The sequence below is a fragment of the Callorhinchus milii genome, unplaced genomic scaffold (genome assembly GCF_018977255.1).
Source record: "Callorhinchus milii isolate IMCB2004 unplaced genomic scaffold, IMCB_Cmil_1.0 Scaffold9, whole genome shotgun sequence".
NCBI lineage: Eukaryota > Metazoa > Chordata > Chondrichthyes > Chimaeriformes > Callorhinchidae > Callorhinchus > Callorhinchus milii.
Window position 1 is genome coordinate 11100227 of NW_024704750.1, and position 144179 is coordinate 11244405.

The 144179-nt window shown below is 39.8% G+C and overlaps 1 protein-coding gene across 5 annotated transcripts; it reads right to left on the reverse strand.

Annotated features, from left to right (window-relative positions):
* Positions 1 to 20514: 20514 nt before the first annotated feature.
* On the reverse strand, positions 20515 to 107005 carry stxbp6 (syntaxin binding protein 6 (amisyn)). Of its 5 annotated transcripts, NM_001292150.1 has the most exon segments (7): positions 20520 to 21472; positions 30911 to 31068; positions 42986 to 43151; positions 43689 to 43819; positions 96047 to 96233; positions 101890 to 101946; positions 106764 to 106977. In NM_001292150.1, coding segments are annotated over 6 exon segments (708 nt in total). In that variant the 5' UTR covers positions 101932 to 101946; positions 106764 to 106977; the 3' UTR covers positions 20520 to 21448.
* Between the last annotated feature and the right edge of the window lie 37174 nt (positions 107006 to 144179).

Consider the following 144179-nt stretch of genomic DNA (forward strand, 5'->3'; position numbering starts at 1 on the left):
ATATAATATGAAACACCTAATATACAAGTTATAGCATATTTAATAAATGTAATACTGTTAAACAGTGTATAATAGATTTTTTGGGGAAAGCATAATCGACTATCACATGATGCATTCACTTTCTTGCTAATTCATGCTTGTATCGTTTATTGATCTGAGGTTGAAACCAATAATTCAGAAATGTCCTTAGATGCATCTATAAAGTTTAAATTTTATCAAAGAAGGCATGAACCTAAGAAGCTTCAAATAAATGATCGAGGTCTAGACTACCTCTGTTTTGATCTGTTGTAAATTTCCAATTTCCACAATAAATATAATTCTGGAGAGCTTTGTTAACGACCCATATTTGTCGAATAATTGGCATACTAGAGCTGTACCTTTAATGAACTACCTCACCAACTTATAAGTATTCCATCCTAATATTTCTTGTTATATTCTCAAGAGCGCTGAAAAGTGTGTGAATAGATAATATATAATGTACACATTATAGATCCTAATAGATATATCACATATTCTGTGATATGAAAGTTGTTCAGACACATTTTATACAAGTGAAATCGAAACACTGAATATACAGTTAGTCCAAAACAATGCTTGTCTTTCATAATTTTCATATGTAACTCTTTCAGCTTCCTTTCGTTTAACACAGACTTGGTTTTCATGTCTGAATCGCGTTACTTTAATACAAATTGAGTAGTTACTGGAGTTGACTATCGGTAACATCATAGTCTGCATTACATTCCTTTTTAAAGAATTGATGCAACTTAACTGCAGTGGCCTCTGGCCAGCTCTCCTAATTTGAAGGTAAACCTCTTTACTACCTTATGAAAGGCTTCAACATAAATCACTAGCTTGATGAAATGTTTAACCCTGCAGCACACATATAATTTGACTACTTTTCTCAGAGATTCTGAATGCATTATGCTTCTACAGCTGTGCAGACTACATTTATTGTGAAACAATGAACAGCAAAAGCTTTGGACTGCAGCAGCTTAAATTTGACTTTCCCATGTACCGAGGAATCCATTACACATAATGCAGCAGGTCCACTTAAACACCTACCACTTCCACCGTGTTTATCTATCTATACATTGTCTAACATGAGAATTCACCTGTATTTAAATACGTGGTAGGGCATTTGTACTCAAATAATAAGATAATTTATTCCATTTCATAACTCTGTCTTTGATCCTTTTTTCTCTTTGATCCCATATTCCACTAAAACAATAAATATTTCTATTGATAAATACACCACAACATTTTTCAATTCACAAATCCAAGATTATAAGACAATCGTTAGATTCTCCTTGTTACTTCACTTTCTGTATCCTATGAATTATTTAAAACTTAAATCCAACTTATTCCTTCCCAAATTTACTTTTTACTGATTCCCTTAGCGAATGTGCTTCCAATATGTGATTTTAATTAGGCACCTATCAGTTTGTTTGTATTATTTTGCTGTTTTGCATGATATCATCCAGTATGATTATATGGCTTGTTCCTTTTGATCCTCCCTCTGCTTGTAAACATGATATAGCCAATTTAATATTTCATATTCAACATTCAATTTAACATTGAAATATAGGAATTAGAGTGATTTCAGGAGAGACAGAAGAACATCCATTGAGAACACTATCCACTGTTGCAAACTCATTAAACCCATTATAGAGAACAGAAACAAATCTGTTATAGCAACATTTGCCTCCTTAACATGCAGCTATTAAGCCTATTGTGGCAATATGTCTAATATCTGTCATGTTATTATTCATTTTACGAACCAGTTCTGGCAATGTGCTTAATGTCTATCTTGCTATTTTATATTCACTGAGACCATAATGGCAAAATGTATTATGCCTGTTACGATAAGATTTTGGTATCTGCTGTAACGTAACGTGATTAGGTCCATTAAGGCAAATAGTTTTTTAGAAGATGCTCTACACCAGTAAACAAAATGATTAATTTCTCAGACTAATCACAGACGAGATTTTTGCCAAGTAATCTGACTGTGAGCAGTTTCACTGCAAAAAGTTCTTCTTATACATTGTTCACTTGGCCATGACTTTTTGGTTTTCGGCAGCTGGCAAGCTGATATTGAGTGAGGCCAGATGCCCCAGTAAAATGATCCCAGAACATTGAATTGCAAGATCTCAGATCTTAGACTGATGAACGTCCAGGGAAAAGTCTATGATTTTTTTAAAGTTTTCACCTTATGCACTGTGACTGAAGTAAAATATTACAATAATAAAGCCTCTCAGACATCAGAAGTGAGTTTACTACTGAACTATTGATCCTACACAACTAATTTAAATTCTGTTACCTTTATTTACCTATTTTGATCCTTTTTTAAGGAAATACTTTATTTTCTACCTAATCTGTTTACTATATCTAATTCACCAAAAACAATTATTGTGTACAGTTCCTTTAAGACTCCAATCAGATATTTTTAAAATTGAATTAATTTATAGGGGAGATAAATTGATGATATATGGATTCACTTAAATATGGATTGACTGAAGTTATAGAATGTTATATTTCATATATCGTAGTGATATAAAGATTTTAACTAGTATTTTGTCCCCATTTGGCTCTACAGTCCAGCCAATCGTGCATTATGAACAAAGCGAATCAAGAAAACTCGGTAGATCAGTGCAGTTTGATGTTTCACACTCGTCAAGAATGCACAATATCCTCACCAATAGAAAATGAGCCAAGTGCAAGCTACTGGCAAGTTGATTCCAAGTCCCACACTGAGGATTACTCTCAGGTGGGTTCGCTGTTTCAATCAACACCAGCATCATTTCTTGGATGTAAAGATTGCACGGTTTTCCATGGTGAAAATAAAACTTTCCCTCAGCCTTCCCATCAAACTTGTGAAGCTGCCCAAGAGAGAGAGATCAAAGTAATGACAAAGATGGCTTTGCATGATATAGTAATTCAAGGAATCTTAAAAGCTAAAGGACTTCTCCTGTGAAAAGCATTTTAACAAACTAACCCTGCAGTCAACAACACAGACAAGATCTTCGTCAATTACGATCCATTTCTGATATTGATGCTTTGAGCAATGAAGCAAGCCAACCGTGCACGCCCATAGTATTTTATTCTGTTCAGAAAGGAAAGAAAAATTCTCTCAGCCAAATTAAATCAATCAATTCAGAGAGAGATACAGTCCCTAATAAACCAGATAGAAGCTGGCACAGAGATGACAATTGAAGATCGTAATCTAAGTGACCAATTGAGGTCAATTTCCTCATCTAAAATGGATGAAAACAGTTTTTATAACTTTTTCTTTTCCTCAATATACACATTTGATTTGTATCTGCCAACGTTATTCCCATTAAATGTATTCAAGCCGGCAATAATAATAATAATAATCCTTGCATTTGATATAGCGCTTTTCACGTCTTCTCGACGTCTCAAAGCGCTTCACAGAATAGACTGTAAAGTGAATTGACCGTAAATTTATGGGTGAAACGTGGCAGCCAATTGCACACAGCAGTGTCCCACAAACAATCGTGGATTGAAAATGACATATTTATTATTGTTTTGTTTTGGAGGGATTATTTGCTCAATATGCTCATCACACGCAAAATGTTCAGTAGACTAGACATCATTTGTAGCGTGTAAGTTATTGTAACATCAGAACATGTAAGCTACTGGATGTTAAAATGTCACAGCAGTACATTTGAGACATAATAGTAATTAATACCAAACTTTAAAAAGCATATCAAGTAAATACCTGTGTACAGTACAACACAATACAATTTACAGACAGAGCTGAGGGTGGGAGGCAATGCCAGAGATGTACACGCTCAAATTATACCCTCAAATTGTTTTTGATTCCCATTCATCCTCAAACAAACAAAAAAACACTTTGTCAAAAAGAGGGCCAGTTATAATGTTAAGGAAAAATACATTTTAAATGGCATTTGCCTTATGCACATCTGTTATCATTTCTAGAAATGATAACAGATGTGCATAAGTGAATTTAATAATTCAATTCAAACTCTAAACTCAGATGGTGTATGTAAGTCATTTCGGTCTCCACTCTGGTGTTTTTTGATGATGTCATTGGGAGCTGTTGCTAAGATTGCTGCTTTAGAATTTGATTAATCTCTGCATACTTCATTATTGAACAACAGAAATGATGCTACAGTATCACTAAAACACTGAGGTATAGATTGTTAGACAATCCAGGATCCAGGAATGGAGTGTGTATCATAATAATAATAATCCTTTCATTTGAAAGTGTCATAGTGTCATAGTGCCTTATGACATCTTCGAGATGTCTCAATGCGCTTCACAGAATATACTGTAAGGTGAATTGACTGTATATTTTGAGGGTGAAACGCGGCACACAGCAGGGTCCCACAAACAGTCATGGATTGAAGTGACCAATTTATTATTTTTTTTATTGTTTATGAAGTGATGGTTATTGGGTTGAATAGTGGTGTTAATGTTTGAGTTCAAGATCCTCATCCTCACGTTTAAGATCATCCATGGCCTTGCCCCCTTTCTACCTCTCTAACCTCTGACTTCCTACCAACCTGCCCGCTCCCTCCGTTCATCAGGCTCTGGTCTGCTCCATGTCTCCCGCCCGACCTGCCCTACCATCGGTGGCCGGGCTTTCAGCCTCTCTGCTCCCACACTTTGGAACTCCATCCCATGGCCCCTTTGCCTCACTTTCTCCCTTGCCTCCTTCAAGGCCGGTCTCAAGACCCTTCTCTTCGACCATGCCTTTGGTCTCCCTCCCACCTCTCTGCCTTCCCTCACCCCTACACCACCCCTCCCTAATGCTCGGGCCCTGACACCTAACTGTTCAGCGCTTTGGGACGTCCTCGAGCCAAGACTTGGGGTTCCCGGAATGTGTGTTGGGGGAACTGATGGAGTCCAACCAGCTAAACCCAGTTTATGTCCTCAGTATAAGTCAACTTGTGAAAATAGAGCTACAAATAGACAGTAATTTACTCATTATTTTGCAAAATAGCACTATAGCTCCAATGTGCAACATTACCTGCGATCACTGTTCATTTGACTTTGCTACGTTCTTCTACTTTGTTTTTTTTATTTTTCTTTAAATAAAGGATTGGAGTCCTGTAGCTCAGTGGTTAGAGCACTCGCTTTGCAAGTGAGAGACCTGAGTTCAATTCCAGGCAGAGGGCGAAACCTTGGGCAAGTTTCCTTACTCCACACAGAGCCTAATAATAATCCCTCCAAAAACAATAATAAATTGGTTATTTTCAATCTACGACTGTTTGTGGGACATTGCTGTGCGCAATTGGCTGCCGCGTTCGCCCACAAATATACAGTCAATTCACTTTACAGTGTGTTCTGTGAAGCGCTTTGGGACGTCCTCCCGACGTGAAAAGCGCTATATCAAATGCAAGGATTATTATAGGATTATTATAAAGGTGAACAAGAATTAGACTCTCCTGATCAGAGATCACTGAGGCAGACAGAATGCTGTGACTGGCATTCACTTAATGCTGCATCAGCATCACAATTGGAAGATATTAAGCAACACCTAGAGTATCTGGAAGCAGATTACCAGGAACTTTTCACTCTTCTTTAAAGAGACAGCAGGACTGTGCCAAGACATCGAAAGTTAATGTGCAAGCAAAAAGGGCAGAGCAGTGAGAGAAATGGCAAGCTATTAGTACAGTTTGCTTTATAGTGGCATAAGGACATCTGGTATTTATCCAATGATAGAGCTGGATCAATAGCTTTGACGGTTTACTTTAATTTCAACCTTGCAGAGTAACACATTTTTAAATACAGTGTATATATATTTTAAGACCACTCCAGTACTCATATCAGTGTCTTGAAGGATAGAAGTTGTTAGATATGGCTCATATTCCATGCAGAACAAATCTGTGCAGATTTCTATGGTTTTACTGTATATCACTAAGTTTTCCCCAGTTTTCCTCCTCACACCTTCTGAAGATGTTTGACTTATTTTCCGTTTACTAGCTTACAGTTCCACCTTGCCAAAGTAGACCTCTACTAGAATATTTTTGTCTCTGGGTTTTTTTAAAAAAAAGTTTTAAACTTTTCAAAGAAAAAAAATACAAAATCTGTAATGTTATTGTTCTTTTATACAAATCATCAAATAACAGTTGAATTATAAAAACATATTCTGAGTATGAAAGCCTATTATCCAAGCTTTACTAAGAAATGATGAGGCTTTAAAGTGGACAGTGATTTACATAGATTTATTAATACGTATCTGTTTTCTGGTTTGCAGCACAGCGCAGAAGAGGTTCTCACAACTTGAGTCTCATGTGCTCCGGCTGGCTCGAAACATCATCCACTCGACAAATGAGATTGGCTCACAGGATCCCTGCTACAGAAAATATATTCATTGCAACAGGAAATACAGAAACACCAGCGCGCTCACACTCAATTGGTACTGTCTTTTATTCCTCTCAAGACTGATATTTCAGATTTGAAAACATAGCGAGCATAATGATAATAATAAATAATCCTTGCTTTTGATATAACACCTTCCATGTCGGGAAAGTGTTTCAAAGTGTTTCACAGAATTTTCTGTAAAGTGTAGTGACTGCATTTTGTAGGCAAATGCACGCCTTACTGATAATTGTTAGATAGAGCACATCTACAGTTCTGTATTTGAAAAAGTGTAATAAACATTTATGCATTCAATTTTATGTCCCTTGAGTTGTGAATTAGTAAACTATGTCAAGTGCAGTGACTGTGTATTTGTAGGCAAATCCACGTGTACTTTTCACTGTTGTCATGCAAAATGTTGTGAGCTTTTATTATTTAAATATGACTATGACTGGTACTGTATTATTAATAAATATCGCATATGTAATCTTTTCTTTCTTTCAGGCCGGGTCCCCGGATGGAATATCTGCGAAATAGAATGCCCTCAATATTTCAGACCATTCACAGTAAGTATAAGCAAAGGTGAAGATGCCTAAAACAGGATTTATGTAGCTCTCCGTCAGGCAGTAATGAAGAGAACAATAACATTCTCTGCTCAGTAAAGTCTAAATGCTTGAAAGTTTACAGTCACTGAAAGGGCATCATTTACAAGGCAATTGATAGAAATCTCCTGCTTGCAGCACTTCTCTGTCAGAGGTTATACACGATAGAAGTTTTATTGTAAATGTGAATAAATAAAACATTTTATTATCATTAGAACACCTACTTATCATTGACATACAGAAATCCTGCCTTCCTCGTCTAACATTCTTACTTTTTCTGTGCTTAGACTTCTCTTTTTTTAATGCTGGATTGATAAGAATAACAATTAATCTACTCTTCTGTAATATTTGTATTGCTTTTTAGAATTAAAATTGTTTATTCTGAGGCCTTGCTGATCCCTAATATTCATTTACAAAACAAATGTGATTTATTCTGAAGTGTTGTACTTTCCTTCATCTTCAGGTTTTGGTGAAAAGCTTCCAATGATGACTTTTTAAAAAGAAATTAGGATATGAGGTAAGTAGCTTGCTGGGTGGTTGGTGGGATTGTGGTTTAGAACATTTTAAAGTTGTTTTTGACATGGTTGTGAACGATAATGCTAATATACGGCCTTACGCATCACAAAAGCGATTGAATGAAGAAGCCCTTTAGCCCAATGTTTCTTAATGAATCTAGTATCTCATCCATACTTTTTGAAACCCATTCTAGCTAATAAAATTAGTTTCTTATAAAATTAGTTTCTTATATTTTATACATGGGCCATTGGTATGTGCCAATTGGTCGCCGCATTTGCCTACACATACAGAGTCGCTACACTTCATGAAAGATCAATCATGGTATATTTATAGTGCTTTATTTCAATAAATGAGAAGCTCAGTGAATTATGTCAAGATAAGTTAAATTAATCATTAAAGAATTGGTTGTTTGTGAAACAAGATAGAAACGTTAAATCTGTTAATAAAGCAAAACCAATAAAGGATGTCATTTTCATCATCCTATTTTCAAATCATTAACCATGAAGTATTCTAACAGTCCAAAAGAAAATCCAGTGTGCAGGAAGTGACATATTAGTTTACAGCTGTGTTCTCCTGAGGGCCCATATGATATTTAATTTTGCAGAATATCCCATTAACACTGAAATACAGCCCTGAATCCTTAGATGTATAAGGAATGTAACATATTCCTACATTTAATTTTGCCTACAATACACACTACGTTTTAAGATGCTTTCAGAATGTGATAAAGTGCTATATCCAAATGCAATTATTATTATTATTATTATTAGCTGTCTCTCTCTTGCATGTTGGCTGCCAAACCTTATCTTGCCAAAGTTCTTCATAAAAACAGTCGAAATGTTCAATATTTGAATGAACTGTGGCTGTAAGGCAGCTGAATCTATTTGGCACTATGTAATGTGTTCTGTGGAAATTAATATCAGTGCTGTAGTATTTAAAGCAGTTAATTCCAAGAAGACATCTTCCTAGAACGAGCATAGTAATCTCTGAAATTTGAATTGTGTCACAAGTACACATTTGCTTACAAATTTAAACCCTTGGTTTGAAGCTGAGCTATAACTCCAGCGCCACCTGCTGTAGCAATATTTGATACTTCAAATTGTCAGGTTTTTATTATTATTTTTATTGATTATTCAGACTCGTGAAAGTCTAGAGCAAAGTGGGAAAATACTGAAGCCACTGGGTGACTATGATAATCGTCTGACAGTAGTATTGTGCCCTCTTTCCCAAGGTCCCAGTGTAGGGACTGATACATGTACACCCAGCCCAGAAAGAGGAAATGGGTTGTTGTAGTGAGTGGTGCAGTGAGGAACACAATACCCTTTTGAAACTCTGAGACCAGAGTTTGAACCTAGCCAGATAGATGAAAGATTTCTCCAAACAATTTCCCTAACAAATCCATCTGCTCCCTTGCTCCACACATGAAACTATCTCATAAAACTAGTCAATAGTTTAAAAGGTCATTTTGTGGGGGTATTTAAATCCCTTCCCTCTAATCAACAAAACTTTTTCCAACCCTTTGTTAGAATTTACACTTTTTGTATAATGTTAGAATCACAATAGATGTTGCGAACGGGTTAACTTTTAAGTTAAGTGTGGGGGACAACTGTCATGGGATAGGACACATCTGGTTTTCTCTGTTTTTGAAAGAATAACGGACAGGGGCAGGGGGTCACCTCTTATCAGTAAATGACAACAAGCCACAGAGGTAACGGTCCAAGGTACCGGTCGACACAGGATCTCGACTGAGCAATAAGTCGCTAGACTCTGACAGGGCCTGCCAACCGACAGAAGGCAACCCTCAAGAATAGCAATTAATGAGCAAGTTGCTTAAACTAGAGGACCTTGGTACCATCCCGAGATACTGATAAGAAATAACCAGTCACTTAAAAGGAATGTACTAATGATCCCACACCACAGAATAATGAGCACCAGATACAGTCCTAAACTGATCAATCCTCTATCTTGGACAATTAGATCAGATAACAGGGGTCTTAAGGACAATGTGTATGTGTGCTGAGGCACATACACCCAGCATGATTTCGACCGGGTGATCTAATGTCCGCACCATGATTGGATGAACATTGGTATAAGAGTTCCGTTAACTTTGTGCACGGTGCCGTCCCGGGTCGCGGAGATAAGGATACGGGAGATGGGGCCATCCCGGGTCACGGAGACAAGGATACGGGAGATGGGGCCATCCCGGGCTTCAGAGACAAGAGTACGGAGATGGAAGATTGGAAGCTGTAAGCAAGAAGACTGAAAGCATGAAGAATCAAGCTTGTGTGCTGTAAAGACACAGTGTTGAACTCTTGAACTCGAGATATCTATAGTGGTGTTATTCGGTTATAAGATCTGTTGATTGTACCGGACTGTGGTCTGACCCATCGGGATATTGGGGAATAACGAACGAATAATAATAAAACAGTCTGATATCTGGTTAAAGGAATTAGCGTTATTTCCTTACAGATTTGGCTGATTTTATTTTCTAACACCTTTTCATTGAATAGTCAATCCGTCCTTATAACTGCTCAGTGTGCCAGTAAAAACCCTTCCAGCTGATGGGAATTTAATTATGTTTCAACCTGTTTGTTGGCAGTAATATGGAGCTGCCTTATATAAACAAAGGAAGCCTGACATAAATCGTCATTCCCTTGGGGCCAAGGCTTCTCATTCTTCATGGTCAAAAGAACCACCTACTTGTTGAGCTGCAGCATCGCCTGCAGCGAGGTCAAGTAGTCCTCATTAGCTACTGTCTTCAAATGATTTACAAATTTCTCACATTTTTTATTCCTGAATAAATCAAATGAGAGATTGTACAAAAAATTTAAAAAAAACCCCGACCAGAGTAGGTCACAGTTGATGCTGCAGATTTTCTAAACATGTTGTTTGCAAACCCTTCTTCTTCTTCAAAATTGCAACCAATTCTTGATTGTCTTTACAAGATATGAAGTTAACATTCCAGCTTGGCTCAGTGGATTGCAACTCGCCATTTCTGGGTAAGAAAATTGTGGGTTTAACCCCCCACTTCGGGACCTTGAATTCACAGCACAGACTGGTGTTCCAGTCCAGAGCACTGGAGGGAGCCCTGCATCATCTGGAGGTGTTGTCCTTTGGATAAACCGATGTCCTGCAGAAATTAATAATAATCCTTGCATTTGCATTTGATATAGCGCCTTATCATGTCTTTAAGACATCTCAAAGCGCATCACAGAATATACTGTGAATAAAGTGAATTGACTGTATTTGTGGATGAAATGCAGCAGTCAATTGCACACACAGCAGTGTCTCACAAACAGTCGTAGATTGAAGTGACCAAATTATTATTGTTTTCTTTGGAGGGGAACGACATAATATTTTTCCCACATTATTTATTTTGATTTTATTATACAAACAGCAAAAGTAGAATGTTTACTGTTACAGTGAAAGGATATCCTTTGTTGGAAATAATTTTTAATCCTTTAGAAATTTCCATGCAACAAAGTAACTGCATTGTTTGAAAACAAATTCTATTATTTTTGAGTAGTTTGTAACAAATACATCCAGTATGTCATGGTGTCAGCCTGGCTCAGTTGGTAACATCCATCGCCCTTGGATGAGTTGTTAATCGTGATTCTTGTCTGCCTTTTTGGATGGAGGTTAAAAATCATGTGATGCTATTCGAAAGGAAAAAGTATTCTCCCGGTTTTCTAAACAAATATCTCCCAAATATTGTGTGCAATCTTGAGATTGGCCTTGAAGGATGCAAGGGAGGAAGCGAGGCGATGGGACTGTAGGATGGAGTTCCAAAGAGTGGGGGCAGAGGGGCTGAAAGCCCGGCCACCGATGGTAGGGCGGGAGATATGGAGCAGGCCGGAGCCCGCTGAACGGAGGGAGCGGGCAGGTTGGTAGGGAGTCAGCAGGTCAGAGAGGTAGGAGGGGGCAAGGCCATGGATGGTCTTCAAGGTGAGGACGAGGATCTTGAGCTCGATTCTCTGGGGATGGGGAGCCAGTGGAGTCAGGCGAGGGTGGGAGTGATGGGGTCACGGAGCCTGGTGGGTGAGCGTACAAGAGCTGCAAAGTTTTGGATGATCTGCAGCTTGTGAAGGGAAGAGTTGGGAAGGCCGATGAGGAGGGAGTTCCCATAATTGAGCCTTGATCTGATGAATACGTGGGTGAGGGTTTCGGCAGCCTGAGGGGTGAGGCAGTGGCGGAGTCTGGCAATGTTGCAGAGGTGGTGGTATGCAGTGCCGGTCATGGCGCGGATGTGGGGGAGAAAGGACAGTTGGAAGCATTTTGATGAAATCAGCACTGTACCAAATGCAGTAAATCAATGTATTATTACATTTGCAGAGTTTACAAGGGAAACTGTGAACAAACTTTTTAACAACAACAACATTACATTTGTATAGCTCCTTTCACGTCGGTCGATAGGAAACCCTAAAGTCGATAGGAAACCCTAAAGAGCCAAACAAAAATGGTTCAGGCTGGGCATAGGTTAGGATGAGTTTTGCGTTCCATCAGATGACCTTTCTGGTGAGAATGAGTGTCAGTTGGTGGAAGCACAATCATCATCTCAGTGATCAACTGAAATGGGGCTTCATCACGTACAGGTGTTCCCTTAAATCACCTCTTGCAGGTTGATGGGTCTGGTCATGAGGCTGGTGGTGAAGTCTGCATTAGTGTATGAACTCTTGTCATGGCTTGATTCTTAAGCATTTATTCCTGGTCACATATCTGATAGTACTGTGACAATCATCAGTTTTGATTTGCTACAAAGCTGGTCTTTAAAGCTCGTTTCCAAACCTATGCATTCTTGGTTTGTTTTGAAATGATTCCAATCTGCGAAATGCTAGGAGTTAGCAGGAGGAAGGTAAGTGGAAGATTCAAACTTACTTTTAAGGTTTTGAAAGGAATGAAAAGTTAAATTGGATATGAAAGGGTGCGGTCTAAAATCTTTACAAAATGTTCACAGCTAAAAAGAGAATGGGGCTCCTGTGAGTCAGATATGTAAAACTCTTTGAGAGGTACTCCTGAATTGAATGTAAATTGTTAATGTAAATTGTTGTAGATTCTGAGGGTTTGGATATTGCAATGAAAGTGTTTGCAGTTTTAGGGTCTGGATGAAGAGCAGAGAATGAAAGACTAGAGCTGTAAACCACATAGGTGTGGAATGTGGATGAAGCTTTTCAGGGTCGGGTCACCGGAAAATAACCTCTTGCAGTGATATTTTTGGAGTGGACTATTGTTGCAGTAATAGTGCATTATCCTAAAGTGTTTATTCATGAAGTGGAATCAAATCAAGAATCAAACATTTCAACCATCAGCATTATGCTAATTTATCTTAAATCCTTCCCTCCATTCACTTGCCAAGTCTGAAAAGTGTAGAATAAACGTATTGGCTTTTGCCACTGGAATTAGTTTCTCCACTCACATAAATTCTTGAGAGGTTTGCACATTCTGCTGAGTTATAACACAGCAAGACGGGTCTAAGTAGCAGCAGCAGCAGAGCTGAAGCAATGGATTGAGGACTATTTATGAATAAGGTTACTTGTTAAGTTTATCCGATTTGTGAAGAAATATTTACAAATACAGGTGTATTAGCACTGACCCCAGGAAATCACATCTCAGGCACACAGTGGATGGAGTGAGCAGAATGGCAATTGTTCTCTCACTTTGTCACTCTTTTGTGCATATATGTTTAAAAGTGAGTGCTGGTGATGTGGCTGGTTGGCTGGAGTTGGTTCCATGGCTCTCTTAAATGAGTGGCATTTCTAAATGCATGAAATTGTATTTTGTAACACAAAAGAGCATCAGCAGCAACACTACATGCTGTGCTATTAATCAAATACAATCTGGGCCGGGTTCGCTGTCCAGTTTGCATTAAATGATGTGAAAGAAGAAAATCCAATGTTTCTCAAGACGAGACAAGTGAGGTTCATGATCAGGCAAAGAAAATGAAAATCTATTGCTGTGAAACACTAATACTCGAGATTGCAATTGGGATACAACGTACCCGGTCATGAATTTCGAGCTTTTCTCTATGGTTTTGAGTCTGTTTATCTCATCATTTCATGAACGTATTTGTCTACTGTCATTCCAACATCTCGACCCTGTACTTACCAGTGATGTCCCAGGCACTGGTTGCTGGTAAGAGTCCTTGATTAGACTCAAAAGGATAAATCTATGCATGTATCATAGCTAAGTTAAAAACATATTGCAATTCTTTTAATGATCAAGGACCAATGTCTCCCCTAAGGACATTTATTTACAAAAAGTCTTGTAAACCACAATAATTCTATACACTGGGTAGCCCTTATTCACTCTTTCACCCCCATCCTCAAAGAACTAAAGTGAGTTTGCGATAACTCCTTATGCCCTGTGTTCTTTAGATGGACAATGTTCTCAAGTAATATTCCCACTACAGATTTTCAGCTATATCTGGCCCTTAATTCCTAGATTCATCACTTTGCTCCCATTATAATTGTGGGATAAACATTCTATCCTTCTGCATTGCTTTTCTGTTTCTATCGCCTAAAAATATTACGCAGAAGTCACCTGTTAAACGAATTGCAGTAGAATCCAGATCACCATAAACTATTCCATGTTAAGTACTAATATGGTTTCATCATGTGGAGTACTGTCGCTCAGTGGTTAGAGCACTCGCTTTGCAAGTGAGAGACCCGAATTCAATTCCAGGCACAGGGCGAAACCTTGGGCAAGTTTCCTTACTCCACACAGTGCCTGATAATAATCCCTCCAAAAAACAAAACAATAATAAATTGGTCATTTTCAATCCATGACTGTTTGTGGAACATTGCTGTGCACAATTGGCTGCCGTGTTCGCCCACAAATATACAGTCAATTCACTTTACAGTATATTCTATGAAGCGCTTTGGGACGTCTAGAAGATGTGAAAAGCGCTAAATCAAATGCAAGTATTATTATTATCAATTGATGAGACAACAGATGAGTTAGACAGAATGGAGGGTCAAGAGACGGGCAATTTTCAATTGCAAGACTAGAATCTTGTGTCAGAATGAACTAAGCTTTCACTTCACCATTAAGCTGGAAGAAGAAACTATTCAATGGTTGGGATTTGGCTCCAATCCATAGGAGGCTTTCACTTATCTCTATAGAGCAGTACTTTAATGTAAGCTCCCATTCATCACACACCACTGGCAAATGATAGACAGGTAGAAGTGTTAATCTAATAGTCTACTAATGAATGCTATGTGCACTAATACCAACTAGAACTGGAACTACAGAAATGATGTGATGCAGGCTGCCACATCTCATTTATATGAGTCACTGATATTAGCAACTGGACCTAACAAATACAATTTGTATAAAGAGAACACAGTACTGTATGTTCTCTGGATCACTTGAGTGTTCCAAGGAAAATACATAACCAATGTGAGCAACAGGTTAATTTATGGGTTTGACATGGCTTCTTTACAGATTTCTACATCAGTTTGAAGCCACAACAACAACAATAAAATTACATTTGTACAGTGCCTTTCACATCGGGAGGACGTCCCAAGTCCTAAGGTGCGGTTTGAACCCACAATCTTTTGAACCAGGCCGACCCATATCTGAAAAAAGGCCCCAAAATGTCTTCAACAATGTCACCTTTATGGTCCCTGAACGGGCAAATAATATCCACATACACTGTGAAATTCTATGCAACTATTAAAAACTGACTCCATTAAAAAAATGTCTGGGAAACCTGCCTTCCCTTCAAAATAATAGTACAAAGATTCTGGGTGATTTTACTCCTAAATCTGTACAAGTTGATTTAAGCGCCGCCTACATATATTTAATATTACTGCAGTGAATAACATTTTTTAATAATAAAATAAAGAGCATGGGCTCTGCCCAGGGAAGCAAAGAGATGGTCAAAAGGAATGAGAAAAAAATAACCAGAAAGAATTCTGAGGCTAAAAAGACGATTCCAGTTCACTTCTGTCACTTTTATCAAAAGTTCTTGGGTTTACACAAGGGGATTGTTCTGTTTCTCCTTCTCAAAGCAACAGCTTTGTCACACCTTCAGGTTGAAGAAATCTATCACAGAGTGAGGGCAGTGCTAAGTTTGACTGGTGTTCCACAATCATTCACTCGTTTGCTGTTGCTGGAGGGAAGCTTTCCAAATGCAAACACATTTATTCCTCTTGTTGCAGCTCCTCTGCTTTGAACTTGGTAAGTTTGCAACCTGCATGCAAAACGGTCAACACACAGGCATAACTACAGATGCATATGAATGAATGCGTTTTTGTTTGTTTTTTAACCTGGTGAACCACAGTACTGTCGTTTTAAAAAGATTCCTAAACCACATTCACCTGCAGTTTGTCTTTGGAGCACATGATGGAGACGATGTAGCCCCGAGGGTCTGATATTGTTGAACACTGCGCTGCTGTGTGAGGATCTGCTTCGCTGTTATATCAACTGAACAGTTTTTTAAAAAAATCTTATATTAGTAATAGATTAACACGAACGGTTGGCATTTCAGAACATCCGATGAATCCTCTTTGAAACATAACCTTGGGAGGACATTTGCAAGCTCGTGATTTAATTGTGGAGTCCTGTAGCTCAGTGGTTAGAGCACTCGTTTTGCAAGTGAGAGACCTGAGTTCAATTCCAGGCAGAGGGCGAAACCTTGGGCAAGTTTCCTTACTCCACACAGAGCCTAATAATAATCCCTCCAAAACACAAAACAATAATAAATTGGTCATTTTCAATCGTTCGCCCACAAATATACAGTCAATTCACTTTACAGTATATTCTGTGAAGCGCTTTGGGACGTCCTCCCGACGTGAAAAGCGCTATATCAAATGCAAAGATTATGATTATTATTTAATATAAAAATTGCACACAATACACACCTGGTTTTAATGTGTTTTTCACTGCATGAAAGTGCAAAAGCGCTATATCAAATGCAAGGATTATTATTATTATTAGTACCTTCTTAGTTGTACCTGTTTTTTGTGATCGATTAGGCAGGGCACAGGCATTTTAAGGCTCCATACTTTGGCAACTTTGGCTTTTTTTTGCACACAAGTCACTAAAAACCTCTCAATGTCTTTTTTTTGTGTGTGCAAAAGGCCAATTTCTAGGTCATGTCTGAATGTAAAGCTGCACACAATTTTTTTTCATATCTACTGCAGTGATCACTTAGGGAAAGAGCAGGAGCAGCAGCAGCCCTTTCAGTCAGAAACCCTTTCACTTTTATTGATTTAAAAAAAAAACTAGACAGGAGGAAATAACACATATTAAATGGTGGCAAAACAATTTTTAAAAAAAAAGTAATTTCGTCTTTAACACAAACTGGGTGGTCTATTGGGAGGGGGGGAGAGAAACACCAGTGAGGCTAACAGGAGCTCAACACCTTACAGACACAGAGAGAGAGACACACACACACAGACACTCTGAGAGAGAGAGACACAGACACTCTGAGAGAGAGACAGACACACACATTCTGAGAGAGAGAGAGAGACACACACACTCTCAAGAGAGAGACACGCACACACTCTCAGAGACACACACACACACACTCTCAGAGACACACACACACACACTCTCAGAGAGACACACACACACACTCTCAGAGACACACACACACTCTCAGAGAGACACACACACACACTCTCAGAGACACACACCACACACACACTCTCAGAGACACACACACACACACTCTCAGAGAGAGACACACACTCTCAGAGAGAGACACACACTCTCAGAGAGAGACACACACTCTCAGAGAGAGACACACACTCTCAGAGAGAGACACACACTCTCAGAGAGACACACACACACACTCTCAGAGAGAGACACACACTCTCAGAGAGACACACACACACTCTCAGAGAGAGACACACTCTCAGAGAGAGAGACACACTCTCAGAGAGAGAGACACACTCTCAGAGACACACACACACACTCTCAGAGACACACACACACTCTCAGAGAGAGACACAACGAACTCACAAAACACAGACAATCTCAAATGGAACGAAACTAATTTCCCCATTTGCGCACATCGCGCATGCGCGGCCGGATCCGCTCCGCCCCCCCAGTGACGTCAGGTAAACAGCCGGCAGGGAGCCAGCGGTTGCTTCTACCCGGTCCGCAATGGGGGGGGGAGGGTCGTTCCTCCCAGGTCCGCTTAACCACCCTGCCGGCGCTTACTGAGGGCTGTCTCTGGGCTGCCTGGTCTCACGCAGGTCCGTCGCGCTGCACTGCCACCACGCCTACAGTGACGTCATCGCCCCGCCCAATGACGTCGGGAAACCTACACAATGAGGCAGGCGGCGGCCCCGCCCCCCCGGCCTCAAAGCCAATGGAGAAAAGCAGATGTGAATAGGCTTCCTCTGTTTGCCTTGATTTACTGCGTCAATTTATTTGTAAATCCTGTACCATTTTTAACAATGCGAGGCAACTACATTGCAACTTAAAGAGTTTACATTTATAGAACATTTCATGGTTGTAAATGTATTGGCTCCTTGTTGTATTACTTCCTTGATTTAGATTTATAAATTTTCTCAATCCTGATTATCTAATATAAAATGATTTTAAAAAAATAATTCCCAATCTCATGATTTTACTTGCTCGCAATTGACTAGAAAATTGTTTATATCTATACACACAACTTGTAGAAACCAGATGTTACATTGAACTTTGCCATTTGTTGATTCTCGTCAGATGTTTTTACCTTTAACAAATGGACACCATTGAACAACAACTTGCACTTATATAATACCCTCCATGCAGGGTAGTGTCTCAGAGCGCTTAACAGTGGCGGAGTAAGCCTCATTTCTACGGAGACCCAGATTTGGGGTCCGCATTTGAATATGATTGAACACTCAGATTGAGTACCAGTTGTACTGCTGGTCTGCTTCATGATCACATGTTAAAGAGCTTGTATTTGCATAAATGGGATGCACACATTTTGAAAGATCAGAGTAACTAATAGCTTTTTTCAATAAGCTGAACCATCAAGAAAGTCTCTTCCACAAGGTTCAATAAAGCAGAAAACGATCAGTTTCAAAACCCATGAAAAATGCTTTGTTATTCATAAATTAACAAGTCAGCCCATAGCTCTTGCGATAAAGCGTATCTAATAGTTGTACAAAACCTGATTTTATATCAGAGGTTTGCAATAAATGTCTCTTGAAAGGTTCAAATTGTAAAGACAATGCAACCGTACAAACAGGAAACTGCAATTATCATCCTGGGGAACAAAATTAATGTTTCACAAAGTACGCTTTTTATTGTTTTTCGTACAGGATTGGTACAGAGTTGCTGAGTACTCTTGATACTGTGTAAAGGTCTTAATCGAAGGTGTTAAATATTAGCAAAGTGATGCTCAGTACAATAGCACACAAATCTGATGCCCTTTTCCACTTAGATCAGGCAGGAGATTGAGGGCATTATCTGGCTTGAGAAGGAAAATCTGTGATCTCATGCTTTGTGGCAAAAACAAAGTGTTTTTTTTGACAGAGGAATTAAAGTAGGGTGTACATCTTAAATAAAGGCTCTGCAAAGCGGATAAAAGGGGATCTTATGCTCTTTGCTTGAGTAAATAACAACTCCAAAAATAAATCAGATGTTGGTTGCGAACAACTGTGCTCTGAAATAGCAATTGTCATAATGTTTTGCAAAGTTCAGGAACAACAAATTGCGCTTATATAGCACGCCCTCCATGCAGGGTAGCGTCTCAGAACGCTTAACAGTGGGGAGCCTGACTCCGAGCCGGGGGGGTGGGGGGGGGGGGCAGGTGACCGTAAGCATGGTCAAAAAGGTTTTCAGGTGGGACTTGAAAAAGAGGAGAGGGGCAAGGCGGAGGAATTGAGGGAGTGTTAGTTTCAGGGCATAGAGACTGAAAGTGTGACCTCCAATGATGGAGTGGAGGGTGCGAGGGACAAGTAGGAGACCAGTACCAGTCAAGCGGAGGCATTGGGTGGTAGATTCAGGAGGTTGCAGAGGTAGGGAGGTCCCAGGGAGTGAATGGATTTGAACACAAATATGGCTTATGATGTCAGTAAACTTACCACCTGGCTTCAGAGCTGGTTTTTCAGTCCAATTTTATTCCATCTAATTGCAAAAAATGGAAATGTAAATCCAATCCATCAAAGGCAAAATGTATGAATTCCAGCTCAAGCTTATATTCGGGGTCCAATTTGTAAATTATGCAAGTCGTGAGTAAATAAATGCATGAGGGAATCACCTGTGCTCTTAAATATACGTCATTAACCAAAGAGGATAAAACTTACCTGTCATCTTCATTTATTGTGTATTTCACATATAAATCTGCACAACTTTCAAATTAGTCTGATTGCGATTATTAGAGGGCGGTGAGAGTGACTGGATTGTGCTGTATGTATCAAATGTTCCAAGTAGCAAAATATTTCAGACACCCACTCACGTGTACTTTTCAAGAAGAAACTTGTGCTCCTTTGACATCCTCCTAGCATGAATGATGCTATATAAATGTAAAATCGTTAAAATATCAGCTGGAATGCATATCTTGCATGTACGTTTTTTTTCTGATCTGGTTAGTTCTCAGCACCAAAAAAATTATGAAATGTTTAGAAAGTTCCATTCAGGACCATAGCTACACTCTGAATCTGCAGTGACTTCAACTTATGTACATCACAGTGCAAAGGAAAACTTAACTATTCAGGACATTGCTCCCATATGGGAGGGGGGAAGGATCCTTAGACTAGTTTGGAGGGCTTTGATATATAATTAAAAACATAAAGGAAATACTAAAATAAAGAGGAAGGGGGGGGTTCTTGTACTCTGTGTAGCATTTCAGACCCTACGTCATTTTGACAAATTCTTAATTACTACCTTAATTCTGAAGCAGGATTCCCAGTAAATTAACTACAGAAAGCTGAGCTCAAAGACTGAATTCAATAATTTGCTAAATTCAGAATTGCTGCATAAAGTACATAAAAACAGAGGTGGAGTTTTACCCACTGTTCAAAATGGAATACAATTATACAATATTTGTATCGATAAGCACTTGCACAGTCGTACTATGGCTCAAATAACATAACAAAAAAGCTAGTTACACAATCAAAATGTTTTAATGACATTAAGGCTTGAAACAGTAGATAAACAGAGCACTAACCCACAGACTGAAGAAAAGTGCACAGAATTCTACAGCACAAACTTTGTTGCGACAACAATTAGGATTAACAAGAGATTTGAACCGGCAGAACTGCCGTTTTACACAATTCTTCAGTAATGTTCAGCATTAGAGAACTACATCAGTAAGTGAGACAGTCTCCTCAGAAACTACCTGAACCTGACATTTTACAAATACATTCTTCAATATGAAACATGGACCTGAATTTTTTTTCTGTACACTACTTAAATATGCTGCTGCTAATCTCCAATGGGAGGCTTCAAAAGCTTAAATTTCCTTCATTGCATGTATAGTCAGTCAGGCATTTTCCCAGCTGATTTCCAGTCATACAGACAGACCTGGCGTGCATTTGCCAGAAGCCAGGACAATTACTGGTTGATTTTAAAATGAGAGGTTGTGCCATTATAATGAGCACAACATGTTTGGTCACAGTTCGTCACATTGCACTTCGAAACGTCGGCCAAAAGTACACTGTTCCCAAGGATTATTGAAGACTTTCTTCAAAAATAGCATCAATTGTTGAAACATTTCCTTTGTTACTGTGTAATACAACACTACATTGATTAAAAGCTGTTTGTGTAACACGAAAGCTTACTACAGCTGTAACCAGTCAAGAGCGCGAATAGCCTGGAAATCTAAAGACACTGAAAAAGATCAAGCCTGTATTCTTCCTGTTTAAACAATGCAAATTCAAATTAAAAAAAATACCCATTGAAACAGATTCTAATATTGGCAGCATCAAGTTTGAAGAATAAATTTCCGTCTTGGGAAATGTACATTGGGAAACTTCTGTCTCTTCTGTCATGTGAAGTCTGTCTGTCCTGATCATTACTCCCAAATGTTTGGCAACTGCTCAGCATTTGTGCTTCATTGCAAGCTGTGAAAAAACAAGGAGAGAAAATAAGAGATTGTAGTATTATCATAACTCATTAGCAGCAATACATGGTTAGTCAGCAATGATGGAACCTCAATTACTATTTCACAGCACTAAATTATACTCATTACTTTCTAATTAACTACATCTGCTGAACAGAATATTAACTACAGCTCCCTTCAAGCCCACTTTTCCTTTCATACCTCAAGTTTAAAAACACAAATCAATGCAAATCAAAGTGAGTTATGAAGTTGATTGACTCGGAATGAATGATACCATTTAACAAGTTGAACTTTGCATGTTCAGAGATTCTTATCAGCTTCCCAATGTAAATTCCAATGATGTGACAAGTTATATTGAAGCCTGGAGGGTTTCTTTTTCAGCTGCCATATACAGGATTAAATTATGCACTTGTAGGAGGGGGGAATAGATTGATTGGTAATTGTTAGGGTTGGATGAAACATCAACATGTTAAGATACTTTCAAGGGCAAACTCTGATTGTGATCTTGTTGCTGTGATGAGAGGATGGCAGGGTGGGTATTCTGGAGGGATGAGGTCAGATGGACCAAAGGACCTTCACTGAAGTGATCTCAGGTCAGCATTAGCTTCCTAAACAAGCACGTGACTGCAACGAGGCAAACCTTTTTGAAACAGGCCATTGCAGCTAGGACATTATATTAAAATGAAAATGGTGCAAGGACTTCAGCTCTACTTGGAGCACAAGAATACCTTTCTTCATATTAGCTGAACCAGACATTTCAATTTATCAATCTTTTTTGGTCAGCTGGGTGTCTGATAGATGCAGAAACCCATCAGCATGCTTAAAGAGTATCTAAACCAAGCCGAGATTTCCATGCATCCCACTTACACGTGGAGCTCCCAGGGACAGATTGTTGGAATGGAATGTGCACTCTCTCCCTGGAGGGTGCAGGTTGGCAAGAGGTACTGTTGGAGTATAACAAGCTTAAATCAATAACTGAAACAGAAAGCATTCTGTTATTTTGATCAGCAGGAATCTGTAACACATAGGGAAAAAAGGCCAATTTGCAACCTTAATATTCCAGTTCCTGCTACTGAACAATCCCAGCAGCAGAATTTCAGGTTAGCCAGTTCTGGACTGAACTGGTAATCCCTCTCCTCCCTATTCCTGAAGAATACTCAATACTGGGCAGCTGGAAGCCAACAAATTATTTCGGGGACCCTCTCTCCCCAGTGCACATTGCTGAAAGTAAACCAGCTAAAACCAATACAAGGCACCTATCTGCTAATTGGGAAGAAATAGCTCCACAAAAAGATGATATAGCTGCAGAAAGAGTTTGAAATGGACACTGATGCACCAGCAGCACTACTGACGGGAAAAAAAATCTGGCAGGGCTGAAATAACAATGTGGTAAACTGAAAGCCTAGATTAACACATGATTCACACGATCTGTGGAACACTGGTCAAAGAAACAAAATTACAATCGCAGCTAATTGTAACCGAGCTTCGCTGACAGCAAATGAGCAGCTCTCAGCAATGAAGGTCTAGCAGCTAGAATTGTCATCAGTTGTCACTTTTGAAAACAATGTATGCCAGCAGCAAATATTCGCTTTTGTCGTAAAGGGAGTGATAATATAATCCTTGCATTTGATATAGTGCCTTATCATGTCTTCGAGATGTCTCAAAGCGCTTCACAGAATATAATGTGAAATGAATTAACTATATTTTGTGGGTGAAAAGGTTTAATGGTGCAGACCTGCTCCTGCTTCTAATACCTGAATTGTTTGGAAGAGCACTCTCGCTCTCTCTTTCACATCAGGCAAAGTAGAACTCCACACGTGAATTGAAGTACAGTACATACGTGTACTGCACAGTTCTGCTCATTTGCCTCCAACTGCTGCTGACATTTGAAAAATTCTCATCATCAAAAAACAGCTCTCTAACTTCTAAATGTAATCTTTCCAAATTTGGCATTGCACTCTTTGCAGTTAAGTGTAAAGCCAGGATCTAGTCCTGCAGGTGGTCTCCCCAGCACGACAGAACACTAAATCACTACTGGGCTGTGCAAATTAAACTGCGGCTATGTGTAGGCAAGATGTAATGACCACTTTGCTCCAGTGAAAGATGCGAAAGTAACCTCCTTTGTAAGAGTCAGCCTTGTCTCATTACAGCTTCCATTGTAATGCTGTTTCCTAGATGCAATGAAGCATTTCCAAAAGGTCTATCTCGTTGCATTGTTTGGAAAACGCAGAACAAATATTTGTCAATACGAAAGACCGTCAGTTTAAAACAGAAAAATGATTCCCATTTCAACTCTCAGCTATAAATCTGGACTGGCCTTTACCATTCCTCTGGGTTCCATTCTCCAGAAATACTGCAAGGCGAATTCCAAGCAATAATGAGCTCCATTCAGATTGAGTTTAAAAATGCATGGTGAAACCACTGCTTGCTGCCATTTATTAATAGGTGTGTGACCATAAACCTTTCTATCTCTCTTTGAGCCTGTCAATCTTCAAGTCTCGCTTTAAAATCTACCTCTTTAATCATGTCCATAGTCAGCTTCCCTCCCCCCCTCCCCATTGTAAAGTGCTTCGAAACATTCTATGTGAGGGGTGATACATAAATGCAACTTGTCGTTGGACAAAACATTTTACCTGGCAAGCTCACTTGACAGGAACTTTCAACGTCTCAAAAAGTGACACAAGCACGTGCACAATTGTAACACGAGCAAGATTTGAAAATGACTTGCCTGTAATGAAATAAAAGCAGCTGTGTCCTTAGGTACAACTCTTTTCATTAAAGTCTACTCCTTTTAAATATCAATTAAGAACTTTTACTTTATTAATTCAAGCTTACGGTAGTAGTGTTCCACAATTTTCATCTAGATTTCTCCTGTGGAACTCTGCCCACCTCCATTTTCGCAACACTTTGATGCTAATTATTTCACAGCAGCAAAGCTAACTTGTGTGGGTCTCGGTTTGAGAATTTTCAAGGGCAATGTGCAATTAGCATAATTTAATTTCATGGGAATACAAATGCATTTCTGGTGCAAGAAAAAAGATTCATAGTAAGTACCTGTCAAACAGAATTAAATCACCTCGTAACTCAAGGCGATGCCACCATCTATTTCGGAGTTGCAGACTCAAAGCAAAGTGAGGATGGAAATTCAGATAGTATTGCACTTGCTTATGAAAGTTTTCTTGAAAAAGGACAGGAAAGAAAAACAATCCCAGCAAAATTTGCTTCCCCCGCTGCACACAAAATGTCATGCGTGGTGTCAGTGTTATGTCAGATTTGTGATATTTTGTCTGATTTTCTTCTTAAAGCCTCCTTTAGTCCCTGACATTGTGACTTATTTGTCAAGTCTCAGGACAGAGCAGTCACAGCATGAATATTTTTAAAATTCAAAGGCTCCTGTCTGCCGATGAAACAGTTTGCCAAAAATTCAATTATTCAATATCTGCAGCTTATGTCTGCGCTTCATCTGAAGAATAAATATGGCCCCACTTTCCTAATCACGTGGAGTAAAGCATCCAAGTCTCAAGACATTTCATCCCAAGACCCATTTCATAGAAACAGCCTGATGCACAAAGTACTTCATTCATTAAAATGCCACTCGTGCCAAAAATGAAAAATGTCCCCGTGTGCAGTGCACATGGCATCAGAATGCACTCTTTGTTAATTACATACAAGACTCCTTTTTCCCCTTTCAAATTAAATTAACTGCTATGTACTTAACATGAATACAAAACCTGATCTTCAATGCCCTGAGTAAAGCTGCTAAATTACTTCTATCTGCTGCTTCATTGCTTATGTACATTTTAGTACCAACTTCCCCTGATATTCAGGCTATAAGCAAAGAAAGGTAGATATGCCTGTTGTGATAGAGCAGTTCACATCCAAAAGCAGACAAGCAGAGCTAGTGATGTAGGAGAAGTTTGTGTCAGCATCTCAGGTGCACCTTAAATTTAGTCCATATTCCAAGAACTATCTGTCACTTGTACAATATGAGAGTGCCAAAGGCTTTCTCTACACCGCGCTCATGTTAAGCGTTAAAGGCTGAATCTGCTTCGGGAGTTTGTGGAAATATGACTTATTGTAATTTTCATGATTAGAATCTAACCCAAAGGTTCTAGTAAACAAAATCATCCACTGTGACCACTGCAAGTACAATTCATGCAAAGTATACAGTAGTCTTCCAAAACCATACTGTTAAATATGTGGCTTGCTGACATACTGGGACAATTTAGCAGTACCACTTAAACTTTCCTTGGTTTCAAATAAAAATCCAAGCTTGACCTATATTTTCCAAAGAGAAATTCTGCACTTTTTAGGCTTCTATAGCTAACCATGAGAGTTAACAAGTCTCTTGCAGTTGTGGAACTATGGTGAGGCATTTATAGTCCTTGTGTAAAAAGTAGTCTTCAAGTAAAAATGAAAGAACACAGCTTTTTCTGTATAATTAATACCAGCAATATGCCCCAGTTTATCAAGAATATTTAAAAACATCAATCTGTATGAATCCATAGAGGTGTCTGATGCAAGAACATTAGCCACAGTTCTGCAATTAACTCTTTATATTTGACACAGGGCTGTTTCACAACAATGTCTCAAAGCAGATCTACTTAAAGTGTAATTGCTGTATATTTATAGGTAAATGTGACAGCCAATTTGCATTGCACACAGCAATGTCCCACAATCAATGACTAATTTTATCTGGAGGATTGTTGCCACACAGAAAGCCTCCTTTCTCTGCTTCAAATAATGCCATGGTTTAGATCTTTAACATGGACTTAACATTTAATTTGAATGACGACAACTCTCCGCAGCACTGCAGGGATGCCAACTTGTGGAGTGCATTACGCATGAGTAAAATAGTCATGGCCCGTGGGTTACAAGTGGTACATCCCTGCCCCAGACTATCAATTCAGAGTTCTGAAGTGGCGCTTGAACCCACAACCTTGTAAACTTGGGGGTAAGATACTTCACTGGAGCATGTAAATGGCCCAAGCTGTATCTGATGTTGCAATAGGTTTGAGTGACTTATAAAGCATCAAATGTGTATTGTATTAATACAAGCCTTTTTTAAAAAAATAAACACTAAAAGTACAGATTTGTAACTACAGTGTAACTCCATCTTTGGGTGCCACACAAAGGGCAGGTTATAAGGGTCAAGTTACAGGTAATGCGTTTTATTCTGTTATAGAGGGACAGCATAGAAAGACATAGTCTGCAGTGCCACCTACACAACTCAGAAGTGACTGGCAGCAAAAGTGACAACTTGCCTTTGGACTTTAACCTCACACGTCATGCATCAACAGCCCTTTCGTAACAGCAATTGAACACTTCTGCAGTCAGAATGTTCATGATCACGGTGCCATTCGTGGATAGCCCGAAAATAATTTACTGAGAATATTATAACAGCATTGAGTCTGCTTATTATTCTCCATTGCAGCCTCCAGGCGCTGCACACATGGTAGTGAATTAAACACCAGTTTAACATGCATGCTAAACATATTTTAAATAAGCTTAATAAAAGCAAGGGGGCACGAATGTACATGTGAATGTTCAATGCCTCCTACGACATCGCTAGGCATCCAAGATTGACAGCTAATGAGGCAAAATAGATTGCTCCCCAATTTGCAACTATAGCTTCTTTTACATGCCTAGAACGAAGAAAGCAGCAGATAAATCTAGCAGTAAAATCCCCTTCCAGGATTCTGTCAACTTGTACACCATTGCCTTCGTGTCATTCTGGGTTGTGTGAAGTCAGTGTTGGTCTTCTGCCAGCCATGGCAATGCAGCCAGCAACTTCTGAGCTCATGACGATTGGTGTCCCAACATAAACTGGGCTCTGTACACAAGTGAACACTGCAGAGGCATCTTGCCACAAGTGTAATTAGTAGAGTGCAGCTCTGAGCTCAGTGTGGAACCAAATGAGAGGACAACATTAAAACACAAATGCAGCCATTTGGCCCAACAAGACTGCATCTCCTGCAGACCATAAAAAAAATCGAGCCTCTCCTGGACCTCACCCCATCCAGTCTATCTCTTTGAGAAAAGATCTACATAGATCACTCTCTGTACCACATGGGCTCCCAAAACAATCAACCAAAACAAACCCAGAATATGCTTTTTAAAAAAAGCCAGAGACTAAGGAAAAAAGTAGGATCCGAGGTAGTAATGCTGGGATCCTGGCCCGGCTCATTACATTAATAACATTCACTAAAGAGATGGCATGCATAGAGCAAGGCAATACTGGAAGTAACATTTCATGGTACAACCAAAGGGGGCAAAGGCCCATTCATAATTTAGAAGCAACTCGTAGCAAACTGCTAACTTAGGTAATATGGCTCCCTTCTGTTTCAATCCTATTTGCTCTATTACTTTATTATGGGATATTCAGTCTGCTAAAGTTTCCAATTCGCGGCTTGTTGGGCTCAAGAGGATCAATGCCTCAGGATGGATGTCTCCCTGGGCCAGAATGGTTCTATAATGGTGGTGTTTTATCTTCAGTGAGAGTGCTACATACTGGTTCTTCATCAATCAGATAAACTTATACAGCTTTTGGGTTTCATTCTGTTGTTATCCCTATGGAGGGAATAGAATTTATATTAACTTAGTTTTTTTTCATTCTTTCTTTTTGTTATCTGCTAACCTGAATTACTTGTCAAAGTGCTTTTGATGGAGTGCACTTTCATACACTCTGGGTAAAATATACTGAAATAAAAATGATGCATCTTTCTGTGCATTCCACCGTGTTTAGTATTGCAAGCTTCACCCTCTGTAACCCAATCACAATCAAAGACTAGGATAACATTGGAAATGTTAACTGTATTACTTCACCTGCTAATAACCATGCACCAGAGAATTTCTGACTGAGCTATGAAGACTCGATCAAAATCCAGTAATATATTTAGTCTAGGTAAGGTGATTTGAGTTTGTTCAAGATACAACCTGCAAGAAAATGAATTTATGATTTTCTATTTCAAATTCTCACTGGTTACTTAAAAAAAACCATCTGCGAATGGATTCCAATCCACAATATTGTTTTTTGAAGAAGGGATAACCAGTTTGCATCTTCTACAAGCTGAAGAACAGTGATTGTGTGGCTATGTTAAATTCAAGGATTATTATTATTAGTGACGGAGAAGGGCTGAACACTGGGCGAAGCTTAAGTTGCAAAAGTAGAAAAGACATTCACATTATTAGACTGCAGCATCAACAGGAATACTTTGAGAATTGATTTTTTTTGTCACATGCATAAAATTTCAAGTATGGTTGTGACGTCAAGAGACAAGAAATCAATGCTGAAACCTTTTTTTTCTATTGATGCCTGTAGTGTTCCAATGAGTTACGTTTGGACTGTATTAATGCATAGACTGCACAGGACACAGTTATTTCCCAAAGGAAATGCCCTCAAGAGGCACTGCAGATGTGCAGCTGGAGTGTAGTAAAGGCAACGTGTAAAAATGGAGCAGAAGAATGCACTCTTGATCACAGGTCTTAATCTGTGATTCCTTTCCTATACAATGTAGCCGGGAAACAAACTCCGAGCAGTGAGTATGCATCACAAAACTAGATTAGCTCAGGCAGTTGTCCTGACTGTGGTCTGCAATGCAAGTAGCATTTCTTACTCTGATATTCACTAACAATTCATGATTTCATGCAAGAAATAAATATTTCACATCCCTTCCTACGAGTGAACTGGTTTCAGCTGGAGTGTAGTAAAGGCAACGTGTAAAAATGGTTGTTGTTGAGCAGAAACCTAGCATAGAAGCAAAGCAAATAGAGGAGCAGCAAAAACCTTTACTTTTGCCGCAAGCATGGTTTATCTCTGACGCAATGCTCTAGACGGTGCGTGAAATAGTTTTTCTGTATTTGTGCAATTAGGGGATATGCTGAAAAGAGATTAGAAAGTCACACGAATGGGCCTCTCCATTGATAACAAATGAGAACTTATCAACAATAAATTGGCTGCACTAGTTCGAGCGATGAGACGAAAACTCGACTCTGCGATTTACTTCAGTCCTGCAATTCCAAAGGAATGGAACCCCTGGAGGCCTGTGTTTCAGCACCAGTAGCAATTAGACAGCTGCAGTTCACGACTATTCATCCAGGGAGTCATTAAATTACTACTCATTACAAAATTGCAGGCAGCATCAATCTCCATTAATAATGTAATCCAAACAGATCCTTTCCACACCAAGACACCCACACAGTTGCACAAAACCTCGACACTGAGATGAACTAGGGCCAAATAGGGGAATTAGTTACCAAGGGTTTACAAAACTCAAGCAATGCGGACACAGAAGGTTATCCCCAGGATTTAGTTACCAAATTCCATTGAGTGGGGTTGACTCTCACAAATCTCCCGATTGAAACCAGAAAGATACTCGCTCAAATGAACTAACTCATTAAATCTCACTTGGCTTCAGGTCTTTGATCAGAAGTGACAATCAAGTAAAGATCAAGTCAAAGATTACATGAAGCAAGGCGAAGGCACTGGGGGCTGGAGTTCCAGAGCCTGGGGGCTGAGAGGCTGAAGGCCCGACCACCGATGGTAGGGCGGTTGGGGCGGGGGACATGGAGCAGACCAGAGCCAGAGGAACGGAGGGTACGGGCAGGTAGGTAGGGGGATAGTAGGTTGGAGAGGTAGGAGGGAGCAAGGCCGTGAATGGCCTTGTAGGTGATAGAAAAACAAGTCAAAGGACTAGACATTCATAGAATCTGAATGGGGAAAAAAAAGGATCAAGGCTGGACTCAGTTTTAAAGCCTATTTCAATACTGTGGTCAATCATGCACTAACCTTTTCATTATCTCTAATAACTGATGTATGATAGACCCCTGTCTCTATAGTACCAAATGTTATCATTAGTTTAGTCCAGATATGATGCTTGTTATCTACAGTGACTTTTTTTTCTACCTACAACACATATTCCACAAAATAGAAGTGTCAATGGAAGGGAAATGGGATAGTTTTCTCTTTACATTCAATTATAGCACCAAGCACTCAAAGAGCAGGTACAGCAATGGTCAGATGCAGCCCAGAACTCTCCTGCTCGACGTAGCATACTCCCAATTTCTGGACTCCATTCCTACTGCTAAAGGGATGGCTAGGAGATTGGAGGGCTCACTGATATCAACACAAAAGTGCACTGAACACTTGACACCTGCTCAAGTCTCCTTTTGTTGTATTTTCGTCAATCAATATTTTGTACAAGTTACAGAGCTAAACTTTAGGTGAATCCTGCCACTCAGGATACTCTGTAACAAATGAAAACAATAAATCCTTCTTTAAATGGAGTAAAGAAAGAATAGGCGGCAAAAGCAGAGTGACGACCCACTCACTGATTAAAAAACAGTTGCTAAATCTCGACAGGACATTTCTTTTATTCAAGGAAGGGGGACATAAGTCGAGTAATAAGACATTCCTGGAAAGAATCTTCGAGTCACTCACCTTGTGTGCAGTCTCCGCAAATTGCTGGGAACTGTTCATCATCTCTGCACTTCTTTCTTCTGCCCGTCCTAACCTTTCACCGCGCTCATTCAAGGCTTGGCTGGCTTTCTGGACTGCACTAGTAACACTGTCTGCAGCTGAATGCAAGATACTGTTACCTGGGAGAGAAGAGGATTGCAAAAAAGAAATGAGTGTCCTCTTTAATGAAATTAACACATTCTAAAAGATAAACCTGGGCATTTTCTATCCTGCAGAGAGATTTGTCATTTATTTGAATTGCGAGAGGAGTTGAGCTTTCCTCCCCTTTCATTTATTTTTCTGAACATGTTCAGCAGCTTGGTCCAGACACAAATGTGGCTGTCAAACAATATAATGGCAGATAATAAATTAATTATTCTCCGTACAATTCAAGGACCAAAGTCAGATAAGAGAACAGCAGCAAGCAAGCTTGCCAACCTGGAGAGATGTAGCAAAACTAGTGCCAGTGTGTTGTGAAGATCCCAATCTGTCTAGGAGCAGGAAACATTCTAATGTGGAGTTTAGACCATCATATTGGATGAAATCATATCAGTTTTCAGACAGGGCTGGATAATTCACCAATTAGATTAATTAATTTTAGATGGATAAAGAATTAAATCAAGTTTATATAAAAAAATACCCAGAGCAAATGCATTGGATTATTAAATTGGTGCTGAACTAAATTATGCAAAACAAAACTGCTCAAATTCAAAGGTTTCAAATTTTAAGCAAAGTTTGCCCTTGTCAGCTCCTGTGGGATAGACATCGACAACCTTGGCTGACTTGTCTGAACAGTACGAATTCTTCTTCTTGCAGCAGATAAAGAAGCATAACCTATTACATGAATGGAGAGATCAATTTTTTTTTAATCTCATTGCACTTTATGAGTTTAGCTGTACTGGAACACAGCATCTGAGTAGACCAATTAATTAGCTGTTGGCATAAATTTAATATCCACTGGTGCAGCATGCCATCAAGCATCATCTCTGCAAGGTATCACCTTCCTGCACAGTCACCTTGGACACTCCAGGCTATCTGCATCTGCCAATTGCTCAACGTAAAAGATGATAATGAACAGCATCCCCACCCTCCCACCACACACACCACAGTCACTGTTGGTCATCACAAGCTCAGTCGCAGCCAAGATCACCAGTCAGTCAATGAGGAAATCCAAATTTGGATTCCCCAATTTTTTGAAACCTCAAAATCACAATTTATACTTAGCCTCCTCAGCTACTGCAGTATCCAGCACTGTGCTTGCAATGGACAAATCATCAAATCATCCCAAAGTCAAACTAATCTTGGACAGAAGTCTCAGAACATTTGACGCTCATTGGAGAAAATAAATCAAGGGACAGTTGGAGCTTTCACATGATTTGATCTGAATTGTCCCACTGGATGACATTACTATTTTCAATCTCAATAAAATAAACCCATTCAGAAAAGTCTGCAAATCCTTATATTAATGGGCAACTGCTACTATTAACCCTTAATAGTTTACCAGAGTGTACACTTTAGAAATCAGTTACTTTGCATGCACACAGTTTATTTCTACTTAAGATATAATCTTAATTAAACTTTTCAATAATCTGTCCAATATTAATTGGTTATGCATAAAACATTATTGAGGATTTACTCACAGAAGACTTTTCAAGCACAATCTTTCGCTTCCACCACCACCTCAACAGAACACCCCAAAACATAGATTAAAAACTAGAGTTTTGCAAAGCCAGGGCCAGTTATCCCAGCCCAATGCTTTTTATTATGGCGAGGAGGGAAAGAGCAGAGACTTGTTTTTAAATGAAAAATCTACATAAATTAATTTCAAAGAAGTTCTGACATTTTAGTAGCATTCTAGATTTTGGGGTCAAGCAGTCAAAACTCTCCCTCAGGTTTCGTTACAGGCAGTTCTAAAATATATAAAAGTACATGAATAATCAAGTACATGAATTAGTCACAAACGCACCAGCTATTGCTTGCAAACTGGGTGTACAGGATAATAATAATCCTTGCATTTGATATAGCGCTTTTCACATCTTCTGTGTGAAAAGTGCTTCACAGAATATACTGTAAAGTGAATTGACTGTACATTTGTGAGCGAACCCAGCAGCCAATTGCACACAGCAGTGTCCCACAAACGGTCGTAGATTGAAAATGACCAATTTTTTTTTGTTTGTTTTTGGAGGCGTGTGCAGTGAGGAAACTTGCCCAAGGTTTCGCCCTGCCTGGAATTGAACTCAGGTCTCTCGATTGCAAAGCAAGTGCTCTAACCACTGAGCTACAGGACTCCACAAATCAGGTAAGCACAGACTTTCAACCTAAGAGTAGAACGTAAACAAGAATAGATTTGGGTAGCTTGAGTGACATACAGAATCTGAAAGTTTAACAAGCTAACAAATGCATATTGCCATCATGAAATGGCATTAATAATGTGGCTTGTCCCTTTTTCTGTAAAGAGCTGATTGATGATACTGCACATCAGCAAGGATTTGACTTCTGTGCCAACACTTTGAGTTCAGTAGTATTGCTGAGTAGGAACTGTTTTCTTACACACAGGGTCCATAAGCCAGTTAAGGAAGACAGATGAAAGAATCAATTTTTGTGAAAGTCTGGTCATTATTCCAACTGACAACTTCACAGATATATTTGTGACGTAAAGTGATTTAAAGTTAGCCAATGAAGCGTGCTTCACCATTAGGAAACGTCTATTTAAACAACCATTAGAGACTTTTAAAAAAAAAACATTTTTAATGAATATTGCACTCATCAAGGTAAAGGACATCAGTGCTGGACTAATTTCTCTGTCATGGTACCCACAAAATATAGTCAATTTACTTTACAGAATATTCTGTGAAGCGCTTTGAAACGTCTCGAAGACCCTTAATAAGGCACTATTATCAAATGCAAAGATTATTATTATTAAAATCATCATCCAGCACTTCCTGGCCAGATGATATTAAAGAAAATCACTGCCTGCTTTACAGCAGCAATACATTCTTAACCCATCTGATACAAGTGTCTCTGATTCCTATTTCCCTGTGGCAAGTGAACGAGATTGCCAATTAGTGCTGTTGTAGGGCATTTTGAATCGGTTTAAGACTGACGATACTCAGCAACCTTAAAGATGTCAGAGGAGGGGAGACTTCCACCTCAATAGTCTAGGCTAGATGTGAACCCAGGTTTTAGAATTGAAATGACAGCGCACTACCTTTTAAATGTATATTCAGTCAAATCACAGCACTTCTGGATTCTGGTAATGGTCACTTCTCGATTTCATTCCTGCTTCTAATAAACATAAATCAGGAGTCTTGATAATGTGTCTGGAGCTGCCCACATTCTGCCCTGCTTGTGCAACTCTTCAAGCTAATTCCTTTGCATGTGAAACAAGGAGGTGGAGTAGAAAATGACTGAAGTCCTACAGGAGAAAAAGATAATGCTAAGCCAAGGCTGAACTCCAGGCAGAAACAATTGCATATCAAACAGCATAGAAAATAAATTCAAATGCTGTTGTTTAAAGGAGCACCAACCACCAATGAATAATAATAATAAATCTTGCATTTGATATAGCACCATATCACGTCTTCGAGGCGTCTCAAAGCGCTTCACAAGATGCACTGTAAAGTGAATTGACTGTACACTTTGTGGGCAAAACATATAATACATTGGAAATCTCATGGGCAAGGGTAAGAGAGAGACAGTTTGAATTCAAGAATTTGTTAAATTCTACACGCTTTGAAATGCTAAGAAAATGGAGTAATCTTAGAGCCAGATGGAATATTTTCCCTGATATTCTGTACAAAAAAAAATGCTAAAAAGTAAAATCAGCCAGGCTCATAACAACATAAAACAAGAATTTGTGCTCCAGCAATGAAGAATTTCTGAAATGTTATGGTATTTTAAAAATAAATGTTATTGACATCTGCTCAGTCCCTTTTCCATTGATGAATCTTTGCCATGTTCGGTATTTTGCATTTGGTACGCCAACAGCAGCTAGTCTATCCTATCAGATTAAATTCTGCCTGGGTGTACATTTACTCTATTCACACATTTTACAATGTGCCGAATTTGGCAAATTGATTCACAGTCTTTTTAACTTTGAAGTCATTTTTCTGTAGTTCTTGAAAGAAACTTATCCCAAAACAGCTTTGAAATTAAAGCTAGATTTAAGAATTTGGAAAAACCTTTGGAAACGCTAAATACATAGACCCAGGCTCAATGTCTCCCCAATCATACTTAACCTGAAACCCGGATCAGAAAAAGCTGCTGCTGCAAAAAATCTAGATCCCAATGCTGGAAAATAAAATAAATCCAATTACATTTCCTGCAACTCTTTCAATTGAAATGGTCCTTGATGGTCCTCATTTCTTGTACCCTTGGGCCTAATTCCAGCAGTTAAACTCTAAGTCATTCATGAATGACACCACTATCTTTTGTATCTGTGAAATGAAAAAGCCAGGAGTACTTTTAAGAGATATTTCCTCCACATTCCATGGTTGCAAGTTACTGTTTGACTTTTGCTGTTATTTTAAATTTTTAAATCTACTTATGTTTATTTAGTTGCTTGTTCTCCCCATTCTCTGCTACCTGATGTCTGATTTACTCCTGTGTGGGCAGGAAATAGATGGCCTCTGTCGTACGATTACTTCGCACCGCATCTGAAATGCTAGGATGTTCATCATTTCAGACTAGTTAATCGCCCAGAACGTGACAGCTAATCACACAACAGCTGTTCCAGAGCCCTTTTTGCAATAAGAAAAAGAAAAATAATGCAAAAAAACAAAACAAAACTGTTTTTAGGAACATTTATTGAGCAGCAGGGAACTAATTAACTGTCATTCTCTTTGTGCTTAGACAGTGTTATCAAATCAAACAATGAATACCGCTCCTTAGGCTGGACACATGTCAAGGTGATGGAATAGAGAGCGTATAAAACAGTGTCTGCTTTTAGCAGTAATTTACACAATGTTTGATGCTGCCATTCGTTCCTCTGACAGCTTTGTTCCATTGCAGCGGTGATTCATTTCACTGGACTGATTTCCTTCACTTGAAACACCAGATGGGCAGGGACCTTACAAGGGGAATGCTTTCATTTAAATTTTAATTTAGAACCACTGCAAAGTAAATGCAGCCAAGCTATAAAAGGTGAACCTCAATCACTGTTGCTATTATCTTGTTGCCTGCACATCTTGAAAAGATGCAATGAGAGCCTTAAATCTAAACTGCCCCTGATTGTGTACATCCTGGGATAATGACCAGCTCCTGAGGAAATCATTAAAAACAGTTTGATAATTCGAGATTGGCATTCCCCCAGAGAGGGAGGCCATCACAAACTCAATATCCCACTGAATGTTTTAGGAAATGGTCTCTTGTGTGTGATAAAAATGAACACACAGGAGACCATTTGTCCCACCCAATCTATCCTGCTCTTCCACAGAATGTATACAATCTAAACCCAACTTTGTAGCACCTTATACAGTTTCTTTACATAATTATCCAATTTTCTTTTAAATGCTGTTGTTATCTTCATTTCAATGAATACTTGCAGCATAATACTTGCAATCTCCTTAATAATTGGCAAAGATTTTGCCCACAAATATACAGTCAATTCACTTTACAGTCTGTGAAGTGCTTTGAGACATCGAGAAGGCGTGAAAAGCGCTATATCAAATGCAAGGATTATTATAAGATATTTTGCTAATAGACTAACAATCACTTCAATCTCGATAATATCCACTGAGAACACCCATCTTAGAAAGTATACAGCAAGAGAGGAAAGGCAAAATGATAACTTTCATTCTCTCACCTATGGATTCTTTGGAATGAAGAACAAGAGTTTTATTTTGAAACCTTGTGGGAAAAGCGCATGTTTGTGGCAAGGGAAGTCATAACACATTATGTAATGACACATAAGTCATTACATTCTATTGCAACCATTGTCTCTTATGATAAATTTATAAATTAATAAATTGACTGTGCCAGTGAGATATGTGCAGAATGGAGCGTGACTTGACTTGTGCATCTCTGGGAACTTAATTGGAGTTGTGCAGGGCCCTGTCCCAGAAAGTCATCATTCTTCTCCAGAAAATGAATTGGTATTTTGCTTCTCCATCCCAATGAAACTAGAGATCTGACCTGCTGCTCCAAATACCTTATACCAAAAAACAAAGGGCTTATATAACCCCTTATCACACCAAAACATTTCAAAGTGGTTCAAAGTTTTCTGTAAAGTGTAGTGACTGCGTAATCAACCACAACTACTTGCATTTATACCATGCCCTTCACACAAGGTAGCATCTTGGAGTGCTTAAGGGCAAAAATAGCAGCCAATTGGCACACAGCACCATTCTACAAACAACCCTCAAGTCCTTGACTTTATTTTACCTGGAGGATTGCTGAAAATCCAGAAAAAATTCTCTTTTCAAATAGTTGCAAAGGATCTTTAACATCCACCCGAACATGCAATGAGACCTGTTTAAATGTCTCATCCGAAGAACGGTACCTCTGACCATGTAGCACTCGCCCAGGACTGCACTGGAGTATCAGCTAAGACAGAGTTCAGTTCACAGAAGCCAGGCTAATGTGGAAGTAATTCTTACCTCAATTAGATTTTATTGACAAACACTTCACAAAAGCATTTAGGTTTTCTTCCTGCGGTGGTTAATTATAGATAACCAGGACAATACCACTTCAGTTCTCTCCTTTTCACAATGTGAGCAGACAAAACCCAATTGCCAAGACACTTTCCTTTTGATTTTCAAAAGGATAAAGAAGCAAAACTAGAATTTATATTAAAAAATGAAGGCCCAATAAGAATCTAATTTATTTTTCACACCATGAAAAACATTTCAGTTATTAGCAGTGAGCATTAAATCTTTTCAGCAAGCTGCATCCAGCACTTGGCTGGGGATTCTGAATCGAGCTTTTGTTAACTGAAGCAAGAACTTGGGGGAAAATCAGGGAATATACATAAAAATGTTGCACAAAATGGTTACATTGTTAAAGATTAGATTTACATACCCAGCTGGTGAAGTATGCAGCAAGCTTTCAGGACAGACAGTTACACAGCATGGTGAAATACAAACTTTATAAAAAGACGATTTCAACTAAACTATGTCCTTGGCCCTCAGCTGATTCCATCTGTCCATCAAATGCAACTCAATTTAAAAGTCAACCCAACAATTACAGGTATAAAATGTATCCACAGATAGGAATTCAATAATATAGATATTAAATTTTTTTTAAAGGACACCTCTAAGAGGTGTGCAATGTTACCTTGTTCTTGTTACTTCTGTCTCTGGCTTCAATCTCCTCCTAAACAGACATCTCTTAAAAAACTACAACTTTCATCAAAATCGAATTTCCTAGTTCACCGCTATGTTTGTCAAGCACTTTGAGATGTTCTTCTATATCTGAAAGGCCCTATATAATTAAAGTTTCTGTAGTTGATTAGACTGTCAGTCAAAGCCAGTTTCAGTCCACAGGAAGAAAAATATGATATATGATGGGATCATCATCACTGCCAATGTTATCACTGTCAGAATTTCCGATTCTGTTTAAGTTCCTAATCAATAAATTGCACTGACTTCAGCAAAGGGTTGGGACTGAAGCCACTTTGAATTTCATTGCTGGTTTGTTGACTACTACTTAAACTCAACTTCAATGTTCGCATGGAAAAAATAACTTTCCATGCGGCAAACAGTTGACTCCCTCCAACCCAAAAAAGCCAATGTATTGCCTGTTCTTGACTATACACGTTGCCCGTTAAATTAACAGTAAATAAGCTGATCTTCAGAATTCAAATCACAATTCAGCAGATATTACTTCCTCCCTCCACCCCCACCCCAGTATCTCTGCAAAACTCTGTCCCAGATTTGTTGACGGATGACACGTGAATGTGGCTGAGTGAGCAGTAAAATTAAAAAAAAGTACATCCTGTGAAGCATTTTAGAACGCCCTAACTCAATTGAAATCCTATCCACCTCTCCGCCCTCCCACCCACACACATCCAAAAAAAGCATTCGTTCTTTAAATCCATTCCATATTGAAAGAAGAGAGATATAAACTAGATCAGACCAACTCACAACCTCAAGTGGATGGAAAAGAAAGCATCCAACCTCATTTACATCACAGCTTTCACATTGAAATGAATGTGGTTTTAAGTGAATCAGCCAGGGCAACAGAGATGTGCTGATAAAACGTCGATCCCACACCTCTTTAGAGGCTTTGTATGATATTCCTTGGCAACGAAGTGGTACCAGAAGGGACAACAACAAGATTACATTTGTGTTGCGCCTTTCTTGTCGGGAGGACGTCCCAAGGCACTGGATAGTGTATGGCATTTCAGAACCGAGCTGGGGTTGGGGGCGCAGGGGAGGGGAAAGGGGGTGGCCGATGGCATGGACGAAAAAGAGGGTCTTGAGGCGGAACTTGAAGGAGGCTAAGGAGGGGGCGAGGCGGAGTGACTGGGAGATGGAATTCCAGAGGTTGGGGGCAGAGTGGCTGAAGGCTCTCCCGCCAATGGTGGGGCAGATGGGTCGGGGAACATGGAGCAGGCCAGAGCCGGCTGAGCGCAGGGAACGGGTGGGTTGGTAGGGGGTTAGGAGGTCGCAGAGGAGGGTGGGGCGAGGCCATGGAGGGCTTTGTATGTGAGGACCAAGATCTTGAACTGGATCCTCTGAAGGATAGGGAGCCAATGAGTCGGGTGAGAATGGGGGAGATGGGGTCACGGAGTTTCGTGCGGGAGAGGACACGGGCTGCAGATTTCTGGATTATCTGCAGCCTGTGGAGGGAGGAGTTGGGAAGGCCGACAACCATGGCGTTTGCATAGTTGAGCCTGGAGGTGATGATGGCATGAACAAGAGGGGTGAGATAGTGGTGGTGTCGGGCGATGTTATGGAGGTGAGGGAAGCAGCTGCATCTGTGTCGCGCTGTTGACCCTGCCAACTGCAGCCATCTGTCTGCAGCGTTGACCCTTTACTTGCAAGAGAGAACTGCTCCATTGTGCATAGCTGTGCAAAGCGGAAGTCACTCCAATTAATGTTATTTTTGTTGCATAATTGGCATCTCCTGTAACATTTCATTTGTGGTACAAATGCAGGTGCGTTCCTCCAACGTGAACTGTACTGGAACAGACTTGGTAAATATTACCAGAACTTCGCGACTTAACTCTGTTGAATTAGTCAAAGAGATATGTATTAAGCATTTCTTTTCCCCGTCAGCCAGGTATCTGACACATGCGCAAATTCATCACCATGCTTAAGCGTATCCAAATCAAGGTGAGATTTTCACACATCCCACCTACACATGGAAGTAACATAGATAGATTGTTGGAATGGAATGTGCACTCTCTCCCTGGAGCGACACATCCTTCTTACCTGATTCCAGAAAGTATTATGCGCAGGTTGGCAAGAGCCAAGGCTTGGGGACCCGAGTGTGCTTTGGGGTACTGCTGGAGTCTAACCAGCTAAAACCTCATATCTTGCCATCGATATTGTTGTCCGGCAAGATATCCCGCTATCTGTCCAACCTGGACCACCCAACGGGTTAGGGTTTTGGCTTGCAAGGTTAATGGGAGCTGAGTGGGATGACTCCCTGCCTCCAGTGACTGGTCTTCCCTTCACTGTCCTGCGATGAGCCAGGCTGGCTGTGCTGTTATCAACAGTGTCCTGGAATACTGTGAACCTGCCTGGCCCAGGAACTACTGAGATCTAGCGAGCATCTGCCTTCAGTGTGGTGGGAGGACTTTACATGACAGATTTTGACAAGGTGTATGAAGGCAGAGAGAGCAAGGTAAAGTGGTTTTGGAAGATAATCCCAGATTGTCAATCGATGGCAGAGAAAGCAATGTGGGAGTGAGCATAGGACAGCGTTGGACCAGCCAATCTTTAACTTCTGATTCTGGCAGAGACTATACAACTAAATGATGTATGCATTTTGAAAGCTGAAAATGTTTCATTCTTCAAAAGGTTAACATGACCCAATCAAGAACTTCAGTGACTTTGCCAACTCTGAACAATCTCTGGATACTTTTTCTTTCCCTCTTCCTCCTCCCACATGCAAAATGCCACTGAGCACCCTTCCCTTGATACTGCTATAAGCCGTTAAGTTCTGATCCGTAATCCTGTATTTCACTCAGTTGACAGATGTAGCACTGTACTAAGAGGTAATAAAAATATGTCAACATTATCCTCCTTTTGCAGACTGTAGTGCGTGAAGTGTCAAGAAACCATCCCACTGTATATATTGGCATCATGCCAGCTGCAATTGCATACAAATGTCACCACAGGCTAGCCAACAGCATCCGGCAGATTTTAGTGCACATTAAATTCAGTACAAATGATAGAGAAATAGTTTACTTTTGATGGTTGTCTCGCACACACACAAAAGTATGTTTTTGTCCACTAAAATGGATGTGCCACAGGTGATCCTTCTGCATATATAATTATCAAAAAGAAAAATTCTCAGCTATTTATGCAGTACTGAAATGTGCTCTAATGTTGGCTTTTGATTTGTATCATTATTTGGTTCATCTACAAATGCACAGGCACATGTTACAGATAAAACTCCATAAAATGCTAAGAGATGTTTGATGCGATAAGGTGCTATATATCAAAAGCAAGGATTTTTTTAAAATCAACTGATTAAACATGAAGCAAGTAGAAACAATATTCCAAAAAAAATCTTTTTTTGGCTTCATAGTATTTCACAGTGGAATAATTCTTGGAATGAAATGCTACTCCTGCCTGTTATATTTCTTCACTTGAAGAAAAATACTGAGCTCAAAACCCAATATACCCAACTTACACACATACACACACAATTTCAGAGATCGTTAAAACCAAATAAAAAACCCCATAGATGAAGAAGCCATTTGTTTCAAACCCTTGCCTTTATTCCACATGAAAGTGGATAATAAATGAGCAGCATCAACTGAACTAATATGTATGTTTAGCCACTGTACTAAATTAAGTCTCTGCTATTTTATGAGTTTGATAATAAACTACTTCTTATTGTACATAACAAGATTCAATTGCATGTACGTGCAGTGGGTTGACAATTTCAAAATGCTTCATTTCTTCGCAGCTTGGTGGCTGCCCTCTTGGGCCTTCATTTATCTGCGGTTAAAAAATAATTTACTCCAAGTAATGATGGTCCAAGATAGCAGGCCATCACACTTCAACTGCGCTAAAAAAGCACTGCAATCCTGGAGAATTCACACCTTTGGTCTGATTTCTCTTTATGTTTGCAATCATTTTTGTCAGACCAAAAATAATACTTTCACAAGATTGGTGCTGTGATCCCTTGCTTTAGGAGTTTTGAACTTATTGTTTCCCAAATATAGGGAAATTAGCAGTTGTTTTTCATAATTTCTGAATCAGCACAAGAACGTAATAACTTCCGTAACTGCAATGAAAGTGCCTTGGGAAGTCCTCCTGACATGAAAGGAGCAATACAAGTGTAATTTGTTGTTGTTATTGAATTGTCTGTGTAAACTCTGAATATGGAAAATGAAGCGTACTTTGATTTGTGCGACTGTAGCAACTGAACTGAAGAAATGGATGCACAGAATCCATTCTGGAAGGTCGCTATTCTTATTTCTTGTAAAGTGACGTTTTTCTCCCCTAGCCCCAGCAATACTGAAAATCCTACCTACTCCTTCAAATACCAGGAAAGTTATGGTCTGAAAAAGAAAGCTTTTCTGGGTAGTTAATTAAAGCCAATCCTCGTTTCCACAGCATGAGCAGACAAAACCCAGAGATTTGACACTTCTGATTTTACAATGGGTTAGAGAAGCAAAACCTTTTTGCACTTTTGCTAAATTGGGCTTATGTCAGAAAGCTTCACCAGAAAAATAAAAAAGACATGGGGTAGAGAGGCTGCCTGAAACATGATTATCGTGAGCCTGTCAATGAAATAAGATACAATTTATAATTAGCAACAAAGACACTATAGATTGAATCTCAATCCCTAATTGCAATTGCTAAATCAGCAAGAATTACATTACATGAAGCAACAAAGGTCCACTGAGAAGTCACAAAACATCAAAGGCATTCTCACCTCCCAGGATTTTAGATTGGCAGTTGATGAACTCTGGCTTTTTGTCTCCAAGGTATCGTTGACAGATATTGTGAAGGATTTGAAAGAATGTGCATTTCTCAGAGGCTGTGCTTGCAACCCACTGGTCAAAGGCGTTTTCAAACACTAGGTCGAACTCTGGGCAATCCTAGAACAAAATAATATGAACTGTTAAAAGCACAGCAATGAACAATAAAACTAAGAGCAACATTACATCATACATAGATTCAGAGTTTGACATTATTTTAGAACCTTGAATAATTGCTCTGGGTACTCACAAGAACTTAGTTTACTGAGACAACCATCGCCAATGCTCTAAATGGTCAAATTCTAACATTGTATTCAAGGACGTACCTTCTTCCCTCACAAGATGTCATTGGCACACAAATGTGCATGCAAACAGAGATGGGGAGGGGGAGGAGAGGGAGAAGGAACAGAAGAGATGCACATGTACTCGCTCTTTTTCACATACACACACAAAATAAGGGTGTACACCGTTGCAGATACCAATTGTAACATTCCAGCTAAGATCACCTAATAGTAGCAGAGGGTCTAAACTGGGACTTTCTTATTATGTGTGGCTCAGTGTTACACAAGGCAGTGGGTACACAACTAAGTGAGGAGCCCCAAAATTACACGTTAATCAAGATTCGACTGTACACTTCAGCCCTATCGACTCACTCACCCGGTTGGAGTCGATGCCATTTACTTGTCGTAACTGATCAAGCATCCACTGTGATCTCTTCACAAAGGACGAGGATCCTTCAAACTGCTTGACTTTGGTAATATATACCAGTGATGGCTTCTTGTTGGTCACTACACAGAGACAAGAAACAGGTCATACACACACACAAAATACAAGTGCAAAAGCCAGCAATTAACATGTCCACATCTGCAAACCGTAACTGTTAAATAAGACACTGATTTGCTGCAAAAATGCAATGATGGTTATATTATTCGTCAGGGACATGCCAGCAAAGCCTACTGACTTACGGACGTTGATCCCTACCCCAGCTTGCCACAAGACAGACACATAAATCGTGATTGATTATAAATGACTGTAATATTTTACAGCACTTGTGTAAACGGTAGTGACTATGTAAGTGATCTGTACTACTTTTGTGGCTTACGTCGTCTATACAATCTATTATGTTACAGGCTTGTTGCATACTGCAGCCCAATCTCCACTCAGCATGCACTACAAATTACAGGAGCAAAGCATTAAGGTCCATCTCAAGAAATAGCTCTCCGTCTGATTTTCACTCATTTTTCCCCTCCCCAACCCCTTCGATTTCCACCTCGGTTCAGACGGCTAGCCAGCAGTGTTAAGCGCTTTGTGAGATTCTTCTGAGGTAAAAGGCGCTATATAAATGTATTGTATTTACTAAACACTTTCAAATTTAGAATTAATTTCAACAATATGGCATCCACTTCTTGATGTCAAGCTAATCTCAAGAGAAAAAAAATGTTACTCCTGCACAGCGCAATGGTGAATAACTAAAAATAAGAAAATAAATCTCTTATTTTTATGCAACAATATAGGGGCTACAGAAATTACAGTATATGGGCTAAATGCAAGAATCTGTTCGGAACTTGAGCGTTCGAGTGCCTGTCAAGATCCCAGTATTGTATTTCTGAGCAATCAGTCACACAACAATGGGCCTGTACTATCAGGCCAACCTAAAGAAGTCCTACTACAGGAATATTCATAATCATTTCAACAGAATATCCAGTATTGTATCTCCAGTACAAAGAACCCACTCCTCAAAAAAAAATCCTGTCTTGACACATTACTGTACACCCAAATTACAGCCCATTTATTTAGGGAATCAATTTAGCACTGCATGTTCAGTGGGAAATGGTATTATAGTCAGTAAATTTCAGGCTCGCCTCGTTCCACTATAAAAGGAGTAATACTCCTACAAGAATTAATGATGCCAAGCAGAAAAGGAAACAGAAAATTTGTCCTCAATGTTGTAAATCTTCCAACAAAAACAGAAGCAGTAGGAATTTAATGCAAAAATCCATTTGTTATTGACATCTGCTCTGACTTCTCAACGTGTTACAATGCAGTAGACAGTAACTGCAGTGCAGTACCAACAGAATATATTGAAGAGGGGCATTCAATGGGGAATTATGGAATTTATGAGTGAGGAAACTGGTGACTATTAATAGTCTTCCTTACATAAAAAGTAAATTCCATTCATGCAACATCTGCTTTTTGTGATGTTACAAGTGTTCATTTTGCAAACAACCGAATACATTAGACAGTATTTGCTATTAAATGTTTAAGTATGTGTAACATTGTTCATTTGTTGAAATAACTCTCCAAGTAACGCAGATGAGATTAGAATACCAATAACTAGGGATTCAGTTCCCTTCTCAAAACATATATTGTTTGGTAGTGAAGAGAATTCAACACCTTGAGCTGGATTTGGGTTCTAAGAAAATGTAATTCAGGATCAGGAACAACAGATGTAAAGAAATCTCACCACCTCACCCTTTTCTATGAATACATGATCAGTGAAACTGGACATCAATCTTATGGATTAAGTCTCAAACCAACCTCTTCAAATGCGCCAATTGCCACCTCTTTCTCCCCCACACAACTCCCTTGCTCAACTGCAACCAGGTCCCTGTAAAGCATTCTAAAATTTACTCCAGTTGAAGGGTGCTATACAAATGCAAGTTATTGCTGAATTACATCACTGTTTCCATGTTTCTAAAAGATGGAGCAAGTGCCAGAATGAAGGCATGAGCAGAGAGAACCTGTGTTTACACTGATCCAGCAATGCAATTCGCCAAGAAGCAAATTCTCTTAACCTCTCACTGTACACAACTATCCGTCTACAAAGTCTCTAATGAATCAGACCATTGTTCTTGAGAAACTCGAAAGAGAAAAATGTGAGGAGAGAACCAAGTGCTAAAAGAGAAAACTGCAATAGAGACGTAACCGAGGGAGGGGGTAAAAAGGAGTGAAGGAGGAGGAGGAGAAAATGGAAAGAAAGAGGAAGGAAAAGTAGAACAGAGGTGAAAAATGAAAGAACACTGAAAAAAAGGGAGAGCACAGGAAAAGAGGGAAAGAAAGAATATTTGATTTATGGCGGTCAAACTTCTCAATCTAGCACCATGCCAACAGCGGCACTGTGCTCTGAAGCAAATAAACACTCATCATATCAATGCTAATCCTTGTATCAATCCCAGTGTTGGTGGGTAACGATGTCACAAGTGCAGCACAATCCTATACAGGCCAGATGGTTGCAAGTCTACGTTGATCTCACTCAGTGTAATAAAATTGAGGTTGTAGTAATTTCTTTTGAAACAAATTAATATCACTTAAAAAGATATATATTGCCAACAGGAAGAGAAGGGCGCTAAAAGAAGGAAGGAGGGAGAGAAAATAGAGAGAAAGAGGACTTAATGGTACAAGGAATCTCTCTCACTCAGTCTTTGTAAAATACCCATTATCGTCTTCTCTCTCCCGCACTAACAAAATAAATGGTGTTGGTTGATCACTAGATATACATCTGATCCAAGTTGCCTTTACACTAAAGATCGCCTGCTTCATTTCAATTTATATGGCGTCATGTCTCCTTCAATGAAACCTTTTAAAATTGATTTAACTGACCTTTCAATAGTAGAAGGGAAATCACAGAAAGCTTGTGCAGCTTGATTTATGCTGCTTGGGGGTAGTTCAGGTAATTAAGCCTCTCTAAATGAAAGTGCATTGCATAAGCAGAAAGGGCAAACAATTCCTTACTCTACTGTGGTGTAGGAATTCCAAGTAGGTCTAGATTTAGTCTATTTGGGTAACATTTCAGAGTGTCCAGAATTTGGCATATTCTTAAATTATAATATTCACACTGTTATACTTAATGAAATGGAAAATCTCGCACTCAGTCTTCTTTGCAAAGTACCCAGCATCATCTTCTCTATCGCTCATTTACCAGAAGGATTATGGAGCAAGAGGTGCATTCGATAGTCTATTATTGCAGGCAGTGGGTAGGCAAAGGGAACATCTAAATGGCAAGGTAGACATTCATTGCAGTGGTTTTGCCCCTAACCCATGCCAGATTGAGTAAGCAAATGGGTGTATGCTCCAACCCCAATGCCAGATTATGCAGGAGTCAGTATCCATCTCTTCCCAAGCATCCCCCAGGTGAGGTTATATTTCTAATACTTTCAAGATTCAATATTCAAATTGAATCTTTTCCAGAATGCAATTGCTTTAAAAACCTAAACATTTGCAAACTCAAGATTCAATTCACTTTACTTCTTACCACCAGTCAATATAGTATACATATATATATATAAAAAAGGTTGCTGCTTTTAGACTCAGTCCACCTTTGCCTCCAGTACCCATTACTTTCTTCACTCCTCAAAGATATTTGCTTCTCCAGCTGAAGGGAATCTGTTGATGAGCAGCCTGGACATCCTCTAGAAGTCACGGACCTAACCATCACCATCAGGAAGCATCTTACTCCTCCTCCCACGAGATAGGAATAAACAGCTATTCTTTCCCCCACAAAACAGGCTGAGAATAAAAACAAGAAAGTGCTAAGAACGAGCAAATTGCAATCACTCCAAGCCTAGCAACTTCTGGGGCTCGGAAACTGAGACCACTACACCGAGACATTGTTCTCAATTTAGTTGGACAAACAGGACTTTCAAGGAAATTAGTTTTCTATATCTTAACCAGGTAATTCATCTCTTGAACTGTAGCACCTTCTATTTTCAGTCTATTGCATCAGCAACTGAAACATTCAGTTTCCTCTATCAGTTTGATCCTTGGTAATGCCAATTATTGTCACCCGGCCTTCTTTCGATGAAAGCACCACCAACAACTACAACATGAAGCTGCTGTATGGTCAGTGCTTCCATCCATGTTATATCCGCAGGAGCCTTCTAGTTACATATTAATTTCACTGGTCTTTGTTGGCGGTCAGATAGGATGATTTGTTTTTGGAAAGGAAAGGACAACACAGCCAGCAGAAACATACTTGGCAGGTCACCAAAGGTCACATACTGTTAATGTTTAGTCAGTTGAAAATCTTCCAAAACCTAGGCAAGTCTGCAAAATACAGCTCCTGAACCACTTAAGAGCAGTAGGTCCCATTCCCTTGGTCTGGCTGGTAACAAGATTCGCTGGTATTTAATGTTGTGATCATGTTTCTATTTATATGTTAACAATCAGATGAGATTATGTACAACATCCACCATTTCAGTTTTATCAATTTTTTACTGTTCCATTCCCTGTCACCAGATCGATCTAGATTGTTATTTTCAGGAACAAAACCAGGGAAATAATAAATAATCCTTACATTTGATATAGCACCTCATCATGTCATTGAGACATCTCAAAGTGCTTCACAGAATATACTGTAAAATAAATTGTCCTTACATATAGAAATAAATAGTACAGAAAGCAAGCAAGAGAAAGAGAGAAAAAAAGAAACTATTCAAGGAGAAATGAAAACGCACAGAAGCAAACGGTGGAACAGTAGGGCAGATTTTGAAGAATTAACACATTACTTTTTTGCTTTCACATACATCAAGGAAAACCCAAGACGTTTCAGTTTGCATAGCTCCCCAGTGCATTTGCTTTTCTATATATACAGGAAAATAAGGAGAAAGTAGAGCCTTTTATAACATTATAGGGTGGGGGCCATAAAATCTCAAATGTTATAAAAGACCTAGAGGAGAGCAGAGTCCAATATGGTTCTCAGAAATCCATATTTTTGCAGGAGTCACAGTATAGTGAGCAGCATTGGGAAGTCACACTTATTTGGAGCTATTTTGGAGTGATTTTGCCGCATAAGGAGTTATGGGTGAATAAAAATCTGGACTAGCCCAAAAATCAATGCATAAAATGATGAGTACATTCACACGCAGGGAATTCTTGTAATGTGATCTTTTCATATACCCTGCCATCTATGACTTGTTCAGGTGGATGTTAAAGAGCCCATGGCAACTTTAAAAAGAGGAGTTTCTCCTGGGAACTAACAATCCTCCAAATCAATTGTTTCTTCACTTCAATGAATGCTGTCTGTGGGACCTTGTATGTAAATTGGCTGCTGTGTTAGCCTACAAATACAGTCTCTTATACATAACTATATATATATATATATTTAAAATAAATTTCAGCATGGAGCCCATCTGCCTGTTGAACCTATACTGGTGACAGTTCCTGTACTGGAGCCAAATGCTCTATACCTAATTCCCTGTTTTTACCCTGTGCCCTTTTATATAATTACCCATTAAATGACTGCCCGTAAAATAAAATTCCAGTCTAGTAGAGTTCACATTTTAATGATTTTATTTGGGTTTTTCAGATTTGGAAAACCCCTGGAAATGCAGTCAGGAAAGTAAATCTGTCATGACCAGTACCAGCTGATGGTTAATAAGAGGCTGCCCCTCAGAGTGTGTCCTGTCAACCCCTGAAACAGAGTGACATTGTCAGGAGCTGTGCAGGAGTCTGTGACTTGACTATTCTATCTTCCCCCAGCTCTAAATGGGAGGGAGGGAGGAAGAGAGCAAACAGCCCATCCCTTCCAGGAAATGAATGTTCCCCCTCCCACCCCCCAGGAACGATCAGCACACAAGATTCATGTCAAACGCAGGAGAGTACAAAGACTGGCAGAACAATCTGTAACTGCATAAATATGCAGAATGGAAATAAATTAAAACAGTCAAGCCAAGTGGTCACGTGCGGCTACGCCAGAACAAACAAGAATCTGCAAACTAGCAAGAGGCGAAATCGAACCCTTATCATCAGCAAAGTGAACGTTCCAATCCTGCAAAACTTTTTCAGATTTTTTGGAAGATATTTTTATATGGGAACAATTATTCAAAAGTTCCTGCAGTTCATCACAACTCACATTAATATTATCTTGTAAAGGTTAAGCCCAATAGAATTAAATTGGCTCCAATTTTGTAATAAGCAAAATCCACATGTGCACATCATTCTCCATCTTTTCCCAGAACACTTGGATTGGAGTTGAGTGGCATTTATCTACAAGTAAATATAAATAGAAAATGCTCTCAGAGCTAGCTGCACATCAGTAGATCTAGTACTAGATTGCTACAACACTGCCACAATCGCACTGTTTTACAGGGAAACAAAGCTTTGTTTATAAATAACTGTGCCACGAGCAGAATTGAAATTAAATAAATCATCATCATACTACCATTGGTCATGTAGTTTTACTGGTCCACATCCAAAGGGCGTGTTCTACAAAATTAACCCAGAATAGTGAGCACTCCTTAATTTCTACCCACAAAAGGTAGATTGCAGTGAAACAGAAACCAGTCACCATGACACGGGACAAAAGTACACAAGCAAGAGGGCTGAATTTCAAAACCTCCAAAAATTCACTGCAGCATGTTTAAAACATTTTGCAATGTGCAATCTTTCAGAAGCATTGACTCACCTTTAGTCACCCACCCCTCCGAAATCTAACCCTCAGATCAGGTGTAAATCCTCGACTGTTCAGTGCCTTGTGATGACCTCCGACGTGAAAGGTGCAATACAAATGCTATTTGTTATTGTTGTTGTTAAGTTGGCACTTTGGCACAGTTGAAATTTTGCATGAATGTTTAGGGAGTTTGTTCTGAGGATTCATATTATGACGCAAGTTTGGCAAACAATGTTATAACCTCCTGTACTAATCTGTGGTTTGATCAATAATCATTTACAGGGGTTAGTCACAAAACGTGGAGAAGGTTAGGCCACTTGAAACAACTTTGGCTGTTCTTTTATACACTGAGGTTGTTACACATTGCTGAACAAAAGTTACCGCATTGGTTATCATTCTCAATCCCCCAAACAAAATAAAATTAGTCATTTACTTCATGACTGTTTGTTGGCCACCCAGTTTTTGTTAAAAGAAAGCATTAATAATTGTTTTGCAACAATCTAATAATGTGTTATTTGTTAATGTTTAGTTTTCATTAATAAAGTAAAAAAGTGTTGGTTGGCAGTAAAATGTACCTCAATAGCAAATTGGTCATTTAAATCCATGACTGTTTGTGGGACAACGCTGTGCGCAACTGGCTGCAGTATTTCGCCCACAAATATACAGTCAATTCACTTTATAGTCTATTCTGTAAAGCGTTTCGAGACATCTAGAAGATGTTAAAAGCGCTATATCAAATGCATGGATTATTATTATTATAATAATAGTGCCAATCACCCACGCAATTTTCCGCAGAATTTGTCAACCACCCCAACAAAACCAATAAAAACAAAATCCTTCCAAGAGCATAGTCCTTTGAATATAATTTATTACCTTTTTTTTACATAACAACTTTATTTGATCTGGAACCACTGGTAAATCAAGTTCAGTAGCAGCATCATGGAGGACAAAAACAAAGTCAAACATTTGCGGATGCTTCGCTTGTATTAACGGCAGCACCTCAGAATGAGGTTTGTCCGCTGTGAAGCCCACCCAACTTTTCCCCTCCAAACCAAGAATTTGTCAGCTTCTCGCCTCAATGCTCGTGCCACAAGCTGCACACATTTGCAGCAAAGGTTCAGTTTACATTCTCCCTACAATCTTTCTCACAAGGGTACTGTTCAGCGCCAGTCTTCAAAGATCAGCCGTTTGAATTATTCATCATTTGCCTGACAGCAAAGAGTTTGTTTTCATGATTCCAAGCTGTCAGCGTTTGTTTTAGCCATTTCACTTTCTGACCTTGAAACTCTCTTCTCCAGCTCACTGAATCTTTATCCACCGGTAATGATGCATAATTGTGCAGAGAAGTCACAGTGTGGGGTCTAAAATGTAAGTGGGTGGGAAACGTCTCCATTGGAGAAACTCAGCTTAACCCTCAACTGAAATGATATAATTATCAGCTGCACCAGACAGCCAAAGGACAGGACAATCTCTGGCACCAAATGCATTTATTGTGCTTCCATCTGTACAGCACGTCCAACCAGGCAACGACTACTGTACTGTAGTAATGAAGACAGAGCTCTCAGCAATGAGAAGCATACTGTAGCTGTCGGCGGGTGCTGTGGAAATGAAGGTTACAACCTGTGCTGTTAACAAGCCAGCTCTCGGCTCAGTCTGCAATTATCTCATGCTACTGTTGAGGAGGTCACAGCTGCCACTGCCCAGAGAGTAAGACATGGGTTCTGACCCCACAGAGGTCACAACTGCAAGTTTTAATGTTACCAAATTATAATTACTTGTAAATCTGAACTCACCTTTTTTTTAATTCCATAAATAATACAGCTCCCATTAGTTTCGGGAACAAGGTATCAATAAAGAACACCTACAGGGATCCCTGACCAACTGGAGCTATTCTGTGCAGTAGTATTAGCAGGAAATCCAATTCCTAAACTCTGGTGACCCCGAACTGGCCCATTGTGGGTTTAGCTGAGAAATAATACGCGGTTTAATCAAATGGGTTTCAGCACCCGAGGACTGAATTTGAAATTTGAATTTGAAAGGCTGAGTTTCAAACTCAACTGAAAACAGGTTTGTGATTCTTAATTACACCAGAAAGGGAGACCAAATAGGATACTGTACACGACAGCATCAGAGACTATTTACAACACGTAGAGATACTACACATAGTCGGAAGCAACACATCCCAAAATATCTTTCAAACACAATGCTAAAGCTAAAATACAATCAACAACAACAATTTGCAATTATTTAGTGCCCTTTACTCCGGACAGCGTCTCAGAGCATTTAACAGCCCAATACCGGCTTCCTATCCACCCAGCAAGGAGCAAACATTTGCTCTACACTCAGCATTAGCCAGCACACACTAAGCATGAATTTAAAGTAGACATTTCGCTGACATTTGATGGCCGATGGCTCAGTGCCACTTTTCAACACTCAGCCTGTAAACCATGTACTCACCACCACAATATGGCACAAGAGACAATATACGAGCAGGAAAAGCTGCATCTGTGGCGATGCTATCAATGGTCTTCAGTCTCATGGCTGTTCGTAAGATTTTGCTGAGCGCAACATTGCTGCCACGTTTGCCCTCAAAAAGAATCACGACGCGCAGCAGTAATTACTGCAAAGCACTTTGAGACTTTTTGCCATTACAGGAGCTTATCATAATTTCAGTTCCTTTCCTCTCTGAGAAGTGTGCAAGCTCCATTCAATCATGGTATTGGTCTCTCATTGAAACGGTGTTCAGATAGGTCCATAACATGTGCTGGGTGGTAAAAACACAAGACTTCATCACCTGGAAATTTCAAAATTCAGTCTTGATGTAGCACCTAAAAGGGTTTACCAAAACAAACCAGGGAATTATTCGTTAGTAACCAAATTGTTATTAGATTTTTCTGTTGAGACAAACAACAGCAACTTGCATTTATGTATCTCCCTTCATGTGGGGTAGCATCTTGGGAGAATTTAAATCAATGCCAGATTATGGAGCAGATACTGGAGGGAAGCACAGGGGGTGAGGTCCATTTGGTGAACTGATATGCTGGCCATTAGGGCAGGAGGCTTACGGCTGCAACTCAGCACAAGGTCACTCACTGATCTCAGTTATGCTGCCTCTGGAATGGTCTGGGGCGATTCTTTCTTTAGCCCTTCAAGGGAAGAAACACCCCCCGGCTATTCTAACGCCTCACAGCAGCCGTTCGTTCGTACATGAATAGCACAACCAGCTTCTCCATAGCAGCTGCCGGGGATATAGCAGAGCATCCAGACAATTATAACTAAAATTAAATTGAAAACGCAGGCTGGTTGTCCTCCTATACCATATGTATGCAGCCATTCTCCATGCGAACCAGGACAGATAGGATTTGGAGCCTGCAGTGGTCAGTGGTTTGGGGAGAGTAGGGAATAAGAGGTAAGTGGAGCTGAGCCACACCCACCATCCACACATGCATTTTCAGGTAAAAGTTCCCTATGACGATTGAGAACAATTTTACTGCAGCTCAAGGCAAGCAGATTTTCCTGTGCTTTACCCCCACCCACCACCAGTCTCTCTTCCTATGTCTCTCTTCCAAATGAAAAGTGTTTACTGAAGTTGGAAAAGGTGAGGTGGGACTTCATTTCAAGCTCCAGAAGCAATCGAGCGTAAATTCTGAAAGCTTAAACAAAAATTGCTACAATGGAAATGAAATGCCATCTGCACACATGGGGCCATGGAGTGGAAATTTGCTACAGAGCAACATTGTAATACAACTTGCTATTTGCATTTCAAGTGAACAGGTTCAAAAGCTGTCATGTTAATCTAATTATAGGAGAAGAAAACAACGAACAAACGGCAACAAAAATCAGATCTCAAGGAGTATTTCTGTGGTGAGAAGTCAGACCTCCAAGGCAACATTGAGTTATAATAATACCTAAACTTGGTATAGCCCCGTTTATGTCTGGAGGACATGCCTGGGTACTTCACGGGTAAAAAGTTCCTTACGTAGGCTTAACAGGATTTGGAGTGCTTGTATTTTTGTAGGCAAAATGTTGGCATTATGTTTCCAATTGATTCTATTCCAAATGACTAAATTCATCCAATATGTGATTCTATTTCTATTTAGAAACTCCTTCCCTTACATTTCCAGTTGAGATTTGAGGGTTAGCTGCAATTATATGGAGCCCCTAGCCTTTTTCATTTCATATTTTCCTTGTGCACTTTGCTGACAGATCACTTTGACCACTTGATGTTCATAGTTTGAATAACAAGCAGAAACACAATTTGGGCTCCATCACAAAACAAGCAGAAACACAAATAACAAAATGTCAGTAAATTTGCATTCCCACTGCCCACAAGAACGCATATTCAAAACTACTTTCTTCTGGTTAAAAGTTGTCAGCAGTCAAGAGGCTCCAATTATATTTTTTCACAAAACTCTGTATGTCCCACTGCACCAATGTTGTCTTTAGGATTTGTTTTCCTTTCAATCCCCATTTAATTTGCTGTTTACCCATTGAACAATTGGTTTCTTTGCTACGTTTCACTTTATGTGTCAACCTGGCTCAGTAATTGCCTCTGATTCAGAAGGTTGGAGGTTTAAGCCTCACCTCGGGACTTTGAGCTCATAATCCAGGCTGTCACTCCAATATAGTGTTGGGGAGTTTGTTTTTATTGGGAGTGTCGTTCTTTGCATGAAACTTTAAATCTGCTTCTTTTGGAGGAACTTTTGTTCAAAGATTCCATGTCACTATTTGGGGAAAAAAAAGGCAGTTTCTTCCAGTGTCAAGGTTTGAAACCCCCTGAAAAATTGATTCCTGAAAAATGGAGTCCTGTAGCTCAGTGGTTAGAGCACTCGCTTTGCAAGTGAGAGACCCGAGTTCAATTCCAGGCAGAGCGAAACCTTGGGCAAGTTTCCTTACTCCACACGCCTAATAATAATCCCTCCAAAAAACCAAAAACAATAATTAAATTGGTCATTTTCAATCTACGACTGTTTGTGGGACATTGCTGTGCGCAATTGGCTGCCGCGTTCGCCCACAAATATACAGTCAATTCATTTTACAGTGTGTTCTGTGAAGCGCTTTGGGACGTCCTCCTGACGTGAAAAGCGCTATATCAAATGCAAGGATTATTATTATTATTATTATTATTTCACTTCATAGCTGTTTGCGAGACTTTACTATGAGCAAACTTTGCTGCTGAATTTGCCAACAATTATAAGTCACTATACTTTACAGTAAATCCTGTGAAGCACTTTACAATCTCCTCCTGATGTAAAAGCCGCTGTATCAAATGCAAGGATTGCTATTATTATAACAACCATTTCTCATCCCTATTTGTTTGCTTCATATTTCCATCAGCACAAAGGGAAAGAAGGTGAGAAAAATCAAGATCAATTGAACAATTTAATTTCCAAATTCAGAAAAGTAAAGCGCAATACATTAACAGCATATCCGTTGATTTTGGTTTCCGATAAAGAGCTTTAGCACGTTTAAAAATAGTGAAGCACAAAAACAACTTTTGAATCAAAAGTCCCAAAGCCTGCATTGGTTTATCATGGTTAACAGTAACACACACGTGCCCCCAAAACATACAGTCTCATCACATTGCAGTGAAACGCATTGGGATGTCTGCTCCACATGAATGGCGCTATACCAATTTCAAGTATTATTATCTTTCTCATTAATTGCCTCATTTCAAGGAATGGAGAAGTTTGAAATAATGGAACTTGGAGAGAAAAACAAATGTTGCTACACAACTTCAAAATCTTTTAATGGGTGAGCTGAGATTCCAACCTGGTATCCCATTGGGAAATTTCCTTTCCACCCAACACATAAAATTAGTTTTTATGATTTTTGATAATTCTGAAATGTCCTCTCTGTGTTATTGTTCCCAGGGAATTAATATTTTCAGAAGACTAAAAAGAAAGTTTAATTTATTTTGTTCAAACCCAGGTTTGTTAATTTCTATGCAGAGTATAATGACTGAATTTCATTTGAGTCCAATTATTTGTATTCTATGCTGGACAATTTAATTTGAATATCAAATTCAACATTTCATTCTTCTGCATTTATAGGCAGGGTGTTTCCAGCGATCAGACTTAATGTCAAACTTTTTAAAAGAAACACAAGGCCTTCAACTCCAGGTGGATCAGAGATCCACACAGTATGACCCCTGCATTGTTCAGTTTATTCTTCCAGAGATCAGCAAACAGTGTGAAAGTGGGGGAGAGGCCACCAACAAAGAGGCACTCGCTCCCTGAACTTTACAACATGCACTTTACCTGGGTGCCAGTTCTATAATAATCTTCGCATTTGATAGAGCGCCTTTCTGTCGGGTGGATATTCCAAAGTACGCCACAGAATAAAGTGTAAGGTGCAGTAAGTGTACATTTTGTGGGCACAGCAATGTCCCACAAACAGCCATGATGTGAATAACTAATTTTATTTGGGGGGATTGTTGGCTAAAATATCAGGAGAAATTTCCTTTGCATTTGAAATATTGGGATTTTTATTGAAAACCTCAGTTTAACATTTCATCCAAAGAATAGCACCTCCTACAATAAAACACAATGTGCAAATCTCTGCAGACGCCCTCCTCTACTGCCCTGCGCATATACACATATGGTGCTGTCAGCACGCAAGATACACAAGAGCAGTTCACAAACGCTGTCGCTGTTATGTGTGTTCACATGGGTCTGCTGTACATGCGCTCGAAAACCCCACAAAAACTGCTATGCTTATTTGTCACAAACTTATACTTCAGTGAGAGAAATAAATCTAGGTAAACAGGATGCATTAAGCGCTCAGTTGTTTGCAAAGGGTTGGATGGCTTAATTATACCATTTGTCTGAACGACTACAGGCAAACCCCTCAATCCATTAACAACACCTAGAGCTCCATAGTCAAAAGAGTTCAGCATTTGGTGCCTGCGTCGCCCCTTATTTCCCCTTTACCCAATTTTTATGGCCCATTTTGAAATGCACCGCTGCACTTGCTGAAAATGGAAAAAGGAAATAAACTGCTACAGAAATTCCTATGATATTTCAAAGGCAATCAGAGCAGGCATTTAAACTGACACAAATGGTTTTTAAAAGTTTTTTCCCCTTTTTATTTGAAGAGAATTGCACTGAAGCCAGCAGACAAGCAATAAGAATGTCAGATTGTAAAGTACGTCACTGACACCGCAGCCTGCAATTACCATCTACTCATCATTGTCTTCTCCAATAATTAAGCAGCCATTTGAATCTTCCTTCGACTGCTCAGAACACAAGGCTACTTTTGCTCTTAACCTGTCACACCTCACACAAGCTATTTTGGGCAAGAACGATAGAGAATCTGATTTTCAGAAAAACGTTTCTGCATTGCTATTTGTTATGAACACGTAGGTTAAAATGCACCACTTTAGAGGATTGCTCCCACTTCTTTCTGCAATAAATGCCATTTAACGCCAAATTATGGCAAAGCAAACTGGAGTCTAAATTGTCCCACTTATGTGTGACAGTAAGAGCCCAAGCTTTCAAGTCAGGAATTTTCTTCAAGCCTTACTATTTTTATCAATTATCTCAACTATCTTCTACTGTTCTTTTTGGAACACTTCCTAACAAACCTAGTTTTCTCACAATTCACATGTTGGTAGACTCCTATAAACCAATCTATCATCCTGCATGCATTAACTAAATTCTATCTTTTTAGTTGATCTTTGTAATTAGTTGGTAAGTGGAGGAAGGGGCTCCTAAACAGGACTGACCAGAATAAGTACAAACATACTTAATGACCACTCTTTAACATTGGGGTGTCACGCAGGGACCTTGCCTGGCAATCTGAAACAAGACCCAAGTAATGGCAGAACAAGAAAATGCTGAACTTCATTCAATAAGTAGAATCACACAATCTAAGTTTGTGGATGTAGTTTTTTTGGGGTTTTGTTGATACGTAAAGTCTGCAAAATGTATACAAAGTGGAAAGCTGCCTACTGCTTACTGTTTTCATAACAGTTCCTGTATTTTGGTACCTGAGGGTTCATATTTACTGGAACTAATCAAGGATTTTCTCTGCAATGCACCATAAAAACACTGAGGCCGAATAATAATTGCAAGTGTGCTTGCATGCACTTCAAATTAATCCCAGGATGAAACTCAACAGAGCAGCTTTCAATACTGCAGGAAAGGGCAAATGATAAAGCGGACAATAACAAGGGAATGCAACATGTGCTGTCCAAGCAGAATGCACTGGCAGAGTCAGTGGAGCCTATCATGTAACTTGAGCATCACATGTGAAAACCATAATGCAGATTTTTCTTCAATCTTTGCACGCAAAAGCAAGAGATCCAAGAACAGTAAAATGACCTGAAAGTATTCATTCAACTTCAGAATGATGGAGTGAGCAAAGACCACTAGAACAGACTCAACACAATCTGCACCGTCATCATAGACTCTCCATTTTCTGAGGAGCATAGAACAATAATCCTTGTATTTGATATTGTGCCTATAACCTATACATTTCTCAAAACTTTCACAGGAAATTGTTGTAAAATGTAGAGGTGCCTGTGTATTGTAGGGGAATGATGAATTACCACAGGTAAAACATCTAAGATATAGCTCTGTGCAATAATTTCTGAGCACTGTAATCGAGCACGTATTTCAAAAACTTAATCTCACAACAAAATCTCAGGATCGAGCCAGGCCTGATTGCCTCTCACAGCTGACATTCCCAAAGTCCCCCCAGCATAGGAACCAAAGAGTTCCAGAGCGCACTTGATCAGCTATCTGCACTGATCCTTGCAACCTAGCTTCAATCCCGCTCTTAATCAGAGCTCCCTTCAGATCGTTTTACAGTGCAGACTACTGAAAGACTTCATCTGCTCCGAGATTTTTTTTCAAATTCTGCTCCATTTCAAATGGTTAGAAGTTCTGACGACCGTGTGGCTGCATAGTTGGCAAGTACATGTTATATCAGTAACAAAAGGCATTTGATATTAATAATAATAATTCTTGCATTCAATATCAATGCCTTATCACGTCTTCAAGACATCTCAAAGCACTTCACAGAATATACCTGAAATGTTCACCCTTTTTTCTTTACAAAATATACTTTTGAGTACGAATAAGCAAGGTGTCCATATGAAAAAGAAATGTGTTCATTTCTTGCTTCACTGTTTCTTTAGCTACCTACCCACTTTGAAGCACATTTCAGAGAATGAGTTCAAGGCAAGTGCCAATATTTACAGAAACTTTGTAGCACATTTAATCAGCTTACTTTATGGAAAGTGGAAAGGAATGTGAAATATAAAATTGAAGTCAGCCAAGTGTTCCTTCGAAGAGACGCCACATCTGCTACAATGCAAGATACACTATCAGGTACAAAAGCACTTTGCTGCACTTCTGTCAAAGTACATTGATCAAAATGGGCTTCACGTGCATCATAACAAGTGCAGTGAGATTTGATAATAGATTCTCATTTACTGATTTTTTTGTAGTGACACGATGTATAATGGAAATGTACAATGTGCAATTTTGGGGGAGGGTTTTGAAGGAAATTATCAGGAGTAAAGTGCCAGGATAGAGAAAATACCCTCACACAAAGGGATAAAGATGTAAATATTTTTAATACTGAGAGATAAACATCCAAACACTTACTGATTGGTAAACGTGTAAACGCTCTCTTACTAAGGATAAATGTGAAAATACCTTCAAAGCAGGGGATAAACATGTTTGGTTCTGGCTCGGTTGGATGGCACTCTCGCATCCAAGCCAGAAGGCTGGGGTTCAAGCCCTTTTGGGACATAGAACTCAGTCTAGGCTGATACTCACATAACATGCTGCATTGTTGGAAGGTTCTATGCTTGGATGAGACAGTAAACCAAGGTCCCGTCTGCCTCTTGGACTTAGAGATCCCATGGTATTATTTGAAAAGAAAAACAGGAATTTCTTTCAGTGTCCTGGCAACAATCCCACAGATAAAATTTGTCATTTACTTCAGAGTTGTTTGCAAGACATTGCTGTGTGCAAATCTCCTGCTGTGTTCACTTATAGAATACATGGTCACTGCAGTACCCTTGATAGTAAATCCCTTGAATCGCTTCAGACATCCTCCTGACATGAAAAGTGCTATATCAAATGTAAGGTTAATTTTTTATCATTAAACATGAAAACACTCTCAAAACTCCAGGGTAAACGTGCAAATGTGCTCACACTGTAAATTCTGGGTGAAATTATGTCACTGACTTCTCATGCGTCCAAGGTAAATTTAACCTAATCGCAATTATCCCAGAACAATTGTTCTACGTTGTCATTTCCTATTACAGACTCATTAAAAATAGGGACATTTGTATGTATTGGAACAATGCCATTCAGTTTGCTGCAGGATTAGAATGATTAGAAAAACAAATTTGTCATACTTTTTTATGTATGCATATATATTATATATACATACATATATATACATATATTATATATACATACATATATATACATATATTATATATACATACATATATAAATATATTATATACATACATATATATACATATATTATATATACATACATATATACATATATTATATATACATACATATATACATGTATTATATATACATACATATATATGCATATATACATACATACACCTATATATATATACATAAAAAAGTATGAGAAATTTATTTTTCTATTCATTCAAATAAAACACCTAATCTCTTGTGTTGCAAAACAACCTTCTGAACTCGGGGAGTGGTGTGAGACTGCGAAGCACAATACGTCTCTAGATCCCATCACATTTCATTATGTGATTTTTCTTTACATTTCATAAGTTATCAGATCACATAAGCCACTTAATATGGACCTATTTTAGTGCAAAGTCTGTACACAGTGAGATCAGTGCTGCAGAAAATGCTTACTATGGGTGTTAGTTGACTTGTCGCTCACTTAACAAAACAATGCAAAGCAGCAGCAAGCAAGCAGGATATATATCGGAAATCAGTTACATTCAGATCTCCATAAGTCATACTCAAGCTGTGTGATGCTCAGGTCAGGCTGCAGGAAGCAAATTAAGGGCAATACTTTCAGATGTACGGACAAAGCAGAAGAACAGGCACAGATTTGGTGTTACAAAGGGCATTTGAGGACAGACAACGGGAAGTATTTCTTTACCCAGAGGGCAATTATAATATTGTTATAATACGACAGGAATCAGTTCCCAGGAAAGGTGGTTGAGGCCAAGAGGCTAGACTCATTTAAGAAACAACTCAATGCAGTGATGGGAGAATGGTAAGGTAAGTATTCTTCATCTGTTCCTCTCTTGGGATCAGGCCACCAGCTCACAATCTGTCTGTGGTAGTGTGGCAGTGAGCTACAATTAAAATTTGCACCAGAAAGATGAATTATAACAAGACACCTATTCGTGGTTACGTTAATGCATCGGCAGAAAAGAAAGTGGGCGACCTGCTCTTGGGAGTTCTGCATTCATGTTGAGACAGACATCAGCCCATCAAATACGAGTGCATAATCCCACTCAATCTCTGACAAGCATACAAATGTGGTAATGTTGCTGGAGCTGCTTGAAGACATTGGGTTATTGGTGCAATTTTCCCGCTGATTTTACCGGCCTCGTCTGAAAATAATGGCAAGAGAGACTGAAACTGTTATTGCTCTCCTCAACCACAAAACGTCAAACTAATATCACTTGCAAACCCTGCACGTTATTGATCCACTTTTTCTCTCCAAGTACAAGATAGGAATACAGTAGGAAAACGTGTGAATTCAAACCAAAACAGCAAAGAAAAATGACCAGAGGGGTCAGAAAGAATACAGAACTATTTACTAGTCTGAACACGATGGAAATCACAGGACAATGCAGCGTTTCCCTCAGACATTTAGTGCAATCTGCATACAAATGTATAATTGATACAGGAGGGTTAAAGTTTGCGGACACCTCATACATGTCCGCACACCTGTACAAGCAAACCATGTTTCATCTCTTCTCCTCCATAGAGCCCTCTGCAGATCCTTGGTCACTTTCAGACAGCTGGGTGTCTGTTACATTCACTTTAGGGAATGAAAAAAAGTCTAAGGAAATAAGCTAACTCCTCAGGCATTAAATGAGGGAGATGATGTAAAAAAGTACAAGACAAGCACCAGAAGGCAAATAATGTTAGCTAAAATCTCTGTAAAACATGAACACCCGTCAATGCAATCATTCAAGATCTTCATTCTTTTTAAATATATATGTAATAAAAAAAATTGCATTTGATTTGCTTGCAGATTTCACTTGCGTAAATATAAGATCCAGCATCAACTGTGAAAAGCCTTAACCATGCTCGTTCAACATGCAGGAGAGTGTTGCATAGTAACTCTGCGCCCCATTTTCGACTACCTGAATTCTCCATTGATCTTCATCTTTGTGGTTCTGAAACACAAAGAGCAGGTATTTCTCATCCCTGACTGTACTACATTAACCATTCTCAATAGGGCTATAGAATTGGCCTGAGTACACCCAACAGTGAGGAAGGATGGGTGGGGGACGAGTGTATATCAATCAACATTTCTGCTCCTGATCACCACTGAGTAACTGCTAAGGGCAGGAGATAAGAGAAAAGGCTTTGAGAGAGAAATGGGGGACAGAAAAGAACATATAAAGGGTGTTCAGCTGCAAAGATGAGGTTTACGAGTCAGCGATGAAACAGATCAAACATAACCCTTGCGGCTCGAAAGTACTGCAGACTGGTCTGACACAGAGCTGCTGTTCCTATCCGGTTAATTAATCAACTGTGATAACAGCGAATAAAGTATCAAGTACAAGGTTCACAATTGACAGTGAGCAAAATAGAGCTGCAGCTTCAATGTGAGAGCACAAGATCCCCAAATAAAAGTGGTGCTGAGATTCCAACGTTCATACGCCAATTAAACACGCACACGTGCCCATAGGTGAGTTACATACGCATGCAATATATTTTGTGAAGTGCTTCAAGACATCTTGATGACAGGATAAAGCATTATACCAAGGATCAATTAATAGAATTCTCTGAGCAGAAAATATATTGCAACGGTTTTAGTGCATTGTTCATCTTCCTGGAATCGGCAGGCACATTGCCATCCACATTCAGAAACCAATGTTAGCTATGGTGAGTGTAGTTTCACCTGAAAGTAACTGCAAGAAGTTGGAGCATTACCACACTTGTGTTTTAACATGTGGTGACTCAACAGCCGCTGCTGTGAATTAAGGGAAGAAATAAGTGAATGCCAACCAATAACAAACTAAAATCACGAGGGCCATCTGCTGCTGCTCTCCCTACTATGTTTTTGAACAGTCCTTTATCAGAAAGCACATCTAAGCCGTCAGTTTGTCTAAGAGTTTGCAATCAGGGTATTATGAATGTTAAGAGTGCTTGGAGCACAAGAGATGCAGTTTCATAAAAAGGACGAAGATTTGAACTGTGGCAGCTACAAGCCAGTTTCTTATTAAAATGGTGACAATCCTACCCCCATTGCTGAAAAATTTAGTGCTTGTATTAATGCATCAATATCAGGTCAGCGTTATTATAGGCAGGAGGTGTTTGGATTTTGGATTTTGTGACGTGCGGGGAAGTGCGTGCTCCAGCAGCCACAGTCTCTCCGAGTGCGAAGAATGTTTCAGGAGAGTGGAATGGCTTAATCGCCAAGGTCAGACCCTTTCACAGTGCTTTCAAGGACCAATGAGAAAGATTTCAAATTTACTGAACTGAATAATTATTAAAAAAAATCATTTTTAAGCAGCGAGAGAAATACACTCCCTGCCCCCCACCACCAATTCCAAAGAAGGTGTTACGGTGATTTCAAAGATGCATAGACAGGCCAGTAACAGCAAAACGGCAACCACATGCCGCTATTTTGTAAAACAGATGGCCACTTGGAAGGAAAATAATGTGAGTGCCAACAGATCACTAAATAAACGTGCAGATTTTCTTTCCAACAAAAATCCAACAAGTCAAAGATTAGGAGCTATGGGTCCTGATACGGAGAATCAGGAGTCAATCCTGCCAATAGGTTTGCAGGACTTTCCAAGAATTCAGTTCCAGAAGAGAGAACGGGTGTGCTTTCTACAAATTCCTTTAGGATATGAATACCAAAGCTGCAGGCTCTTTGCAGCTGGAAGAATTGGATGCCAACTCTAACCTTTGCCTGATAACTGAGATTAAACGTGGTTGCACTTAGGTTTACCAAATCATAGGACTGCTCACACCCTCACAAAATTCCATCTAGCAGCTGATGAGGAGGAGTTGGAAGTACAAATGGGCCCAATGCATGCACAACATCACTGTTCAACAACAACAACAACAACAAGATTCCATTTATAAAGCGCCTTTCACGTCAGGAGGACGTCCCAAGGCGCTGCACAGTTGGGTCAGGACCCGAGCAGGGGGAAATGGTCAGGGTGAGGGGAGGGAAGGGAGGGAGCGAGGACAGGGAAGAGAGTCGAGAGGGGAGCTGAAGGCTCGGTCAAAGAGAAAGGTTTTGAGACCGGCCTTGAAGGAGGAGAGGGAGGAAGCAAGGCGAAGGCACTGGGGGATGGAGTTCCAGAGCCTGGGGGCTGAGAGACTGAAGGCCCGACCACCAATGGTAGGGCGATTGGGGCGGGGGACGTGGAGCAGACCGGAGCCGGAGGAACGGAGGGTACGGGCAGGTAGGTAGGGGGATAGTAGGTCAGAGAGGTAGGAGGGAGCAAGGCCGTGGATGGCATTATAGGTGAGGATGAGGATCTTGAAATCAATCCTCTGGGGGATGGGGAGCCAGTGGAGGCGAGCGAGGGTGGGAGTGATGTGGTCCCGAAGCCTGGTGCGGGACAGTACACGAGCTGCAGAGTTCTGAATGACAAATTGGGGATTGGGGAGTGAACACGACTTAGCCCAATGCCACATAAAATGCATAGCAGCTTATTGAACTCATGTTAATGTGCTGAAGAGTATTTATTCAACAATTTGCATTTATATAGCACCCATCATGCAGGGTGAGGTCTCAGAGTGCTTCATGTCGTACAGAGAATCCAGGTCTTACCTCAGTCACTCCGTTCACCAATGTGCTGTGCCTGAGGTTATCAAAAGTACTTGACTTTTATTTAGACTACAAAGCAACACGTGTTCATATACACACATATATATATATATTTAAAAAATGAACAAATACACATTTCATATCCATCAAATGATTAGTGCTGCTCAGAGACCACAAACAGCATGGAATGAATTAATCAGGATAACAAACAATTACAAGCAAATGTAGCAAGCTCCTCTTCATGCAAGAGAAAAGCCTCAAGGTTTCATCTGCTGACAAGAGGAGCCACCTTAATTATACTGCTATCTGTCACCCTTACAGATAGATTGTGGTACAAGAAGCTGAATCGTTCAAGATCTGTCAGTCAACCACCCAGACTCAATGTGAACCTTCATCTTCCGAAAGGTAAAGGGGCACCTCTTTATTGAATTCAATCAGGTGAAAAAAAAGGTAGCAAGCATGACGGTTTCCTGCCTTAGCAGGAGAGGAAAGCTTGTACTCATTTATCACATATTGCAGCCGTACTTGACACAAACAACAACAGTATCAAGTGATCTACAACTATTATCTTGATCGACAACTGCATGGTAAGATTTTACTCGATGATGTATCAGAAAGCGCACAGATGTACAGTGAGAAAGTAACTGCCCTCTGAATATCAGCAAACATACCAAAAGGCAAGTGTATTCCTCTTGCCAGTTACTGGCACATGCATGATGTTTAAGAAATTACATAGAAGTAACCAGTAACTGTTCAACACAACATATGAAGCATAAATTAAACTCGTGTCACTGTTGGGTTAACCATTTTCGGGCCCTTACCTCTGAAATTCCCTCCCTCGACCACTCCATTTCACTCTCCCTCTCTATTGGTTTTCACGTCCTACCTTAAAACTTACCCCTTTGACCGTGCCCCCTATCCCCCTCTCCCCTGCTTGGATCCAGCCCTGCCACTGTAAAGTACCCCAAGGCATTATTGTTTATGAAGTGTGCAATATAAATGCAAATTGCTGCAACTGTCCAACAGAATTAATCAGTAACATGTATGTGGATGAACATAGCTTCCAATGACCATGATATAGCTACCTACATCTGGGTTAAGGCTCAACATTTATTGTATTTTGATTTGAGCAACTCTTTTAAAAAGTTTCTTTTAAAAAATACATACAAGAGGATTGCGATTGGACTTTACTTCCATCAAGTTAAAATACATGTTGGTCAAGGTACTGTGGAGCAACAACAACATGCATTTATATAGTGCTCCTCGCCTAGGGTAGCGTACCAGAGGGCTTGATGCAGGGATGATCCTTGGGATGTTTCAATTCTGATTCACTGCTCTGCTGTCTGTCTGATGTTATTGTTGTAAGTCTATTCTCGAGTGAGCTTCAACGAAGGTTTACCTGTTCGGTCTGATCTTTGTGAACTAAGCCAGAGCAACAGAACATCACTCCACAGCAGCAGCATTCTTCTTACCATTTCTGTTGACCATCTCTGCTCAAGGAAGCTATCGTACAGCTGTCACAGACAGCTGCACAAGATTCTAATATTCTAGTGTATTCCTAATGTTAACCTTTGCAGAAGTCTTGACAATAACGTACAGCACATCATGCAGGAGAACTTCATGGCAAAGCTGACTAAAATGTAAACCGATTTTCAAATTTATTGGGTTCAATGATCCCTTTTGGAAGCAGGATGAATACTATTAGCAATTTAATTTGGAGTTTATAAAACTGGATCCTTGTAATACAAACTATGCAATTTTGTATCTGCAATTACTGTTCCAGTGGAAAATTCCCCATTATTATTATCACCTTCTATTTTCTCCAGACCAAGTGAGTATAGTACAACAATTTTGTTTGTCAGCATTATTTACCTGGTCCACTTGTACAGCTGGCATGTTAAGTGGGACAGACTGTGGGACAGACAAGTCATTTAGGGGAGGAAAAAAATGCTGCAAGTTTCAGATATATAATTCAGTTTGGTGACATTAATGGACTCCAAATTCAATACTGCGCAACTGAATCTTGCACAGGCTGGGAAAAGAGAATCAGAAACATTTGGCTGAAAATTCATAGAATTTATTTTAACTCTCAAAGTATTGAAAATTCATAGAATTTTTTGAATTCCAGAAGCTGGCCCCACAGTGTCTGTAGTTCTTAATTCCTATTTTCAGCAGAGTTAATGCAATTTCCAGTTCAGTATCAATTGGTTGTAGAATAAAATTAATCATCAAGTTCAATTAAGCAAAATGTTTTGTTGGTCAAAATACAGTTGCATCTATGAACACGTGAAACAGAATTACTTATTTGTGAGAAACAAGAAATTGAACATAAATCAAACTGGAATGTGAATGCAAAACATTTTTCTGATGGAAAGCTCCAACTAAGATGCAATATGATTTTCTTGCAAACACAGAAAGTTTCAGTCAATAAAATCAAGTGTGCACCAAACTCATCAATAGTTTCTGATCATAGATAATGCTCATTAAATATTATATGATCAGCATCAAATCCAAAATCCATGACCTGTCTGGATTGGGGGAGCGGGGGAATGTGTTGTATTCCATTGATGTGTTGTGCAGTTCCTATATAACACATCAATGGAAAAGCAATGAACTAATGTGGTAAATTGGGTAAAGCCAAAAAAGTTTCAAAGCGGAAAAGAAAAGATAAATCCCTTTCACTTTAAATCCCTTTACGCTCTTGTCTATGTTACCCACACAGTAACAGCAGTCACACAGTCTGCTACACCATCGGCAAGGATGAAAAAAACACCAGAGATTTTTTTTCCATTAACAATTCTGACTGATGAATACAATCAAATATCAATTTCACTCTGTAAGTCCCCTGCAACCATAGAAGTGCTTAATAGGATTCCAAACTCATGTCCACCAATGCCTATAAAAAATGGTTCCAACCAATACAAGGAACAATAATAAGGTACAACCTTGTGAATCAGAGAAGCCCTTATTTATTTTTGCTTTCAGACAGCAAATCACCAAGAATTAAGATGCCTACAGCCGAATTCTTGGCCTTTTATGAAAGCTACTGATCTCTGAAGTACCTCACACATTTTGCATATGTTTCCTGGGAGCAAATAATTTCCGATTTTAGAAGGTAAATGCACCTGCTCTCTAGCCCACTGCATATGGGCAGCAGTTTAAAGGGCAGACAGCAGAGAGCTACATCCAAATGCAACCATATATCAAAGCAGCCCGGAGATAAAAACAACCTCTTCTAAGCCCCTTTTTTTCTCTTTGAACACTTCAGTGTATATCGAGCATTAGCACTTCAAAGTCATCTTAAACCTCTCACTTCAGATGAAAATATCTCTGCTGGATTCCAGTCATTTAGTTTGTGAATATCATTGGAAGCCTTATTGACTTTACTTTAGCCATGTGCTTTCACAATGGGATAGTGACAGATTATCATCATAAGTCAATCAACATTTCATAAACTAGTCGCTTCCTCACTAACCCCCTCACCCCTCCGTTCCATGAAAATGCAGCATAGTAGTTGTAATAATCTGCAAGTCAAGCTGGTTTCCATTTTACAAACTTGATTTATGTTTTATTTCTATCCTCTAACTGAGTTAGACAATCAGAACAAGAAGACTGGTAAACTTGTTAGATGTCTCAGTACTATCAGATATCAACCTGGATAGTTACTGATTTCACATTTGGAAAGTTACCACTGAGATCAAGAGAGCATGGTTTTACCAAATCTGCTAATATTGTGCATCATTTTGTTATCAAAGTTGCAGCACTGGATTGAGCATCACAACAAATTGCACTTAAGACTGGGAAACAGGAGTTCCAACACCATTATAATAGTCATTTGGATATCCCATGCAGCAATTTTATTCCACCAACATTATACAAACAATGTCAAATTTCCTCTGCCTTGGAGCCTGCATAATCCATTTGACGTGCAGTGGAAAGTTCTGCACTTTCTCTCTCCCCCTGCTCTAGAATGAAGCTAAACTACAGTGCATCAATATTAATGTTACCCCTTGCATAGAATGATAAGGCACAGAAACCGACCATTCAACCCAACTAGTCTGTACCGGTGAATATTATTTTACAAACCTGATTTATATTAAACATTATTCTTTCATTGCTTTAAAACGTCAGTGGCCCCAGTATCTCCAGAAGAATCACCCATTACCTGTTTATCTGTAACTGCACATATTACAAACGCCTTAATCTATCAACCTTCTGACCTCAAATCATCTTGGAAGTCTGCCAAGTTTGAATCTGTATTCACAATTCAAATGTAATAACCATTCTCTCAGCACTTTATCTGGGCCACATCTCCTCTCATTCTTCCTTCACTTTTATGTCCTGTATATTCTATAATAAAATGGGCTGTGCTCCTGACTGAAGACTGCCACATGACCATAGACATGGACTTAATGAAGGCGAGAAGGGAATACAGCTAAACATGAGTGAAATACAAATTTCATGTCAGACTTGGATAAACTAACTCATGAAAATGTAGTCATGAATACCAAAGAGAAATTGACAAGACTAAATGAGCACAGTCCAGGTTTACAAATCCACTGAGGTCTATCTTCTTACAAGGATCAGCAGAAAAAGGCAATCTTTTCTCCATTCCTTAAGACAGCTAAGATTGTTACCTTCAGGAACAGGCAAAAGACCTGTTTTACTGCATAACAAAGTGCTGCTATTAAATCTATAGACTGAAGCAAAGATGCTCGTTCTATAGATTCTCAGGTGATGAGCCTGAGGTAATGAGGCCACCTTTACCTCAGTGGGCTATTGGAAGCTCTTGAGAATGAACTGGTAAACAGATTTTGCTGTCTGCAAATATTTTTCATCATTTGCTAGATCTATGTTTTCATGACGGAGATTCTGAAAATGCGCAGCTTCGTGAGGCCTGTAAGAACCCAGTGAGAATTTTTAAAAAATCCTCCTAATGGCAATAGGCAAGATATCATGTTAAATTTCCCAATCTGATGCCTGCACAATCCAGCTCAGTATTGATCACTCACAACTTCCTGTCAACAGTCAGCAACAACCACAATCACACAGCTTCTGTCAACATGAAGCATTAATTCTAGCATACTGAAATCTCTGATGGAATACACTAAATTTGCCATGAATCTGTTAAAAATTGCATGTTTCCCCTACACGGGTGCCAGGGTATTGCACATGAGTAAAATCCTGCCCATAGGTAAGAAATGGGTAAATAGAATAAGGCAAATGCAAAGGTTAGCATGTGGTTCTTTTATCTAAATAAAGCCCAAAGTGTTTCTCTCTCAATGCCAACTCTAAGCATCTATCAACTTTTGTCATCTCAAACCAATGTGCATTTGGAGTGAGAGGCCTAAATTAACTCAGCATTTTAATTAATTTAAGGTGGGGTGATATATTCTGACTGATAAAGCGATTAGAGAAAGTTAGGCAATATGTGCAATGTCACACAATTAGGCATGTCTGTAGTGCCCCGGCATGCAGCAGTGACAGATTTATTTGTGGCAGTGAATTCCTAGAGAATGCTCACAGGCCTTGTGTGGCTGTATTTATGTGGAGCACAAATCACTCATGCTTTTCCATCAGGTCCTACATCTAATACCACCTTGAGAAGAGCAAGAAAAAACGAATCAACCACAAATATTGGCAAGTGCTTCTCAGTAAATCCACAGCAGTAATCCAATTTTAAGGTTCTGGTGATGAATAAGAACTGGTGGTTTCATGCTCAGGATATAATACCTGAGCTCCACAGCTGGATTACTGTTATGAATTTAAAGAACAATTTATTATCCTCTTATATAAATGTATCTACCAGGATGTTAAAGTCCTTACAATTAGTCCTAGGTTGTAAGCCCCAAAGTTGGACAGATTCACTTATTCTAGTCTCCTATGAAACATGCAACCAAATTCTTCTGCAGTGTATTATTGTAGTGGTACTCTTCAGTCAACAACACTTCACTCACAAGATTTAATCTTACTTTTAAATGGTGCAAATATGGCTTGTGTTACAGTGATGGAGTTATCACTGCGTGTTATAAGATGGAAGAAGTAATTCTATACCTCCAACTGAATCACACGTCATCTCCGCCTCCACAATTAAATTATATTCTCCGTCCCACCCATTTAAAATTCTGTAACAGAGCATCTTTGTGATGGCAGAGCATTCACCGACCTGACCGGGAACGTGTTCAGTTGATACAAGAGAATCAAGGTTGGGGGGTGTGGAGTATTTTAAACCTCGACTGTATGGTTAGTCAGTGTTTGCAAACTTTAAGGCTAAATTTGATTTTAAAAAAACACAAAAGTTCAAAGAAAGAATAGCTTCTCAAAAGAAACGTTTGGACAGCATCCATTCATCAAGACAGCGACACTTCCAAGCATTGTGTTAAAAGTACTGCTTGCACAAAATGAATGTTTCCTGGCAATTGCACTGTGAAAGCAACATGTGGAACATGATTAGCTTCAATGCAAATCAAGATGCTCAAGTCTTTTCTCTGTTATGAGCAGCATACATTAATATTATTGCCAGATTTTACTAACACACACTGATTCTGAGCAGACTAACAGTAGGTAAAGATTTCAATCAGTGAAATCACTCAAGTTTCATCCTCAATTGATGCAAATATAAAAATGCTCAATCCCATCATCCCACAATATTTGGATATTTTTAGAAATTCTTTTGCTGCAAAAAGTGCATTCTGGACCCAAATTTTATTTTTTAAAAAATACATATTTTGTGGTTGGGTCACCCAAGAAGTTCCTGGCATCATTTCAATGCTTCAACTTGAGCTTGCATTATAGTAGTTTGGCAATTGCGCTTCTTTTTATGAATCAAGAATTCCAAAAGCTATCAAACCAGGCACTAGCCTGGGTCAAAGCATTGCTATGACTGACATTTTTCAACATCATTTATTTGCTGTCACTGACACCAGTCATGAATCAATCTCTAAATACAGAATTTATTCCCTTCAGTGCGGAAGGCTAGCAAAGTCACCCCAATTTTCAAACGCTGCTCTGCAGAAGACTGGAAGCTGCAGAAGAGTAATGTTATAGCCATCTCTTAAAATTACAGACAGTAACTCACCTCAGTTTAATAGTTTCCGTGGAAGTCACACCTCAGAAATAAGCAGCAAGCTTATTTACAATGCAAATCACCTTTGTTAAAACAAAAGCAAATTGAGTTTTACAAGAAAGCAAACATATGTTAACTGAATGAAGAATGTAAGCATCCCAGTATATCCTGGTTAAAAAACTGCTGGCCAGATATTCCCTTTGCATGTTTTTCTGTAAAGTGCAGTGACTATGTTTTTGTTGACAAGTTCAAAAGAAAAACACCCTTGGTTAAGCATTATATCGACAGGCAGTAACATAGCATACATAGCATCCTCATACCGTTGATTTAATTCTCTCCTCTTAAGCTAGTTCCATCAACTACGTCATTAGTTCACACTGTTTAAATAAAATGACTTGGAATTCTTTTTGAATGCTTGATTTTAAAAGCAGGGAGGCTTGATGGGAAGACTCATAAAGTCACTTAAAAATAAGTAAGACTTTTGGTTCAAATAGCTATACACCAGCATGGGGTCTTTGGTCTTGCCATCACTTTCTTATTCAATTGCAGCCTTTATCAAAAACACTACAATACAGCTTGAAACCAAGGGACACGAACAGGAAAGCAGAGTGTCATCAACAACTTGCATTTATATAGCGCCTCTCACGCAGGGTAGTCAGTGGCGGAGCACGACACCCAGTGGGGAGGGAGTGTTCCAGAGTTTCCTGGCGTACTGACTGAAAGCGCAGCCACCTATGGTGGAGTGGAGGGCACGAGAGACAAACAGGAGGCCAGAGCTAATCAGCAGAGGACATGGGTAGTGGATAGGGGAGCAGCAGGATGGAGAGGTAGGTAGGGCATGAAGGGATTTGAAGATGAGTGTGAGGATCCTGAAATCGAATCACCAGCAAATTAGTTTTTTTCTTTGTAACCAACACAACACTGATGGCTCGAGAACATTTAAGTAAAAGAACTACAATTCTATTATAGATTTTTAAATGATATTTTTAAATTCAGACCTCAGGTGCCCAGTTGGGCAGGACGTGATAAGTATTTCAGCCTATAAGTCACACTGCACTTGATGTTGCACCGCAATTATCCACCATTCTGAAATCTCAGTACCCTCTCTGCAGGTTATCCCTACCTTAAAAGCAGAATTCAAACAACCTTATTGCACTGTTAGATCAGTGAGGCTTGTACTTGTGAAACGATCCTTACTGGGCTAAAAACTGTGGAATGGGGTTTCTGAAGAACACTATTCTTAAAATGCATCACAAAAGTCACTACAATGTATCAGATATCCAGTACTAAGGGGAACATTTGTTAGCACAATACCTGCTGCTTGGCTTTCAAGGATGTGTGTGCATCTTCAGCTACACACACAGGAAAAGATAACAATTTAACCTTGAAACCACCTTGGAGAGCTTAAATTTAACTGAATAACCAATTCTAGGCTAACAAGACCTGCCTTTGTGAAGCTTTCTGGGACATAGCAAGTATCTTAATCACTGAGAATATTAACACTATCAGCAACCTTCAGTTTAGCTGATTTTTTCAGACTTTTTACACTGATGAATCAGTGTTCAGATAATACTTAATTGAACATCCAGCTCTAAGGATACATTGGAAATCAGCACAAATCTCACCCATTGTGGTGTACTCTACTCTTAAGAATAGAGTAAAACACAACTTGTGAAGGACAGATCTCATGCCACTGGAGGTCACTAATGTGCTCCTTAAACACTATGGGGCAGAAATTCCATAATATGCAAGCCGTCCACGGGGAACAGAGGCAGGAGGAGGTGACAGAGGCTGACAGCTGCGTCTCCTTACACCCAAGGTGCTGCACCTCAGGAAACTTGTGAAGGTGCCTCCATACCGTTACGTGCTCCACCATGTGCTAACCCATCATTTGCTTTGCCCTCTGGGTTCCATTGATCTGCTTGGCATTGTACAGGTGTATTACTGGAATTAGAGTGGGGAGAGGGGGTCTTTTTACAAAAGAGGTTTTGTTTCATATCAGTGGATAAAGTAAATTATGTGCCATTGTCACCTACTTGTGCCTTTTGAATATTCCACTAAATCTCACACCTCAGACAGATATTATCTGACAGAAACATCCATGTGCTGTAGTAAACCCAGCTCCATGTACTAATGGGTTTTCCTGTACATTACTCTTCTTCCTGTATACTTTCGATATATAAACATATATAAACAAGTCTGAACCCACAAAGCAAACACATGTTCCCACATATTTATTTGTTTCACTTCCAAGCAAACAGGAATATATTCTCCCACTCCTTTCCTGAATCTAGGCTTCCCTGCTGGGGTTTGGATTTATTGGCACAGAGGCCTCCAGGAACCCAGCCACAATCTGTGATCTAAGGAACAGAAGTGGGTTTGAAATGGCTTTTAATACATAATCCAAATCATTAGAGACTAAGGCTCTTGAGCCAAGAGAAGATTTCAACTCAACGCCAAAGTAAAATTAACTCTTAATTTTAAAAGCAAACCAGTTTCTGACAAAATGAAGTGCTCTGGAGCAATGATGAAGCTTTTTCAATCATTCAACAACAACATTGTATAGTGTCTTTCACGTCGGGAGTACGTCCTAAGGTGCTGGACAGTTAGGGATTTGGAATAAATCTTACTGCATAAAGGGAGAAACACCTAAATGGAAGGAAAATGTTCCCACTAAATGCAACCCGAAGGGAACAGGAGAGGCACAAGCTCAGTTGCCCATTCTAAAGGTTCAATCTTTTCAAAAGTTTTCCAGATTTCTACCACATAACAATCTCACAAGATACTGTACGTGGGGCAGGAGGCAGGGTGTTGTATAGCAAAACACCCTCAATTCTCAGGATTATTAACAGCTACACCACTATAACAACAACTTGCATTTGTATTGCACCGATCACACAGGGTAGTGTCCCAGAGTGCTTTGACCAGGCGAAAGTCTTGCTGCACTCCATGTTAGACCCCAACTTTTTTTTGAAATGTTGGTCTTGAATTTCCTATTACACTAATTTCTTCAAAATATAACCCGTTTAGTCTAATCTCACTGCTCTGTTACCTTCAACATCGAGTACAAGCAGAAAAATATTAGTAGGTATGCTGGAAGGAAGATATCAAATGGGCCTGAGGGGATGGTCAACAACAAATCACATTTGTATAGCACCTTTTACGTCAGGAGGACGTCTCAAAATGCTGGACAATCAGGGATCCATACCCGAGCTGGTGGTTGGCCAACAACCTCAAATCCTATGAAATGTTTGGAGTCGTCCTTCCAATGTCAAAGGTGCTATATCAAAAATGTAAAGATTATCTTTCTGATAAGCCAACAACACACCACTTGTCCCCAGTTGTTTCAGCAACACTAATTCAAAACTTCCTCGTATTAAAACTAATTCTGTGTACGCTAATTAACTCAATATTTTTACATAAATCAGTAGATCTTGGTTGAAGCTCATGTTTATTTATTCAAAAAGCAGTGCCACAGAAGGGGCTAGAAGAAATTCTCTCCACAGTGTCCTCTTTAATTAGGTTGTTAATGGCATATAACATACTCCCTGCTGGTTTCTTGGCAGTCAAAAAGCATTACACCTTTGATCACTTCAGTAGATTTTCAGCAGCAAAAATAAAAATGTTTTTCGAAGCTCCAGGTACTCAGAGTAGAGCTGGAATTTTCTGGAATTCAACATGGCTGGAATTGGAATTAGTTTAAATGGTCCCTTCCAAGAGATGCAAATATTTTGAAAACTGAAAGGTGTTGCAGCAACTCAAAGGCTTAATGTGTGCTGTAGCTCAGAGCTCATACAATGTAGTGGCAGTGGATTCTGGTCACCATCTCAGTTGAGCCCCCTTTAATAATTGTTAAGGTTGAGCATTAAATGACTCAACCTATTCACATGCATCTTAGGGGTAGAAGTAAAATGATCAAATCTAAAATTAAAAAAATGGCAAAAATGAAGCTGATTTTTTAAAGATATCCTGCCTTTAGATTTAACTCATTGTTTATTTATGATGGGGCAATCACAAGAGGAAGGTGAAACTCGGTGGAGGGATTTTGGAGGACACTATTAGAAGCTGAATATTATTATGGGGGGAAAAAAATATTGAAAGTACAAGTGATAGTTTCCTTCAGTCACTGTCTGGAGAATGGATAAATAGCAAGTAGAGATAGGAATGCAGGAATTTAATTCATTTCTGATCAATTAGATTTTGTAAGAACTTTGAAACATTTATTTTTACATGAAACATTATTGTTCAAAAAGTTTGGACCTCGGCATCACTGGGCAAAGCAGAATTCCAACTATTATCACAGGGTAGTCCAATAGCACTTTGTCATGCGGGATGAGGAGAAAGAATAGACTATCTACACAGCTGTCGGAACAAAAGTGTGTTCAAGTTTATAGGAAGTACGGACGGAACTGTACCCCAACATATCAGTGGCTTCAGAGGAGAAGAAGAGAGAAAAACAGCAGTGGATTAGGTCATTGGTGCAATTGTCACCAGAGCTACCACAAACCGACGGGTTGTTCTCTTGGTCACTTAATAACGTTTGGCTCCCTTTAGGGAAAATTGACATTTCCATCAGCACTCCTTTCTACAGTAATAGTCTACGCCGAAGAATAGGTCCCATGGACATCTCCCTCATCATGATCAGTAAATCCTAACAAAAATTTGGAGAAGTAAATTAGTACTTGTGAAATGTGCAGCATGAATTATTCCAGGAGAGTAGAAGGCCAGTCTTCTGTATGTTTTTGGTCGATAATTACCTTTTCCAGTGGCATTCACGGCTTTTTTTTTAAAATGGAGGGGGAGAAAGAGGAAAGACTTCTGGCTTTCATTATATGGGGCTAGAAACAAACTATTAGGAGGAATCTGTGCAGACATTGATATGATGCTTCTCTAAGCCTCCCTGCTGCCTGTACAAAACAGATTGAACTCCCATTGAAATTCCAACAGATGCAATAATGTTCACATTCTAAAAGCCTCATGTTTGTAAAGCATAATACATACATTTACTTTTTTTGATAAGCCGGATAGTTCTATTACATGAAATTCAAATTGATGATTGACAAGAAAACACTTACAGAGTATGCAGAGCAAGAACAAGCAAAGCCTTGGTTATTTCTGCACTTTAATTGCACTATGCCAGTAACAGGTTCACAGAATCACCAACATTTGCAGTACTCATATGCCTTCCAACAGTGTCTATTGTGAATTTGTTAAATATTGTATGCTTTAAACATGGTTTATTGTTTACAATAGAATCATACGTCAGCAAGACGTATTTCTTGAACTATAGAGAACTAAAATACTTAATGAATCTGTTCAGTCTTACTGCCTTCAATTAACTGAGGAACAGAGCAATTTTATTCTTCCGTTTCCCTACTCAGAACTTCCGACTTGTATTACCTCCATTGTTGCCTATCTAAATGAACAACTTTTAATTATTTATAGTTCTCTCCTATGTGCATAAAAAAGTCCTATCAAGTAGAGGTGAAATCAGTGTGCTAAACTATTGAATCACACAGTATCTAAATGGAACCTGTGTGTAATACAAAGGCAGCTGAGAAAGTAATTTGTAACGTTTGGCAAGTCTACCGCTCTTGCAGCAATTATTGTCCCACAAATGTTCGCAAACCAGAACTTGTTCATCACGACTTTCAGTTTCTTCTCCATTTCCTTTGTGTACAGGAGAAAATGTATTTTCTGGGCAACTGTTCCTCTGTGCCCTGAAGAATTAAAGCTAATTAATAACTAACTATCCTCTGAACAAATCAAACATTTGCCTCTTGGCTTAAATATTTACCACTTTATCACAAATTGCAGTACAAAAAAAATTAAAATCTAAAACTGAAAGATTAATGTCTGAGTTACTAATATTAAAACTGCTTGAAATTTTAAATCTAGCCACCCAACACATAATTTTGCCACATCTTTTAAATTTGCTACACAGAATGAAATGTGCAATAGCTGTGAAAGTGAGCAATTAGCACAAAGTGGCAATTCAATCTGTAGTTTCCCCAGTGACCCCAATAATTGCCAATTTAAAGAGACCTCCCATTCAGAAAGGACTACCCACACTTGGTTTGCATTTTCCTCCTTCACGCCCACATTGTCATAAAGATACCAATTCAAATTATAATTTTTTAACAAAAAAATTGTGAACATCTCCTTGGGGGTTCTCTTGAATGTCTTGCTATCAAAATGTATTCTTAAATCAAAGTGTATTTTTCAGTGAGCAGATGATGATAATATTCAAACCAAATTTTATCCAACATTTTTTAAAAAAAACATAAGCTGGAACATGGTTGCAGAGACAATTCCCGAGAATTAATCAAATTCAATAACTGCAGTAGATTATGCAGGATTCATATTTATGCCATATGAGAACATACTAATATGGAATGGAGATTCTTTTATATCAATAAAAGTAGAAGGTGGTGACAAAGTGATGTGGTGGGGTCTGAACTCAGCTTCCGCAGATGCACTGGAGCCCTTTCCCGCTGTGCCGCCTTTGAATTGAACAGGACTTAGAACTACAGAAAACCATAGAAATGTTTGATATATGTCAGTCCAACTCTAAAAGTGGCAAAAGTCTGTAAAAATATTTTCTTCCTGCATATAGTTTCTTTTAAATCTTTGAACTGATGCACAAATGGTCATTTCCTTCTTCACCGTTTGTTGGACATAACTGCGATACAATTGCCTACAAAATATAGTTACTACACTTTACAGTAAATCCTGTGCAGCACTTTGAGGCACCCTCCTGATTTGAAAGGCACTACATCAAATACAAGGAATTGTTTTAATCCTCTCACCAACACACACACACACACACACAGCAAATTGAATTTACAGGATTTGGACAGGATTAACCACAATGTCATTGAATTCCTGATTGTATTTGTACAAATCCTGGAATTTTTAATTGTGCAATATTTTCATTAGCATTTATCAAGTCTCTGGTCACACACTCTTTACATTGGCTTTTCCTTAAATGTATGGTTCAAATAAGAGAGCAGCAAAACTATGCACTGTTTTGTTTGCAAAAACATTTTAAAAAAAGCAAACATTACGACGGGATTACACAAGACTGATGAGACTGATTGTCAAGTTAAGAAAAAAACATGGTTCTCGCTAACAAAATCAGAAATCACGGATGTTATATTGTCTTGCATCCTTGTAAACCAGTCGACCTGAAGGTGAAGTACTTTGGTATAATTTGTAAAACTGAAGATACTGATCATGGCAATTGACAGATACTGTACATCACCAAAATTGATCACTTCAACTAGCCAGCAAGGGCTGGTTCCATTCGTTCCAACAGGACCCAAAGTGGACAACCTTGTAAATTACGGTTGATGGAAAATATTACATCTCAGTACTAAATTCTGGAAATACAGCAGACATACGAAAGAACCACTATAATAATTCAGTTGACTTTCACTTTCAACAAATGCCCGATACATTGCTAACCTTATTGAAATACAACAGAACCCTGCCTCTAATGTAGAGTCTCATGGGAAAAAAAATACTGTGACTTTTTGTTACAATTAATTTCTTCTGGGGAAAAGAAAATTCTGTGTCATTTGAAATAATCTGTATTGCATGTTCATAGGAAATGGATGGATGGTGTTAACAGTTCCAGTTCAAGAATGGAACTAAAATATTCACAATGCACAAACACAGGAGGATACAAGATGGCCAATACGTTACATCTTCAACTCTGTTGACATTGCTTCAGGGCAGGAGTGGCTCACAATCTTACTGATATTATTCAGATTCACACGAGACACTCAAAAGCTGACTCTGTCTGTAGAACCATTCCCTGGCATGGGTACTCACATTCAGAATAGGGGACGGGGAGCAAAGGAGAAAATAAAGAGGGAAACTGCCCTTCACATCAAAAATCACTATAATGTTCACAATGCTTCGCTTTACAATAACATCACCTCTGTTAGCTTCTTTCTAGTTTCCATTTGGCTACAGTTGGCTACCATTTGCTAGGGCCATTATTTATCTCCTGTGCAAGAAAGCAAAAAAAAACAGCAGCACACTGAATAAGTATAACAGCAAAGTAAATAGCGTATTGACCAGCTGGCTGCTTTATTGGACAGTGGCCAAAGGCGCAGACACAAGAGAAGATATATTGCACAGCAGCTCTGAGCACAGCTGAAGGTTACTTTGTACACAATGGAAACATCAAGTAAGCCCAACTCACACAGGCTTCAAAGTCAAAAACGAATGAAGTTTTAGTGCAATTTATTAAAACTGGAGCAAATATAACTTTCTATTTATACTGCGCTATTGGGAGGGACTGAAATTTTATTGAAACACTTGGTGATATTGGAAACAGATCTTTCATCTAACAACTGACAAGGTAATTAATTCCGATAATGATTGATTAGTCCCTAAAGGCCAATCAAAGGAAGTGTTCTATATCCGTGTTCTTTTTATTTTACAAATTCAAACAACTGGAGAGTATTTCAACATTCAAACATCCTTTCTATCTCGTATGAAAAATATAGCATTGAAGACTGGGCAACTAAAGTACAATTGCTCTGTAACTTCTGCAAACATTATTCTAAACGATTTACAGAGAGCTGATCGCTACCTCTGCATCTAAAGTCACTTAAACATTTGCAATAAATGTGGCAGAACTCGGAGGGGGGGGGGGGAGAGATTGACGGACGTCGATTATATACTTGACGCTCATTAAAGTGTCACTGATAAAACAGGGAGTTACCTTCTACATTAGGAAACAGCAGGAACAAACTAAATACAAGTGAAGAGAAAGAAATAAAAGAACATTTCTCACAGCTGGAAGAACACAACTACAGGATGCTCGCTGTAATTAACCTCAATTCCTCTGGGTTTGTGTGGTCATAAATCAGCAAGAGCTCCGACATTAGCACCTATCCTCTGACCCCTGCTGGCAAGTAATGCTCCAGGATGCAACCCTGTGTGAAGGGCAAGTTGTTGTCGTCTGTGAATGTGTTGGATGAGGCCATGCTTTATTTCCCCACACTCTGCAGTCAAATAGGCTCCCAGCACTCGATACCCAAGGTAACAGCTGAAAAATGGTCACTTGGATGTTTGTTCCAGAGAGGGATCCAGCACCCATGAAAACAGAATTTTCACAATTTGGCCCAGCATGTCTGCGCAGCCCTGCTGCTTAGCAATATTTAGGAGCGGAATAGGAAAATATAGAATTGTGTGTGATGGGGAGGGGGAGGGAAGAAGAAAGAAAAATAACATTAATCTATGACCATAACACAAATAATTAACTTAACCCGACTCTAGTTCATTAATAAATTTAAAATGGAGAATGGAGTCCTGTAGCTTAGTGGTTAAAGCATTCGCCTCGCAAGTGAGAGTATACTGCTGTGTGCACTTAGCTGCCACTTTTCATCCACAAAATATACAGTCAATTCACTTTGCAGTATATTGTGTGAAGCACTTTGAGACATCTCGAAGACTCGATTAGGCACTATATCAAATGTAAGGCTTATTATTATTAAAACCATTGGTTCTTCTCCAGTAACAATTAAGCAGCCATCTGCCCTTCATCACTCCAGTATTGCTAAATGCAATCCATAATCATGAGTTTAGTTCAGATCCCCCTCATTCTCTTCCTCCTAGCACTTTCGTGTTCCCATGGTAATGGAAGCATCACTCACTCTGCCCATCAATGACCTTCTGCAGCATCCTGTTCACGACGGAGCACAGCCGTGTTCTGCTGCATGTTAAACTCAACCTTGGATTCCCTACTGATTGTTGTAAATTTCTAGAGGAATCCCTGCATCCCCTTATATTTATATAGCACCCTTCATGTAGGATATCATCTCAAAGTGTGGGGGTGTATGCTAAGCCAGGGAGAGGGGGACAATGATGGTAGGCACTGTTGGTGAGGTAAATTTTAAGGCAGTAATTAAAGATATAACGGGAAAAAGGCTGAAGGATAGGGGTAGGGGGAGTTCCAAAGGATGGAGGTGTAATGACTGAAGAGGCATAATAACTTACTTGTCACTGAGGAAACCATCAGCTCTTTCACTGATTACTCATTCTAACATCAAATGAGCCACTTAAAACAACTCTCGACTCATACTCAGTTATTCAATCTCCGAAAATAAAGTTTTTCCTCAATTATTCTGGTCTGCTCTTCCATTTCGTTCATTCCGCTCAGTTTCCATTTTACCACCTCAGTCTCTTACTAACCTCTTAACTCTTCTTTCAAGAACAAATTAGATAGATTTCTGTAAGGAAATAATATCCTGGGATACAATATTGTGTGGAAATGACGTGTGCATCTGACTGCCAGAATGGTAGAAGGCTAACTGGATGGACCTTGGTCTTCTTTCGCCTAGCAAATTCTTATGTTCTCTTGTCCTACAAATCATAGTTTGTTTCTAGAATACCTCCTCCTCTCTACAAAAGGGGTTCATTCTTTTCCTTTTTCAATTGTATCTGTTCTTCATTCTCTCAATTTCCATTTCACAATCTCTTTTGTTCTTTGCTCGATTTTCTTTTCCTGTATCCCATCACTGGCTCCACTGAGAGTATTTTTTTACCTTTTTAGCCTCACTGTCTGGTTGATTCCTTTGCTCTGCGTGTTGGTTGATAAGCTATTGATCAGCACTGTGGCCAATCAACCAGCTCATCTTTCTCTCCATTCTTTTCCAGTCAGTTTCCCAGCTGTGCCAACATCCATTTTCTTATCTATCACTGAGATCACTATTTTTCTTTTTCCATTCTGTAAAAATCGATGCTGATGATCTTTACTAAGATTTACTCTTTACTAAATTGGCTTTGTCAGCCTTTTCTATGGTTTAGATACAGCTTGAAGCGCTTGGAATGGCAACAGTTTAGGTCAAACCAGTACCAACGAGCAAGCTTAGGCAGTCACTCAGCCATGATACCGTTTGGCTTAAGTTGGCAAATAAAAGCATAGAACAAAATGTTTGGCAGATAGGATTTAAGAAAGTATAAGCAGTCAGATACTGCAATTCAATACAATAAAGCTCTTTGATCAATCAACAAGCCCGTTATGTACAATTAAAGCAAAAAAGCAACATCAAATCTGCGAACCACATCACAAGACAATAAATCAATACAAAGTAAGTGATCTGGTTCTGACATCATCTTTCCTCTACCCACCCCTCCACCATGTGAACCTTTACATAAGGCCATTTGCAAGCAATGTTGAAAGTTTCCTAGGAATCTGCCAATTTAGAAATAAGTTTTAAAAACAAAGCTGCACATCACTAGTCGGTCGGCTCAATTACAGAATCCCTCAAGCACCACTCCCTTCAAACCCCATTCTCTCTCATTGTGATCCACAACTCAGCAGTGCACAGAGCTGCAAGCTTCAATTCCCAATTAGATTTTTTTCTGGTTTCAATTCACTGTAGATGAGAACATTTTTTAAAAAATGTACATTTATAACTAAAAGGTTTAATTCATCTAAATGGTAAATGTTACAATACACAGAGTTGTGGTGTCTGATATATGGTCTACTATAGTTTAAGACTCAGACCCTGTATCAAATTTCTATTTAAAATGTGGAGCTGATTCAGTATGTAACTTGAAACAAACCACAAAATATATTGTACAAGTAGACTTCCTAGTAAACATCGAATGGCATAAGTGTGAAAGGACATTCTATTCATACAATAGTATTCACAATGTTCTCTCTAAAATAAAGAGTACCATTGCCTAGTCGTCTACCCAAACGGAAATATTACACTTATTAGCATGAAGAATTATAATACAAATACAGAAGTGTTAAGATTTCACAGGTAGGTAACTCAACAACAATTTGGATTTATATAGTGTCCTCCATGCTGGACGGCGTCTCAGAGCGCTTCACAGTAATGGATCCCGGGGTTGAGCCAGGGGGAGGGGGAGGAAGGTGACCAAAGACACGGTTGAAAAGAAAGGTCTTTAGCCGAGACCTGAAAATAGGAAGAGAGCGGGTGAGGTGAAGGGAGTGTGGAAGGGAGTTCCAGAGCCTCGGGGCATAGTGGCTGAAGGCACGGCTGCCAAGGGTGGAACGGAGGACTCGGTGGACAAGGACACGTACGTGTCAGTTATTCAGAAATGGGCAGATGTTATCACAAACCGAATTGTCATAGAAACTACTGAAATCCTTCATTGTCATCAGCAAGAATTGTGAAGGCCAGCATCATCCAACTCAAAGACAATGTGCCACCGTTACCTTGGGAACATGCTTCTACCCTTTCAACTACTGATGTATTTAATTCTTACTTTCACGTACAAAATAAAGTCACTAAACTTTACAGTAAATCATATGAATTGCTTTGAGACATCCTTCCAACATGAAAGGAAATTACATTAAATGCAAGTATTATTATTATGAATTCATCTGGAAAGAATAGAACATAGACCTGCTGCTGACCAGGGTTCTTCTGACCTGCCAGAACAAGTGCAACCAATTATTTTTAATTTTCTGTCAAATTTCGCCCATATCAGGTCCTGTAGCTCAGTGGTTCGAGCACTCGCCTTGCAAGCGAGACACCTGGGTTCAATTCCAGGCAGGGCGAAACCTTGGGCAAGTTTCGTTGCTCCACACGCCTAATAATAATCCCTCCAAAAAATGAAACAATAATAAATTGGTCATTTTCAATCCACGACTGTTTGTGGAACATTGCTGTGCGCAATTGGCTGCCGGGTTTCGCCTACAAATATACAGTCGATTCACTTTACGGCATATTCTGTGAAGCTCTTTGGGACGTCTAGAAGACGTGAAAAGCGCTATATCAAATGCAAGGATTTGTTTGTTTATTTGTTTGTTTATTCATTCATTCTTGCAGTTGCAAATTCTTCTCTGCTCCAAAAAATCCTGCACTTTCTTGACCACGGAGCACTCTTGAGGAGAAATTATACAGCCTCTTGAGAGGAGAAATTATACAGCCAACCCACAAAAAAANGGGCAACTTGTCCCCGAGTTCTCTATATCGGTGTCGCTCAGCAACTCACCATCTTGTCCTTCTACCTCTGGAAAGTGGAAGAGTTTCAAGTCCTGGAGTCCTACCTGAGTAGAGTCAGGCGTGAAAGCAAACCACAGGAAGCAGGACACTTAGTTCAAAAGTCGAGCAGTCTAATCTAATTCAGCACGTCATGAGCTTTGTTCCAATCTGAAAGCAAATACTTTCAATATGCAAAAAATTTTTTAATGAAATAAGTCTCAAGTGGCACATAACTGTTCAGTATAAACCTACAATATGCACATATTTTCAGGATATAATAGTTAACCATAGATAATAACTTACTCCCTCTAAGGATTTTATCTGCCACAAACATTGAACTACAGTATAAATAGGATGTCCTCATACGACTCAAAAGCATTCATCAGTCTCATGCTCGGTTGACTTTACACAGATCAGCAAATCAAAACCTGACGTATATTTTATTGTACCAAAACAATGTTTCGGGCTCTTTGCCCCCGAGGCATTGGCGACTCAGAGTGACTCAGATATTACATATACAAATAGTGGCAAGTAATCCGTTTGGCTCAGCGTGAGGCTCTGCCACTGTTAAGTGCTCCAAGACGCTACCCTGCGTGAAGGACGCAAGTTGTTGTGGCAGTTTAGGGTGCAACTGCTTTCAAAACAATGAGTGGGTTAGGACTAGATAGTCTATCACTAACTGCTGATCACTAAAAGATCACCAAGAAATCCTTTTTTTTTTGGAAGGCAATGAGATTGAAGATTTGTGAATAAATGACCTTTTTAAAGAGATTTGTTGTGTTCAGAATCTATAATAAAGACTGCAATGACAAAAGACTTCTTTGCTATTCTTCAAGCTCTGATTGATTTTATAAATCTCCCATCTATTTGTGCCACAACAAGCACAGTTCAAGGACTCACAAGTTTAAGTTAAAAATTGGCAATCGTTTGACTTCTGAAGCACAGAGTTTTTCAAAGCCTTAAATTGATGACATCGTACTGTAGTAGTTAGCCATGAGACAGTAAAGGTGAATATTGGTTTGGACACCAATTTGCTGAGGCTTCTCACATAATTTCTCCAGCAAAGCTAAAGACAAAGATCAAACATTCTTTATTTAAATTAAGTAGCTGTGTCTTCAGTAGTGGGAATAATTGTATCACATGTGGTTACCAAGGGAACTGAAGACTTCACTTCAATAAATTAGTGAAATCGTTCTCAGTGCTAACCATAAAAACAGTAGATATGAAAACAAATCAACTTATAACTTAACTAATCTCTTTGACCACATCATTTTGATGTACCAATAAAGATAACATGCACCTTTTATATCTTCTGGGTAAGTAAATGTCGGTGGTTCACATCCTAAGCACATTATAAGCAGACTTGTGTTACAACAGGATGTTACAGTAGAAGGTGACAGCCAGCCAACCAAATGATTGAACATTTCACAATTTCATTCAGGAACAAATTGAATAATTGATACCATCACACCCACCATACCGTGGCTTCCCATCATACAGTGGTTACAGTTCAAAATCCTGGACCTCACTACCCCCTACCAACCTGCCCTCTCCGTCCACTCAGCAGTGGACCCCTCCACCCTCCCCAATCCTGATCCCCAGCTCGGATCCGAAACACTGATTGTCCAGCGGCTTGGGACATCCTCCTGACGTGAAAGGCGCTATACAAATGTAATTTTGTTGTTGGGGTTGAGTTTAGGACCCCAGAGGTCATAGAGCGCGGCAGAAAATAAAGGCATCTGGCAATAGTTGCCACTTGATCCACGTGCTGCTAATCATTTGCTTTACAGTGACAGTCCCTCATAGAATTCTAGGTGCATGGTAACAGGGCAACTTTGCTCTCAACACATGAGGATGTTGCCAACTTGTTACACCACTATTCTCCAGCTGATACCTTGGTAAGCATAGTTGATCCATAATAAGGTGATGGGAGTTCAGCAGTGGGGAGCTTTGATACTCATTGTAGTTTGCGGGCATTTTCCCTATTTTGTACTTCAATCCCCTTTTCTTTGCTCACCTGACTGTTGCAGAGCTGCTAAACAATCAACCCCTCTCTAATTTTTTTCCCTATCCTTCCTTCTTACATGAGAAAAAAAAACTGCCTTTAGGCTCCCAACACAGCTCCAATCAAACATGATCTGTTGCTAACTGTCACAGCAAACAAAAGGCTGATGAGCCAATATTTCCACAAGACAGGGAGCTGCCACAATCTCTCTGAGCGTGTAATGTAAAGATTAATAGGGGATCATTTCAGTTCAATTTGGAACACAGGGTATAAGAACACAAATTACACTCATTTTAGCTTGGCACATCATCACCGGGCGTTCATTTCTGCACTGAGGGAGTTTGTTCATCAATGCTCCACTGGATTCTGTAACATTCATAGCGATGCTTCAATTTACTGTTTTTGTGATGCTGAAATCACTTCCGGAGGCTCAGTAATACTATCAACAGTTGTCACAATCTGACTGGCTGCATTTTTGGTAAGTCTGAAACTGAATTAATCCGAAAAGGTCAAAAAGGGAAGGACAAAGTCAAGTCAAATAAACTCAATAATCCAGATTTGGCATGGTGTGGGCAATTCCAGCGTTCATCATCCATCCCAGTTTGTCCTGAGAGAAAGATTCTCTTTCTGCAGTCAACTGCAGTCCCTGTGGCAATGGTACTCCACAAGTTTGGAAGGGATTTTAACTCACCGATAATGAAGGAATGGCTATTTATGCCCAAGTCAACATGGTTTAGAGTGGAACTTGGAAGCGATGGTGAATAAACAATACCTCCTTGACTGGTGTTTACATCTTGAGGGAGAGACAGCGAGATGTAGACGGAGAGACAGCGAGATGTAGACGGAAGACATCGAGGTGGAGACGGAGAGACAGCGAGGTGGAGACGGAGAGACAGCGAGGTGGAGATGGAGAGACAACGAGATGGAGACGGAGACAACGAGATGGAGACGGAGAGCGAGAGGCCATCTTATTTGTAGTAACTCATGTCACATAAAGAGACCCAAAAATGACCCAATTTGTAACAGTTGCGTTTTTAAACATGTCCACAAAAGACACCGAGGAAGATGTCAATATGAGAGAGGAGTCTTCTCTAATAAAGCAGGAGGAAAGACTAGTGAAGGGGGTTAAAGATCATTATTAAAGGGGATTATTGAATTTTTATTCAATTTCATTCACCACTTTGTATATCAAATCTGAGGCATGATATTATCAAGGAGTAATATCTGCGCAAAGTCCCCATTGAGTATAATTTAGCAAAAGGACTATTGAGATTGCATCATAATCTGTATGAAGTGAGTCCTGGAAAACCATTTAACTGAAATAACACTCAGGCCAATTGGGCAATGGATGCAGCATGTGGATACTTGGCAGACACTCAATCAATTAATACATGAATAGAAACCTGCTGTTATACCTAGTTTGAAGGTAACCCGTTCAGGATGGGTTGTTTTGATCGCAGCAGCTGGGAGTTTAAGATAGATCATATTTCTCTGGAAACGACAGCTCGCCACACTTTTTTTTAAAAAAAACACGAAAAATCCATAACCGGACAGCTTTAGTACTACAGCTCGTCATTCAAGTTAGTTAACATAGAGCACAAATAATTTAAAAGGGATTCATAATAATGTGCTTCCCCCACCCAGTATGTTCCTCAATGGGAGCAGAAATTATTAAACAGCAGATGAATCATCTAAATAATATCTCCAGTTTATGAAGAGACACAGCAACATCTGTAGCTACCTGTGCCACAGTGAGAAATATTACGTGAGAAAACAGGCATCAATTACTAGCATCATTACAGGCATCATTACTAGTTGTCTATTTACAGTAAATATTTTTATTTTGTAAATAAACAATACAATACTAAAAAGAAAACATATGACAATATATTTAGTTGTACATACTGAGTGTATAAAACATTTAACAGAGGAACAAAAATTATATTTATTAAATAGATGTGATCCAAGAACCTTCTGTATAAATATGAAGAGCAGCATGTAAACAATTTAGGGAAAGACTGTATCCATTGAGTTAAGAAAGCTTTATCAACACAGGTCCATGCCTAAATGCCAATCTGTGGCATTTTCTTCATGTAAAACACTCTTTAAAAACCTTGGATCTCAATATCAAAGCTTTTTATAGATGACAATCCACATTTACAACCTGTATTGTAATAGTTCAAATTTAAAAGCGATGAAAAGATAGCAATCAGGCGCAGGAATCCTGGCTGATTATTTTCCCCGTTTATCCAGATACATTGTTGCCTCCTCAGCACCACTCTAACCAAGCTAATAATAATAATCCTTGCATTTAATATAGTGCCTTATCACGTCAATGAGACATCTCAAAGTGCTTCACAGAATAGACCATAAAGTGAATTGACTGTATATTTCGATGGCGAAAGGATCAGGTAACTCACAAAGAACAAGAATCAAAACCAAAGTATTCCTCCGCAATATATAATGAGTCAATGGAATGTTATTCAATGGAAGCTGGTAAATACTATCAGAGTAATAATAGATGTTTTACATGTTTTTAAATGGAGGATAATAAAGCAGGAGCCACTACTCTTGGCACATAATTACCCTGTTGTGTCATTTTCACCAATAAGGTATGTGGGTAATCTACCTAGGGAACGGAAAATTTAGCTCTCCTATTGGATTCCTGGAAGTAGCTTACTATAGCATTTCTAAATGTAATTAGGTTAGTCACAGAAGGCCATATTCAATATGGAAGTTCCAAAGTGCAATTCTCACAGCCACCTCTGGCGAATACCATGGGACTGAGCTGCTTTATGCATCACTACTCCCTACCCTTGGTCACAAAGTACTGCTGATGGGACAAAACGTGGAACAAAATTATGACTTGACTTATGTTACTTTGCCCTAAAAATATAGCATTCGCTTTAAACAGTTTAATGGACACTTGCTTGTTATGCAAGAGGCTAAGGCAAGCACACTCAGTTCTTCCAATTGACATTTTACAGCTGGTTTCTTTCAAGACTGGTGTACACTGACACAACTGCTTTGAGACTCAAAGCTGAACAACACGGACTGTGCACATATCAAACAAAATCAATGTGTTCCATCTATATAAAGTTCATTATGCAAAAATTTGTGTTCAGAAATACGTAAAAAACTAAAAAACTCATTAAGAGCGAGAAAAAGGAGTATGAGGGTAAGCTAGCTAGGAACATTAAGTCTGATTGTAAAAGTTTTTACAAATACATTAAGAGGAATAGGCTAGTGAGGGTAAATGTAGGTCCACTTCAGTCAGAGACGGGAGAATTTGTAATGGGGGATAAGGACATGGCAGAGTCCCTAAATGGATACTTTGCATCTGTCTTTCACCCTAGAAGACACAACAAGTTTGCCAACAATAGAGATGCACCAAGGGGGTAAGGACAGGGAGCAATTTGGGGAAATATTCATTAGTAGAGAACTGATGCTAGGGAAACTGTTAGCACTAAAAAGTGACAAATCCCCTGGTCCAGATGGCTTGCATCCCAGGGTTTTAAAAGAGGAGCTTATGAGATAGTGGCGGCCTTGTGTCTGATCTTCCAAAATTCCTTGGATTCTGGAACAGTCCCCATGGATTGGAAGATCGCAAATGTCACACCACTATTTAAAAAAGGTGGAAAGGAAAAGATGGGGAACTATAGGCCAGTTAGTCTCACATCAGTGATAGGAAAAAATTTAGAATCATTGATTAAGGATGTGGTAGTGCGGTATTTAAGGGAGCACAATATAATTAGGCCAAGTCAACATGGCTTTACAAAAGGTAAGTCATGTTTGACAAATCTCATAGTTTTTTGAGGATATTTTGAGTAAACTAGGGTAAATCAGTGGATGTGGTCTATTTAGACTTCCAGAAGGCATTCGATAAGGTGCCGCATAAAAGGTTAGTCCAAAAGATAAGGGCCCATGGAATTGGGGGGAGCATATTAACGTGGATTGGGGAATGGATAACGGGTAGGAAACAAAGAGTAGTGATAAACAGGTCCTTTTCAGATTGGCGGGATGTGACTAGTGAAGTGCCACAAGGATCAGTCCTTGGGCTTCAGCTATTTACCATCTACATCAACTATCTAGATGAGGACATCGAAGTTAATATATCTAAATTTGCGGATGACACAAAACTATGAGGAAGTGTCAACACAGACGATGACATTAAAAAACTACAGTGAGACATAGATATGTTAGGTGATTGGGCAGGTAGGTGGCAGATGAAGTATAATGTAGGGAAGTGCGAAGTCATCCACCTAGGTAGCAAAAACAGTAGAGCGGGCTATTTTTTAGAAGGGGAGAGATTGGAATGTGTTAGCGTCCAGAGGGACTTGGGTGTCCTTGTACACCAATCACAGAAAGTTAGTCTGCAGGTGCAGCAGCAATTAGGAAGGCGAATGGTATGTAGCATTCATTATGAAAAGATTAGAGTATAAGAGGAGGGAAGTCTTGTTGCTACTGTATAGCCCTAGTGAGACCACACCTGGAATACTGTGTGCAGTTTTGGTCTCCTTATTTAAGGAAGGATGTACTTGCCTTGGAGGGGGAGAAGCGTAGATTTATTAGGTTAGTACCAGGATGAAGGGGATGAGTTATGAGGATAGCCTGACCAATTTCGGCCTATATTCTCTAGAATATAGAAGAATTAGAGGGGATCTTATGGAAACCTATAAGATCATCAAAGGGCATGATAGAGTAGATAGTGGGAGATTGTTTCCCCTGGTTGGAGAAACTAAAACCAGGGGTCACAACCTTAAAATCAAAGGCCAGCCCTTTCGCACTGAGTTGAGGAAGAACTTCTTCACTCAAAAGGTAGTGAATGTATGGAACTCGCTACCCCAAAGTGTTGTTGACGCTCAGTCCTTGAACATATTCAAGACTGAGATAGATAGATTTCTTATTGCAAAAAGGATTAAGGGATATGGGGATAAGGCAGGGTTAGGTTATTAGCTGGAGTTAGATTAGAAGATCAGCCATGATTGAATGGCGGGGCAGGCTCGAAGAGCCGAATGGCCTACTCCTGCTCCTACATGTTATGTTATGACTGGTAGATTCATCTCAATGTAATCAGCTTACACGTCAGTCAGTAGATCACAAGATCAGGAAACACACACACACACACCCCCTAATACAATTCCAAGATTCAAGATTCAAGAGCTGCCTAAAGTCAGCTTATACGTGATATTGTGATGAAATCGCAAGAGTTTGCAATTGATGCTAAAGTTTATACTAATGTATCATAAAAATTCATGCAGATCAGTTTATGCTAATCGTAGAGCTTGCCACCATGATGACCAAAACAATCCAGATTACTTTCAGAGACCTCTGTCTCTGCACATTCATCTGCAGGTATTCCTGGCTAACTACCATTGTGACTGTTATTACTCTCTGCCCACAATAAACCAAATCTGCTCCGATCTATCCCTGGCCAAGAATAAAAAAAGGCCAATAGCAAGTGTTTCCCTGTCACTGTCTCAATTGAATCTCTGCTATATAAAAATAGAGTTGTAAGACAGAGCAGCACCAGGGACCCATTTAAATCCCTGAATTCAGACTTCACCACCCATAGAAAACAAGTCACAAGATTCACACAGAAGTCAGAAGGGAGACAACATTTTCAAAACTAAAGTGCAGGATGAAGAGCAGCACCCGCTGTAAGTGCTTTCCCGTGGGTGGCGCTCACTCAAACAGCTGCAGGTACAGAGACCAGCTTGCATAACCAGCCTGACGCTAATCTCCCACTTCACAGAACTGGACAAATCAATGGTAGGAGGTGGGAACATTCGCTCCAACATGCAACCCAATCCATGTATTGATTGCACAAGTTTTAATACCAGTTAACAATTCCCTTTCTTCTCACCAGTTTCATCGCATCAGCCACTTACAGAAGAAGTTTCCCCACCAGACTTTCACACCAGCTTCGCTCACTGCATTTGCAGTTCTACTACTAGAACGTACACAAACACAAAAAGTCATCTAAATCAATGGAATCAATATGAAAAGCACAGCTTTCTACGCTGCGGCAGACTGGTGTAGCAGATGTTCCATCCAACACAAGAGATCTAGTTGGACCAGTTTACTACAAGTGAATGTGAGCATGGCTCCTTTTTACCATATCAACGGGGAATAAACCCAATCATCCAAATATGTGGGTGTAACCAACAATAACCTCTGTCATCTGCTTGTGCAAATGAAATCTGATAAGAGATCCAGATCAGGAATGCTGGCTGATTTCCCTCCGCCCACCCCAACCCCAAGCACACAAAGGACACTTATAGTAACATTCCAACTTCTGTCCCTTGGTTGAAATCAGCTAATTCAACACAGATGGAGATTTTAACCTGCAACTTTCCAATGTGCGTTCTCTTGTGTTGCACTAAGTGGTGCCCCCCACCCCCAATGGGGAGCAAAGTTTCTCTGCTCATCCTAGTGACCTGGTTATCACTAGAACATCAGAGAGAACAACATAAGAAATTGAAGGAACTAAACAAAACCTCAAGAACTATAAATATCAGACTACACACGATCACTGTACTAGGTAAGAAAGACTTACATTAATTCAGCAAATGGCAGAGAATCATGAAATTGTTAACTCAAGTGAAATTAGATCTGTCCATTCAACCATCGAGTAATTTATTAAAATAAACAAGAACACATCTACCAGAGTTAAGTTTGGCAAGTTATTTCCCATTCTCTCAGCATCATTTGCCTTTCACAGATCAATGCATAGGACATTGCCACCCATTAGTGTATTGAGAATAAACAAATGCAACCAACTAATCAAGAAACATTCCATTTAATCCATGCCAAATGCATCAATGTTAAATAAATGAAAATCCATTTGCTTCAACAAAATAACCTTCACAACAACCCCCACCGAATTTCATGTTTACCAACCAGTCATTGATCAATCTATAAACCATGCGAATGTTCAAATTGCAAGGCAGAAGGCAACACAGACACTCCTATTACAACAGGACCTCACACAAGTCATTCTGACAATAGCTGCAGTAGTCTTTAAGAACAAAGTAATTGCTCTTAAACTGAAGGACACAAGGTTAATTGGCCACTGTGAAAACTGCACAGGAAACTCAACTCTATTGGACTCAACATGATATTCTTGATTGACTGGACCCCCAACGTTTCAGCCAATTAAAAACAGACACACGATATCTGCTAACCATTAATTAACCACCAACAAAGAACACAACAAAATATACAACAAACATTCATGTAAATTCTATCTCAATATTTTTACATACTTAATTACAACAGGAGCCCAAGACAGAATGCATTTTGTCAGCCTTCATTACTCAGATCAAAACTCCCCATGATTATGTACAACACATTTGTGTAGAACACCTTGTGATGCAACCTGATGGATTGATCACCACATTAACAACCTCATGTTGGCAGATACTTGACCATGTATTCAGCTCTTGGCCCTTATTCAAAAATATTTTGTTCATCTGAAAAAATAAAGTTGTTGGGCTATTCGATTTACAAATGCGTAACTCTTTGCTTAACTCTACATTTCAGTGCACTGGTAAAAGCTTTGGGAATAAGGGCTGCAGACAAGTTACAATTCTGTCCATTGATCTAAAAAGGGAAAGTTGCAAAGGAAGATTTCCTCCATCTCACAGCACGTTTAGATTGTAGATCCACTTTAAATGAAATCAGCTCCACAATACCCCAAACGGCTGTGAAATTCACCCAGTTATAGCGCAAAGTAGATTTCACAACAAATAGTAGTAAAATTGTAGACACTCAAACTTACATCAAGTACAGTTATTTGGAAATTGAAGGTGACCTTCAGTTTTGGTTGCCAAGCTTTCCCTAATCCTGTATTGTTAGCTGTTATAAGATGACTGCCAGGTGCTCAGTGGCAGCAGACTGCAGTGATTCACTTGAGATTTCCTGCACCTATCCTTCACTGAGCAATTTCCACTCAACCCTGCACACCTGACCATCAAAATGCGGCCCCACTGTGTTATTCTGAAGCGAAACACAGCAAATCCTAAGAGGCTGAGTATTCAGACCTGTAAAATCAATTATTGTTATCATTACAGATAGTGATACAACTTTTTAGAATCCATCAAAACCATCAAACACCTTGAGCAAAGTGTTCATACAGCAGAGAAACGATTAATAATTGCATACTTACCCAAAGTTTTGCACTGTGCAATACCATCAATTCCAGTGAGTCACTCATTTCCTCTCTATGAGTGATATTCACCTTTTTTTAACAAAATAATGCACATGTAATCTCTTTTAGGAGCTCATGACATTAATAAAAGTATTCAGATGTCAATAATGAAAGGAGAACACAGAAACAGCCGACAAAAGCAGCTTAATAATAATCCCTCCAACCAAAAACAATAATAAATTGGTCATTTTCAATCTATGACTGTTTGTGGGACATTGCTGTGCGCAATTGGCTGCCACGTTCGCCCACAAATAAACAGTCAATTCACTTTACAGTGTGTTCTGTGAAGCGCTTTGGGACGTCCTCCCAACGTGAAAAGCGCTACATCAAATGCAAGGATTATTATTATTATTATTAACTACCTGAGAGGCAGATGTAGGTCAAATACTCCCCTTGACCCCCCGTTGCTAGAAATGGAATCTTTTTTTTGGTTCTTCGTTTGACCTGGGCTGCTCCAAGCATCCGTTCATCATGAGGAGCAAAAACCTCCTTGCTGATGGCTGATTTGGCACTCATCGTGGACTGGGAAAGGCAGCTGACATACAACACCTGAAGGAAAGAGGGAAGATATTAAAACTTGGCCAACTATTCAACAGGTTATTTAAAACAAATCAGGAATCCTGTAAACCTTACTTTAGTACAATTTAGATGAAGTGTATAGAGCAGGCTGTTTTTTTAAAAAAAAGTCATGCTTGGTAACTGCCAAACTTATACATATTAAAATTGGGAGAATTTTATAGCATTATACATTCAGCTGTAAAGTTATTTGTGTTTAATGCTTCCATTTCTGCGACTGGGACAAGGCAAGGTTCAAGGAGAACGAGAATCAAGGTGTGGGCTAATTCTCACAGAAAAATCACAGACTCTTCCAGTGGATGGCAACACTGTACTACAACTAACTAAGGGATCAATGTCCTGTTTTGGTTTATTCCCCAAAACAGTCCGCGCCAAATCAATGCATTCTCTCCGTTTATCAGGTTTCATTATTTGAAGATAAGTTGCACCAGGTTGGCAGATTTAACCTTTTCTCATGTTTTCATTGCCACTGAAGCAGAAAGTAAAGAAAGCCTCACCGCAGGCAGTACGAAGTAGATGTCATTAATCCAAAGATTATTGTGCTTCAACACAAAATAAGTTCCACTTTTAGTAAAAGTTAAATGTAAAAGTGTTAACGAATATTACAACCCAATACTAACAAGAATGGAGCATTAAACTGCAACGTTTTGCTTAATTACATGCAACCCAAAGATGCAGATCAAGCTCCAAATCTCCAGAAGGCAGTAAATCTACAATCTCAAAACTCACAAATCCATATTATCCAAATGAATTACTAAAATCCCATGCCTGAAAATGTCATTGCCCATTTGCAGGAAAGGAATTATTCACCATGTATTTATTTCATGACACATTTAAAGAAAAATTGCATGGATACTTGTTATGTACATGAAGCACCATGAATGTCATTTCCTGCATATAATGCACACATGCAGCACTCAGGAAGGAACAGCAGTGCGTGCTTGATTTGGAATTGACTCATGGTCCAACAATCCTTTACATGGGCTTTCATCCCATCAATTTAAGCTAGATGTTTTTCTCATGCGACCCAATTGAACTCCACCTATCTAGACCCAATCTGAACTAACCCACATCTCAGTCAAGTTGTATTTTTATTCATTATAAAAATCTCTGAATTTGATATAGCAGTTATCACATTGTCAAGACATCTCAAAGCGTTTCACAGGATATACTGTAAAGTGGATTGACTGTATATTTTGTGAGTGAACTGCAACAGCCAGTTTGTGCACAGCAATGTCCCACAAACAGGCATGGAATGAGTGATCACTTTTATTTAGGGAATTTGTTGGCCTGGACACCAGTAGAAATCTTCTCCCTTTTCAAATAATGCTATGGGATCTTTAACGTCCACCTGAACAGTCAGACTGGATCTCGGTTAAATGTTTCATCCAACGGATGGCACCTCCGACAATGCAACACACCTCCATCACCTCATTGGGAGTGTCAGCTTAGGCTATGTGCTTCCAAGTACCAAAGTGGGGTTTGAACCCACAACCTTCCAACTCAGAGGTGAGTGAGACAGGCTGAGAGAGTCAAATCCCAGCCCCCAGAACTCTCAGTGCTGTTTGAAAAAGTTTATCTTCCTGAAAAATCCTTTATATCGAGTGCTAACATGAGGAAACAGACCCACAACGTTTGAAACAACAGAACTGAATTTTGATGACATATCATATCTGTATTTAGGTCTTAAAGTTATGTTTACTTTCTTGGAGCATTAATTTGGAAAGATGAGTGAGAATTATGCATTGAGCAATTTTACAACCAATCCACCAACTATCAGAAAGGAAAATGTAAAAACTGCAGAACCTGTGTTCTTTTGGGTAGGTTCATAGATAGGAAAATGGGGTTAAAAAAAAGACAGAAGAATCTAAATGATGGCATTTATTGCTCCCATGCCCTCTGTCGAATCACACCAGTGCTCCACAATTGTCTGGCAAGAACCAAAATCTATATAGGACTAACTAACTGAAATCCATGTGTTCACTCTCTGTAACAACACTTGCCATATGGCACTAAAGCAGTCCAGCCAAGAATGGATTAAATTTATTGTAATGAAGCAAGCTAGTACAGTGTTCACATGGAACCCAAGTGCCTTAATCTTGGCAAAGTACCTGGTCCCATGTGTTGATAAGAGTGGAATCACCCAACTGATATTACTGCCTCTGTTCACGGGCATAGAATGCTTTTTTTGAAATCGAAAACATCCCGCTTCTACAAGAAGCATTTTCCCTGTTAAAGAATGTGCAGAATGGTTCCAGATCTACAGCACATCTGTTAACTGTTTACTCTGAACTGTCTCCGCATTGACTACACACTACGCTATGCATCTTTAAAGCTGGTCTAGATCATGTATAATGAGACATCAGGAATGCAAAATAATGAAACTTAAACACAGACAACCAAAAGTCAGATCTATGTAGGTAAGATGTCCATTGTCCCTTCGGAATGCCACAATTTACAGCAGCAGATAGTCTGTGGATCACAGCTTTTCATCTCATCAAAGTACTATGGGAAAAGTTGAAAATAATCAGCATCGCTCCTGTTGAGTCATGATTTAAAACAATAAGAACCACGGGTTTCCTCTGTTTTTGTAAACCTCAATTGGACCAGTACATTATCAATTGCTGTATTTTGCTAATTAAAGCCCAACTACTTGATACTGAATTGTTCAATGATTTATTTAAACAATACCCATCACAGACAAAATAAACCTATTATTTGGTAATGCAATATCTGGCTTGGTCTGGACTCTGGTATAGTGATATCCCACAGATACTACCAGATAACAAATATGTACTGTATAGCACTGATTGTTGGTAATTATGTGCTTAAGCCCAGCATCACATCCACTACAGGTACCCTGCTGGATGTGCAGTACAAGCAAGTTCATGTATCAAATTGACAGCCTGGCTCAGCTGGTAGCACTTTCGCCTCTTTGTCAGAAGGTTGAGGGTTCAAGCCCCAAATTGCATCTTTTAACTTGTGATCTAAGCTGACACTCAAATGTAGTACTGGAGTGTACTGTATTGTACTGAATCATCAGCCTTCGCATGACAGTTTAACCTGAGTCTGTTTGTTAAGGTGGATGTTAAGATCACACGGCAATATTCAAAAAGAGAAGTGAGTTTCTCCTGGTGTCCTGGCTAACAATCCCCCAGTCCTATAGTGTAATGGTTAGAGCTCTCGCCTCGCAAGCAAGAGGACCCTGGTTCGATTCCCGGACAGGGTGAAACGGGTTATGGAAGTTTCGTTACTCCACACATTCTCTGTTTACTTAGCAGTAAGTTGGAGCCTGGTTGCTTGTTAGTTGATTGGCTGATCGCTTTTCCAGGGATAATAAACCCTTCAAAAATCTATATGTATATATATTTAAAATAATAATGTGGTCACTGAATCCAAACCGTTTGTGGAATTCTATTGTGCGCAATTAGCTGCTGCGTTTTGTCCACAAAATATACAGTCTATTCACTTTACAGTATATTTTGTGCAGCACTTCGAGACACCTCGAAGATGTGATAAGATGCTATATTAAATGCAAGGATTATAATTATATTATTATCCCACAGACAAAATTGGCGTTTCACTACACAGCTGTTTATGGGACATTGCTTTGTGCAAATTGTCACTACACATTCACTATACTTCAGTGAATCTTCTGAAGTTCTTCAAGACTTCTCCTGATGTGAATGGCACTGTATCAAATGCAAGGATTACATTACATCAATCCAATATACATTACGAAGAGTTGCTACCTCACACAGCTTAAGCATTACAAATAAAGGTATGCAAATAATGAACATATACTACGTCCCACAAGGCTTTCAAACACTATCCACAGTGCACAGCAGCAATTACATATACACATTTGTAATAAAGTGAAGTCAGCTGCTGTACACTCTCGCCTCTTCTCTCCCCAGCACCCACCACAGTTCCTGTAGCTGGAGCAGGCACCAGGATTGCAGACACACTTCCTGAAGCGGTTCTGCAACAAATAAAAGGCCTAAAGTTTCCCCGTTTACAAAGTCTCTTCCTCCCTTTGCCAGCAAAGGGTAAATGTATACAGCTCTCTGAGTGAAACCCAGCATAAATCATCTCTTCAATGATCAATAGAATATTTGCTTGGGTCCAAATGTGAATAAGATAATTTTCCTCAATTTTCTCCCTGTTGCCTAACTTCATTGGGGTACTTGGTTCTCATGCTAAATGAGCAAATCTCATTTGAATTGCATGTTTTAGCTGTCTGAATTGCCCAGCAAATAATTACTGTAAAGACAAAAAATATTTATTGACACATTCAGGGTTTACTTAATTATTGAAGCATTGCCAGGTGCCTTTAATAGCATCTGAAGGACTATATCAAAACAAGAGTGCATACAATATCCCTATATATCTATAGTTACTGACGGAGATGGTAGTGAATTAATTTAGTATATAGAAAAAAATGGTTGCTGCATTCAATTTAGCAATAAGTTGCTTTCAAGCAGCAACATTCGAACTGGACACCCAAAGTCGAGCAAAACGAGTTTAGCTTAGCAGTTTCTCAACATTTTAACTAGAACAAAAATCAAAGCAATATTGATGTTCAGCAAACTGGTGGTATTAGCAGATCCAGTAAAAGAGTACATCATATTTAGAAGGTATGCTAATGACAACGAGAGGCAGACCAATAATACAGCACCAACCTTTGCTCCACTTTGACTCTTTGAAACCGAGAATAATGCTCATGAACATCAACACTGGAATCTGAATCAAAATTAAGGGGGAAATTCTCCAGCATTCTAAATGAATAACACCCTGCATTTCCAAATCCAGGATCTAAAACATGTTAAGGTCAGACACTTCCATGTTTTTACCCTTCCTCCAATTTCTCACCCTCTCTCATTTCCACGATGGATTACAGAGCACCTTAAGCTTATTCTTTGATAGTATATCTTACGTTCCTTCTATTCAAACACATGGACCCACGAGGTTCAGATATGACAAAACATGAGATTGTTAGCAGTTATGAAGTCACAATGTCCCTTTGTTATGTTTGGTGCAAGTTCTCCTCAACAGGTACACCAGTAACATGTCTATCCTCTTTGGGGGAGGGGGGAAATGGGGATAAGGCAGGGTCTCCTTGGTGCTGAACTATCTCCAAGGTGCCATGCCTGGCAGCCAAATTCAGAATCGAGCCAGCCCTCTGTGGTGGTTTAGATAGGCCAGTTCCTGAACCAGGTGGGTCCACAGTATTCCACGGCACTGCTGACGACAACACAGTCAGACTGGATCATCGGCAGAACTTGGAAGGGCAGACTCAGTAACTGGGGGCAAGGAGTCATCCCACTCAGATCCTGTTAATCCTGCAAGCTAAAGCCTTAACGGGTAGAGTGGTCCTAGCTGGACAAGCTGGGAAAGCTTGCTGGACAGCAATATCAATGGCAAGCTATGCGGTTTTAGCTGGTTATACTCCAGCAGTACCCCAACGCACACTCTGGGGTCCTCAGGACTTGGCTCTTGCCAACCTGCGCCTAATACTTTCTGGAATTAGGTAAGCAGGATGTGTTCCTTCAGGGAGAGAGTGCGCATTCCATTCCAACAATCTATCTCTGGGATTTCCATGTGTAGGTGGGATGCATGGAAATCTCACCTTGGTTTGGATACTCTTAAGCATGGTGATGGGATTCCGCATGTGTCAGACACCCGGCTGATCAAAAAAAAAACAGTAGCACGTCTGAAAGAAAATCTCTCGACACTTGGCTTTTTCTCGAGTATTGAATTACAGTTATTATAGGAAAAATGTGATTATTTTCACTCACCTACCTACTCCACAGTGCTCCAAATTGCATGCAGAAACTACACTATGGAGAGATCAAACAGTTACCTTTAAAAACTTTTTTCTTTGAGATGACGTCAAGAACAATTATAAAAATAAGGTCAAAGGTAATATTTTTTCTGAATAAATGCCTCGACTGATCTGAATCACATACTTGCTTGCAACAAATTCATTGAGCCAGCTTTCTACTTCTAATTATTACTTCCTGCTCTTCATACACAGAGCGCATAGTTTTCAGGTCAAAACAGGGGCAGCAATTTGGTGCTCTGCAATTGGTTTCAGTTTCCTGGGCTAGAAAGATATCTGGTGAAAACAGAATCAGAAAACAAACAATTATTATCTCCCATAGTGGAATTACATACTGACACTCACTGCCTCAGTGACCCAAGCAGAAAATCAGCACAATCCTTTTACCTTCTCGATTGTAAAATTCTCAGATAATAACACATGGTCCTCAAACCATAAACATTTACAGCACAGGAGGAGGTCATTCACCCCGTTGAGTCTGCACTATAAACGCAATATAAAAGGTCTGAAGGGGAAAATATTCTTTAAATATTATTTCTGACAGTACGTCTGCTGTAATCACTTAACATAAAAAAGCATCAAAATATGTAAACTTATTGCAATGAAATTTCAATAAGGGTTAAGTTGGCTATTACATGCCTGGTGAGTTTTCCAAAAAGGCTGGGGATTGGCCTCCAGTGTTTAAATTAGAAGCATAAAATAGCATCACTCACGCTGTTTTTAATTTTTGGTCAGCTGGGTGTCCGATACATGCGATTAAGTCCCCGTGCTTAAGTGTATCCAAACCAAACTGAGAATTCCATGCATCCCACCTACATATGGATTTCTCAGTTTGGTTGGAAGGACGTTGCTATTAAGAACAATGTGAATCAATCAGTCGAACACTGAGGCCATAGAGGCAAGGAAGATTGCAGGTTAAACTCCCAGTCAGTACAAAGTTAGCTGATCTCAGTCAGCACAGCACATACAGGACTCAGTGCCTTTGGTTAGGAAGTGAAAATTTATCATGCGTTCCGAACACTATATTTCAATAGATTAAACTTCATTAAGCCTCCTCTTCCCCCACAACTCCCTCTCTGACCTTAAATATCTTTTATATTGCGCTAGTGCAAACATTTACAATATTTTTATGAATAATTCAATTACACCATTTAGAAGTGATGAAAGAAAATCAGGAAACTAATTCTGTAAGTGAAAGAAGAGGATAATACAATTCCAAAAAGAATGGAACATTTAAATTGATATGGAAAAGGAAAAATTGTTCAGATGAGAGAATGGGATGCTTAGTGAACCATGGAAAAAACCTAGAAGGGATGATAATTTTTTTTAAAAAATACTTAGAAGAGACATTATTAAAAAGATGAGCAGATGCCAAATTGTAAAATAGAAGCCCAAGATGAGGAAAACAGGAAAAGAGAGATATGCACACGATATAATGACCCAGGAGAAGAAAAACATTCAGGACAAAAACAGTAATAAATAATGAAATCAATCCTGATCACAAAGATGAGTTTGTATGCCACAAAATTTGAGGCATTTCGTTCACAAAATATACAGTCAATTCACTTTACGGTATATTCTGTGAAGCACTTTGAGACTCTCGAAGATGTGATAAGGCGCTATATCAAATAAGGATTATTATTATTACTACATTTCATTGCTAAGCACTGTCATCTTATTTACAATAGTTTCCCCAAAACACTTGTAACAATAATCCTTGCATTCTCCTTAAAGGCTTAACATGCTCTCGAAATACAACTGTCCTTGTGTCATTCCAGCCCTTACAGGAGCTCACATTCATGGCCTTAGCCATGCGGTTGGAAACCATTCCACAATTTGCCCTCAGGTTCAATCGGAAACAGATTTCATTCACACTACTTCCACTGCCAAGATACTCCTACAATTAACACATTTTTAAAAAAATGCTAACCAATAGATTTCAGAGATTAAATTTCCATCTCTACTGACAAATCTCCCAATGAATAGCTTCACATAAATGTTCAGAAGTGTCATGAACCCTTAATACTGTGTTATTATCTTTTAATAATAATAATAATCCTTGCATTGATATAGCGCTTTTCACGTTGGGAGGACGTCCCAAAGCGCTTCACAGAACACACTATAAAGTGAATTGACTGTATATTTGTGGGCGAACGCGGCAGCCAATTGCGCACAGCAATGTCCCACAAACAGTTGTAGATTGAAAATGACCAATTTATTATTGTTTTTGGTTTTGGAGGGATTATTATTAGGCGTGTGGAGTAAGGAAACTTGCCCAAGGTTTCGCCCTCTGCCTGGAATTGAACTCAGGTCTCTCGCTTGCAAAGCGAGTGCTCTAACCACTGAGTTAAAGGACTCCCTAGTTTTGAGGGTGAATTAACGAAATGTTTCTGCACAACTACAAAAGCATATTAAACCATGTCAGACGTGGTTGCATTGCACCCAGTGGCACTTCTGCCTCCTCCTGGTCAGTCTGAGAATGATACTGAGCATAATCACTGGAATTAAATGAGGCCCCAAAAATCTAAGTAGGCATTAGAGAATTCAAAATAATTGTTAAAGTAAATCAAGTTATCCTTAAACAGGTTGACTTCAAATAATTGCAAATAAGTATTTGCATTACAACTACTAAAATAGTTGAAAGACCCAATTTCACCACAGCTGATGTATTGCTAAATAAACGAAGTAATCGACTAAACATCTGTTTCTGCGGGTCAATTTCAGTTTGTTGGAGTTAAATGTGTGTGTTAAGTACGACATCAAGTTTTCTTATGGGGTGGGCAAGGGGAGGGAGAGGAACAGAACTGTCTTGGGGGGGGGGGGGAGTTTCTAAATGTACCTGAGCAAAAGAAAAAAAATCAAGAAACACATGTGAATTGCCAGAACTACTGAGAACTGCCCAATTAACGACAGTCTTTGCTGAAATCGGCTGAGCTTCCTCGCACAGAGGGATCGTCAACTCTTCCAAGACAACAGGGCGCAAAAAAAACCCCAGCATGATGGAAATGGCTTAGTACACTATCAAAAAGATCCTGGTTGCAAGTGTGGCATTTTAGAGTACGGAAACCATGTCAACGTTTTGTGTTTGCAGACGATAATATTTACTGCGCTCGAGTCTCTCTTAACACTTGGGATACAATTGTATTCACACACACACCCCCACCACCACCACCACCTTTGGCGCAAACTTTATACTGCAGTTGGAAAGATTATTATGGTTGTTCTCACACTGTTTGGAAAACATTGTCCGTGTTTTTTCCTTATAACCATCTGAGCCAAGTTACACAACCCGGGTTGTGTTTGAAGTGCGAGCCAAGAAAACACACACACACGCGAGAAGCTGACAGGGAAAGTTGCTACAGTTTCCTTCGCTGTGTGATCCGTATCCATATCGCTGCACTCACAGCGCACACCGACTCATGCAAAGGGAGGGTTGTCCCTATTGCACTCAAGAGAAGCCAACTACGCTGTCAAGGAAAGATCAAACACCCCCCCCCCACCCACCCCTACCCCCCCACTCCTTTTTTTTAAATAACAAAAAATATTCGGGAAGGACGAAGTTCTCATCCGAAATAAGCGTTTGCAAAATAAACGGTTTACACACAAAAAAAATCTTGCCAAACCTGTTTCGGTCCGGGGAGGGGAGGAGAGGGGGGTGGTGGGTGGGTGGGGTGATGGGTGGGGTGGGGTTTCAACACAGGATCCACAACGCGTAACCCTCACCCCTGTGCTGCTGCTGCTGTGACCGCAGTTTCCCACTCGAGCATCGCCTCCAGCGGGTTATTTATGATGGACTGTTTGACTGGGGTGGGTGGGGGGGAAGGTTTGCACGGTCTGGTCTGGTCTGGTCTCTCTCTCTCTAACTTACTTAAACTGACTGACTTTACTTCTCTCAACGCTGCGAAGATCCCCGGCTTCAGCGGAGTCTGAGAGGGCGAGTGGGTGAGCGAATGAGTGAGTGAGTGAGTGGGTGGGTGGTTTGACTGAGTTTTAGAGTTAGCTCTCTCCCTCCCTCCCCTTCACCCCCACACCCCCACACCCACCCCCCAGAAACTACTGCCGATTGCCGAAACATCATCCCGCCTTCCTTATCCCTTGTACTGTCACTGATTGCTGTCCCCGCTTTCCTTTTGCAATGGCCAGACTGCTTCTTCCAAAACGCACACACAACACAACAACACACACACACACACACACAACCTAAGGAAAGTCTGGCAATCCCTCCCCGGACGGAGAAGGGAGGAGGGAATGAGGTGGGAGGGGAAGGGGAAGGAACATATCAACGTTTCTTTTGTTTTTTTTTAAAAAAAGAGAAAAAAATAATAATAATACAATACAATAATACAATAATACAAAGGAAAGAAATAAGAGCAGTGAGTGAGTGAGTGAGAGAGAGAGAGAGTGAATGAATGAGTGAGAGTGAATGAGAGAGAGAGTGTGAGTGAGTGAGTAAATGAGTGAGTGAGAGAGAGTGAGTGAGAGAGAGAGAGAGAGTGCAAAGAGCAACCAAGGTGTTGCATTGAAAGTATGAGCTTTCAACCAACCCAACTAACAACCAACTAACAGTGAGGGGCAAATCCCCTCCAACCCCCAATACACACACACACCTCCAAACCCCCCCTCCCCATTGCTAGAGATGCAGAAGCGGGAGTGATACCGACCAGAGCTCAGAGCGATGGGTTCTTTTTCTTTTTCTGCGAGTTCACTTCAAACCACCTCGGGCTCGGCCTCCCCCACCCCACCCCCTCTGCTCGCTCCTCAGTCAGGACAGGATCGTCCCCCCCATGAGCCGGGGCTTTGGCGCTGTGACTCTCAACGGCTGCTCTCGGCTCTCGGTCCCGCAGCGGCCACCGACACCGCCACCAGTCGCTGCATCTCTCTCTCTCTCTCTCTCGCGCTCGCGCTGCGCTGCGGTACCTGCACAGCCCCGCGCGCCGCCCCGCGCACGTCAATCAACAGCACGCACAGCCCACGTAACACCGCCCCCTCTCCCGGGCCCCACCACCGGGGCACCGCCCCCTCCCCACCGCCCCCTCCCCACCACCACCACCACCACCTGGGCACCGCCCCCTCCCCACCTGGGCACCGCCCCCTCCCCACCTGGGCACCGCCCCCTCCCCACCACCACCACCACCTGGGCACCGCCCCCTCCCCACCACCACCACCACCACCACCTGGGCACCGCCCCCTCCCCACCTGGGCACCGCCCCCTCCCCACCTGGGCACCCCCCTCCCACCACCACCACCACCACCACCTGGGCACCGCCCCCTCCCCACCTGGGCACCGCCCCCTCCCCACCACCACCACCACCACCACCTGGGCACCGCCCCCTCCCACCTGGGCACCGCCCCCCCCACCTGGGCACCGCCCCCTCCCCACCTGGGCACCGCCCCCTCCCCACCTGGGCACCGCCCCTCCCCACCACCACCACCACCACCTGGGCACCGCCCCTCCCCACCTGGGCACCGCCCCTCCCCACCTGGGCACCGCCCCCTCCCCACCTGGGCACCGCCCCCTCCCCACCTGGGCACCGGCCCCTTCCCACCACCACCACCACCTGGGCACCGCCCCCTCCCCACCTGGGCACCGCCCCCTCCCCACCTGGGCACCGCCCCCTCCCCACCTGGGCACCGCCCCCTCCCCACCTGGGCACCGCCCCCTCCCCACGTGGGCACCGCCACCACCACCTGGGCACCGCCCCCTCCCCACCTGGGCACCGCCCCCTCCCCACCACCACCACCACCTGGGCACCACCCCCTCCCCACCACTACCACCACCTGGGCACCACCCCCTCCCCACCTGGGCACCACCCCCTCTCCCGGGCCCCACTTCCTGGGCACCGCCCCCTCCCCACCACCTGGGCACCGCCTCTCCTACCTGGGCAACCCCCTCCCCACCTGGGCACCGCCCCCCCTACCTGGGCACCCCCCCTCCCCACCTGGACACCGCCCCCTCCCCACCACTTGGGCACCGCCCCCCTACCTGGGCACCCCCCCTCCCCACCGGGGCACTCTTCCTGGGCCCCGCCCCTTGTGGCTGCATAGCCCATGCCACAAGCTGTCAATCAAACAAGCTCTTTGCTGACTCCCTCTCCTCCCTCTCTATATAATCTAATGTAAAATAATCCTTGCATTTGATGTAGCGCTTTCCATGTCTTCGAGACGTCTCAAAGCGCTTCACAGACTATACTGTAATACAGTGAATTGACTGTATATTTGTGGGCGAAATTGCACACAGCAGTGTCCCACAAATAGTTGTGGATTGAAGTGGCCAAATTATTATTGTTTTTTTTGAGGGATTATCGTCCCCGGAAAAGCAATCCGCCAATCGACTAGCAACCGGGTTCCTACTTACTGCTAGGTAAACAGAGGCAATGTGGAGTAAGGAAACTTGCCCAACAACTATCAACTGTTTGTGCTCGTGGTTTTGGTTTTCTTTTGCAATTCATTTGCCTGGGATAGGTTTTTCTTAGAAAAGTGTGTGTGGGGGGAGGAGGGAGGCGAGAAAGTTTTTTGTTATATATAGACAATGTAAAATTTGTAGCTGTGCAAAACAAAATTGTGCAAAGCAGTTTTTATTGAGTACACAATCAATGTTCTCTGGTCTTCTTTCATAAGTGATGAAACCAAACTCACTGTTGCAATAGGCTGATGTGGCACAGAAACTCCCCAAACAAGTTTGAGCATTACACTTTGTTGCCTCAGCTTGTTTAGGGGCTGGGGGGTGGGAGGGAGCGAATGGCATGCATTTAGCAATAACAACAGGTTTGCTCAGTTATACAAGGCTGAGCTACTTTTCACAAGATCAGTTCGGATGAAGAAGGTCCTTTGGCCTGTCCAATCTCATCTTTCCGTTTCCCACTCCCCATCACAGCATCAAGCTGCTTTTTAAATGAGTTGAGTGCTCTGGCCCACTACGTTCTTGAATGTGAACTACCTCTAATACACAAAAAAAATTTACGTTAGCAATATCCAAGCCACCATTGCTTGCATTATACTGGGGATATGAAAAGTCACAGACCTTTTTGATATTGTTTTAAATGATTATATTGTACATATTTTATTATTTTTCACCACCTGTAACAATGCTGATGCACGGAGGGCGAGGGGTTCTTCAGCATTCAGTCAAGTAGTCATTCCTTTTCTGTTTTACTTACAAGACTATTTCATATCGAACTGATTCTTTGACAAAAGCCATTGAAGGACACCAGTGACAACGCACTGTTAATAGCCCAAGATAGAATAAAAATCTGGCCAAATATATACTATCCTCTTAACACATGGATTTTTAAAAAATATATAGCCTCTCATATTGAAAAATATATGAAATATTAATTGTGGGTTCAGCTTGTCATATCATCATGTAAATTGTGGCCACATAATTGAGTAGCCAAGACTGAGCATGGCACGAGGTAGCAGCAGCAACATGAAGACATATGGTAGAGAGCTGATTCTGTGACAGCACCCCTTTATCAAATCCCTGTTAACTTTTCAAGCAATATTACTATCTCTCATCAATAAAGACAGTTTCAAATATAAATAGACTGTGATCTTTACAGGTTAAAGCCTCTGGGCAATATTGTATTGATCCAGTAAATAAGCCAATGCTGAACCTAAATTGACAGCAGACAATTTAGTAGGCCGACAACTGCTGTCATTTCACAGGGGGTGTTTGAAGAATGGATATTGCTCTGCATAAAATTCTCAGAATTAATATGTTGGATAGCAAGAAGAAAGGTCCAGCTCCAGTATATTTTAACAGAAGATGCCTCAAAAATATACATTTTAAAAGTTTATTTATGTTTTTAAAATAAATATTACATAAACATAAAAAATGAGGCATAGTACAATTGTATTACTACTGCCTTCCACCCTTCCTGACTCCAACTCCCAGCTCGGGTCCAAAAATCCCTGATTGTCCAGCACTCTGGGACTTCTTTCCAACGTGAAGGGTGTTATACAAGTGGAATTTGTTGTTGTACTTTGTTCTGAATTTTCAGTGAGGCCTGACATTATTCACTTTAAAGTTGTCCCATCTGAGCTGAGCGTCTGTGTTTCCAAATACACAGTCACTAAACTTTTCAGTAAAACATGTGAAGTCCTTTGAGATATCTTCCTAATGTGTATTATTATCCAGAGAGTGCAGGCAGAAGTTGAAGGCTCGCTTGCCTATAAATCAAGGGGACCATTTTATTTGGGAACATGTCGGCCAGCATACTGGGACAAACTTGTTTCTTTCTGTATAGTCCCGTGGGATCTTTAACGTTCATCTGAACCGAGAGAACCTCACATTAACATCTCATCTGAAGGACAGAAGCTCTGGCAATGCAGTAACCCCCTTATTATGGTATCGGAGTATCAACCTAGACAATAGGAGTTCAAAATCCTGATATGGGGCTTGAACCCACAACCTTCTGACTCAGAGGAAGGAGAGCTCCCAATGGAGCCAGGCTGACACCAAGATGAAATTTTAGTTACATACATGAATGTCTTGCATCTAAACAAAGGCACAGGACTATTTCCAAATCATACCTATTGAAAAAATTGTGATTAAAAAGGTGTGTTATTTGTGTTTATTGCCTGAAGCAGCTTTTTTTAATTGAAGATTATGGTCTCAGAAAACATATTATCAGATGTGGTAATCCCAAAAGTGCTCGCTAAGCATTTTGAACCAATATTGTTTAGCTGGTTTACATGTTTTCAAAACGTAAAATTATTTATTATAAGCAATCGAGGTGGTGATAGTTAACCCTTCATAGTCACAGTATTAACAGCTGCTTTAGAAACTGACTCGTTTTGGAGTTGAGATGAAATGCGACCAGGAGGCAGCACAGACTAGAGCAGTACAAATGTGACAAGACACGACCCTAAATCCGGTATCCTGTTGCCTCCTATGTTGCAGATCTGACTCAATAACATAAATTTTCTGAGTTGGATTGAGTGAAGCAGTTCATTCTGTGTTTGTGCGAATGCCTCGACGACATGAAAACGTTTCCACATGTGTTGAATGTCACCTCTGGCCTCAGACGTGTAAAAGACCAGATTTCAACTTTAGGCCAGACTCCAGGACCACAATCTTGGTTTGTCTCCAGTTATTTTGGGTTCTGAAAGTTTTACAAATACATTAATGATCTGTTCAGACATAGCAACAACTTGCATTTATATAGCGTCCTTCATTTGAGGCAGCGTCCCAGAGCGCTTTGGAGGGAGCTTCTTAAAAGGAACTCACAAGGAGCTTCTCTCATCAACAGAGCTTCAGTCAGTCTGAGATCCTTGCATTTCTTACTTGATGTCCAGTTTTAAATACTTTGAGATGTTCTGTTATGTATACTATATAAATGTAAGTTGACTTTGTAAAGATACAAATGAAGTAAATAATTATTGTACTGAGCCTTCTTTATCAATGGGAATACACTAAAGTTGTATTTTAAAAATACTAATTTGCTGGTCTTACACATCATCTCAGCTCCTTCCAACGGCTAATGCATCAAACTACATTAGAATTTTTATAGGCTATTGTAAAATGTCCAATATTGTATGTAAGTATCTATATATAGGAAATTATATGCAGCCCACCCTACCTTTGTGACCTTTTTGCTCCCCACTCCATCTCTGAATCCCTTCATATTAGCTTCAGAAAAAATAGCAAAGAGCATGTGGTACATCTTTGCCCACCTGAAATGGTAGAAATAGCCTCTTCACATCTCAGTGAGCACAAAAGGTGAGGAGGGATTAAGATGTGGCAAGGAAACCTACAAATCAATACCAGTCCGTGTAGTGATATACCAATATTCTTCACTGGTTAATGGATTTTCACACTTATGTGTTAAAAGTAACTAAGTCAATTTTAAAAAATCTTCTAGTGCCCTCTAGTGGCTTCATTGATAAACACCAAGCTTCCCCATTAAACTATAAAGTCAAATTTCTAATCTCGTGGAAGGAACAGAATGAATCAAAATTAGCTGCCTTCAACTTTAGAAGAGAAAAAAAATGCTTCAGTTCATAATTTTAAACCCTGATACATGTGTTCTTGTAACTATGGAAACAAAACTATAAATTACTGTATAACATTTGTTGTAAACAATTGAATCTGATGCTAATGATGTATGGGGCTGAGTTATTTTGCGCTCTCTGATGTGATAATTAATCTGAAATATGCAATGTGATAATTTCCATCCATTATTTCAATTAAAGGAATAAAGGCCTTTACAACCGAGGGATTCTGGGATGGAGTTCGAGATGGCGGGAATTAAAAAATTTTGGGGGGGCAGGGGGTTTGGGGAACAAACAGCAGACCAGTGTTAGCTATGATTTCTGTTCTGAAGACAGTTGCTTAGCTAACACAGTATATCAGCTGTAGCCAGCTGCAGGACTCTTGTAGGTAGATCAGAAGGTTGTAGGTCAAACCCCATTTCCATGACTTGAATTCATAGACAATTCACAGTCAATTCACTTTACAGTATATTCTGTGAAGCACTTTGAGACATCTCGAAGACGTGATAAGGTGCTATATCAAATGCAAGGATTATTATTATTGCAGTCCAGGCTGACACTTCTTTGTTTGAGGTAACACATTTCAGGCGAAACATTAATCCAAAATCCTATCTGCTTGTTCGTGTCAAGGTTAAAAATCCCAGAACCCTTTTTGAAAGCAGAAGGAAGATTTTTCCTAATCAATAGTTTACTTGGTCATGTTTGTGGAACCATGGTGAAGTAAAGGCCATTGAGGTTCCCGGAAATTACATGTGAAGTGGTTTGAGATGCTTTTTCTTTTCTTCACAGCTTCTTAGCCTATGTTTGCGACAGTAAGGCAGACTTCTGTAATAGAAAAAAATAAAAAAGATTACCAGGAAGCTTATAGAGGTAAAATTTGGCTGCAATACTGCCATCTGTTGGACCGTGAATAAAACCACAGCAAATTGTCAGTAAAAGATTAAAATTGCAATGCAGGGATACTGAAATATAACCAGAAAATACTGAAAACAGGCGGGAAGTCAACCAACAACTGACAGAGAAAGGCATTCTTTAGTGCATTCAGGTTCCTGCTGATTCACCTGCTCTGCCCAGTAGAAAAATGGTTTATAGGCTGCAGAGAAATAAGACAAAACAGGGAAATTAAAAAGGTGGTGGGAGTTAGGTAAAGTCAGCTCGTGGGCCACTGCAGAGTTTATTGCTAAGCCATACAGACAAAACTGTCCCAGACTTGATTCTCAGGCTGTGCAAATTGATTTGAGACAGAGTGGGTGTGGGATTGCTACGATTGGCTTTAGCACCCATGGCTACAGAAGGTTTATCTTGTGACCTGGGGCGATAGAAAAGTGTGGCTGCAATTGTTCTGCGGAATCTGCTATAAACAGCACTCTCCACTAAAAAAAATTAAGTTTCTGGCCCCAGACCTCTGCCGGCTGTTTGTTTACCTGATGTTACTGTAGGGGGGGTCAGCTAGAAAAAGTGCAGCGCGACGGACCTGCGAGAGACCAGGCAGCCGAGAAACAATCCACTTGCAAAGTCTTCCCTGGGGTACTTAGCAGAACCGGTCAGGTCAGCGCCTTGGGACAGCAGGCGACGGGGTTTAGAGAAAATAACATTAAATAAACATTAATAATCTCCGTAAAACACTGTAAAATGACACCAAATTATGTGACAATACAATAATTGATACACAGTATATTGATATTCAAATCTTTTCAAGGTCAAAGATGTCTCTTGTCGTTGCATGCACATTTAAATTTAGCTTTTATTTAATGGGGCTTTGATTTTTGAGGGACTCATTTGAGCAATCACAAGAGCAGAAAGCAATTGACAGCTGTCTCCTGTAGGGTACAGCCAGTAAATAGCTTTAAATATAGTTTCAGGGAATTATAAAGCTAATGAACACCGATGGGCAAATGCTACTTAAAAAGAGTTTAGATCACTTCACTTCAAAGCAGATTTTATGAAGACATTTAGTGCACATTAGGGGGTATTTCACGTGGAGGAGACACCTTGAGTTACATGAGATTTTATGTCCAGAGAATTTAACAGTCAAACTTTAAGCAGTCAAGTGTTAATGAGGCCAGAGTTGAGAAACAAGTGAAAGTTATGCAGAAACCACAGAAGCGAGCTCTGTAGTTTGAAGACACAACGTGCGGTTGTCATCAAGGAAGCAGGCAACAGAAGTACTTAGATCGATTTAAGCTTTTTTAATTTGGAATCATGAAACAACATTTAAAGGGTCTAAATTCTCATTGTTGGTCCACAAATAGTTTCCCTGGAGTGCCAGGAAAGGGACTGATACCCAACACTGGGCCATTAGGTAAACGTGTAACTCCCAGATCACCACACAAGCAAAATTGAATGTCTACATAAGGCAATGCAGAGTGGTGGGAGGGGAGACAGTGTGCAAACTAACAGCATTGTCTTGTGAGTCTAACTCCTTCCAGCCAGCTACATGGGCATCGGGTTCCGCCATTGTTACGCGCTCTGAGATGCTGCCCAGTGTGGAGGGTGCTATATAAATGCAAGTTGTTGTTGTTGACACCTGCCTTTACTACCAAATAGTTGGTTGATCTTTCCATGCATTGCATATGGTATTTTGAAAGAGGAGAGCGTGCACACAAAATATTGGCAAAGGTCTGAAATAAACATTATCCCGATTTGGACTCACTTTAGATGCAAATACATTTGTGAAACTGAGAAAAAAGTAAGGCTAAAATGGCTGCAAAATGTTCTTCTGTTTCCTAATTTGCTCAATATGAGAAAAAAACTAAATAGGAAAGAAGAGGGATATCTAAAAGGTCAAAAAAAATGTTTTGTGGCTAGTTAGTAACTCAGTTTGGTATTTAAAGATACGCACCAGATGAAGAATGATTAAATGAGGCCGAGCTGTTATATTCTAAAGTCACTGTTGAACTCAACTTACTTAAATAACTGGTTCTACAAGGCTGAGGTGTCCATGATACATCAAGCTCATACGGGGAATTTCCAGCCATCTCCAGGATTGACCTTTTACCTTGTATTTGGCTTTGTCAAGTTGAGACATTCCGGTTTCAGAGCTTTCATATCCTAACCTTTCATATTGCTCAGTGAGAAGAATCTCCTATAAGATTGTTGGAGGATACATTCGAATTAAAAGCAAATATTAAAAACTTCTCATTCCTGCCAATGTGCTGTAAATTTCTATATTTCAAACAGTACATATAATTGCCCCCAAATTGATCTTTTTATTACAGATGTTTTTGAGCTGATCACGGTGAGGGATGTTAAAGCTGGAGAAATGAGAGACTTCGCCAGGTACTGACCCTCAATCAGTGCTTGGGCCGGATCCTGAACAATATGGTTAAACTCTAACATTGGAAAAGTATCCACCACTGAGCCAGTTAATTTTTTTCTGAATAAGTACTCATAAGCAGACTGCAATTTTTAATAAAAGTGACCATAGGATGCATGTCCCATTGGTTACAGCCTTAGAGGCATTGTCTATTAGTTTTCAAACTGTCTTGTACTTGTTTATATAGAGAATCTTGGCTCATATTGAATCTTGACTCAGTCTGCCGATGAGTTCTTATGGCACAGATCATTCAGTCTGTCACATCTATATTGGTGCTCACTACACATGCATTCCAATCTGCTCTAATTCCATACCATGCTCTTTTCTCGTGCCATTTAATAGTTTTCCATCAACATTTATCCAATTCCCTTTTAAACACTGTAATGTACTCAGCTCCTATAGCCATTTGCAGAGTTTAAACAAAGAGCATTCCAAAGCATCACTTTCCTAGTTTTGAGTGATATCACCTTAGCTAACCACAATACTAAAATAAATTTAATATTCAAACACAGCAACGCTTGATGTGAACCAACTTTTAATTATCACCTACAAAACACAGCATGTGAAATTTAGTACTGACAATTACACTAATCCCTTAATTCTCATATTCCCGTGTTCAACATTTTTATAACCACCTCATTTTCCGTTCTGAGCTTTCCTTCTCCTTGTAGCATATCTGTCTAATTTCTTCTCGTTCCCTTTTCTTCTGTTTTTGTAAAAGTTTTATTTGCTTTTCATAGGCCACTTAATATCATGAGACACTTGGAGGCCTTTGTTTTGTTAGAAAATTGGGTCTGATCATAAAAAGACCACAGTACAATAAAAGGCAATACGTTAGGGGCATCAGTGTAACCCACACTGATCTAGCTGTGTGGTGCAGATACAATAGTCATGCAGGTTAATGAGGCTGAAGTTTATTTTTGATATTCCAGCTCCACCACGCGCTGTCCTTTAGATACTGACATTAACCCGAGGTCCCATCTGCCTGCTCAAATGAACATTAAAGACCACGTGGCACTTTTTTGAAAAGAGAAGCGATTTTCTCCCAGCATCCTGGTAAGCAATACTCTAGACAAATTTGGTCATTCACTTTATTGGTTATTCATGAAAAAATGCTCTGTGTAAATCACTGTGTCTTCCACATTTGCTTAAAAATACACAATTACTATATTGGCCAGTAAATCTTGCGACATAATAATGTGCAATCAAATGCAAAGTTTATTAACGCCAGCCCTCAAAATCCTCTTAAAACATTTTTTGTTTACATCTATCTTTGATCAACCATCTTGAATTTCATTGCTTCGCTTTCTGCTTGTAAATCCCCAATTGCTCTGTCAAGCATTTTGATATTTTCATCTCACACGAAAAACATTCTATGAATGCAAATTGTTAATTAGTAACTTATTCTTCAGTTCTGCCAGGAATGTCTGTCTGAGATATATATCAGAACCAAACCAGTAAAACCAAACCAGAAATAATTGGAGATTGTAGGAAAGAAGCTCATGTAATTGATTCTTACCTATTGTGTTTTATAAATTCTCCTAAAATCAGATAGTTAAGATAGTCACGGTAGCAAGGCTCCAGCACAATACGCTTTGGATGAAACTACTCAACCCAAGTTTGACCGTTTCTTCCATCATGAGAAGATCATTAGAAATAGAACATTGGTATTGCAATCTATTGAGTCACAACCTCTTCTGTTACAATAAAAATCATTACGTTTGATAAAGCACTTTCACATAGGAGGACATCCCGAAGAGTTTCACAGGATTTACTGTAAATTATAGCAACTGTGTGTTTTGTAGGTGAACATACATAGAAAATGATTTAATTCAGTGAAGAGATTGCAATTGAAAACTAACTAGGAGAAATGTGGATGTAAAAGAGTGTCTGAAAACGCATACGTGTATTGAGATCTGCATACTGGACAAAGCCAACACCCTGTAGCAGAGACTGAAGCTCATGTAAAAGTTGTCTCCTCCACTGCCCTCTGGCTCCTTTGTATTTTGGCTATGATAATAATAATAATCCTTGCATTTGATACAGCGCCTTATTACGTAGTCGAGATGCCTCAGAGCACTTGACAGGTTATACTGGAAAGTGGATTGACTGTGTATTTTGTTGACTATTAACCCTATTAGCTCCCACCACGCTGTACAGCTGCTGTACTCCCCTGCATCTTCAATATTATTTGTGCTGAGTTAACATGAGGTGGAAGGCAGTATAGATTATTCCAGATGAAAAGAATAAAGAGAGAAGCAGCATGTACTGAGGATTATTGTACTGTCAGCTTTCAATGAAGTATTTTAGAGGTGACAGCCAAATCGGTTAAAATGAGGTCTACCTATTCAGATGCATATGAAAGATACCGTGGCACTATTGTAAAATGAAAAAAGCAGTTTTTCTCAATGTCCTGGCCAACAATCCCCCAAATAAGATTGGTTCTTCACTTCATTGCTTCTTGTGGGGCATTACTGTGCACAGATTGGCTGATGTGTTAGTCTACAAAATACACAGTCACTACACTTTACAGTATATCCTGTGAAGTGCTTTGAGATGTTCACCTGATGTGAAAGGCAGTAAGGTTTATTTATGTATTAATGATTAGTAGCTCCTATATTACATAATAAAAAAAAATACATTTACATCACTAGTGGCTCCTTTTATCTTCTGATCAAACCACACTACCTGACAGGCATAGCGAAAAGCAAAGCCACATTGAATGGTGGAAATGGTTTATCTTTATAATCTAATCATCCTGTTTAATCCAGGAAGAGTCTTATTTCAGTTTTAGATACATCTAGCTAAAAATCTATTGACTTCATTTTATTGCATGATATTCATTGAGCTTTACATGTATAGAAAATTAGGATTGCGTTACATATTGGATATGGACCAACCATGCCACAGGGAGGCGCTGCAATTCAACTTTAGAGTCTAAACTTTAGAGCAAACAGCCATATAGATGTAACTGCAGCAGAGAAAGCATCTCATTATATCTCTGTCTTCTGACTTCAGAGTTAAAGAGCACAGTGAGAAAGTTATAATTTGGAATCCCAAATCCATATCTTTCATTATTAGTCAATGGAGAAAGCAAAATGCTTCTTCACCCTTACTGTGTATGGTACCTTCCCTCAATACTGGTTTCAAATTAACAAGTGCAAGGATGGTTGAAGGAAACATAAAATAAAGATGCTTTCATAGCCCATCTATAGGAGCATTGTTTGTGTATTGACAATGTATTGGTGAGAAGTATCCATGGTGAATATTCATCAAGCAGTATGTTGGGCAGATGAGGGGAGGGGGGAAAAAGTAGAACAATTTTTTTTTGCATTTAGTGAGGATTCTCCTACTCCATTCCACTGCTTGCCCCCACTGCACCGCTAATTCAGGCTTACTGCCTCAAGCTACCCTGTCCTCTACCCACGTGCTCACTTCTGATCGTTCAGATACTAAAGTGCTCCGAGACGCCATCCTGTATAAAGGGAGCTACATAAATGCAAGTTGTAATTGCTGTTGCGCACTGCACTCCTAAGTTCTGGAACGTCCTACCTCTATCCCTTTGTGTCTTTAAATCCCATCTTAAAATCTCTTTTTTCAACCATGTCTATGGTTACCTTCCTTTTCCCCTCTCCCCTCAGCATCTGTCTATGTAAAGATCTGAGATATTAATCCTGTATAATACAAGTTGTTGTTCATTTACTTCAGTTCACACATTGCGAATGTGAGGTGATCAATGGTATAGCTGGCTAATACAGTCCTGTTAGGTTGTAGAATAGTTGAACATTCACCCTCGCCCTCCCCAAACACCCTTCGTCCCATCCCAGTCCTTCCTCACTTCTCGTATTGCAAAGTCCACCTGAAAAGCAAAGTGAAATTCATGGGGTAACAAAATTGTAGGCACAAGGCACATCACTGACATTCTCCAGTGTATCAGCCAAACAAGCATGGGTCTTATGTTCTCTTGTCACCGAACACTGCACCTTTCTACCATAATGTCTCGTTAGTTGAATCATTATTAGCCGCTATTTCATTTTAAATGGGTTTTGCATTTTAATTGGATTTTAAATTTTGATTGGTTACTCTTAACTGAAAGTGAAACAAAATTAAGAAAATCGTTTTAGATCCTATGGCATTATTCGAAAAGAGAAGAGTTTTTCCTGTCATCCTTCTCCATCCCTTTACTCGACTAACTCGGGTGTGAGTTATCCGAACTGTATCTTTACAGCTGTGTGCGATTTTGTTGTCCTTTGAATTTCACTTGACGTTGTTTCCTAGATGACCAAGGAGAGATGTAATGACTTTATCCAACGCTTATGTTCTTGCGCTGTGTAAGATTAAACGAATAAACTACTGTATCTTGAACATGTGGTAGAAAAGAAGAATTGCACCTCCAATAATGCTGCGCTCTCTTAGCACTACACTGGAGTGTCAGCCTATGTTCTATGTTATGAGCTCAAAATCGGAACATAGAGCTTGAACTCACAATTGTCCAACTCTGAGTGCTACCAACTAAGTCAGGGCTACACCAGCAGCAGCTAGCTATTGAAAATAAAGGAGAAAATGACGGGGGGAGGGGGAAGAAAAATCCCAAGTATTAAAAATGCAAACTGATTTTAATATGCAATATACCTTCTCAAGCTCTGGGGAGTGCCTTTGAGGCTGGTGCAGCCTTGCATTTCTATGTTAGACTAAATGTTTCCACCTAATACTGCCACCACCAGCTGTTAGTTACAGAAGCTTATTATAGCTGTCCACGTGATTTTGTGGATTTAAGCAGAATCAATTCTCTCTTGAATGCTGAATAGATGCCGTCCCTCTGGGAGAGGAGAGCTGGCTGCTGGACCAGCAAAGAGATGAATCAGTATGCTAATGCACAGCTCAGGCACTGAGAAAATATGATGAATCCTTCAACTTCAGATATTTTTTTCAGAAAATAAATCTACATTAAACTACTGAAAGGAGAACTCATTTGAAGTTTTTTTAAAAGCATTTTCAATAGGTTTTCATCAAACTGTACATTTACAATTAATCTTCATTCAAAAAAAAGCTTGAAAAGATATTTTTTGCAAATTGCATTGTTTGCCATGAAGTAACTCCATTTGTAGGAGCAAATTGCCGTGAAAAGGTTTCCTGGGCTTCCAAGATGTGCCTTATTAAATTTCTGGATCTGGTTACACTCTATTTTTATTCATTGTTTTACAGATGTCTGAACAGAAAGTGGTTGCATTTGATTGACAGGTTTGGAGGTTTATTTGCAGGTTATGAGCTAATAATTATGATCGTCATCCATCTAATTTTTTTTCCCATTGCTGAATTTGCTGCATGTCGTTACATAGCAAATAAAACAAGCAGCTGTAGACATGGCACAAATAGGCTTAGATTTTGTTGTTGTTGCTGAAACGTAATCTTTACCCGTCAATTCCAACTGCAATATCTTTGTTTTATGCCACTTTTCCCCTAGCTGGTAAACACTAGCCATTATCCACCATCTAACCCAACTGGCCTTTCTTTATCTGTGTGCTTAGAAAGCCACTATTCTAGTGTGTGTTGGAGGAGGGAGGGAGGGGGAATTTGCAGCGAAGTCCCATCCTGGCCTGAGATTCACACCTATTTACTTCCCAATGAATAACGATCGGACGTGAGAGCCCTGGATGACTTTCCCTTCACTCATTGAGGCCAATGTTAATGGACTCATTATCACTGTGTCTGAGATCGGGCAACTCAATAACACTGAAAATGGAACCAGCGGGCTTCTCCTCTGCACAGAAAAACGTGTTTGCCCACTGGACCATCAGGGGTGCCCTAAAAGCATGCCTTTAGCATGTATCATTTTTGTAATGACTGTGGGGCAAAAAGGAAAACTAAACAGCTTGACGATGTCAAGTGAAGTAATCGTGCAAACCAATATTAACATCTGTCCATCTCATCCTCTCCTGTAACGTAATTGCAAAACAATAGTTTTCTTGCTTTATATCTTTTTTATGTGTATGCCTCACGTGTCAAAGAACTGTAGTTAGCTCAGTGGCATGAAATGCAGTTAGAGCTGCTGCATATTATAGAGATTGTTAACACTTTCTTCTGGAATGACTTCCATATTTCAATACAAACACAAACAAAGGACAGCAAGACTAAAATGCTGATTTATTCTTTGAATGAGTCTGGGATCAGGACCACTCATATCACTGTCCACTTCACTGCGACTCCCACATGCTTCATTTAACATGCCACATACATAGAGGTTCAAAGAGAGCTGTAGATGAAAGAAATGAAGCCAGGCTACTTCCTATTTGTACCACATATCAACATTTTCTTTTCATCTTGGTAAAAGCATTCTTTAGTTTTATTTGCCACTTTTGTATAAATGATTCAGCTGTGCAACAAAATGGAATTATTTAGTGCTTGTCAATTTCCTGAGCAGGTCCAAAGCACTTATATTTTAACTGTATTGAATCATGAAATGCTCCACTGAAAGTTGTGAAATGCAAGGAAAACACCATCATATCAAAACACCAGTTATATTTGCTGTGCTACATGCATTTAGCATATTCTTCTGAAACATGAGCTTTCTGCACTATCAAGACAATTATGCAACAAAACAGATCACACCCATGACACCGCTCCGCACAATCATAGAATCATCATAGAATCATACAGCACAGAAGGAGGCCATTCAGCCCATCACTCCCACTCCCCCGCTCTCTCCCTATAGCCCTGTAAACTTGTCCTCCCCAAGACCCTATATAAGAACATTGAACAACTCACTACATGTCTTGATGGAATGAGGTGAAACATCTCACTGACACTCAGAGAAGCTTATTACCCCGGCACATCCTCGCTTCTGGAACTGTCTTAAATTGAAGGTCCTCACTCTGAAGCAGATTATTTCATTTAAATTTGGGGATCCAATTTGGGTGATTTGGAACAGGATTTGTGAATATCAATTCGAAGTGCCAAATAGGGAATTCTGCTGGTAACAGGAAGTGTGTCACACTGACCCGCAGGAGCTCTGCGGCAGAACAGGATTCCTGCGAGTCGGTGTGACGCACTTCTAATTACTGGCAAGATTCCCTAAGACCTCAATGTCCCTTATTCAATCCTGTCATGTGGCTGTGGTTTAATTCTCTTGAATACATTCTCATAGGTAGTGTACACATTGTAGAAGGGAAGGTCTAATACATCACATATTTTATATTTCACATTATCTGCATTGTTGACTAACAGTGTATCTGCTTGTGCATGCAGACTATTTCAGATAATGCACAAGATTGCAATGGTCTTATTAGCAACAAGCCAAACCCTGCTTAAAACCAAAGTAATAAAGTGCAGGTGCCAGATAGCGCATTGTTTTCATCTCAATGGAACAGCCAATCACCTAAATGACATCTTAGTGCTAGTTCAGCTTCTGGGTGAAAATCAATTCTTTATATGTACAGTGCTCAACATCAAACATTTTTCTAAACACACAGGAGCCTGAAACAAGCTTGCCATAAATTGGAGTGTTCTGCAAACATCTCTTAATTACAGGTATTTACGGGCTGCAGAATACACCAGCGCCAAAGCAAAACTCCCCATGTGGTACAAGGTCATCCTTAGTATATCCAGGGCAGTCTGATCTGTCTTTATAATCTTGCACATTCCAGCTCTTTCAAAGAAATGATTACTAATATTTCCCAAAGGTTTGTCGTTTTATCCTTTGAAGAATGTTATACCATTTCTGCACCAAGTTCCAAAACAAACACTATTCGAATTACCTGCAATTTATGTGTTGTACTTGTTTCATTTGTGGTTTTAATTTTTTTTAGCATTATATAGATACATATTGTTCTGATATTATATTGAAAAGGATGGAGTAAAAGTTTCTCTCAGAATGTTTAATAAAAGTCCTTCAAACTTTAAGGTTGAACGAGCATTTGGTTGTTCAATAAGATTTACTTTAGAATTTGACAGAATCTGTCACAACCATTTCACATGTGACCTTCAACCGCTATTGTAGAAGAGCCATTTTCAGCACTCAACTCTGGCTGAACTGAAAGCTAAAAGGGTTAAGTCTAGTCTCTGGAATCATTGAGCCATCTATTGGCGACACATTCAGAACAATACATTATTTAATTTCAGATTTTCAAATAAATATCACAGTGGAGTAAGGATTGTCTAAACAAATCCCTTCATTTGGATACTAATTGTCCTAATTATTATATAATAATAATTCACATTTCAATCTCATGACATAGTGGCTATTTGAAACTATTTTTAAATTAATCCAGAGCAGTGGTATGGAACAGTCAGGAGATATTCCTTTTTCAATAAATCATTTCTTCAGACACTGGTAGGACAAGACAGCAGCACCTCACCTCAACCCTGAATCACTCAGCAACGTGCTCCTTCAATTGAATGCAATGGCAATGTAACCCCTTATCCTTTGCCTTCCTGTGTGTCTAAAACGTCATGGTATGGATTTCTCCACACTTTTTTTTCCACTGTTCTCCCATCCTTGGACATTACTGATTCTTGCTGGGGCATGGTCCACAGGGTGCCCAGAAGCCCCTGTGGCCGGGGGGGTTGGGAGGAGATGAGGGGGTGCTGGCAGAGTTCCAGTTGTAGGAAGTGTCACAGTCATGCCTGATCTTGCTCTCACAAGAGTTCAACACAGGCAGGGAACTGAACTTGTTTTCTTTGTCTCAGTACACCATCATTTCTAAATTCTTTCCCATTCCCATTCTTTAGGGATCTCATGAAATCCACCAGGTCCTGGCCAAGAATAAGCAAAAATTCAGTTAGCATGACTGCCAATGGAACTGTTAGAGCAGCTGCTGGAAGGTGCTAGTAATTCAGCTGTTGATGTGAACTCCCTCTCCCAGGGGAACCACTTGGTCTTCACTTAGCACCTTCTCACTGATGACCCAATTACAATCTGGAATGAGCCATCTATCTCACAGTCAACAAATCAGCACAGACGCTGTCTTCAACTCACTTATCGCTGCTCAGAGACGGCAAATACACAGCTGCTCCAGTCCCACTAACTATTGCAGTTCTACAACACCAACCTCAAACCATTTTTTCTCATTCGCTTACAATTACACAGTCACTGCACTTTATACTTCATTTGAAGCGTTTCAAAACATGTTGATGAGATAAGGCATGATATCAAATACAAGGATTATTATTACTTTTAAATGGCTTTTACTTTATCTACAGTGGAGCAAAATTGATTTCTTTTTTAAATGATCAAGGAGAGTAACGTCAGTCCTGAGAATGAGACACTGCGCTACTTCTGGTATTCAGTTCCAGCATCTTGAATTCCCATGTAAAGTATAAATTCAGCAATGCAGACACAAAGTAACACAAGTCATAACCTGGCCCCAGTAAAGTGCCTCCAACCATGGCAGATTGGCCCTGTTACAGGCAAATGGAAACCATCCATATATGGAATTTTCAAGTCGTATTGGTTAGAGACTCTTAAGCACGATGACAGGTTTCTCCATATGTCAGATACCCAGCTGACCAAACAAAGAGTCCTATTGCAGCATTTCCATTTTGAATCTTCATGCCTGTGAGATTAAAAATGTCATGTCGACTTGTAACAAATTACAGACAGGTTTGTTTTGATACCTCACAATCAAATGGAACTGAGTTGAGGCTGTGCCCAAATTATTTCACCTCAGGCACTTGCATCCATCTAGACTGCATTCCCACCTAGTACCATGATAAGTATGTTTTATTGGAGACATGAAGTAATACTATTGTAGAAAAGGACTGGGTGGTATAGAAACACTTTCTTTTCACCTCTTGAGCAAATTCAACCCAGGTTAATGGAATGAAGTCTTCTTTCTGTTGATGACAGTTCTAAATGCACCAGTTCTGTTTTTCCCCCTAGGCACCATACTCCAGGATTACACAAGACAGGGCTCTTCTATTAGATTGGTAGTATGATTTAGAGATGCTATAGAAATAGTTTGTGTGGGAAACATAATAATGGTGCAGTTTGGGGTAATCTTCAAAGGTTAAGATTTAGATACATTAGTTGGACAGTGTAAAGGGGTCATTATCCAACTCACGTTATTTTGGACCTGGGAGTACTTGATGCATTAGTAGTTGCAAAAAGCAGCAAAATGTTCCAGGCTCCAGCACTGACATCTCTCACCTTCGTGAGCACATGATACACCAACTTTGACAGTGACAGACAAATAAGGTCAGTTTAGTAGTGAGTCCTTTCAGGCATCACTAAAAATGGGCAAGACAAGAGAAGAAATAAGAAACTGTGGAAAAAAATTCTGCCTGTTAAAACCAGTATTCTCACAATGAGATGCAGTGCTATACCTGATTCCTTCTGCATTTGTAAATGGAATTGCCACGCTTACAGCCAATAAATAAATAATAGTCAGCAGATCTTAAATGCTATTCAGAAAGATGTAGATTTGTAACAAATTGCTCCATAAACCTCTCTTTGTTTTCATGGAAGTCAAGCTCTGTGCTGTGCCTGCAGTAGCTGAAGGTAGCAGTCACCTTGAGATGGTGATGCAAAGTAATTTCCCCAGTAGCCTTGCTCAGAACCCATAAATCAGTTTGATGTGATTTTGCAGTTTAATAACATTCTGCCTAGTCCCATGGCCTCTGATGCAGTCAAAGGCTGAAGAAATGTGAACTCTTTAAGGCAGAGAATTTGTTCTGCCCATTGATAAAAATAACTCCAATTTAAACCAGAGTTTCTCAGGCTTTCAGCACTTTGTTACACACAGGGAAATGACACGTGTCATTCATTGTACCTTGTTGGGGGATGCAGAGTTTTTTATATATATATATATATGTGTGTATATAAAAATTGTTGTGAACAAAGAGCAACGGATATATGGTTTAGTTTCATTGTCACACTAATGTTAGTAACCCCCATGAGAATATGCCCTATTGAGTGCAGGTTGGCCTGCACTGCATCTGCTCTACACTGCAAGCTGGTTTCCTGTGCTAAAACAAAATGGTTGCCTTCTGGGTTGTCAAGTTGCTGCGACATCACTTGCTGCGTATTGCAGATGTGAAATACGCAGGAAGCACCACCGAATTGACATGACCACATGACTGATCACCTGGAAGTAGGGTGGAGAGCCATTTTGTTTGCAGGTGTGATATAATCTGCAGTCTAATTTTTTAGATCTGAGAGATAGTATTTATAATGGCGTTGTCATGTAATTGTAATAATAATCCTTGCATTTGATATAGTAGCTGTAACGTCGAATTGTCTTAGATAGATTCACAGGGAATTACAATCAAATCACAGTCAAATAAAGCGCAGGCAAATACAGCTGCAATATTTTGTACCACAATGTCCCAAGACCAGCCATGAAGTGAACAATCAATTTATCTGCAGGTTTGTTGGCCAGAATACCAGGACGAACTCCATTCTCTTTTTGAACAGTATCATTGGATCTTTGACATGCAGCTGAACAGATAGACGGGACCTCAGTTTAACATCTCATCTATTGAAATGCAGCACTTCCCCCAGTACTGCAGTCAAGTACAGTCTTTGTAATGAAATGTTTTGAACGAACATTCCTCTTAATGCTTACAAAATACAACAACACAAAGACCTGGAGTCAGATATAATTGCTAAAGATCACGTAGTTACACTGTAACCACTCTAGGTGTTGACTTACAATATATAGTGCCATTTTCAAATAACAAATAACGAAGAAATTGAAAATATTAAGCTTCTTTGCTCTTGCCCAAAAGACCAAAGCTACTAAAAGAACAATCCGCATGCTTGTGGGAACATGGCATTTAATTACTTTAATGCATTCTAAATACAGGTATATTAGCTAAGATTAGTTGGTAGCAATCTTGCCTTTGAATCTGAAGGTTGTGTGCTCAAGGCCCAAGTCACGACAGTTCAGTCTAGTCTGATACTCCATTGCTGGGGGAGCACAACATTGCTGGAGGTGCTGTTCAGATAGTCGCTACAGATCCCATGACACTATTCGAAAAGAGAAGGGAGTTTGTTGCATTGTCTTAGCCAACAATCCCCAGCTAAATATGAACATTCATTTCATGGTTGTTTGTGGGACACTTCTGTGTGCAAATTGGCTACGGTATTTGCCTTACACAGTCACTACACATTATAGTAAAATCCTGTGAAGCATTTGAGACATTTGATATAATCAAATGCAAAAATTATTATATATCTATATTACACACACAGACGTCCAAGAAATCCTACTAAAGAAATTACATTTTTGTCAGTTTGTCAAGTTTTTACATCCCTGAAGCCAAATGTAAGACCTACCATTGCAAACAGCATATAATATGTCTTCATGATGAAGTGAGAAGTTAAAATATAAACAGCAAACCTAATGAATGGCTATAGTTTTCAAACTTCACTTCTATGGCGGGATTCATGTGTGTTTGTCTTTTTCTTAATATGCCCATCCACCTGTCTGCCTGGCACACTAATGTGAAGGACTTTATATAAATATAAGTTGTTGTTGGCAAACTGTTGGCAGACAAGAGGGTCAACACCAATTTCTCTCCTGCTGGCCATCGCAGGTGCATTTCTATGTGGGAAGCATCTCGTGGCTCCACATTCACCCCACCCCACCCGTAGCTCTGCACTCTCAGCGCTGCATCAACAAACAGAAAAGGCATGAAATAAAGAAACAAGGTGTGGCTCCTGCTCACAAATCACTTGGAAATTTGGCCCTGGGCCACTGTTACCTGAATCCTAATGGCTGGCTCAGCTGATCTCTTGCCATGGGTGGCTTGGTATTTGGATTTATCAGGTGTATTTCCGAGAAGGGATTCCATACCTTCATTGCATTGTACCAGGGAACTGAGAATAGACAGCTAGATTGAAGGACAAGCCTGGAATATTTTCAAAATTCATAAAGTGCCTTCAGGGGAAAAGTGAAGTGGGTAGTACAGCTCACTTGTAATAAATCTAATGCACTCTACATTAAATTTCCCATTTGTCGCTCAAATAAACTGGCTGGAAAATCTTTCGCCCTTCACTCTGCACTTTATTTCTAGTTTTGTAAAGGTGCGACCTTGGCCGGAACAGAGTTCACTCTCTCAGCCAGCCAGCAGTGGGCAGCGCTTCACTGACATCCTGAAAGGCACTGGACTTGTGGACTGACTGTCCTCAGTCAAGTCGGAATGCATAGTATTCAGACAGCTACCTCTTGTATTTTCAAACACTGTGATTAAATTCTCATTGAGTGGCAGCGATTCAAGATGCAGCATTCTGATTCTGGCTGAATAACCTGGCACTCAGGCTCTATAAAGAAGAGTCAGGCCTATCTGCAGGCATCCTCATAAGAGGGAGGGTCCGAGAATCAATCAGCCACTTCAGAATGTCAAAGGCAATGGAGAATTCTCCATTACTATTTGAGCCAGGGAGTTACTTTTGAAAGCTGCACAGAAGGATAAGCTGAAACAGCAGCAGAAACTGTGTCTGGATGGTGAGAATGTATTAGATTCTTGCTGCCCATGTAGTAGAGACCGATTGAAGGACTGAACCTACGTTTTCACTCAGTTTATCAATTCCCTCGTAAAGATTAGGACCTGAAATACAACCCTCTCCCAATACAACCAATTTTTCTTCTCCAAACGCTGTGGATATGTTCCATAATACTCTGAATTTTGACATTCACATTCAGAACACTGCAGGAAAATACAGCTGCAGATGTTAAAATGAGAAAAAGCGCACTGTTCAATAGGCAAAGAGCTAAATATCAGGGAGCCGTTTTAACATTTTCATCTGAAGATTATTTGGTTTATTTTCAGCCCGTGGCGCTGATTACCATTTCCTTGTCTCGCTGTTGTACAGACACATATGTATTTAGCTTCAGGCTATTAAAGGTGTAATGATCCCAGTCAAAGTAGTTCTCTGCACATATGGCAGCACATTTTGTAAACAATGCACCAAACTTTGATATTCGATGTATGAAGCATGTATGAAGAAGGCATTTGTTAAAAGGGACAAGGCCATTTTTTTCTCCCCTTCAATTTTCTCCTTACTTTAAATGTGTCCTTTGTACTGGATTATAGCACCATGGGTAACGTGTACCGAACCTAATCAATCATGAATGTGTGAGCCTAAACAGTAACTATCAGCAGACTATTGGACCGTGACAGCACCTAGCTGGGACCTACAAACACATGTCCTGTATATACATACAGATCTATAACAATACTAAAAGGGGAATTGGACAAATACTTGAAGGAACAATGCAAAAGGATAAAGGGAAAGAGCAGGGGAATGCAATTATGGCAGACAGCTCCAGTGACGGAGCTAGCACCCGCATACAAATAATGTACCAAATGGTACTGTATATTATTTGTACACCTTCTGTACTGTAATTTTTCCACAATTTCATACTGTCTTAAATAAATAAGCGACCTGCAACACACAACTTTTACACATCTGCTTTCAAATAGATTGATTTGAAATTTTAAACCTCATATTTTAAGCTATTTTGCATTCTTCTGCTCTGTCCCTCAGAGGTCTCCCAATTTCTTGGCTGAATCTAGCGAGGCCAAGCTCTAGATTTAATTAGGTATATCATCTACAGACCATCTGTACGCCCTGCTTTACCATCCCTCGCATATTTTATTTTATAAATTCAATTTGCAGCTGTTTATTAAGAGTTCCCAGACTCAATTTTAACAAGGTGATGCACAGGGCAGTGATAGAAGCAGGAAAGGAATACAGAGAAGTCTCAGACTCATAATCAGAGAGAGTGAAATATGTGTACTCTTTTCGCATACAAACCAACTCAGATAAAACCTAAGCATTTGAATGGAAACATTGACATTAGGGTAAAGTTAGAAATATTTAATTCAAAGCTGGATTGTGATCACTGATATCATTATGTCATTCACTTGAAGTCTCTTTGTTGTTTTTGGTAGCTGGCTGTTTGACACATGCAGAGAACCATCACCAGGCTTAAGAATATCCAAAATCAGATGGAGAGTTCCACCTATGAATGGAAACTTCCCCATGTCTGGAATGGAATTTGCATTCTCTCCCCGGAGCGACAGACTCTGCTTACCCAATTTCAAAGAGAAAAAGGAGCAAGTAGGCAAGAGCCAAGGCTTAGGAAACCCAGGTACTGCTATCCCTCCAACATGCCGACGCGTTCCCACATGTGTCCGACACCCAGCTGACCCACCATAAATGCTGTATGTAGGCAGATTTACTAACCGGACACACAATACCTACCTCATCCTTTTAGGAAGGTCGGCCACTATGCATGAGAATGGTAATTTTCAGGTCTGTGCCAGTCAACGCTCCTAACATTTCTATGTTCTCTTGAAGTTTGCTAGATTGCCAGGGGAGAGGCTATGGTGAATGGGGACTTGCTCCTAGGTAAAAAGAGAAATAAACTGAAAGAAGTCAACCAAGGACACTCTTCCACACCTCCTAATGGCCAATTACAGAGTTGCATTGCCAGGGGCCTGGGATTGGATTACTTGTCTCTCTGCACAACCTTGCAATTATCTATCATATCAAGGGAGCAAAAATGAAGGGAGATATTTTAAAGTTGGACACACATGCACATTCTAGAGAAGATATTTTCTCAAATTGTTAAAAAATGTTACTGGCACTTTCAGCTTCAGTTTGAAATGTTCTAATCTATAGCCATCTCAGGCTTCATAAGGAGTCAATCCTTTCCTATGTCTAGGACCAAGCGGTGGTACAAGCTGTCTGCCTGGGGTGCTTCTGCAGAAAATAATCTGGAAAAANCACTTTTCTTCTGCTAAACACTATTCATCTCTCCAGTCTTTCTTGGTTTTCTTCAAAACACAAACAACTGTACTGAAGAAATTGTTCTGCATAGATAATAGCAACATTCTCTTGTCTAGGTCATAATTCAAGACATCGGTATTAGGACTAGACTCAGAAAATGATTTGGGAGGCTACAAGTAATCCTAAGGTGGTCCTAGCTGGACAAACATTGCAAAACTTGCCAGATCAACTGTAGGCTACATGGTTTTAGCTGATGTAACTCACATTATGCCATCGCACATTTTATTAAGGGATTATTACCCTGGAAAAGCGATCCATCAATCGATTAACAACTGTGTTCCGACTTACTGCTAGGTAAACAGAGGCAGTAAGAGGAGTAAGGCAAATTGCCAAACATTTCGCTCTGCCGGGAATCAAACCCAGGTCTCTTAGACAAATGCTCGAATCACTAAGCTACAGGACTCCACTAAGAGACTTTCAAACCAGTGAGCATGAACTGCTGAACTCAACCGCCGATGAACCACCGCGAACATGCATCGCCTAAAACACTACAGCAAGCAATAAGGCATAGTGAAGAACTCTGCCAAATACATGAACTGCTTTGAGTGCAAATAGTTGAATGGAATACCTGATGTTTTTCAAGATTTTAGCTTTGTTGTTGCGATTCTGAAGTAAACACTAACATTGCAGTAATAAAGATGTAAAAAAGCTCCAAATCCCTCATTGTCCAGCGCCTTGGGATGTCCTCCCGATGTGAAAGATATTGTATTGTATGTATTAATATGTAATTATTGCAATATTGTTCCTACTGAAATAATATAAAAACTTGGAATGCAGTTTAATTTTAAACAATTCTAAATACTTTAATTCTTTTCACCTTGTTGTCTATTTTCTTCCATTCTTCTTTCCCAATTTCTCTCTCTCTGCTAATTTTATTTTTTACCATTCAGTTATTTTTCTATATCTTAATCGTACCCATCCTCATTCCCAGCACTTGGAGCTGATGCTCACTAGAATCACACATTCTTCACTCTAGGTCAGCACACTGCAGTGTAATAAAAGTATGGTTGAGAAGTGATTATAAGTGAATGATCTCTCACACATCTGGCTACTGGTTATGCACTGCATAATACACAGTGAGTTACTATGTTTGGCATTTCCTGATGAAACATACAGTATAAGTTTGACCATGCAATACCGGAGGATGTGAATGTGAAAATGTGAATTTAGAAACCTGGCTTGATATTTAAACAGAATTCCAAACTGTTTATATTCCCGCAGCCTTCTTCAAGTGACGTGCCATTCTGCATAAATTGTTAGGTTCCTTCGCCACTGATTAGCATTGCTAATACCTCTTAATACATATTTCCCATTTCATGGTAAATAAATGGTAAAAAAAATAATCACTTCAACCCACGACAGTTTGTGTGACACTGCTGTGTGCAATTGGCTGCCATGTTTCTCCCACAAATATACAGTCAATTCACTTTATAGTATATTCTGTGAAGCGCTTTGAGACGTCTAGAAGACGTGAAAAGCGCTATATCAAATGCAAGCATTATTATTATATTATTATTATTATAGATAGCTATTTCATTTCTAGTGTGATTTAAAACTAAAATAGCCTCACACCCTTTTTGTTTTCAAGCAACAAAGAAGTTGTCTTCCAAAGAACTTATCATGAGTTGCATTAATAATGTATGCACCTTTATAATACGGATGTGCACATTCTACCATCGCAAAACCCAAATACACATTGTAATTGAACTTGGTTCTCACCCTCTGGGGTTTGCCTGGGTACATTAGTAATGCATGCAGACCATATAATTAAATGCAAAAGAATGATTCTCTCTCCCCCTTCACTCTTCCCCATGTTTACTCACAGATAATTTTCCTCCTTGCCTGTGGGTAAACTCTGTGTGAAATTAAAATCTGAGCACATCCAGCTCTTATCTATTTGCAATAGGTCGCCAGCTTCAAGCATTAAAATGGTCAATTCCAGATACAGGCTTCTCTTTCACCATTCAGCAAAGGAGGGAGAGAAGGCACAAAATTTCTTTAAAGAATGAAATCTGTCATTAAGATCTAGCAATGGGAGGAATATTTAACTTACCAGAAAAGCACTTCACATATCACTTCCTAGCATTTGCACGTCTGTTGCCAGTTAAGCAGGCTTCAATTGACATACAGCTCTTTTGCATTGATGTTTAATATTCATATGCTGGCCTCCCACAGGCAACCTAATTTTATTTTTTCCCATATAAATGTAAATTAGATGTTTGTCTATGATTATGCATCCACATGTGTACATGTCAGTCATTCACTCAGTTGGAACCAGCCTGGCCATAGACACCAGAAGAGCTCATTGCTGTACTCTCCCCTCTGTCAGCTCTGGGGGCTGCCTGTCCATTGGTCTACTTCTTCACCAGACTCGTCGTACCCCATCTAGTATCTGTACCTCCTCAGCTCTAGCCCATTCCCTCACCTGACAAGGATGCTGATCTTCAGCCTTCCAGCACATACTCTGCCATGTACAAATCTTTTGCTTTATAATGCATTCCTTAATTGACTTAGGCTAGTCTTTCTCATTGCTTAAGTGTTGGTCACTCCCAGCTGATGCCCAACATCATTCATGCCTTGTACATTCCAAAGCAGTTCATCATCTGGTTGATCGCCATTGTTAGGATCCTCCTCTCACGACCATCCAGAAGGGTTTCCTGGAAACTCGCCACGTTCATTCACTCTCCTTTACATCTCTAGTCATACATACATCCTCTTCCAGAGTGACTTTCATAGCCTGTCAACAGCAACTCTAGGTAGACAAAAATATCTGCATTTCTTTCTTGCACCACAGAATATAAGTCAATTCAATTTGCAGCATATTCTGCAAAGCACTTTTAGACATCTCAACGATGTGATAAGGCGCTACATGCAAGGATTATTAATATTACCTTTACTTCCCAGGTAAATAATCCCATCCACTAATTCAAACTACATACCATTAATATCCACTGTCTGCTTTAGGCATGATCTTTGTTTTCAGAAAGGTGATTTGCTGGCAGTATGCTGGGTTGGACATCTCTGCAAAAGTTGTAAATATTTTATAGATTTCTGTTAAATGTAGAGTCAGAGAAGACACGGTTGATATAATGAACATTTCACACCCACAGATGATTCATTCTACACTTATTGCAATTTTGCTTGCATATCAACTATGTTCAAGGCCAATAGGGTACATAATGATCCTCATTAAGTCAGCACACGACCGGTTGTATCTTCATTTCTGATCGGATGTCAATCTCTATCATTACTGTCCTCCATTAAAGATATCTATATATGAGAAAAATCACCAAGGTGATGGTTCAGTAACTTCCTGTGCAAAGCAATCTTGGTTTTGATGAAGCAACAAAAAATTGGATTTTTTTTGTGCTAGGAGATGGGTTTGTAGACTTGTTACATTGCAAACCTTGATCATAGAACTGAAAGGCTGAATCATCACTTCATTAGTTCCACAAACCTCAAAGGAAAATTGTAGCTGGTGGGCTTCAAGACTTTAGCATTGAGTCAGCCAATTAGTAAATGGACATGTAAGATGCTACGATTAGATTATTTATAATGAGATGATCAAGGCTAAATGTACGTTAACTCACTCTCAAGAAGTCACAATTTGCATCATAGCGATGTTGGTGATATTATGAACAAGTGGAGAGGATTGATGGGATTTTTCAGTCGACAATCATGGAAAATGTCACCAACTTTAAAAGAGTGAAAGGGAAAGTATTGAATTGACAGAAAATAGTGGTCAATCTATGAAAAGATTATAGTCACTATGTCTACACTGCCTGGAACTTTTCACCAAATTCCCTTCAGCTTGGGCTTTTGCCTTCACAAGCCTCTTAAAAATGTATCTGTTTGACAATACCCAAATTTCCATCTGAGCAATTTGTCATTGTGATGTGCTTCTAGACTATCATCTTATGTGACAGGCACTCTATAAATGCAATTTGTTGTTAACTTTTAGTTTAGCACATAGATTTTAAATGTTCCTCATTATCCAGTGCTCTCTGCTGGAATGTGGATGTGTATGGCCATTGATAGGATCCAACTTGACAGGATCAAGTTGCTTGCGAATGTACCTGAACTCCAATGCCTGTCAACGTTCAACGTTGAGGTTCTCACTTGAAGAATCATCACATAGATATGAGGTTACTGAAGGGCTGCCAGCACCCATGGAATTGTACCCCATGACAGTGCATCACCTTCCAGGCTAGAGGAGAGAAAATGTGGCAGGTTGGGGCGTAAAAAAGGTTGGTCTGCTGAACACTTTATTTATGAAGAAAGTATTGCATTGCTTCAATCTTCCTTTATAATTGTGTTTACCCTGTTCTAACTAAACCTTCTCTCAAGTCCTTGCTAATATTGTGCTATATGTAGCCAGCAGGAAGTGCAGAAGTGGCCCAAGCTTCTTTTGACTGTACCTGCATGTTTGCTGATAACCCTGTGGAGTTTGGAAATGCTCCACTTTTCACAATCGTTGTAATCCACAGCCTACCATTTAATAGCATAATACAATGGCCCTCCAAAGTGCTGTAGCAAAAAGATTCCCGACCTTGTGATACCTGTACTTCAGTATTTTGTCTGGATTTTTCTTATTATTTTGTTCCTTTGAGTGGCACTTTGTTTTAGAATCTGAAATAATAAATAAAATTGAGAAGGCCCACAAGCAATGGATATCTGCTGTCCAAAAAATACAAATTAGAATTTCAGGTCCAATAATTCAGGTGTAAAAATGAGCAAGTTAAACAAATCTTTTTTTCAGGTAAAAGCAAGATGAAGGAACCTGTGTATATAGTATTTTAAATACCAATCCACCAGCTGCACCCCAGGAGCTTCAACCACAGTATTAGCTTCTCTTACCTCGTACACTAATAATAATTTCCATACCTCAGGACTGTGCCATCGTATTGTCCACTGTATGCTGACAGCTGATATTCTACTCCATCAAATAACCAAAGGATAGAGAATACCAAAACAGGGTTTAGTATTAAGGGTTTTAAAGCAGAAATGCAAAGTGTCAAAAATATTTCTGAGCAGATGTTTTTTCTTCTGAGATTTCATGATTAAAATCCCATATATAAATAGGTTGACAGCTATTGAAAGACATTTATTGCTTGTACTGCTCTGGTTTCCATAGAAACAGAAGAATCAAAAGTCTTATTTGTAGAAATGGAAAGGGAAATATTCAGAGATTAATGCAGACAAAAAAACCTTCCACTGTACTTTACACAAGTGATGCTACTATGAATGAGAGAACTTGTATTGTACAGTATATAAGCAGCAAGGGTAGGATGGGAGGAAATGCGAGAGATAACATAGATAAAAATGTATAATCTAAAGACATGAAGCTGACCATTTTTATCGCTGTGCAAAATATATTTAGCACCTACTATATTTGCTGTTATACGTTGTGACTTTTTCCATAAATGTTCTGTATGTTTCAAATGTATATCGCTTATATTTAATTATACTTACGAATGATGCTGCATTTTGACAGTGTAGGTTTATCCACCCACTTACTGCTCTTCTGATGAAAAGCAATACTAAGCGCAGCATAAATTACATTAAATGATGGATAACATTATTCTACGAAAGGGTCATTAGGAGATGCGTATGGAAGAGTTTGCTGCCATTCACTCTCATGGGATGCACTAAATTGATCTTTCATGAGAGCTATGTCATCACATTCTAATGTGCTAGGAATACAAATCTCTCCTTCTTGGGTAGCTGAGTTGCATAGATAGCAATGAAGCTACTACTGAGTGTGAACTGTGGTATCTTCACAATTGGAACCGAGTGATGGATAGTCAGTTCATAATTATTGATCTTGATATTACCGATAGTCTTCTCTGCTATGAAAGAGTGGAAATAGTTACAACACTTATTGTGTTGCTCCACAGCAAACTATCTCAACTGGGAAATATGTCAACATCCTTTCATTTTCAAAAAAATATTAATCCAGCAAAACCCACTGAGATACCATTTATTATTTTATGCTGGAACCAGTGAGGGAAAAGTAAAGTAATGAGAAAGTTTCTTGAGGGAATATTGCCCAGTACACAGGTTTGCATCCTGTTCTTCGTTGTGAAGGTCAGGATAATTATTATTTGGTAGGACAGGATGGACAGATGGCATTACCATATAATGTCACATTTAAAGGGTGGTGCCTCAAACTGCACACTGCCCAGGCATAATGCTAGGTGTCAATAATAGGTACAAGCTCCAGGTCAGGCTTGAACCCAAAAGCCTGCTGCTGCTACAGAGCAACCTGATGGAATTGCATTTTACATGAGTCTGAATACCATGAAAGAAAATGCAGCATTTCAATCAATTCCTGGTGACAACTATACTGAATTTGACAGTGAAAACTCACAAAAAAACAAGGAGGAATCATTGTGCATGCACTGCAACTTCACAAGTTCAGCTATCAGTTTTGCTCACCACATCACCAGTTCACAAGTTGAAAACTGGCTGGTTCTTCAGGCAAGGCTGGAGGAATATAACTGTTTTCCCTGATCCACTGGGGGATAAGGGTCCAGTGAACTGGGATCCACTGGGGATGGGGATCCAGTGAAGCTGGACAAGGATTGGGAGTGATCGGCTCACAAAGCTTAGTGCGGGAGAGGACACGAGCTACAGAGTTCTGAATAATCTGCGGCTTGTGGAGGAGAGAGCGGGGAAGTCCGGTGAGCAGGGAGTTAGTGTAGCCAAGCCTGGAAGTAATGAAAGCATGGATGAGGGTTTTCAGCAGCCTGAGGGGAGAGAGATAGTGGCGGAGGCGGGCTGGTCTGCAGTCATTTGGGATTGGCAGCTGCAACAAAATATTATTACAGGGAATCATCACTAGTGGCTCCACGATGAACTTGTTTGGCTTGTGGCTTGGACCATGCCATGCAGTGAAAGGGTTACAGAGAAAAGACAACTTTTCTGGACAGTTGATTTGCAATTTTCTGCAGCAGAACTCAATGTTCTTTGTTGAGAAGGAACTGCTGTAGGGGCAGATTAGCAATTCACCAGATGAGACACTTTCTACAACTTTCTAGCCAGTCAGCGTGGATTTAACAGAGAGGTTTGCACTGCAGAGAAACTGCTGGTACACAACCTGGTGTGTTCCTCTGGAAATGATATGTTAATTTTTTATATTCAGAAAGTTTAAAACTACCCTAAGAAAGCTCAATTGTTTCCTTACACAATTCAAAATTCACTTCAAGGATAACAAATATATGTTTTGATCCTAAAATCTGTTATTATAACAATTAAAGTTGAAGAAGTGGGTTTCAGACTCGGTAAAATCATCAGTATGTGAAAATGTTTTCAGGTTGTTTTGCTTGGTGCCACAAAATAACTTTTTATTAACTTTACCACAACTGGTTCAACAGTGTCCTGAGAAGACAACAGAAAGACAAATCATTTTGCATCAAACAGAGAGGAAAACAAAACTGCAGTTGCATGAATATGAGTAGGAATATAACATTGTACAGTTATGATGTATCATTTAAACTCGTCTGCAACCACACAAAATGTCTCTACTGTCAGGGAATGAATTTTGTGTTTTTTCTGATGGGAGACAGCTGTGCCTTTTGTAGGGAAACAGCTGAAGGCAGAAAGCAATAGCACCCGTCTATTATTCCTACCATAAAAGCGGTCACACAATTTCTTTGTGAGGCGTTAATGAGTTCTAACCAACGCAAAAAAAAATCTTGTGGTTAAAGAGGTCTCCTTTCTTTACACAATATTAGGTTTCTCATAGGTGGATGTTACAGCATGTATCAACTGATTGTAATTAAAATCAACCATACCTTTATTTACAGTCAAGTACAATTTACTAAAACCAGATGTGATGTAATGGGATTCCTTAACAAGGAAAGAAGATTGTGTGGGAGCAGACTTCCAGAGTTGGTGCAATGGTCATCCTGTTTCCTCATTGAAGAATCCCTTTAGAAATCACCACATTTTAGACCCCGCTAATAAACTCGATTGTACAGCAACAATGGATTTCAAGCAATCTGCCAAAGGCTCATGTACTCAGTGGTAGGTCAGACTCATGAATAAGCTCACGTGCACTTTCCTTTAGGATTTTCAGAGGTCTCGCTTCCTCTGTCTGAAGAGAATGTGAGGAGATTCTCAATGGTGCATCCAGAACCTGCTCAATCCACAGCAGAAGTAAAGAACTTGTTTGAAGTTTTCATGTATAAAGCTCCAGGCTGACTTTGAACATATTTGGCCAACTTTCCACCTCCCTTATGCCAAAAACCAGTTGACTACAGACCAATTTAACCTGGGAATTTGCCCTTTATATAAATGAAAATGCTGGGATTCATAACACGATGAGATAGTTAAACACTTTAATACTCAATACAGTGCCACTTCAAGGCATCCAAATAATCAGTGGTCTACATGTATGGTTGATAATAATAGCTAGTTTCTTTCCCATTGATCATGCTATCCCCCTGCAAAGTCTTGAGGGCTTATTTTAAAGTCATAAACTTCGAAAAACGGTGCTCTATTTTACAAACATGTGATGTTATCTTTAATAACTTATCAGATAGAGATCAAGGATTGAGCAACACTGCAATCTTTAACAATTCTATCATTGGAATTTTAATTATCCAGTTGCAATTTGATTTTAAAAAAACCCTCCGGAAACATTAGCTTTTTGAACAATTATTTTCTTTCAAAGCAACCAAGCCTTACAAAGTCTAAGTAGCCAACTGATTTTTGCTGACTGAAACATTTATGCCAAAAATCCCAGCTTCGTTGATCATGCATTGCAACCAGTACAAACTAGTAACAATAATAAGTATCCTTGCATTTGATATAGTGCCCTATCACGTCTTCGAGACGTCTCAAAGCGCTTCGTGGAATAACAACAAGATTACATTTGTATAGCGCCTTTCACATCGGGAGGACGTCCCAAGGCGCTGGACAATGTACAGCATTTCAGACCCGAGATGGGGTCAGGGGGGGAGAAGGGAGGGGAGGGGAGGGGAGGGGAAGGGAGGTGACCGATGGCATGGTCGAAGAGGAGAGTTTTGAGGTGGGACTTGAAGGAGGCTAAGGAAGGGGTGAGGCAGAGTGATTGGGGGATGGAATTCCAGAGGTTGGGGGCAGAGTGGTTGAAGGCTCTCCCGCCAACGGTGGGGTGGGTGGGTTGGGGGACATGGAGCAAGCCGGAGCAAGCTGAGTGGAGGAAGTGGGCAGGTTGGTAGGGGGTTAGAAGGTCGCAGAGGTAGGGTGGGGCGAGGTCATGGAGGGCTTTGTAGGTGAGTTGACTGTATATTTTGTGGGTGAAATGTGGCAGCCGATTGCGCACAACAGACACCTCAAAGCTTAACATTATAGTTAAAAGAAAGTCTCAAATGTTTCTGCATACTGGAAAACTAAAGCTGTGAAAATCTAACTTTGTAGTAAATTATACATAGATTCAAAGCTCTGACAACATATATTAACTTAATTGCATTTCCTCGCTTTATACGTTTATATTGAAGTTAAAATGCAAAGTAACCACATTTTAAATATGCTCCTCAATACCTGAGTATGCAAACTAGAGCCTTGCATTATTTTACGTTTTGTTATAGATTGCTAGTTCATTCCACTGCAGATTACACGATGACCCATCAACTGTTAGCTTGTTCTTCCACTAGCAATTCCAGCTCTGCTGCCAGATAAGAACAAAATCTATGCATCAGCTTGACAGCTTGCAAACAGAAAATGGGTTTGTAGGATTGAATTCAAATCCCAGGTGTGAGAGGTAAATGCTGCACAGCTCATGTGGTAATTATAGAATGGTTCTGCAACAAGAAAAATGACATTTTGAATATTATACCAACAAGAATTATTCTGAAAGTCCTGCATTACCTAAAAAATAAATAACACCGCTCTTATATTGTGGCTCGAGAGATTCAAAATTCAGCATCAAACTGAGACATTTCAAGCCTCCCCTGCTTTTACATTGTTTCCAGACGTCCTAAGGGTGCTTGCAGCGACTGACGTTTCCCCGTGCATGATTGTGCTTCATTTCTTCTGGCAATTTGTCCCACGTGTTAATGTCAGCACTTCAGCAATCCCCAGATTTCGGGTTAGGTTCATTCAGTCCATCATAAAGAACGTTGTTTGATGCAATAGAGCAACAGCGTTAATGCAGGCTTGTCTTGAATTATTTCCAATTACAAGTGAGAAAGGTTTAACCTTTGTCTGTTGAAATATCTATAATACTCCTTAATCCACGGGCTGTCTGAATCTTGCAGCTATTACTGGAAAAAAAACACTATCTGCTGCAAAACTTAGCCCTATACAGTAGCTACATTTTTGGTAAAGTATATGACCCTAAATATTAACATTGATCATAGCCTTTTAATTATCATATAACTTAGTAGTTATATAATAACAAAAATGCTTCCCAGCAGGTATATACGCCAACTGCTGCTATATTGAGCAATGGAGACGAGGAAGATCCCAGATTCAATCTTTGGTCCATTTTGAGGTTAGTTTATTTCAACTGGGAGTGCAAGACATAGGGGCTCCACAATTCACTTTGGGCAGTGTCTTTAGAGAGGAAACAAATCAGCCAGATTTTCTGTTGCTGATTGTTATCCAGTGACCTATGCTGGAAAGTGCACATGTGGATAGAATTGGCTCAGCAGTGTTACCTTGAGATTGGCTGAATAGTCAGCGTTCACAGTATGAGTTGACACATGATAGCAACTGGAGTAAGGTACCAGAGTGGTTCCTGTGTTCAGGAATGAGAGGAATGGGTGTAGGAAAAGGTAAAAACAAAAACATAAAAATAGACAAACTTACGAGTTTGTAAAGTTGAGTGTTCTTGTTATAGGTGAGGATACAGTCCTCATCAAACTTATGTCATTTAGAATATCATGTAACAATTCAAAATATCTTCAGGATAGGCATTCCATGAGGCTCCTTAATAAACGAGAAACTGCAAAGACTATGTTGATCCCTATGTTTGTTTTTAAGGTGCATCTGAGCAATATCTTCAAGCTTTTCCCAGCTCATGATCTTCACTTCATTCTCCACAGTAAATGGGAAATATTTGCTGGTAGGCTGGAAATTTGAGATTTTGACTGAATCATTAAATTTGATCTTCTGCATTCATTTTGATGAGGTAACAGTGATCTAATCACATTACCCTGTAAATACCCAGTCACTACACTACAACCAATTGTAGGGTCATCATTGTTGCCCTGACTGTGATCAGCAAACACAGCACAGAGATGGAATTAAACTGCAACATTAATCTTCCTTTGTAATTTACTGCTTCACGCAGTAAGTCACTGGGAAGGAGGTTTGGAAATTTTTAAAGCTCCCATTAGTTTCATGCACTGTGATCACTCAGTTAGCTTATGCAATGAGAGCATAGATTCCAGATTTTGCTCTCTCACTAATAATAAATGAAGACAATGAATTTGAAATATCTTCTTGTTTTACAAATCGTATTATGCATCATTGCTGCAAAGCAGTTCTAAGCTGGCACAGCGATCTTGAGGAAAGCTCTGGTTTACAGCTCCCAATGTAATCAGTGAGATTTCTATCAGTGGGCAAAATGCCGCAACAGCTGAATGTGCACAATGTGTTTCCGAGAGATTGGAGCAAAACTGTCACAAATGGTTGCCCAAGAACATCAGCACAATCAGATGAAATAAGTTGAAGAATGGAAGGAGCAGAACAACACTCTCTGAGCTGAGTGGATCTCTGGCTACTGCAGAAAATCATTACTGATGCACAGCAGCTTGGAGAGGGAGAAGGAACCTGCATTAGATTCCTTCGGTTGAGACATTAAACCAAGGCCCCACCTCCATGTTCAGGTGGATGTTAAGGATACCATGAAACTATTTGGAAAGAGAAGGCAGTTTCTCCCGGGGTCCAAGCCAACAATACCCCAACTCTATTGGTTATTCACTTCATAGCTGTTTGTGGGATACCGTTGTGCACAAATTGGCTCCTGCATTCACCTACAAAATACATACTCTCTAACTACACTTTATATTAAATCCTGTGAAGTACTTTGAGATATCTTCCTGATGTGAAAGCTGCTATATCAATACAAGGATTAATTATTATCATTATCCATTCATTTTGAAGTTCAAATGCAGACAGGTACATAATTATGAATATCTGTACTAACAAGAGGTACTCTATGTCCTAAATGGAGGATAAACAGATCCCAGAGAGGAATGAAGAGGCAGTAATCTCATCAATGGGCTCATGAGACAAATCATGAAAGCAAAGCGTAAGCGGTTTGAAATATCATCTGAAATCGGAGAAGATTTCAACCTTACAGTTGCTCCCATGCTTTGTTTCTTGTTATACATAAGTACCCATTGCTGAGTTTGCAGAAAGAGATGATTGTATGTTTGGACTCTCTCTGGCAGTAGTAGGTGTGATGGTGGACATTGACAACAAAAATACATCAAGTTGTAGATGAATAATGGCTTTCAACTAAAGGGTTAACAATAGTGGCAAAATCAGCATATATTTATTGAGATATAGCAATGCCTGCTTGTACTGGATAAAGGTTAACTAGTGGATTCCTTTCTTTGAAAAGGGAAGCGAGTTTCTCCCAGTGGCCTTACTGACAATCCTCCAAAGAAAATTGATCATTCAATTCATGACTGTTTGGGGGACATTGCTGTGCGCAAATTGGTTGGCAGGAGAACAATTCAACATAACCTGTATTTATTTTCACCCCGTATCAGGAATTACTCAGTATACACAGAGTACCAAATTGAAGCAACTTAAATATTTAGTATATGAAGACAATTTGCTCAAAACAGCAATAAGACAATTTGCTGAATACAGCAATGACTCGACATTCTCCCTTCATTATGATTTATTTCACTTTAATGTCCCATCTGAAAGACGACACTGACAGTGATGCAACACTAATTCAGTCTTAATCCAGATGAGGAGCTCAAATTCTGATGTGGGGCTTGAACCCGTAACCTTCTATGCAATTAA

Coding starts and splice junctions, on each gene's coding strand:
- stxbp6 (XM_042337847.1), bottom strand. CDS start 96,200: ATGAGTGCCAAATCAGCCATCAGCAAGGAGGTTTTTGCTCCTCATGAT. Junction 43,820..96,046: donor GACCTACATCTGCCTCTCAG/GTAGTTAATAAT, acceptor GTCTCTGTGTAG/TGACCAACAAGAAGCCATCA. Junction 21,473..30,910: donor TTGCGGAGACTGCACACAAG/GTGAGTGACTCG, acceptor GTTTTTTCACAG/CTTGCAATGAAGCACAAATG.